The sequence below is a fragment of the Syngnathoides biaculeatus genome, chromosome 6, assembly GCF_019802595.1.
Source record: "Syngnathoides biaculeatus isolate LvHL_M chromosome 6, ASM1980259v1, whole genome shotgun sequence".
NCBI classification, from domain to species: Eukaryota; Metazoa; Chordata; class Actinopteri; order Syngnathiformes; family Syngnathidae; genus Syngnathoides; species Syngnathoides biaculeatus.
The window spans coordinates 14,247,134-14,378,888 of NC_084645.1; the positions used below are offsets into that span (position 1 = coordinate 14,247,134).

Below are 131,755 nucleotides of genomic sequence, written 5' to 3' on the forward strand. Positions count from 1 at the left end.
ATTTTTTATTTGTGGTGTATTTTTTTTTTCTTTACTGAAATGCTGTTACAATTACACCAGATGAAAGACACACATACCTTCCAAAAACTTCAACTTATGTTTTCTCAGTCTACAGAATACTCTTCCGTTAATCTTTGGAATCACCTGGGTTTTTTTTTCTTTTTTGCAAAAGTGATTTGAGCCTTTACAATCTTCTTAGTTAGGAGCTTTAGCCTTGGAACTCTGTCATACAGTACTGAACATGTCATTTTTTTTTTTTTTTTGCCCAGTCTCATCGTTAATACTGTGCATGTGCAATAAGGCCTGCAGTTCTGTCGAGGTTTTCCTGAGTTGTGACTGTGCTCTTGAGGTAAAACTTTGGGTTCATCACTGTTCTGTTTTTTTTGTGGATAATGGCTCACTGTTGTGGCACGGTGATAAGTGGTCACAAGCTCTGCCTCACAGTTCTAAGGAGAGGGGTACAAATATCGCCTCTGACTGTGTGAAGTTTGCATGTTCTTTGGGCACTTCGGTTTCCTCCCAAATCTCCAAAACATGCATGCTAGCTTAATTGATGACTCTAAATTGCCCATAGGCTTGAATGTGAGTGGGAATGGTTGTCTATGTGAGCCCTGCGATTGCCTGGCATACAGATCAGGGTGTACTCCACCTCTTGCCTGGAGATAGCTGGGATAGGGTAGAGCACTCCTGTGACCCTTGTCAGGATAAGCAGCTCAGATAATGGATGGATGAGTTCTGTGTTTCACTGGAGTTCTGCAGCTTTAGTATTGTATTCCAGTCTAATAGCTGTCAATTCTTTCATTTCTCATCTTGCATCTTGTTGAATTCCTTTGGCTCGTGGCATTTTATTGCAGCTTTTTAAGAGAGATTGGTTGATTGATGACTTCTGAGCAATTTAGAATCTCCAACTCATGAATGTTTTGGCTTGTTAGGAAACCGGAGTACCCGGAAAAATCCCACGCAGGCACGGGGTGAACATGCAAACTCCACAACAGGCGGGGCCAAGATTTAAACCCTCGTCCTCAGAATTCTGAGGCCAACGATCTAACCAGATGTGCCTACATGCCGCCTGTATTTGTAGTTACGACTCAATCTTAAATCTTAATTCCGATCCTAACCCCGATGTAAAATTTACAAGTGGAAAAAAGTATGTACTGTATTTATTTATTTAGGAGTGAAGGTTAACACAAAAAAGTTCATCCTGCTGAGAATGGAATGTTCCTCCTGAATGGAACTTCAGACTACAAATAGCTTGTCCCAAACCTGTCTCAACTCATGCTATTGGTGATTCCAGGTATTCCAAACGATAAGTGTTCATGATTAAAAATGACTCATGTGAAGTCAAAACAAAGCCGTTTCCTCAGGCAAGAGCACATTCCATCAACTTTCAAGGTATGAAGGATTTGTGTTGCTCGTGCAAAACAAAATTTTAGAAAAGATTTGTTGTTTTAAATGGGATTTGAACATTGACTGGCTACTATAAATTTGCTTCCCTAGGATATTGAAGACCATATGCAACCAAATAAATGTAAATATTTGCAGTAGTAACATTCAAATACATTATTATAAAATAAATAAAATGTCCAAAATGCACAAAAATAACCAGAGACGCATAAAGCTTGATGGATCTGCGTCCACAGCTGCACAACTTGCTTACCGACATTACGTACAGTACGTGTGCAAGGCTTCAATTATGTGGTCTCTCACAGCAAAGTTAGCTTTTTGTGCATACAAAAACATATTGAAAAGCAAAACTGAAAATCACTTTTCATGGAAGCAGTTGCAAAGGTGGAAACAGGAGGCAGTATTTGTGACAAAGTGCGTAGGTAACTGATGTGGGATTGAATTTAACCAGTTGAAGAACAGGAAAGCATAGCTATACATTTTATTAGTATTTATTTCAGTGATTCTTCCACAGACTACAAGAAAGACTTTGAGTATTCAATATCGATGATCTCCAATGGCCAGCATCCCCTTGACAAATGTTATGTTGAACATTTAGACATTTAGTCACTGATGGTGTAGTGGTACACATCTGCCCTGTGACTGACTGGCGACCAGTTCAGGGTGTAGTCTGCCTTTCGCCCGAAGCTAGCTGCGATAGGTTCCGGCTTTCCCGCAACCCTTGTGATGATATGCGGCTCGGATTATGACATGACATTTAGACATCCACCCACATTAGGATCGGCGAAATGTTCCATCAGCAACCGTAAACGTTTCATTGTACCATCCCAGAAAACATTCAGATAATGTGCACTGTCAAGTTTGCAAACAATTAAGTGACTGCGTAGAATGGCTTAAGTATACTGTATATACATAACAAGAGTTGATGAAAATGATGCAATGTGTTATGTAAGAGCAAGTGTCATGGATAGATGGCGGCGATCCAACACAGGTTCAAAGACTACTCCACATATTTACTAGCCTTAATCCACACTGTACAACGAAGACTCAAGGGTGTACATCCAACAGCATGTTTTTGACTGGTATATAGGCAGTGACTAGCTGAAGGTCCTCTTTCCCCCTTCCAAAAACTCAAGACACTGATAATCATTTTACAAAACACCATACACGTATTTTATTTAGAAGGATTACCTCACATCATATGGCTTTGATTATGTCAGATAATGTGAGCTCATTTGTCACAATACAATGACATCATGGCTGTGATGCCATCAAACATAATGCTGGAAAAATATCTTGTGTTGAAATGTATTAGCTAATGGAAAAAATAGCTCACCCACATAATGAGCAGAAGAACTTTGTGAATCTCAATGAGATTTTTCCCTGAAAGAAGACACTGCCAATCATGTTACCGGATAAGGTTGGGCTATAAAATTATTTCATGAGTCTCTGCAACCAATACTACTCTCGATTATCTATTACTGTACTGTATATTTGTCACTCAAGTACTGAGAGTCAGTATTGCTGGTTTCATTCCCAACTGCAGAGCAGTACAGAATAGTACTGTTGATCCATGTAAACTCATCATATATATTGCTACAGCACATTCTTCATGCTTTTTAAAGTCACATTCATAATACGTGTAGAGCAGTGTTTACCAAACAGTGTGCCGGGGTACACTAGTGTGCCATGAGAGCTCTTCAGGTGTGCTGTTACCCAATTTGATGTAATTGCTAAAAAAAAAAAAAAACATTTATTCCAATAAATAATGTATCTTTATTCATCTATTTATGCCAGTGAGGCACAATGTCAGACAGAACAAAAAAATCCTGTTCTATTCGATGTCAGGAAGTACATACAGTATTTAATCGATCCATTTTTGGTGACATTTACTTTTGTTGTTGTGCCGTGGGATTTTTCAATTGTAAAATATGTGCCTTGGCTCTATAAAGGTTGGAAATCACTGATGTAGAGTATGCACATATAGTATTCTTATAATATATATTAGCATAAAGCTGTTACTGTACTGCTGTAAGTTCTTATTGTTGGTGTTTATTTCATTTCATTCTCAACTTCTAGTACTGTATACAGTGCAGAAAATGTTTTGATACATGTATGCGTGTATAGGATACTGCTAAAAATTTGTGCTGCTGTTCTCATATTTTTTCCAAAAAAGTCTTGTCAGTCACAGCCTTATACTGTTTGTAGAATGTTTCTGTACACTTGCCTAACACTGCTGCTCTTTTTGGTCACTCTTTCAGGTTCGATCGTATGTATATTTCTTTTTTTTTTTTTAGGTGCTCTATAAAGTTGAGTTGAGGTATCGTGAATATGCGCATTCCTGTGTGCGGCTACGGTCCAATTTTGCAGCTTTGGACCTGTAAAATTGGAATTTAACAATACTGTACCCTAAAATGGGTCTATTCTATTTTTTAAGAATGTGAAGCAGTTCAAGGCTATCAAACTAACAGGTTCATCAGGTCGAGCCTTGCAATTATACAGTTGTAGCCTATTAAAAAAAAAAAAAAAAAGACACATTTGCGAAGAGCACAAGGGTTAAGTAATGCCCAGAAATAATTTGGGCAATGAGATTGTACACCACCACAGTGGATTTTAACTACAACAATCAACAGTACAAGTGTAGACTGCAGCATATATACAGAAATTCCACAACTTAACTTAATTTCTGATCTTATTTTTTCCACTTTTTTGGATGTATGGATGACGAGGGTTGCTCCCGACATCTGGTAAAATTTTCATGTCGATACCAGATTTGGAAATTTAGCAGTAAACAGTAAATAAATGTGATAATAATATGTTCACCCACAGTGTGTGTGCGTGTGTATGTGTGTGTGTGTGTGAGTGTGTGTGTGGTGTGTGTGTGTGTGTGTGTGTGTGAATCATTGAATTTTTTTCACCCCTCATTAATTTCACATACCGTATATTGGTAGAAGGGTGGTGAGGATGGAGCTGCCAGGCAAAGGAACGAGAGGAAGACCAAAGAAAAGGTTGATGGATGTTGTGAGGGAAGACATAAGGACAGTGGGTCTTAGAGAGGAAGATATCCGAAATGGGCTTAGATGGAAAAAGATTGCATGCTGTGGCGACCCCTAAGCCGACAAGACAAGCCGAAAGGAAAAGAAGAAAGTTAATTTCACATACCACACTATATTTTGACAGAAAAAAACAGAAGTACAGGGAGTCCTCGGACTACAACCGAGATCCGTTCCAGCGCTAGTGACTTAACCCAAATTTCAGCGTAAATCGGAAAATTTACGATGACAGCTGGGATTGGCTACAGCACTCCCGCGACCCTCTGGAGGATAAGTGGCTCAGAAAATGGGTGGGTGTGGGTACTTCATTTAAAAAACTAAAATACATTAAAATGAAAAAAATAAGAGAGGTAGATGGCAAATAATGAAGGGAGGCTGTGCTCAGCTATTGCTAAGTAAGCAAGTACAGGTAGCCGTTGCTAGCGGTAAATTCCTCCTCAGCATCCTTCCCTTTTCTGCTCTTTCAAAGTTAGGACAATATGCTGTGCCTTTTTCCTTAATGAACATTAAGATGAGATTAAGTTTACGTTGATTCTGATCCTCGATCCATAACATAAGTAATCTCTCCATCTTGGCAACGATTGAAGAACTTTGCTTTGTTTTTTTTCTTTTTGAAAAAAGCTTCTTCGCGATCCCTGTATTCGTCATAAGGGCGAATCCCTTCATGTGCGCTAAAATATCAGCTTTGTCCTTAATAATGATCGCCATGGTTGACTGACTGAAGCCCAAGTCTTTACCGATATTCGCCGGTGTCACTCCTTTCTCCAATTATGATGATGATTATGCTAATCTTGGTTTCCATGGTAATTGGTTTTCTATCGACTGAACCAGAATTGCTAAAAGAAAAAAAAAGCTTCTTCTTTTGGGGCATAATCTGTAAAAACATGTGCGAAAAAAGTATACTTAAAAGGTATACTCCAGGCACACAAACACAGATAAGCAATATGCATGAGCTATGCAGAAACACTATTGTGGTGGGGGCAAAATGGTGGAAGAAACACGGGGATCGTAAAGTCGAAACGTTTATGTTTAACCCAAGGACTCCCTGTATAGGAATTTTGGCAAATTATTAAAACGAAAAACTGAAATCACAAAGACATAAGTATTCAAACCCATTGCTGTGACACTCATATTTAACTCAGGTCCTGTCCATTTCCCGTCTGGGCACAGCTCGAAAGGGCAACGTGAGTGCCCCTTCCCATGGGTTCACCAACTGTGGGAAAGGACACAGGGGTCAGGTACAGTGGAAGCTGTGCGGTGGCCGAAGAGGGAACTTAGCGAGCCGATCCCGGGCTAAAGAAGCTGGCTCTCTTTGACAGGGAAGGACCCGAGCTGACGTGTGAGGTTGAGAAGTTCCGCCTAGATATGGTCAGACTCTCTTCCACACATGGGTTGGGCTCCGGTACAAGTCCTCTTGAGAGTGGTTGGACTCTGTTCGACCAGCAGGTGTGTGTATTACTTATTACCCCCCGGCTTGGCATCTCTTCGTTGGGATTCACCCCAGTGAATGAGAGTGTAGCTTCCCTTCCACTTCAGGTGGAAGAATGGGTCCTGACTGTTGCTTGTGCCTATGCCCCAAACAGCAGTCCAGAGTCCTTAGAAGGGGTGCTGGACAGCGGTCCCTCTGGAGACTCCCTCGTTCTGCTGGGGAACTTCAACTCACGTGGGCAATGAGAATGAGCAAGGAAGGGCATGATTAGGAGGAACAATCCCCCAGATCAGAACCCGAGTGGTGTTCTGTTACTGGACTTCTGTGCTCATCATGGCTCACCATAACGAACACCATGTTCAAGCAAAAGGGTGTCCTCATGTGCACTTGGGACCAGGACACCATAGGTCGCAGTTCGATGATCAACTTTGTGCAACTCTGTGGCTGCATGTCTTGGACAGTCTGGTAAAGAGAGGGGCAGAACTGTCAAATGATCACCGACTGGTGGTGAGTTGGCTCCGGTGGTGGAGGAAGATGCCGGTCCAACGTGGCAGGCCCAAAGATATTGTGAGGTTCTGCTGGGAATGTCTGGCACAGTCCCTTGTCAGAAAGAGTTTCAACCTCCACCTCTGAAAGAATTTCCTGAAGTTCCGGAGGAGGAGGGGACACTTAGTCCAAGTCTACCATGTTCCGCACCTCCATTGCTGAGGCAGCAGTCCACAAGCATGGCCGTAAGGTGGTCGGTGCCTGTTGTGGTGCCAATCACCGAACCCATTGATGGAGGAGGCATCCTTCACCACAGCTGCCCCTCACGTTGTCCAAACGTCTTGTGTGAACTAGCAAGACTTTCAAGGTCTTGGGAATTACCGTCTCTCAGGACCCGAAGTGGAAGACCACCAACGCCATCCTCAAAGAAGTGCACCGCTCACCACTCACCTTGTTTCCGCGGAAACTCAGCTTCGTCTTCTTGACTTGCTGAAGCTCGTTTTCCTGCTTCCTTAACTTTAGCACCACGGATTCGTTCATTTTGAATCCTCTTACTGATGCTTGATTCCCATGTTTGTCAGTGTAACTGATAGCTTGCAGTTTACACTGTGCTTCATAAGCATGTCACTTCGCTGGTGCCATTTTTGGGGTCCTTAGCCAAAGCGATGTTGTTTATCACAAAACACATACCGGCATTATATAAATTCTGGAAGGGGTGCGTTTCGCGTCCCCTCCCACACCCGCACTTCCCCCTGTAACATCTGCATGCTGTCCTTTCACACGTCCGCTTTTCCTCTACATAAGTAGCGTGTCAGCAGGAAATCCTCCCCGTCAGTTAAAAATTTCGGACATCGGGTCACATATAAGGCATTCTGCATTGTAATGCGCCCCATCAATTTTTGACAAAATTTAAGACTTTTAAGTGTGTCTTACAGTTGTGAAAATACAGTAAAATAAGGGTGTGAAGTAGGTTCTTGATTCTCAATGTTGTTTTTCAGTTCCACAAAAAATATGAAACATTCATTCTTGCATTCTATTTTTGTCTTTAAGGTTAATGCAACAACCACCCTGGAGTATAAACCCAGTCACAACAAAATTTGCCTACTTCTCTCTGGGAATGCAAGAAAAACATTAAGAGGTTTTTTGCAATCAATCACCGTTGGCCTTCTGGACACCCAATTAAGTTGCCGCCCCTGCCAGCAGAGTGTCCTCCGACAAAGGACTGACCCTAACATTAAACCAGTGAGGCAAGTTGTCTTAAAACCTGCCTCTATGGCCCCTCTTATCACCGAACTGAGATATAACATCCAGGAAAAGAGTGTTCATCCACCAAAGACAACTAAACTGAATAACAGTGGACGGGAGTGTAGAGCATATCAACAAAATATCCGCCCACAGATACACCGTGCTTCAAAACACATGAAGGAAGCTTGCCAACTACCAATCTCCATTGGCCCTAAAATAACCAAACTGGATGTTAGACCCAATCAGCAGAATGCCCACGCAACAATCTATAAGAATGCTAGAGGCACTCAGCAAGTAGTTTATCAAACCATCACCTTGGATTTTGACAAATCCAAACAGAATCGAACCATCCAACAGCAGGGTACGTGCCCACCAAGGACAATAACTCAGAAAACCAACCACCAGTGCAGCTCATATGAGAAGAATATCCATCCAACAATTCACAATGATGCAAGAAAAATTGGTCAAGAAATTCCACAAGCCATTACACTGGTACCTAAAATAACACAAGTGCAGTCCAGGCCTCATCACCATAAGAAACCCAACCTGGAATGCAGGCACAATCAACACCGTGTCCGTCCACCAATCCGCACAGATCGGAAACACACTCATCAAGAAATCTCAAAGGGCCTTCAAATAACCCAACTGGAATGTCCGAATAGGCAGACTATGCATCCAATCCACAGGCATGACAAAGACATTCAACAAGATGTTGTACAACCCATCACCTTGGCCCCCGATATAGCCCAACTGAGGGGAAGCTCCCATCAGCATGGTGTTCGCCAACCCATTAACAAGCCCACTAAAGTTTCTTGTGAAGATATTCTTGAACCTATCTCCATTGGGCTTCAGATAACTGAAGTCAAGTGCAGCGCAGATCAACAAACCGTCCATACATCACTCCAAAAGGACACTTGTGACAAGTGCTCTCACTTAACCTTGATAGACTTTTGTCCAAATCAGAAGAATAGTAATAAAGTCCAGAAGCGTGGTAGACACACTAAGTCAGTTGACACACAACCCATTTCTATGTGTCTTCAGATAACGCCTCTCTCGCTTGGTCTGTGAAGTGTCCACCCAATAAATCACAAGGATGCTAGACTCACCAAGCCACATCCAGAAAATCCAAAGGGTAAGCAGCCAAATAATCACTATTATGTCCAAAGGTGCACACTGGTTCCTAAAAACAAACTTGGACTTGTAGTTTTCTGTGAATCTTTTGGACTATACTACACTTCACTCGAGTCAGAGGTTTTTTTTTTCTGAGAGCTCTTATCAGAGCTCTGTCAGCATGCAGTTCAAACAGTATTGTCGTGTTTCTGCACGCCAGGACCAGACAGTTTTTTTTATATTTGTCTCAAGGTGGAAAGAGGTCACTTTAAGTACTGTTTCGTCTTAAAAAAAAAAAAGATGGTTGAAGTAGCTGGGATCACTTTGCCATAACTACTCGCAGACGACCACTGCAAGTTTTAGCTTGATGCTTTGTTTTTTGCATTTTACCCTTCATTTGTGATAGTTGATTAATTATTTGTGACACTAGTTACTGAATCTCTTGTGCAGCTGCGTGAGCTGTACCCGATGAGAGTTTGAGTGAAATGAAATAAAAAACAAAACAAAACGTGTGTCGAGAGAAAACAAAAGGTGGGAAGTTTAGAGAACAGCGCAAAGAGGTTTTACTCTTGTAAATTGTACAATTAGTTCAGAATTAAGATTATGAGTCTTGAAAGTATAAGTAGGTGTTTTAGGCCTGCTGGAGGCTGAAGGCAGGCACCCTTTCAACTAAATGATTTCTGGGATGAGTTTTGGTCCCTTGCTATGCTGCACAGGGAAAGCGGCAAACAATGCAGTGAAATAGTACTTACCAGTTCATTTATTCTTATTTTTGCATAGTTTCCACGCTTTAATGTTTCAGATCACCAAACAAATGTAAACAGCAGACAATGATAATCCAACTCAACAAAATGCAGTTTTTACATGGTGGTTTAATGCATTATTGTGGGGAGGGTTAGGGAGACGGAATTATGAATTATTCATTCATTTTCTCTGCCGCTTATGCTCACAAGGTTTGCGGGAGTGCTGGAGCCTATCCCAGCTGTCAACGGACAGGAGACGGGGTACACCCTGAACTGGTTGCCAGCCAATTGCAGGGCACATCACTCACAATCACACTTCGGAGCAATTTAGAGTGTCCAGTTAATGTTGTACATTTTTGGGATGTGGGAGGAAGAGAGAGAACCCAGAGAAAATCCACCGAGGCACGGAGAACATGCAAACTCCACACAGGGAGGGCCAGGATTGAACTCGGATCCTCAGAACTGTGAGGTCAACGGTTTCCAGCTCCGCCACCGTGCCGGCAAAAATTAATTAACTGTGGCTAATCCTATTGTGGTGAAAAAGATGAGTTCAGTGAAGAAATCACCTCAACAGAACCTGTCTGACAAAAAGAAGTTAGCCAAAATATCTCAATATCATGAGCACAGTGACAACTCATCCAAGAGGTCATCCACTGCACACTTCCACTGGGTCAGTTAAGGTCATTGTTCAAGAAACAACATGACCGAGATCCAAGGGGAATTGCTAAGGGGAAAAAATACACAACACTATCTTGCTTTATGTGAAACAGTAACTGACAATCACAAATTAATGATAGCTATTAACATTTCTGGGAGAGCATAGTTCATTTTCATAGACCACACCCAAGCTTGAGTTCCTCCAGGCCTCTTCAATCAGCAAATCACGGACGTTGTCTGACAAAGAGATCTGGACAAAAGTTTTCAAAAACCTGTAATGAAATGAATTAATCCTGAGTCTAGAAAGAGTAACAAAGGTACATTTAAAGCTTTAGCAGTCCAGCAAACTACGGTGAGAGCCATTACCCACAACTGGAGAAAACATGCCACAGTGGTGAAACTTTCAGCCTCCAAGCACAAATAATCTAGGAAGTCATCAAAGAACTAGGTACAACAGCTAAATAAATTGAGGCCTCTGTTGCCTCAGTTAAGGTCAGCGTTTATGACTCAAAAAGTGAATGGACAAAAATTGCATGTCTGGCAGAGTTCTAAAGTGAAAATCACTGCTGAACAAAATGGAAAAAAGTTGTCTTTTGCACAAAAAAGACCCTAAACCAAACAAATATTCAGAATAATTCCCAAGAGCTTTGAGAGATTATTAAATGGACTGAAGGGATGAAAGTTGACACTTTTGTAAGTGTATGTTTCGTTACATCTGGTAAATAATACAATTTCAGAAAAAGAATACAAGCAGTCAAACACGGTGGTGGTAGTCTTATGGGATGGGGCTACTTTGCTCCTTTTGGACTTGGACAATTTACTGGAATTAAAAATTGTGAGAGAATGTTTTGCCATCAGTTTGTGAGATAGAGCTGCAACCCACAGATAAAATCATCATTTAAAAAACATTTGATGTCAAATTATCTTGTTTGGTATTTAATTTTGCTAATCTTAAATATTGACATGAGGAATCTATGCAAAAAAAAATAATACTGGCAATATGATATGGGAGTAAATGCTTTTTCATGACACTAATACATTTCACAAGCTTTCAACCAATGCACTAACAAGCAACAAACAACCCACTGACAGTTAAACATCAATGGGGATCTTAGATTGCAGTACCTATAGTACTCACAGGGAGCAAAAAAAATAGCATTTTTAATTTGTAGCATTGACAAAACTTGATCATCTCGGGCAGCTGCTTATAATGGGCACACTATAATAGCATACCAGCTTCAGTGAGACTAGAATACCTCCTGTTTCCCTGACAAAGGCTAACATCTTCTCTGTGACCTTGGCTTGGAATACGTTCCTACTGCCATTTAGCCAAAAAGGTATTCTAGCTATCTGCTGAATTAATAGGATGAACTCACTCCAGTCTCCTTGTCTTCTCATCAAGCCTGCTGCAATGTAATGTTTAGGCATAGTGCCCTCAAGTGGCACAGAAGGCTATCACATGTGCCACCAGTTCAGACAGCAGAGAAATATTCAAACCAACCGTTTTTTAAACTTAAAAGTTTGCTATACAATCACATTTCTTATTTGAGCATTATACAACATACGTAGCAATACAAATATCAATATAAATAAAAATGCACAAATATATCCTCAGAAACTGGAAAAAAAAACCTGCTTTTTTTATCATTACTGCCCAGCATTTTTTTCAGTTACAGTTTCTCATTCCTATTAAAAGGTCATAAGAGAGGTAAAAGTAACAAGTCACCGTAAGACACAATGACAGTTAATAGTCAAGTGATTTTTCTTTGTTTTTACATCTTTGTGGGAGGGCCTCAATTATTGAATGAGTATTGTCACCTCTGAGGAAGAGGTTTCAACAAAGCATGAATAACATCTCTAGTCCAGACTTTTGCTAATTCTGGTGTCAGTCTCAATGTGTGCTCAGTCTGAAGGGACTTGAAGCTGCTGCTCTGTCCAGGAGCTTTGACACTTCACGTTTCTTGCCAGGGTGCCCAAGTCCATCTCTACACTGAAAGATGGGGATTTAATCTAATTAAATTCAAGCACAATTTAATCTGCAAACACATTTGTAATGTTGTATGTTCATTTTCATTACCATTCATGTTTCAGACAGCAGCTAGCAGACATTTCATGAAACTTTAATGTGATGACCCATCTATTCATCCATCATCTACCGCTTATCCGAGGTTGGGTTGTGGAAGCAGTAGCTTTAGCAGGGACTCCCAGACTTCCTTTTCCCCAGCCACTTCATCCAGCTCTTCCAGGGGGATCCAAGGCATTCCCAGGCCAGCTGAGAGACGCAATCTCTCCAGTGTGTCCTCTGTCGTCTCCACGGTCTCTTTCAGGTGTGACGTGCATGGAACACCTCACTAGGTAAGGGTTTAGTAGCCATCCAAATCAGATGCCCCAGCCACCTCATCTGGCTCCTCTCAATGCGTAGGAGCAGCGGCTCGAAAAATGAGTCCCTCCTGGATGACCGAGATTCTCACCCTATTTCTAAGGGAGAGCCCAGGCACAAGGAGGTCGGAGAGGGCATGCCACCTTTTTCTGACTGACGGCTTGATGAAACCAACAGAACTACCTCATCAGCACATCTGCTTCACAGTTCTGAGGACCAGGGTTAAATCTCGGCCCCACCTGTGTACAGTTTGCATGTTCTCCCTGTGCTGTGTGAGTTTTTTCCGGGTACCTGAGTTTCTTCCCACATCCCCAGAAACACGCAGGGTAGGTTAATTGAAGACTCTAAATTGGCTATAGGTGTGAATGTGGGTGCAAATGGTTGTCTTAGAAGTGCTCTGCGATTGGCTGGCGACCAGTTCAGGGTGTACCCGCCTTTCTTGTGAGGATAAGCAAAATGAAAGATGAATGAATAAATGTATCATCAATATAATATGGTGGCTGTAGAGCATTGGGCTCACAGTTCTGAGGACCGGGGTTCAAATCCCGGGCCGGCTGTGTGGAGTTTGGACATTCTCCCTGTGCCTATGTGGCTTTTCTCCGGGCACTTCGGTTTCCTCCCACATCCCAAAGACAATCATTAATTAGAAACTAAATTTCCCCTAGGTGTGATTGTGTGCAACTATTGTCTGTCTCCATGTGCCCTGCGATTGGCTGGAAACCTGTTTAGTGTGTAGCCTGCCTCCTGCCGGATGACAGCTGGAATAGGCTCCAGCACTCCCGTGAGCCTCGTGAGGATAAGCGGTTCAGAAAATAGATGGATGGATGATAATTGTAACCACATCTTATACACATGTATGCTATCTTTGGAGGGATGACATGTCCAACTTTCCTTAAGTATTTGCAATTATAAATACAAGCAAGCAATTATCTTATCTTTATCTTAAAGTTATCTTTATCTTTTTGACAATGGAATTTCAAGTTTTACCATGAATTCTTGAGCCGTCCTCCTCTAGATGATGATGGTTGAAACTTATTTGTCCTTGTGACCTGCTTCAATGGCAGGTCTGTCTGTGCAGTACTTGTACTTGTGACGTTCACAACTTTGTGCCCTTCACTGCAGGAATGAGGCTTATGTTCTGAATTCACCAGATTAATTTGAATCCTACGTGCATGGATTCCTATGGGCTTGTTCCGAACAGAGGCTGATTTTGAACTTAGAGGAGGACAAGGCGAACGTGTGATGTCACAGAAAAGGTGATCTACATCAAATGACTCAGATTTAAACTCATCTGAAAATGATGTCAGAAAAAAGGGAAAATTAGGCATTTTCAACAAGTCAACTTTCATTCCTTGATATCAGAGATCTGCCTACCCCCGATGTGACATATCCTTATTTGAAATGGGGGAAAAAATCCAATAGGTTAATTGGGAGAGATCTTACCTGTACAAACAGTCTTGAAAGATGATGATTTAGATGGCGTTGTGTCTAGGCTATCCACACAATGTTCTTCAGCACAACTGTCACTGCTTAGAACATGAAATCCTTCCACTTCCTCATCATGATCGGCCTCATTGTCGTTGCTATGCCGAACAACCAATATCTCTGAAAGTCTATCTCTTTCTATTGCTTGGAGAAACCTGGAAGAAATGAAAGAATCATGCAGATGACGTCAGTTAAAACTGATCAAATTTTAATTACCTTGACATGCACAAAGTTGGATAACACGTTATTGCGTTGATCAAAGTATAGGTACCCCTCGAGTGTAAGTGCAAATAGATGAGAACTAGTTGCCATTACTATATTTTTTCCCCACATTGGACTTGAACCACATCCTCCTATTCCAAAGGCCTGAAAGACTTGGACCTACCTCCCCCAGTGGATGAATACATTATTAATTCATTAAAACTGTATTTACAGTTGAAACCAGATGTTAACACACATTCAATTTTTTGTCTGTCAAAAGTGAAATCAGACTAAACTGCTGCTGTTTCAGGTCAGTCAGGTTCACCAGAATCATTTAATTTTGTAAATTCCTCCAATAACGAGAGATCATTTATTAGAGAATTTTATATGGTTTCCTCTGATTTAAAAAATGTACATACATTTACTTAGGATCGAGTAGTATTTCTTTTGAAGTGCATGACTTGGGTCAAACATTTTTGGGTAACCTTCCACAAGCTTCTGACGGGACTCTGCTGGAATCCTGGCCCATTCCTCCTGACAGAACTGGTTTCACTGAGGTAGGTTTATCGGTTGCCTTGATCACACTTGCATTTTTAGATCTACCCACACGTTTTTGATGGGATTCAGATCAGGGGTTTGTGTTGGACACTCCAAGACATTGACTTTGTTGTCCTCAAGCCACTTTTTCACCATTTTGGCAGTATACTTAGGGTCATAGTCCATTTGGAAGACCCATTTGCACCCAACGTTAAGCTTCCTGACTAATATTTTGAGATTTTAGAGATCTGCATTTAATGTTCTTTCTTCGTGATTCCTCTATTTTATGAAGAGCTCCAGTTCTTGCTGCACCAAAACAAACATTTCCCACAAAATGATGCGGCCACTTCCATGCTTCACAGTTGGTATGGTATTCTCAGGTCTACAAGCTTCCCCCTTTTTCTTCTATCTGTAACGCTGATCATTAGGCTGCTCCAGATTAGCATTTCATCAGATCACAGGACATGTCTCCAGAAGTTAAGAACTTAATCTTGGTGTGATTGTGAGTGCGACTGATATCTGTCTCCATGTGCCTTGTGATTGGCTGGCTACCAGTTCAGGGTGTACCCTGCCCAGTGCCCATTAATAGCTGGGATAGGCTCCAGCACTCCCATGCCCCATTGCTGCACCATCACTGTGCATTGAAGATTAAAAAATCACCTCCCAATCCTTGTCTTTCCTCACTATACATATCAATAGGTTTTGGGATTTGTAAAATGCTTACAAATGTTTTGGAAATTAATCTTTGTGTCAGCAGCTCACAACCCTGCCTAACTGAAAAGCAATGTGGTTATTATGTCAGGGAAATAAATGCTATACTTCACTTGTTTCTGCATTCACTGATCACTGCTCTGCATTCATTGACCACTCTTTGGTCCACTGCTGGTTGTTGAAGTGTTCAGAGTGGAACCAGAGTAGAAACTGAACAGCCAATGTTGGCCTTAAAATGGAACCTGGTGGAATCATTCAAAGTCAAATGAATATAGTCATAATTTTGGTATGATTAGGGAAATTCTTTGGTAGGCTGGATTGAAATGGCCAATGGGCCGCTTGTGGCTCCCGGGCCGTAGTTTCCCCACCAAGCACTGTCGGCTACCATGCTCCCTTAATTACGTACATCTGATTTTGTGTATTTGTATGGATTTTAAATGACCTATAATTTACTGTCAGGTGTTTAAATTTGTTATATTTTCCATCGAAGGAGTGAATTCCGTACCGGCTGTGTTTCTCCCTCCAAGCGCTAACTTCAGCAAGTACATCACCACTCTCTTTTGTATCAGCGTCTTGAGGGTCATACATGTGCGCTGGTGCATACATGGACAGATCACGGGGGATAGAAGTAGATATACAGGGTCCAATCTATGAGCAAAAACAAATATAGTATTGAAAAATTCAACTCAATATGGCAATACAGTGGGGTAAGGGAGAAATAAAATGTGCATATCTTACAATAACTTCATGATTACCAATCCAAGATAAATTAATCCCCTTAAAAATAATGCTCAACTAATACTGGCAAATGCAGCAACCAAAATATGGAAGTTCTAGCTCAACTGGATTGCACAGGAAAATGTACTTTCACAACAACATGAATTTCATCTCTTATGACACGCCACCTACCCTCAACTTTTCACGTCTTGCTCGGATAGCCCTGATAGGGTTTCCACAGAACAGAATCTTGCCAGCTCCTGCAGACCGTACATAAACAGACTAAATTTTTTTCAATATCTAAATCCTAGCTTTTGCATTGTTTTTGTTAAAATTGTCGAGAGCAATACTAAGATGGGACCCAGAAGCAAATCCATTCATAGAGCAAGTCAAGACTTTAGTAGTTAAACATTCGTGTGGACCAATATGTAACCATGCGTCAAGAGGCTGCCGTCTTCTTCGACTTCAGCTAACTCTGAATCCACAGAACAATCTATGGACACTGGGGAGCAAAGAAATCCAGAGGAGGTTGCCGATACAGGTCTGGATCCAGTTGTGCTTGCCAATGAGATGGCACAGAAGCTGGAGATTGAATGCCTGGCTGAGCTGGGCCGGCTAGATGCCTCTGCCTCTACAAAGACAACACTAACCGTGTTATTGAGAACACCTTGAAATAACAAGTCCCCAATAAAAACAAATACATACGGTCTTTAGTCGATGCTGGAGAGGAGTCCCGTAGGCAGTTTTGGAGAATAGCCCAGTCTTCCCACGGGGTGCTGCTTGGGCCGAACCTGCCATCTTCCACTCTTGCATTGTCAAGGTGACGGAGCTGTGGAACCAACTCCTTCACTGCATCACAATAACTATAGTCAATCTGGTGGGATGAGCAAAGGAAAGTATCAAAATATATTAATGTGACTGCTATTTCAAGGTTGAGAATTAAAGTTACAAGTTACCTACTCAAGTTTAAACTCAACATTTCTCATCTACCAATCCACACAAATTTTGTGCAGAAATAGAATAACAAGCAAGGGGAATATGAGATGAGAACGCGTAAGGCTTAGGAGAGAGGAAATGGGGTGTTGTGTGTTCTTGTGCATTGGAAAGAGTTTGGCCAACCCAAGAAACCCCTCAGTTCCTACAAAGCGCAAGTCCAATACATATTCAGCGGAACCTTTTCCTTCATTGCCCTAGTTTGCTAATTAGTTCTGTTGGTGAATAGAGAACTAAACTCCCTTACAGTGGCCCAAAAATTTTCCACACTGTTTTAAATCAGCAGAAGATGGAAACCACGTACTGCATTACATACTGGCGCAGCATATATCCAATATATATACACAGGCCAGTACGGAGTTGTGGTCAGTTGCCAGTGACCACCACATACGAATATTGAGGCTGCCCTGCCATTTATTCATTTTAAATGACAATGTGAACCCTCAACTCATCTAGACTATTGGTGAACAATCTTCCTAGCCAACACCAAGATGGTAAAGTTCTCCTGCCGCAATTCACACACAGGATACCTTTTTACACGCAACATCAGTTCTGCTACATTTGTCATAGGAATAAACCCAAAATGGTTTCCCTTAGTGTTATCACATATGAAAGTACATCACAAAATTATGAGTGCGTGCATGTGCATCCGCTTGTGTGTTGGGGAAGGGGTGCTATACTATAACTGCAAAGACAGCCTGCTTAATTTGTGTGCCATTTTAATTTCAGTTATTAGAAACACAGTCATATGCAAATGTTTTTATTAACTTTGTTAAAGTAACCCTAGTCTCAACCCTTTTTATAGCTTGGACATAAAAATATGTACAAAGTTATAAAGTCGAGACTCATTCAAAGAGGATTAGAAGGATGTGTGCGCGTGCGTGTGTGCGTGTGATTGCGTGTGATTGCGTGTGTGTGTGTGTGTGTGTGTGTGTGTGTGCATGTGGCATAGGGTGCCATCATAAAAATAAAATGCATGAATTGCAGTAGATGTAATTTATCGATGTGTTATTTGGGACTATAAGTTTAAATAGGTGAATTGGTTTGTTTTGCTTGTTGCTTGTTTGTTTTGCAAAATAGTGTGACTAACGATAAACAATACATTCATGTGGTGGTGGTACACTTAAGCAATTCTTTATACATGTATGTCAATAATATGGTTATGGTAATGCTCAAAATTAATGTTTTTTCTCCAGGGCAAGTGTTAGAAGTCTTTGTTTTCAGAGCTGACTGCTAGGCAATCAAGTCAAACAAATGATAAAATAAAAGCAAAGCCTTTTTTTAATGAATCGACCTGATTTGTCTTTCACTACCTATTGCAAACAACACTTCTTGTTCCCAGAAAAATATTTTGTCGGATCATATCTCGAGCCACTTTCAATCTTATCCCAACCTGAGGATTCACATAGATATTACGGCATATATGGTAATACCACAACCAAAGCCAAAAAGTAGCCATTGGCAAGGTGGCTAGAAAGGAAGCCAGCTGGTCCAAAATTATCAAATATAATTTTGCATTTGTTGTACCATTATTTTGGAATACTAGAAGAAGTACCGATTTGATTCTGATTCATTAGTCATTCATTTCTGTCAAAATGAAAAGCGAATCGGGGTTTGTAAGGGTGAGTCTGAGCCCTACCAAAAATCTGATTTATTATGAATTAAGCTACTGTGACATCATGCATTAAACATTACATAAAATTGTACATGTATAAATGTTTCAAAACAAATAATTGTTGAAGATTAAATTTTAATTTATTGTACTTAAACGTTAAACTCGATTAATAAAAGTTTAAGCAGGCCATATGCATGTAGCTACAAGCTTCATTGTGTTTGTTTTTATTGTATTAGTGTTGAATTCAGTTAATATTTTGTGTACCACTCAGAAGAAACTGGCATACCAGTCGTCTTCCACGTACCACGCATTAAGATTCCCTGAACCGCAGTATAAAAATACATTGACCTACTTGTGTAGTCGTGGGGTTTGGCCGCAGACACACAGGATTTCCTTCCAAGGTGAGGGTCTGTAGTTTGCCACACAACCCGAGATACTGAACCTGGACAAGGTCATCTACATTATTTCCTTTAAGATCTAACACTTGTAGATTCTCCAGCATGCCAACCTGACTCAGGTCTGTCACTTTGTTAAAGGCCAAGTACAATTCCTTAAATGGAGAAGATAAAACAACAAAAAACACTTGAATTTTGAATTGAAATGAAACATTTAATATCTGACATTTTAGTATCTGACATTAATCTGTCTGATTTGTGAACTGTACCCTGAGAGAAGAGAGAGTCGAAATGCCATCCAAATCTTGTAGGCTGCAGGAAGACATCCAAAGAACCTGTAGGTGGGATAAGCTGATTCCAAGGTCTCTATGAAAAACAAAACAGCACTAATCAAGTTATTTTACGTTACTGTTGCAGTTACTGTACTGAAACAGTACTGAAATCTAATGCCAGTTTTGTACTTAGTTTCTCTTTGAATTTTTTAACAGTTGTTGTGACAAGTTTCACAAGGTTCTATGCATAAACCTTACTTTCTGCTACCATTCAACATATCACTCGTAAACAGCTGTGAAACGCCATGCTTTCTGAATGACAATCACTTACCAAAACAGTCGTACTTTAAAATGTATCTCCTGGAGGCTTTCTTTTTAAAGCTATCTTAAACATTTTTAAAAGCAAAGTTCATGTTTAGTTCCTAAAGTAAGGGGAGAGCAAAAAACTTGGAAATAAAAAATGATACAATATCAATTTATTTATAATAAGATTTATTATAGAATGGTTGACTAGATTACCTGAGGAAAATCTGAGAGAAATAGTGTTAGCAATACATCGACCGCTAAATCAATAAACTAACCAGCTCTTCCGTCACTGGTTCTCTTCTTGTTCACCTGATGTTCCCCCTGAGGGGGCTGCCGTTGTTAGTGGCTAGTAAACTATGCAAAACTTGCACACACACGTCCTCAATATTTTTTGGGTAGCCTTCTTCTCATCTGCCATCCACCAATGTGCTATTCAGGTGCGTCGTGAGGTTCAGAGACTTGTGGTGACCTAGCTTCCACCAAAGAAAATTGTCTAAGGGGTTGGGGGGACTGATTTTTTTCCCCCCAAAATGTAATTTTTGAATGGGGGAAAGGATATTGGGGAGAACAACATTTGTTTAAAATGGCCTGACTCATACCTGAAATCTATTTCAACTTCAAAAAATTTGCTTAAAAAATTAACACATATACACACAGACACATACCATGGTGTCTCACCCAACCACTCGGCGCGCTAGGGAGAGTGGTGACTACATGTGGGGTGTAGAATAGGAAATGAAGATGAAAAAAAGCAAAGAAAGTAGCCCTGACAGTTTTAACAGCCATGTGCTAACTGAAAAATCAAGTGAAAAGGAATTATACTACAAGCTTTTTTTATATACATATATATCGAGCCTGCCATGCGTAAATCCAGTGCATGATTTCCTAATATCGATACAATCGATTGATTACATTTTAATTCAATATATTTATGTCCAGAGCTTACTTGCCGGGTCAGGTCGATCCAGTTGGATTGTAGGAATATAACTCGGTACACCAATATGATGAAGGAATTGCTACACCATTAGCAGATCGGTAAGTAGGTAGTAACTCATCCTAATTGTTTTTTCTGCAATTGGTAACAATTTAAAGTAGGATTTACAGAATCAGGATTTTTGGGGCTAATCACCGATCAGTCTTCTTCTTCTTTCGGCTTGTCCCGTGAGGGGTCGCCACAGCGAGTCATCTTTTTCCATCTAAGCCTATCTTGTGCATCCTCCTCTCTAACTCTAACACCCACTGTTCTCACATCCTCCCTTGCAACATCCATTAACCTTTTCTTTGGTCTTCCACTCACTCTTTTGCCTTGCAGCTCCATCCTCAGCACCCTTCTACCAACATACTTACTCTCTCGCCTCTGAATATGTCCAAACCATCGAAGTCTGCTCTCTCTCACCTTGTCTCCAAAACATCCAACTTTGGCTCACCCTCTAATGAGCTCATTTCTAATCCTATCCAACCTGTCCACACCAAGCGAGAACCTCAGCGTCTTGATTTCTGCTACTGCCAGTTCTGCTTCCTGTTGTTTCTTCAGAGCCATAATCTCTAATCCGTACATCATGGCCAGCCTCACTACTGTTTTATAAACTTTGCCCTTCATCCTGACAAATACTCTTCTGTCACATAGAACACCAGACACCTTCCGCCAACTGTTCCACCCCGCTTGAACCCGTTTCTTCACTTCCTTACCACACTCTCCGTTGCTCTGTATTGTTGACCCCAAGTATTTCTCCCTGGAGCTTCACTCTTCCTCCTCCGCCCCTCTCATTCACGCACATGTATTCTGTTTTACTTCAGTTAATCTTCATTCCCCTCCTTTCCAGTGCATGCCTCCATCTTTCTAAATGTTCCTCCGCCTGCACCTGCTTTCAGATCACAATATTATCTGCGAACATCATGGTCCAAGGGGAGCCCAGTTTAACCTTGTCTGTCAGTCTATCCATTACTACCGCAAACAGGAAGGGGATCAGCGCGGAACCCTGATGTAGTCCCACCTCCACCTTATATTCTTCTGACACACCAACGGTACATCTCACCACTGTTCTGCTGCCCTCATACATGTCCTGTACTATTCTAACATATTTCTCCCCCACACCAGACTTGCGCATGCAGTACCACAGTTCCTCTCTTGGTACTCTGTCATAGGCTTTCTCTAGGACTACAAAGACACAATGTAGCTCCTTCTGACCTCTGTAGTTTTTCCATGAGCATCTTCAAGGCAAATAGTGCAGCGATCAGTGAGTTTAAAAAAAAAAACTGATCACCTATCCGATCACAAGATGGGGCAATGTGTCTATTTTTAAATGACCTGTGCATTTACGCTATATAAGTAAGTAAGTTTCTTTCAGCTTGTCCCTTTTGGGGTCGCCACAGCGTGTCATCTCAGATGTACGCACTTATATGTTTGGCACAATTTTTACGCCGGATGCCCTTCCTGATGCCAGTGAGGCATAGTGACAGACAGAACAAGAGTTGGCTGAAAGTATATACACAAATTGATCTGTCCAGGTTTTGTGACATTGTTGTTTGATATGCCATGAGATTTTTAATTGTAAATATGCACCTTGGCTCCATAAAGGTTGGAAATCAGATAATATATTCAGATTATTCAGGTGAAATCAACATTACAACAAAAGATATAATGTGTGCTAACTTATTGTAATTAAATTACTTGATTGTAATTAAATAACTTACACCTTGGTCTGGTCACCAACCAATCACAGGGATGTAATATACTAAACACAATTTTTTAAATGTTATGTTACGAATGGCGTACATTTTAAGCAGAGGTTTTTTGTTCTACAATTCTAAGTTGAATAACTTTGACAGAACTAGAAATCGTCACCGGAAAATACCAACTTTAGGCTCAGCGGTACACATAAACACATACATATACATATAAAGGACCTTTTTTTGGCTGTGTGTGTGTGTGTCAGTTTTGCCCCTTTCCAGACAGTTCTAAATCTTATCAGTGTGATTTGTGTTATGAGTGTATTGGTTCTGATTTTAGGGTCTGAAACAGGTTAGGGACGACAATCTGAAATAATAAATTGGATGAGTATTTATGGCCAAAGGTCTTCCTGTTTATGGGGGAATACCGAGTTCTCCTGAGTCATGACATGGTGAATTGTGACGAAAACAGAATATAGCAAATCAAGAAGAACTCTTACCCAACAAAAGTAAAAGACCACAAATAAAAACAAGCATGTATTACTCAAGGTCGTTTTATTTTGTACCAAGGTGGATTCTATGGACAGCAAGTTATATGTTCCAACACAACTCGTTTTTTAAAGACAACGTCCTTTTCCAAGGGTCCCAGCTCCAGCAACTGGGGAACATTTAGGAGAAATTGACGCATATAAGGATCAGTTTCCTCTTTTCTGTTTTGTGACCTCACGTGTGATCACACAAGATATCAAGATTGATAATGGAACAGAATATTTGTGTGTGGTATTCTGTGTTGATATTATCAGAGCACACCACCACACAATATGACCAAAACTGTTAGATGCCAGATTTTTCTATCTTCATGTGGCGTCTGTTAAAGATGAATAAGCTTTTATGACAGGAAATGGTTTCATGTGTGTACAAGGCCTTAGGAACACGTTTTTCATTTTCTATGCGCTTTATCACACTTTTATTGTCATGATTATTCCTTTTTTATTACTTGACTGCAGTAAATGTATTGAGGACAAGCAGCAGAGAAAATTAAGCTTGTTAAACTCTCAAACCTGAAATCAACAGATACATGTGAACGCCAAACCAGGATGAAAACATGAAGATTTATTTAATGTCATGTTATTGTGTCATTTTTTTACTCACCGTACAGACGTGAGTACACTGTTGTTCATTCTGAGAAGCACCAGCCTTGGCAAGTAAGAACCTACAGGATGACATCAACTATTTTAATGACAAATAGGATGACCATTTTAATTAGTCTCACTATGTCACCAGTTTAAACTAAGCCAAACTAAGCCAGGTGCACCAGTTTTTGCTCCTCACTAAATTAACACTTTTTTAAAATTGTCAATAATGTCCTTCGTGTCATGGTGGACGTGAAAATAGTGTTACTTTTACAGGTATTTATTTTACATAAATAATAGCTATCCACACAAGAAAGTGTAATGTACATTAAAAAAATACAACATGCACAGATAGATACATACGGAACTGCTTTTGTGTAATAGTAGTCAGACGTTTCCTGAAAGAACAATGAAGTATCTGAAGATTACAGATGTCTGATATGCAGCTCACCAAAGTTACCCAGGCTGTTTTCTTGAGTATCCACGCACATTTCCAGTGAGGACACCCGTGACAGATCTTTTGTTCCACACAGTAATTCCTGTGAAAGACAAGCTTGAATCAGCACAGTTGCCCAAGATGTACTGTTCATTAGACAAGATTTCAGCAGCCGCCAGCATAAACACAAATAAAGGGAACTGCAGTGTACACACATAAAATATAGTGGGGCAAATTCATACTTTTGATCTAGAAACAGTATAGTGACTGTGGACCATATAAATACATACAATTCTATAGCAACCTAATTAATATCAATGAACGTTCACCAATACAAATTAGATTGTTATTGAAAGTAATCATTTTTTGCTTTTGTTAATATTTAAAATTTTATTGCAGGTAAGGTTCACTTTGGGCAAGAAGCAGGCTACGCCCAAGAACAAGTGATTTCGTGTGCCGTTAGAGATCATCATGGGAAATTACCCATCCATCCATCCATCCATTTTCCTTATCCCCACTCGGGTTGTGAGTGTGCTGGCTATCTTTGGGCGAGAGGCTGAGTACACGTTGAGCTGGTCGGCAGCCAATCACAGACCACTCAAACACATACATATTCATACGGGCAATTTCATGTCTTCAATTCACCTACCGCACGTGTTTTTGTCATGTGAAACAGGAGTAAACTCGCGCAGTCATGAGAAGAACATGCAAACTCCACACAGAGGAAGCTGGATTTGAACCAGGTCCCTAGAACTGAGAGATAGATGTGCGAAGCAGTCGGTCACTGTGCCGCCCGGGAAATGCCAGATTTTTGGTAAATTTTCTGAAAATGATCATTCATTATTTACAAATATATCTTGCGCCGCTGGTAAAGCATTGGCCTCACAGTTCTGAGGTTCTGGGTTCAATCCCGGACCCGCCTGTGTGAAATTTGGATGTTCTCCCCATGCCTGCGTGGGTTTCCTCCAGGCACTCCGGGTTCCTCCCACATCCCAAAAACATGCAACATTAATTGGACAGTCTAAATTGCCCCTAGGTATGATTGTGAGTGCGGCTGTTTGTCTCTATGTGCCCTGCGATTGGGTGGCAACCAGTTCAGGTTGTACCTCAACCTACTGTCCATTGACAGCTGGGATAGGCTCCAGCACTCCCTCCGACCCTCGTGAGGATAAGCGGCGAAGAAAATGGATGGATGGATATCTTTGTATACATAACTATGCCAACAAAATATAATAAAAAGCAGAACAATAAAATGTTCCTTGCTTCACACCTATGGGTAGTCTTCACCTGACATACGTTTTGGGAATGTAGGAAGAACCTGAACAAAATTTGACTAAGAACGCCAGAGCCAAACCCAGAACATCTTCAGTGCGAAGCACATGTGCTCACAACTACTCTAGTGAGTTCACTGAATTAATTTTCTTTATTTAGGTGCTTGTAACCCATTATATAACATGTGTTGGCTCAACCCGAATCTGTAAAAATGAACCGAAATTACATGATCAATGAACAATGTATGTCTTTCTGTAACATTACCAGCCTCTCCTGGAGCGAATAGAGCTCGACTGTTTTGCCAGCCTCCTCACGAACTTTCGGGGCAGGAGCTGGGTTGAGGGGGCCTGAGTCATCCATCACAGTCACCCGGACCCGGCCAGAACCAGGCCGAACTTGGCGGCGACACGCGAGATCCATTCTTAATGCTAATGACAGCTACGATGAAAATATAGCGTTGCAAAAAAGAGGCTTGCCTGACTCCGACATTTCCCTGCGTTTTGTGAAAAAGATAATTCATCCATGTTTGTCACCACTCGGTGCGGTTAAATGTTTACCTGACAACTGCTCTCAACTTCCTGGATACGGCATGAGCACTGTGACTTTGACGGTCACTTTATGGGAAATGTAGTTTAAGGCACCTAATAAACAGTGAAAAGGTATTCTGGAAAAGTGTGGCTACGCAAATGGATCTTAAATAGCGCAAGAGCGGCATGTAATTAAGATACGTCTATTAATTACATGCCGATTTTTCTGCACAAACGCTTATCCCTGACTTCAGTTAAGTATGCATCTAAAAACCATGCGGAATTTTACCTTTAAAGGAAAGACAAATCTCTAAAGTTGAATTGATCATTTGCTCAAAACAATGTAAGTCAGTATGCTGTTCCTGTGAGTTGCGCGCGCTCCCGCGAAAGGCGCGCTCCGGTCTCGAGTTCGACAGGCGGGGACGGCTCGTGCACATCGGGGCGGTTCTGAGTGGGTCCGCGCTGGGCGTGGGCTTCACGCACACCCCGCTGCCCATCCTTTCGCCTGCTCCCACACTGGAGCCACATTGTTCGACGCGGTTCCATTTCGCTCGAATCAATGACTGCTCCCGTGTCGATCGGTGCTTTCTAGCAGAGGAAAAGTGAGCTTTTCGTTGTAGATCACAACCATTCGGTGATTTGAAGACGACCGGAAACGGTGCAAACACTGGATTTCTTCAATTGAAGAAGGAACTTGAGTTGGAACACCTTTTTTCCCCCCCTTAACATCTCTCATCTGGCAGACGAAACATTGCTAAGTAGACAGCACCGCTTGTTGTAAGTATGCAGTAAACAAATTGCAGTGCCCGAAATATGTTAATTACGAATAATGTGCGCGTTTTGTACTGTGTTCTTTTTACTGCCCACTGTTAGGACGTTTTAGCTAGCAGTGGTGAGGGTTAAATTGACAACCAGCCATCTTTTCCCAGTTACACGCGTTGATTTTGTCCGCGTACGTGTGTGTGTTCCTAATAAATATTGCATGCTAAATTCGCACAATTATCATTCAGAACAACGACGACCCCCTGAGTACATCGTTCAGCTTAGGAGGAGAGTTCTGGATGTCTCAGTTGCCACCAAAACATAATATTAAGTCGTACAAATTCAGCCAGTTTTATTGATTGCATTGTTAAACAAATAAAAGAAACCGGACTGTTGTTGTCGCCGGAGGGAGACACCCTGTCACACTGGGGAAAACTGCAAATGTATCACTGCGGAAGTTGGATTCCTCTACCAGTCTTGAAGACTGTTATGATGCTGCCTCCCTAAAACATTGGCAAAGGAGGGGCTGACTGGCAGGCTGTACAATAATTGCCCAATTGTGTCTGAACTGTACAATATACATTGACTCATCGACCACTACACTAGGCACACCTGCACATTTCAACAGGATTCCACATCACAGCTTTATGATAAACGTCTGCCTTTATGAAGATCACAATGCCGAGTTGTGATTGACACTGTCACGTCGGTATTCATGGAACAACATGATGATGATTGTGGGTGTAGTTTTCAGTGATGGAGAACTTAGGTGCATCATACTGAACGTGGTTACGAGTTGTGTTGCTTGTGTGGAGATGACTGATTGTGTTCTATCTATCTATCTATCTATCTATCTATCTATCTATCTATCTATCTATCTATCTATCTATCTATCTATCTATCTATCTATCTATCTATCTATCTATCTATCTATCTATCTATCTATCTATCTATCTATCTACTGAGCCACTTATCCTCACAAGGGTTATCAATCAATCAATCAATCAAAAGGAATGTTCACCTCAGCCATTACAAGAGTCGATGACAGAATGCTGATTAAGCCTTTGAGCTTCTGACACATCTAATTCACTGACTATCCTATACATTCCCCACACTCGATCACTTGGTGGTGCTCTAAAATGAGGTAGCGGAAATGACTATAATACCAGTAAACGGGCAGGCCCATACGTGGACAGCACATAGGTCAACTGAGCCTGTGTCCGAAATCACCATCTTGGCCATTTTCCTGTGGTGTCCGAATGGTTAGTGATCGAATTCAGTCCCTTAAATGTTACACTCACAACTTCCAACAATGGATTGGAAAAAGTATTGAACAACTGATAGTTACTCACATTGTCCTGATATACAGTATCATAATGCATTGACTCTTTGGAGAAAAAATGGGCGGGACTGAATGAGTTGCATGAAGGGAGTGAATTTTCGGTATAACAATAACTTTTCATTAGAGCGTGGAATGTTGGCATTTTTATCATAATTTACAGTAAAACCATCTTTTTTTTAATAATTTGAAATTTAAGGATTGTGCGATAGGTCCTTAATGGAGCATCGTGTAGTGTCCAAAAGCTGTTATGAATGAGCTCACTATTGAGTCCTCTACAGTACATTGAATCAGAATCAGCTTTATTGGCCAAATATGTAAAAACGCAAGGAATTTTTCTCCAGTAGTCGGGTGCCCTGGTACGATGTTCAGAACAAAGAACAGCAAAGTAACAAGAACAAAAACAACAGACATTTCTGTTTATCTGAACTATTCCTTATAAGAGTCACAGATGTGCCAGATGTAAAGTCTTCTTCATTTAGAACAAGTAGGAGATAAGAGTGTGTCAACGTCCCACATTGTGTTAAGATTGTATAGAGTGCCTTTACCCATTCGCGGTTTCCGTTATAGACCAGTGCAATGACAGTTGATCAAAGGGTGCTGTTTGAAGTGACAAATCATGCGATGGTCTACAAAACATATTACTAATGCTAATACTGATTGGACCGGCAGGATGAGAGTGTGTGTCACAATAATAGCACAAGGCAGAAAATAGTAGGTTCGCTGATCCAAGAATTTAACGACTTAATTGCCAGAGGGAAAAAAATGTTTGAATACCTTTTTAGTTTTGACTTGGATTGATCTGTAGCGCTTTTCCAACGGAAGGAGCTGGAAGAGCTGGTGGCCAGGATGTGGAGGGTCCAAAATGATCCTGCCAACTCTGGACCTAGTTCGTGTTACGTGCAAGTCTTCAATAGTGGGTAGATTGGTGCCGACAATCCTTTCAGTGGTTTTGATTGTCAATTGCAGTCGGAGTTTGTCTTTTTTTGTGGTGGCCCCAAACCAGACTGTGATGGAGGTACACAGTACAGATTGGACGACCACTGTGTAGGACTTTCTAAGCTGCTCCTGTGACAGGCCATGCTTCCTCTGAAGCTGCAAGAAGTACATCCTTTGCTGGGCTTTTTAAAGGACTGAGTGGATGTTCGTCTCCCACTTCAGGTCCTTTGAGACTTTGATTCCCAAGAACTTGAAGATCTTGACAGTTGACACAAGACAGTGGGACAGGGTCAGGGCCAGCTATGTTGAATGATGCTTCCTGAAGTCCACAATCATATCTGCAGTCTTGAGTGTGTTCAACGCCAGGTTGTATTGACCACACCAAAGAGCCAGTCTCGCCACTTCCTGTCGATATGCAGACTCGTCACTGTCTTTGATGAGGCCGATAACCGTGGTGTCATCTGCGAACTTCAGGAGTTTTGACAGTCAGATAGCTTCAGATGCAGTCGTATGTCCAGAGCGAGAATAGCAGAGGGGAGAGGACACAACCTTGGGGTGCCTCGGTGCTGATAGTGTGCGTGGATGAGGTAATGTCCCCCAGCCTCACCTGCTGTGTCCTGTCCATCAGGAAGTTGTAGATCCTCTGGGAGATGGCAGGCGAGACACTGAGCTGGAGAAGTTTGGAGGAGAGGAGTTCAGGGATGAGTATTAAAGTGTTAAACGCAGAGCTGAAGTCCACGAACAGGATCCTCGCATAGGAACCCTCACTGCCGAGTGTGCAGTAGTGCAACACTACATAGGGAGTAGTTGGTGAGTGAACAATTTGGACACAGCCTGAGCCTCAGAGAAACGAGAAAGTATGTGTGGTTGGAAGAAGCAGGAGGGGGCCAGACAAGCCTTTTGCTCATGTCATACCGAAGCAAAGAAGGATTTTTTTGTAATGCTAAATTCCTGTGTTAGGGGGTGCGAAAAATTGATGATACTGTAGCTTTGAATTGTTTGTGGCAAAAATATAGCATTACTTGTGATACAGTTGAGTCAGTCCCAACTGTTTAGTAGGGTTCATGTTGCGATTTTTAAAATCATAAAATGACCACAAAAAAGTATTGTCCTTATAGTGTGTAGTGTATTTTGAGATGAGCAACACAGCACAACACACTCCTCTGCCAATGGACAGGTGCTGCTTTCACACCATTTTCCCTACAAATTAGAACATCTGAGCTGTGACTGTAGAATTAACTCAAGCGATGCATTGTCAAACCTGTCTGTGTTCACATAGCCATTAAAGCTTCGTGCATTTAGATAATTACAGTAGATGCATGGCAACATCAGCTCAACAAACAATTTCTTTAAAGATCAAGGCATCATTGTATTTACCTGCCTTAACTGTAGCTTGTATGTAGCTAATTGTTGAGGTTGTCCTTTATGGCATGCAACAAGCAATCCCTTGAGTACTCGGAACAGCGTAAGCAAAGGAATTTGGTGACTGTTCAGTTGACGTCTTTTTAAATTTTGTATTTTTTTTTTTACAATATAGTGTACACAACCACACGTCTGTGATTTTCATCTGTCATAACATCCACTTTAAACTATTTTTAGACAAAACTATTTCTGTCAGAAACCACAAATGGACTGTTTTCAGATGAAACATTTTAGTGGCCCAAAATTTCTGTGAATCACTATATAGTTTTATTTTTTTGTTTGTTTGTTTACGGCGTCTAAGGCGATTCTAATTGAAATAAAAGGCAGGAAAAGCAGGGTGTCCAGAATCAGGACCACGAAAAGCTGGAAAGATACCAAGGGCTGTAGGACTTGAGAACTTGAGAAAATGAGGATGGCGATGACAATACTGGTGCCAGTACTGATCAGGACACTAAGGGCAGTAATCCCGAAGCTGGGTGGGAAGCTCCAGTAGATACCAGCAGTCTTAAAACTTTGCAAAACAAATATGAGCATTCCTCTTGATCGAGCTCCAAGTGAACAACGTCCGCCCCAGGCACTGTTAACCTGTGGGGCGTCGGTACAAATTCAGCTACTGTGGGTTAAAGACAAAGAGGAGGAAAGTGGATTCTTCAGCCAAAGAAGAAGAAGAATGCACAAAGTCTACAACTGAGTGTGGGGACTTTCAGTGTTGGGACTATTACCGTAAAAGCTCAGGAGTTGGTTGACGTGATGATTAGGAGGAAGCTTGATAGTGACTGAAAGTGTGCGAAAGTTGAAAGCAATAAGGGTTAAAGTTTAGGGGTAGGGTTAAATGACAGTAATTTACCATGGAGTAGATGAGAAGAGAAATGGAGTAGGGGTTGATTTAAAACAAGAGCTGGCTCAGAATGTCTTGGAGGTGAAAAGAGTATCATATCGAGTGATAAGGCTGAAACTTGAAGTTGAAGGTGTTATGTTTAATATGATTTGCAGCTGTGCCCCACAAGTAAGATGTGACCTACAGTTGAAAGAGAAATTCTGGAAGGCACTAGATGAAGTAGTTGTGAGCCTCCCAGACAGAGAGAGTGTTGTGATTGGTGCAGATTGTATTGGGCTTGTTGGTGAAGAAAACGGGGACGATGAAGAAGTGATGGGTAAGTGCTGTATCCAGGACAAGAACTTTGAGCTGACAGATGGTGTGGACTTTGTAAAAAGGATGGAAATGGCAGTAGTGAACAATTTTTTTCCATAAGAGGCAGGAACATAGGTTAGGCTACAAGAGCAGGGGTAGAAGTACCCAAGTGAATTACATTTTGTGCAGACGATGTAATCTGAACGAGGTTGCTGACTGTAGGGTAGTGGTAGGGGGGAGTCTGGCTCAACAGGATAGGATGTTGGTGTGTAGGATGTCTCTGGTGGTGAGGAGAAAGATTTGGAAGACATGAGCAAAGCAGTGAACCAATGTGGTGGAAGCTGAAAAAGGAAGAGTTGTTGTACGGCCTTTCGGGAAGTGGTGTGACAGGCTCTTGGTGGACAGGAGTCTCCAGAAGACTCAACCACTACAGCCAACGTGATCAGAGAAACTAGTTGGGAGTACATGGTGTATCCTCTGATCGGAAAATGGGGAAGGAAACTTGGTTGTGGAACATCAAAGTCCAGGAAATCACACAAGGAAAGATGTTAGCAAAGAAGAAGTGAAACACTGACGGTACTGAAGAGAGGAGAAATGAATACATGATATCAGAGAAGGCGAAGGTAGAGGTGGTCAAGGCCACACAATAGGCATAAAATCGACATGTACGTATGCCATTTTTGACAGTAAAGAGGGAGAAAAAGATCTATACAGGTTGACCAGACACAGGGATAGAGACAGGAACAATGTGCAACAGGTTGTTATTCTGAATGGAGATGGAAATATTGACTCGTACCTGAAATGAGTTGAATAGATGGAAGGATTGAGGAGTTGTTGAATGAGGAAAATGAGAGAGAAGGAAGAATAGAAGAGACAAGTGACATGGACCAGGAATTAGCAACAATTAGTTTGAGAAAATAAGAAAGGCACTAAAAAGGATTAAATTGTAAAGTCAATTACTCCTTATAACATTCCAGTCGAGTTATGGAAGCATCTAGGAGAGTTGACTGTAGAGGTTTTGACCAACTTGTTCAATAGAATTCTAAAGTATGAGAAGATGCCTGAGGAATGGAGGAAACTAAATATTTGGGACCAACCCTAAGCTGCTCCATTGTGTCTTTGTAGATCTACAGAAAACATATTACAGAGTATTTAGAGAGGAACTGTGGTAGTGCATGCTGAAGTCTGGAGTGGCAGAGAAGTTTCTATGAATGGTACAGAACATGTTTGAGGGCAGCTGCAGAGGATGAAGGTGGAGTTGGGACTGTATCAGGCATCAGTCCTGACCCTTTCCTGTTTGCAGTTGTGATGGAAAGAGTGACAAATTAGGTTAGACTGGAATCCCCTTGGACCGTGTTGTAGGCATATGACATTGTTGTTTGCGGTGAAAGCAGGAAGCAGGTGGAGGAACAGTTAAAAAGTTGGAAAAATGCACTGGACAGGAGAGGAATGAAGATTAGCTGAAGTAAGATGGAGTGTCGTACTAGGGCAGCACCATCTATCAGAGACAAATTCCTTGTGTGTTGTTACACACTTGGCCAATAAACCTAATTCTGATTCTAATGTACATGAACGATGGAGGGGGAAGGGTGAGGCTACAGGCACAAGAAAGCGAGGTTGGAGGACTTTACATACTTGGGGTCAACAATCCAGAGCAGTGGTGAATGTAGTAAGGAAGTCAAGAAACCAATCCAAACAGGTTTAAACGGATGGAGCAAGTTGTCAGGTGAGGGAAGACTCTCTGCTCGGATGAAGGGCAACGTTTATAAGAGTGTTGAGGCCAGCCATGATATACAGAGGAGAGACAGTGGCACTAAAGAGACAAAATGATGCAAAGCTGGACGTGGTGGAAATGAAGATGTTAAGGTTCTCTCTAGGAGTGAGTAGGTTGTATATGATTCAAAGCTAGTGATGTAATGCTAACCCTGATATTCATTCACAACAAACTCTCTAAGTATGATGGGTGGGCACGTAAGTTCCAGAGGCAAGCCCTCTGCCAGGAAGAAAGTTTCTCAGCTTCAAGACCCCCGACATGTTGGCCCTTGTCCAGACAAGAGCATGCTGGTTGCAGTTTTTGGTTGCGTTATCACAACATCCTGTTTCGGCTAGGTTGTTTTAGGAATACATGATTATGGCCAAAATGATAATTACAGTTATTTTGATAAATATTGTAATCACGATTATTAATCACTATTATCCCCTTAAGATCAGGAAAACATCTGCACTTTATTACACCCCTTTTGAACAAACAATAGGTCAACAGTTTTCATTGCAAAATAAAACAAAAAGAATAAATTAAAGATTCAAAACTTAAATGATCTAAGAAATTCTAATTTTCCAAGTGTTGCCTGTATTACAATGATATGCTATTAAATGGCAGCACGAAGACTCAGTTGATGAATTGTTGGCCTCACAGTTCTGGCGTCCCGGGTTCAATCCCGGACGCGCCTGTGTGGAGTTTACATGTTCTCCGTGTGCCTGCATGGGTTTCCTCCAGGCAGTCCGGTTTTCTCCCACATTCCAAAAACATGCAACATTAATTGGACACTCTAAATTGCCCCTAGGTATGATTGTGAGTGCGGCTGTTTGTCTCAATGTGCCCTGCGATTGGCTGGCAACCAGTTCAGGATGTACCCTGGCCCCTGCCCGTTGACAGCTGGGATGATGCACTGTCTACATAAGACTTATTCTTAATCTCATTTGTTCTGATTCGAAACAACGAAACGGATGTTGATCTCGTTTTGAGACTCCTCACAATGATGATCCTCATCTCCAATTTTTGATCCACTTTCTTCTCTTGGCATGATTATCTTACATCAGTCCAGAGTGACTGATGCTCCCGCTGCAGGGTGAGCTCGGGACTACTCGCTTATTATTTAGACAGCTTAATAAACCTTTTACCATGCATTTCTACCCCAGTGGTTGGCTATTGGTTGAGAAAGTGCTCCTAATGGAACAGAGCCCACATTTTATATGTATCATTCCCAATCAGGTTAATTTAATCTCAGCAGCCAAAATCATAATCAACATTTTTTTTTGTGCAGCCCATTCAGCAACCAGTTGTAAATAGTGGCAAAATGGGGGAGGTTGGAAAAAGTTAATCTCCAAAAAGGGGGGCACGCCCAAAAAAGTTTGAAAACCCCTGAGCTAAGTGGGAAAAGCAGAGCTGTCAAATGTCATAGAGTGGAGGAGGTGGTGGTGGTGGTGGTTGGAGATGAGGAGGAGTTAGGCATTTGACATTCATTCAAAATCAAGTCACGGAAGCACTAGATCGCTTTGTTTGTTGTCAACCCCAGTGTCAGAGCGATGCTAATTGCTAAGCTATCTTTACATACGGTCCTGAAACTTCGAAACAAATTTGCCGGTGATGATAAATAGTGATAAAGTACATTCATGTATGTAGTCAGCGCTTGTTTGGGTGACTCACATGATGTCATATGAAATCACAGGGGGCTGTCATGGAGTCTTGTATTGGACTGCGATACATCCCCAGAGAGGGTCTCCATACCATTAACGCTCCATCAAATACCTATTATCCTTGTAGTAGGCTTGTGGCTCTGCCAGTATGGATTCTTTAACCAATTAAGAACTTAAATGGAGAGCAGGATGCATACTGAGAGATGACTGTTCTTGCGCTATCCATTTCACGCAGGTTACGTCTTTACCACTGCTCGAATACTATGTTTGTGAAAATTTTGTAAAAATATGAGCAGTTTGTTTAAAAGTTGGATTTTTTTTCCTTGTTTAAATCTCTTAGTGCCATGTCCCTTCTGTTTTAGAGCAATGCCTGACTTTCAATGTAGAGTAGCATGCTTTCCTTGAATTCACCCACTACTCATCAGTTCCCTTCACGAGCACCCTCCTTAAACTGTCATGTAAGATTATCCTCTTGGCTCAGGGAGGGAGTTTAAGGTTTCAAAACCAACTGTTAATTTCCCAAGCTTGAGGTTATAAATAACTCCAAACATAGACGTACTGTTAGTGATCCTTGCTCATGGCACAGCCAGATTTTGGAAGCTGCACATGTAAAAATAAAAACTGTGCATTTTTATATATCAGCAGTATGGATAAAACCTGACTGCATATGCTTGTGAGAAGACATACCGTACAAATATGACCAACTGCTACTTGTTTTTCATAATTTGTCTCATCTTGCAATCTGATGTTGACGTCAAAATGTTATCTTTCATACTGACATTACAGTTAAATTAATTGATCTACGAAAGCAGGAGAGAACAGGTGGGTTTATATCAAGCCTTGTATTCCAATTGTTATCAATTTGAAAGTCCACATCGATCGAAAATACTCATGAACACCTCAGTCAGAATAAACAGGCCCTATCCGAATGGAATTTCACTCGGCTTCACAGGGTTGGAATATTTCTTTTGCTAAATGGATCAGAAGTCAAATTTTGTCATATAAACCGGAATAGTGCTGGGCTGCACTCTGTACACATGCTGTCTTGACTTAAATGTGCAGTGACTACATTGTTTACACATGTACTGTAAATATGCCAGCTTCCTACCAACACTCGTATGCATCGGCGAGTAAGTAAGTTTCTTTCAGCTTGTCATGTTAGGGGTCGCCTCAGCATGACATCTCAGATGAATGCTCATATGTGTTTGGCACAGTTTTTATACCAGATGCCCTTCCTGACGCAACCCCTCCCTGGGAGTGGAGGCCCCAGTGGGATACGAACTCATGACCCCTGGTTTACCAAACCAATGCTCTAACCACTGAGCTATGGGGCCTCTTGACGATCTTTTTAACTACCGACTTGTAAATTGTTTTTATCAAGCTGTTTTAATAGTGTAAAGTATCGTATTTTCCGGACTATACGTCGCTCCAGAGTACAAGTTGCACCAATCATACAATCCATAAAAAATTGAAAAAAAAACCAAATATAAGTCGCATTTTGGGGGGAAATTTAAAAATCCAACACCAAGAACAAATATGTCATTTAAAATTTAAATGATGAACAATTTAAAATGAAAATAGAATAGAGGCAAGAACAGGCTGAATGGTATGCTTACGTTACATGACAGAACTGAGAACGTGCTTGTTATCTTAACATAACATTAAGAGTTATTCTGATAACCTCAGCATAAATAACATAATAAGAAGTTCACCAAAACCATCCGTGTCACTGCAAATACTAAAATCCAGTGAAATCTTCATCCTCAGTGTCACTTCTAAACAAGTCCGCCAACTCCAGAGGTAGACGACGCACCACTTCTTCTACATCGTTTACATCAGACTCATCATCGGTTGCAGTTACAACTAGCCTATTCCAGCCCTTATGAATTCCAAACAGGATGGTTTTGGTTGTCACGGAAGATCATACTTTGTCAAGCCATCCAATGTCTTCCCGGAAAGTTGCATGGTGCATTCATCCGGAAGCTGTGCTATCCATCCGTCATCCGCTGCTCCCACAGCAGGGGTCGGGAACCTCTGGCTCGCGAGCCATACCTGGCTCTTTTGATGGTTGCATAATGGCTCGTGGAGCCCTCATACGGGACATACTGTACATGTGATTTCTGTCATGTGGGCAACGCAAATGACTCAGGGAAGGTTTGTCCTAGTGGGGTTGCCGTAGTTTGGGGCAACGGGCAACGCAAATAATGCAGAGACAGTTTGTCCTAGTGAGATTGCCTTCGTCCACAGGCTTCGGGTTGAACGGTGATGATGTCGAAACAACTACGTAATTATGGAAACGCTTTTGACAAAGGTCACTCAAGGAAAAAATATGAAGATTACCGAAGTTTTCAACAAGAATGGACAGCCTTTGTGGAGAGGGAGGGTTCTGCTGTGTGTCTACATTCACATATGAGGAGTATGCCAAAGCATTCGTCAATGATGTTGCCAGTAAACAGTTGGCCAACTTTGCATAAAAACCAGATGATCAAACGAATAAAAGACATGCCTTTGTCGGCAAGAACCATTCACCATCGCACCATCATGATGGCAAATCAAATTGAATTATGTTCACGATAAACGGACGGAAGTCTCAACGCCTGCATGAAGCTTAATGTAATGACGTATAAAGCACCCCAAGTCGCATTCATGGTAAAAAGTACTTTTGTCATCATTGGTTAGAAACATCATAGCAATATTATTTAAAATAATCTTCACAATATGATTTTCTCTTCAATGGCATTTTTGTTCAGTCCTTCTCAGTTATAAGTTACAGCTAATGTGGAAATGCTGACTTTTCGGAAGTAGTAGGTACAGATACGCGGACCTCTGCATGTCATTTTTAAAGTGGGACTGTCATCCCTGTAAACATTCTAAAATTGATATTGTAATGAAAAATACATATAACAGTATTCACTTCAATGTCTAATTGGAAAAAAAAAAGTGAGCGGAGAGCACGTCATCCATGCACAATGTTGCGCAATTGAGTGTCCCTGAACATCCAAGTGGTCGCCATATTAGTCGCGTCCTCTGTCCTTGACGTCATCGTCACTTCCGCAGTTGAAAACGGGCAGTGCCTGCTACTATCAGGGTTCACATGCGGCCCTAAAAGTCCCTAAAAACCACTAAATTTTCGAAGGTGCATTTAGGGGCTCCTAAAAGTCCTTAAAATCCGCAAAAAAACAGTCAAGCCCCTAAAAAGGCCTTAAATTTAAAAAAAAATCAAAGGGAGGACCTCTCCCGCCAAAATTCTCCCTAAAAAATAAATTAATCTTTTATTTAAAAAAAAAAATAGCGATCCGTCTGGCGTCCAAATCAGCCGGAAATTTTCAACGGAAGTCACCGTGTTGACAACCAGTCGCCATTTTCTCGATATTCCATTGTTTGTTTCCGCGAGTAGGCATTTCACTTCGTCTTCGTTACGACGTAGCGCAGTTCTTTCATCGATCCAACTTATAACACGGGAAAGTGCATTTTTCAAGAAGCTTGGGTTGAAAGTAAGGAGTTTGGGAGCTGGGTTCGTCGAGATCCAAAAGATCGGCACATGTTTTACTGCCATCTGTGCAAGCAGAGTTACCATCTTGAAAAGATGGGCGTCAAAGCGCTGGAGTTGCACTGGAAAAACACGCAGATTTGGCGAAGACTCTCTCATCTTCCGTTGGTATGAATGTATTTCTAAAATATCAAGATAGTGAAGCATCATCTTCAGGCAGTGGTACTAGAAGTGCATGCGCATTAGTGATCGCAAAAAAACGCTTACTTTCATAACCGTTTTTAACCGAACAGCTGTAGCAAAAAACCGGTACCATAGTGGTGTTTACATAATTCACCCGCGGGACCTCGAGTTGGGGTGCGGGGTTCCGCACGGACTGTTTTTGTTGTTGGTCTTCCGGAGTGATGAGTTCACAGAGTTCCCCCCGTTTTGCGAGTAGTGTTTTGATGTGTGTCAATAAAACAAGTTTACTCCCATACTTTGGAGCGTTTCCTCGATGCCATGTTTGATGTTTCTTTGATTTAACTGAATGTTCTTTTGAGTCCAACTTTACTCTAACAGCGAAACTTGAAAAAAGTGGAAATGATGTTGAAAAAATAGCGCAATGTGGAGTACCGGAACCGGAAAAAAAGATTGGAAATTTTAAGCGATCTCGAAAGTCCGATTACGGTTTCGGTCTTTAAAAAAAAAGAAAAAAAAAAAAAACGAAAACTGGTTATTTGTAGCCGGTTGTGATCCCTAATGCGCACCTACAGTTGTCCAGCCAGAAGTCAGGCTTTATGAACGTAGTTCAATACACGAAGACTGACTCGTTAAAGGCAGAGATCGTGTGGACTTTAAAAGTGATCTGCAGCCATTACAGTTACAAATCTTGTGAAAATAATTTGAAAGTGTTTGCAGTCATGTTCCCACACAGTGACATTGCTAAAAACTACCACTGTGGGGAAAGGAAGACTTCATACCTGGCTACATTTGGCATCGCTGCCCACTTTACATCTCTACGGCCTCAAAGCCAAAAAAGCCAGAATAGAGACTGACATATCTACGCTTATTGAGAAGGCTGACCGGCTGTGTGAGGAGGCAGAAGAAAAGAGGAATCTGAGGTTTATCACCGAGGCCAATGCATTCAGTGGCAGAGCAAAGGACAAGAGAGCCACTTTGGCATCTCTGCAGCAACAAATAGAGGAGGCACTGGGTAGGCTCAAGGAGCTCGAGTCTTCTTCTTCTTCTTTTCCTTTCGGCTTGTCCCGTTAGGGGTCGCCACAGCGTGTCATCTTTTGCCATCTTAGCCTATCTCCTGCATCTTCCTCTCTAACCCCAACTGCCCTCATGTCTTCCCTCACCACATCCATAAACCTTCTCTTTGGTCTTCCTCTCGCTCTTTTGCCTGGGAGCGCCATCCTCAGCATCCTTCTACCAATATACTCACTCTCTCGCCTCTGAACATGTCCAAATCATCGAAGTCTGCTCTCTCGAATCTTGTCTCCAAAACATCCAGCTTTGGCTGTCCCTCGAATGAGCTCATTTCTAATCCTATCCAACCTGGTCACTCCGAGCGAGAACCTCAACATCTTCATTTCTGCCACCTCCAGTTCAGCTTCCTGTTGTTTCTTCAGTGCCACCGTCTCTAATCCGTACATCATGGCCGGCCTCACCACTGTTTTGTAAACTTTGCCCTTCATCCTAGCAGACACCCTTCTGTCACATAACACACCAGACACCTTTCGCCAGCTGTTCCAACCTGCTTGGACCCGTTTCTTCACTTCCTGACCACACTCTCCATTGCTCTGTATTGTTGACCCCAAGTATTTGAAGTCGTCCACCCTCGCTATCTCTTCTCCCTGTAGCCTCACTCTTCCCCCTCCACTTTTCTCATTCACGCACATATATTCTGTTTTACTTCGGCTAATCTTCATTCCTCTCCTTTCCAGTGCATGTCTCCATCTTTCCAATTGTTCCTCTGCATGCTCCCTGCTTTCACTGCATATGACAATATCATCTGCGAACATCATGGTCCAAGGGGATTCCAGTCTAACCTCATCTGTCAGCCTATCCATTACCACTGCAAACAGGAAGGGGCTCAGAGCTGATCCCTGATGCAGTCCCACCTCCACCTTAAATTCCTCTGTCACACCTAAGGCACACCTCACCATTGTTCTGCTGCCATCATGCATGTCCTGTACTATTTTAACATACTTCTCTGCCACACCAGACCTACGCATGCAGTACCACAGTTCCTCTCTTGGTACTCTGTCATAGGCTTTCTCTAGATCCACAAAGACACAATGTAGCTCCTTCTGACCTTCTCTGTACTTTTCCACGAGCATCCTCAAGGCAAATAATGCATCTGTGGTACTCTTTCTAGGCATGAAACCATACTGTTGCTCGCAGATACTTACTTCTGTCCTGAGTCTAGCCTCCACTACTCTTTCCCATAACTTCATTGTGTGGCTCATCAACTTTATTCCTCTATAGTTCCCACAGCTCTGAACATCCCCTTTGTTCTTAAAAATGGGAACTAGAACACTTTTCCTCCATTCTTCAGGCATCTTTTCGCCCGCTAGTATTCTGTTGAATAAGTTGGTCAAAAACTCCACAGCCATCTCTCCAAATTGCTTCCATACCTCTACCGGTATGTCATCAGGACCAACTGCCTTTCCATTTTTCATCCTTTGTAGTGCCTTTCTGACTTCCCCCTTAGTAATCATTTCCACTTCCTGGTCCTTCACTCTTGCCTCTTCAACTCTTCCTTCTCTCTCATTTTCTTCATTCATCAACTTCTCAAAGTATTCTTTCCATCTATTTAGTACACTACCGGCACCAGTCAACACATTTCCATCTCTATCCTTAATCACCCTGACCTGCTGCACATCCTTCCCATCTCTATCCCTCTGTCTGGCCAACCTGTAGAGATCCTTTTCTCCTTCTTTCGTGTCCAACCTGGTGTACATGTCTTCATATGCCTCTTGTTTAGCCTTTGCCACCTCTACCTTTGCCCTACGTCGCATCTCGATGTACTCCTTTTGCCTCTCCTCAGTCCTCTCAGTATCCCACTTCTTCTTCGCTAATCTCTTTCCTTGTATGACTCCCTGTATTTTGGGGTTCCACCACCAAGTCTCCTTCTCCCCTTTCCTACCAGATGACACACCAAGTACTCTCCTGCCTGTCTCTCTGATCACCTTGGCTGTCGTCGTCCAGTCTTCCGGGAGCTTCGGTTGTCCATCGAGAGCCTGTCTCACCTCTTTCCGGAAGGCCGCACAACATTCTTCCTTTCTCAGCTTCCACCACATGGTTCTCTGCTCTACCTTTGTCTTCTTAATCTTCCTACCCACCACCAGAATCATCCTACATACTACCATCCTATGCTGTCGAGCTACACTCTCCCCTACCACTACTTTACAGTCAGTAACCTCCTTCAGATTACATCGTCTGCACAAAATATAATCTACCTGCGTGGTTCTACCTCCGCTCTTGTAGGTCACTATATGTTCCTCCCTCTTCTGGAAATAAGTGTTCACTACAGCCATCTCCATCCTTTTTGCAAAGTCCACCACCATCTGCCCTTCAAAGTTCCTTTCATGGATGCCGTACTTACCCATCACTTCTTCATCGCCCCTGTTTCCTTTACCAATATGTCCATTACAATCTGCACCAATCACAACTCTCTCGCTGTCTGGGATGCTCAGAACTACTTCATCTAGTTCCTTCCAGAATTTCTCTTTCAACTCTAGGTCACATCCTACCTGTGGTGCATAGCCGCTAACCACATTATACATAACACCCTCAATTTCAAATTTTAGTCTCATCACTCGATCTGATACTCTTTTAACCTCCAAGACATTCTTAGCCAGCTCTTCCTTTAAAATAACCCCTACTCCATTTCTCTTCCCATCTACTCCGTGGTAGAATAATTTAAACCCTGCTCCCAAACTTCTAGCCTTACTACCTTTCCACCTGCTCTCTTGGATGCACAGAATATCAACCTTTCTCCTAATCATCATGTCAACCAACTCCTGTGCTTTTCCTGTCATAGTCCCAACATTCAAAGTCCCTACACTCAGTTGTAGGCTCTGTGCATTCCTCTTTTTCTTCTGACGCTGGATCCGGTTTCCCCCTCTTCTTTGTCTTCGACCCACAGTAGCTGAATTTCCACCGACGCCCTGCAGGTTAGCAGTGCCGGGGGCGGGCGTTGTTAACCCGGGCCACGACCGATCCGGTATGGGATTCTTTAGATGAACGCTCATATTTGTTTGGCACAGTTTTTACGCCGGATGCCCTTCCTGACGCAACCCTCTGCATTTATCCGGGCTTGGGACCGGCCTACAGATTGCACTGGTTTGTGCCCCCATAGGGCTGCATTTCAAGGAGCTCGAGTAGGGGTGCTAAAACAGACATCAGTAGAAGACATTTGTGTATATAGTTGCAATTGTAGTTAGAATCTGTTTTTCTGTATACTGTTATGTGAAGACGTTGACAATGGTCATATCAATGAGAACTACCACAAGGGGCGACAGGTGATCACTGTCACAGGTACTGAGGTACTGGAACATTTGATGAACCAAGAACGGTTGATGGCACCATTGGGTAAGTCTTTTTTCCTTACTCTTGATTTCCCACGATAGCCCTAAATTTTTCGTGTCAGCCCCTAAGAATGCGCCTAAAAAGCCCTTAAATTTTTTGGGTCAGACTGAGTATGAACCCTGTACTATAGAAGCTGAACAACGGAGATATTCGGATTTTTCCGACACCCCTTCTGACACCGAAGCTCTTTTGGAAAAGGACAACACCACACAACCGAGTAAAGTTACTGGGGCAATATTACACTATTTCGAGCCCTCATGGCAATATTATAATGTTGATTGTTTCGAGCCATATTCAGATGATATGGGATCACGGGCAAACCGCATCCCCGTCCGATCCACTTCCGCGTCGGAGATGAGCCATCGCGGCTGGTGTGGCTTATGACAGAGATGAGCAGTGCTGCTTTAGGGGGGTGCTCACAGATGCCGCAGTACTGAGCAACACAGTCGACACATTTCATTCGCGGATCTTTAGTTACGTTATGGGAGAGACCGATTACGTGGTCCGCCCCAAACTATTATTTTTTTTAGTAGCTGTATACACACCTACCTGTTATTTGGAACCCACGAAGCTCTCGTCCTCTGCACCCGTGCAATCCATTTTTCACAACGAACAGGGTCTCTTTCAAACTTATGACTCTCTCCCGAGTGTTCAAGCAATGTCCAGCAATGTAATGAGCTGGCATTTTGGCTAACACGAAGGAACAACGACCTATCTTCCCGGAGGTAAATCTAATGGCAACAAACGAGTCCACGAGGGGGCGCCGTTGTCCTTTACGTCACTTCCTGCTTCTTCTCGAAAACAAATCCCTGAGAGGATTTTCATGGCGGGAGTTACAAAAAGCTGTATACGTCAAAATCATGTTTTGTGGGTGGAAAAAACACATGTGACCATATTGGTTGTGCGTTTTTCATTAATAATATCCCAAAAATCATCCATTTCATGACAGGCCCACTTTAAAATCAACAATTAATTTTATACCATAGACTGGCTTATCATCACTGTTTTGATTATTAAGAAGAAAGGACCATCGTAATGATCATCCCAAAACTTTTAATTAGTAAACTCCTGTCAAACGTTACCCAGTGTTTAGACTCAAACAGCTCTGTTCTGTTTTTTGATTCAAAATTCAAAAATAATCATGTTATTTACATCCATCCATACATTTTCTAGACCACATATCCTCAAAAGCGTCACAGGTGGGTTAGAGACAATCCCAGTCATCTTTAGGCGGGAAGCGAAGTACACCCAGAACTGGTCGCCAGCCAATCGCAGGGCACATAAAAACACACAAATTGCACTAATATTAACACCTCCGGGCAATTTAGAGTCATCATTTAAACTACCACGCATGTTTTTACGGAGTACCTGGAGAAATCCTACACAGGGTGGGGAAAATTAGCAAATTCCTCACAGGTGGGACCAGGATTTGAACCCCACTCCTCACAACTGTGAGGCTGATGTGCTAACCAGTCGTCCTGATATTTACAAAATTGTTTTAATGAAAAATTCCTTAGCCCGTTCTTATGTTACGCTTACTTTTTAAGACACTAGAGGTATATTGGGACCTGAAGCAACCAGAGCATAACCATTGTTTAGATAGAAGTATTAAGTTAAGGAAAAACTGTGCATTTTCTACTCGTGGGATGACGTGTTAGAACAACGATGTGCTGATTATCATCTCATGTGGAGGTGTCACCCATTGATACACCAGCCTAGGAACCAGGTCTACGTAAGACCATACTGACGAGTGTCTCAAAAAAACGCAACAGCATCTCTCAAAATTATTAAGTTTTCCATTCATCTTCATGTATTATTTATCAGCTGCAAACATGGCCTAGTTTGAGAGGAGATAGCAAGGCTGTTTGGTTTCCTGCCCCCAATCCTCCATCAGGCATCGCTCTGTTGAATTTGCAATTTCAACTGTCAGTTACATCCACTTGGTAGGTGTTCACTTTCGATTCAGTGTGGTGGGTATGCATAAACATTTGTGTCAATTCAGATTATGGTGGTATCACTGTTCACATGGAACCCCTCTACAGTTAGGTAATTTCTACTTAATCCCGAGAAATATTTTTCTTTTACAATCTTTGCTACCTTAGTATCTGATTGTTAATGCAAATAGTTAAAGTAGTATTTTTAGTAGTGACAAATTAAGCATTTTTAGCATTTATCGGGACATAAATTATGGCCTTTTTTTATGCTCTCAAAATAAACTGTACCGAATGTCCTCTTAATCTACTCCCTATCTGTTGTGTATGCATTTTAACATATCTGAATTTACAGTATGTTTACCTGAATATAAAGGTGTTCCATCGTCTATACACTACTATTGCCTTGACACAACTCTTTGACTCTTATCAGCAGACACCTCATCAATAAACATTGATAACCCAGTTCTATTGGCAGCCAGACATTTCTATGCCTTTCTGTGCCTCCATCACTTTTATCATATGATCTACAATGCCTGCTATGTTCCTTTCTCACCCTGGTGCACGTTTGGTCTCATCTTATTTGCACAAAATTGTCGACTTTCAAAATGACACGTCTTCCTTTGATAATACTAGATTATATAGTGGGTGGCACGGTGAACAACTGGTTAGAGCATCTGCCTCACAGTTGTGAGGACTGGGGTTAAAATCCCATTCCCAGGGTTCATGTGAAGTTTACATGTTCTCCCCATGCTTATGTGGTTTTTCTCCTGGAACTGGTTGCAAACCACTCACAGGGCATATAGAGACAAACAACAATTTACACTCACAATCACACCAATGAGCAATTTAGAGTCTGTTGTCTGTTTTTGAGATGTGGGAGGAAACCGAAGTACTTGGAGAAAACCCACAGAGTTACGGGTAGAACATGAAAACTCCATACACGCGGGATTTGCGCTCTGTTCATCAGAACTGCGAGGCAGACGCTCTAACCAGATGTTCCAATGTGCTGTGGAGATTATATAGTTTATTTAGCCATCTTTGCAGTCTTTGCACTTACTTCTGTTGACGTGTCGTGAAAATAGAAGTACATTAACAATTACTTAAAGACAAGCATCCAAATACTTATACTGTTTATGCCTATAAATAAATGTTTTGCCAAAGCATGAAGCTTCTAAACTCATCTTCCTGTTATCCCCATTAGATCAGTGCAGGCCTCCGCTGACATTATTTGTTTTCTGAGCCACCTGTTCCTCTAGCAACAGTTTGATGATGTGAGGCTCTATTGCTGCAGTTTAATGGCTGCCCTGAGTTCTGACTTTCTGTCAATCATTAATTAACATCAGTGAGCATGGCATAGCTGATCTTAACCTGCTTGACATGAGGGTTATTCAAGATAAACCACAATGTTAGCTATGCTGAAGCCCACGCGCCCTCCTATATTCTTGAAACTCAAGGTGATAGTCACTACAAATTTGCAAAATTAAGATTTTATGTATTCACATGCACAGGTACATGCATACATAAAATCATTAAATCATTAATCAATAGTTAAGTCAACAAGTAGTTCAACACAATCCCTTTCGCTCACAGGCCACAATCTCATCCACATAACACAGCTGCCTCCATGTAGTTGATGTACTGTAGTAATTCCCATGCAATCAATCAAAGTTGGTGCTCTGTGGATGGTACTAAAAGAGCATGTGAAATGAACTGTGGCTCTCATTCTGGCACTGATTCCACCCTCATGCAATTCATGCTTGGCTGTGTTTTTCATTTCAAAAGTCCTTCAAAACTTTCAGACGCAATTGTTGATGGGAATTCCGTTATACCTACAAGTTTTGAGAGACTAGAAAAACAACACTAAACAGCCATCTTCCCCATCCCGAGTGTATTTCTTTGTCCCAGTAAAACCTCTGAGCGTTTCTCTGTTATTCTCACCGTGGAACAGAGAAATTACATGGAGTAAAACGGCTTGCTGTAAAATTGACATAAATGAAGGAGGTGTTTCTGGAAACGTTATTTTCTTTCATATTTTGTGTGTGTGCTGAACTTCCAATGTTTGTGTTTTGCTGAGGCGGTTGATAGGCAATGATTCATTAATGAGTCATGTACTGTGATGTGCTTAATTTTATTGGCCAATGTTTACGTGTTCTTGTACCATCCCTCCATTTCTATCACCATCCATCCATTTTCTGTGGCGTTTGTCCTCATTTGGGTTCTGAGTGAGCTGTGGCCAATTTCAGATGACTTGATATATAGCATTAGTTCAGGGCGTACCCTGCCTCCTGCCCAAAGATAGCTGGGATAGGCTCCTGCACTCCCGCGAACCTCGTGAGGATAAGTGGCTTGGATAATGGATGGATTGGGGATATATATATATATACACACACAAGAAAATATTCTTCAGATACAATGTTATAGTCAGTACATTGTCAAAATGCTTTTATCAAAAAGGGATCTGTGATGGAGTTAAATAAAAGGACGATATGCCCTAAAAAGTTGCAAAGATTCAGTGATTTTCCTCTCGTAAATCCTAGTGAGACATTATTCCCATGACTGTAGTGCCTTGTCAATCATCATGATCCTTATGTACAGTATGTCAAACTGTGACTGTAACCACGGGGTTGCTCGGGGCCCCCGTCAGACTGAGCGTGCAGTTGGCCATTCCTTACTGGCCCTAACTTGTATATGATGTAATCTTGCTAAACCTCCATGGGAGCTTCTCCTCTTTGTAGCACTGAATCATGTACCATCATGCCTGTTTTCAGGTCATTTTCAGGTGATTGAATTAGTATGTTTGTGGTAAATTCCAACAGACTGAGAAACTTGTTGCCACTGTGTGTAACAGCTATACCTCCATGATTCCTCCGTCTACATTCTTATTTCATCACTAGAGCAAACAATTTTTACAAAGGATTTTGAATAAATTTTGTCTACGATTGGTTAGTGAGGAAAGGTCAGCCAAATGGCAGAGCATATTTTTGATAAATCACACTTTTGTCTTCAAGTTATTGGTGTACACAATAGAAATACAGTGGAACCTCCAAAGTCATCACACAATTCATTCATTGACACTGGTATGCCTCCAATCTTCGATCCACCCCTACATCCCCGCAAAAGCCAAATAACCAATTAAAATAAAATTTGTTCCTTAGATTCTAAAAACTTTGATTGTACATTTTGTGTGTTTCCTCACTTTTGAACACAGCCCAATTTCATTCTTGGAAGGTTACACATTATATCCCAAAATATTGAATTTGTTTCATTATCACCATCTTCCTTCATTTTTATCAATCAAACAGGTATGTACATTTTGTCATTTGAATAAGATGATCTTAAAAATTGTACACATATATTTCCTGAAGTACAGTATATCGCTTTTGGCACATCATATGTTTTGTGATATCTAAACATTTAAAAAGAGAGGAGAAAAAGATTGTTCTCATTGACTATATTAAAATGTTCTGTATATTTTTTATGTTCTCTTCCCGGTGTATATTTTTGCTTTTAAACAAGTGATGGATATTTTTCCTTCAACGCCACCATATATGTCATAATTTCCCTAAAATGTAAATTAGAAACTGTATAAACAAGTCTCCCGTGTATGTACTATATAAATAAAGAACAAAAATAGTATAGATATAATCCTAAATTTAGGAATAGCAGTCTCACAGGATTGTGAATTCCTAAAGATCTCCTTTTGTCACATTCCTTTTTCTGTCCTCTCACACTGAGCAGGAGAGAGTCTCTGAGTGCCTTCAGCACATTTTATTCCTCTGTGAGGATCCTACCCTACTCTCTCTCTTTCTCTCTCCCCCCCTCTCTCTGTCACTCATATCTTCATTGACTTCTAATGGTAATATCTGCCATCTCTGTCACCAATCATAGGTAATGATTTAAAAATGTTTAAACGTTTTAAATGTCCCCTGTTGCTAATGTGCATTGTTTTTCACTACTAAATGGAAGCCTGTCTCTGTTTGCTTTTTCTTCTCTACAGCTGCAGCAGCAGCGTGAGTGTGTGTGTGTGTGTGTGTGTGTGTGTGTGTGGTGTGTGTGTGTGTGTGTGTGTGTGTGTGTGCGTGTGTGTGCGTCTGTGTGTCTGTGTGTCTGTGTCTGTGAGCCACAGCGACAAAGATGACCGAGTATAAACTGGTGGTGGTGGGAGCTGGAGGCGTGGGCAAGAGTGCACTCACCATCCAACTCATCCAGAACCACTTTGTGGATGAATATGACCCCACTATAGAGGTACAATTGTTTATGTTTTTGTCACTACATATATTACATATTCCCACTGGAATATTGAGCAAGATGTTAGCGTGACATCCAAACTAATAATATACAATTACCGTGTTAGTCATACTAGTGGTGTACGTTCCTTCTGATTTCAAGCATTTACTTGTCTGATGAATTCATCTAGATGACAGAAAAAAAAAGTTACATTTATCCATCCATTCATCCATCCATCCATCCATCCATCATCTGAGCCGCTTCTCATCAGAAGGATTGTCGGAGTGCTGGAGCAAAATGTTTTTTTCAAATTCAAGACATGGGTATATGCCTTACTGATGCACAAAAGGAACAATCAGGGATGATTGGTTGTAATTGCTTTGCCATTTTACTGCATGACAGACTGACTCAGTTGTTAGCGTTAAACTACTTGTCTAACTTTACAACTTAATTTTGCGACATTAATTTTTTCATCAGCTGGTTTCATGAGCATTTATAAAGGGTTCTATCCCCACATCGAATACATCCTCCTTAGCCTAGCAAAGTTGCTTAAATTTGGCAGTGGGCCACGGCTTGTTGTGATTGAACGTGCAAAATGATTTTTTAGGTACATGCACCTATTCATTGAAACTGATAGCTTGCAACAGTGTCTGTATAGTCATTCAGGCAGCCCGTTGAATTTTCAAAGACACTCCAGTCTGTGCAGTCTAAACAGCTTTGAAGTTCTATCTTCATTGGTCCACTTGTTGAGTTTTCATCGTAGACCTTCGTGCACTTAAATTCTTGCCTGCATGTTGCTTTTAGGTGAATTAAGTAGTGATTAGATGAGCCAAGAGCTGCAGGAAGTATGCATTGCTTAGTGTAGGATAGCAGCGGTCTAAAATATTTTCCCTGGTAGGACAGTCGATGTCTTGCATGTAATTAGGGAATTCATGGTTGAGTTTACCTATGCTTAAGTCCCCAAGGATAATGAGGCGTGACTCTGGGCTTTTTTTCTACTTCGTTTAGCGAGCGTTTGCTGTGTGGTGTGTGTGTTAGTTTGAGGAGAAACGTAAATACCGGCGATAATGAAAGATGCAAACTCACGCAGGGGGTAGAATGACTTACAGTTCAAATAGAGCGACGTCCAAATCTGGGCTGCAATGTGTGCTGAGCTACGTGATGTCTGTACACAATTTTCCGTTGAAATAGTAACATATCCCACCGCCTTTTGTTTTCTTCAATAACTCTGTGATATAGTCTGCCAGGTAAAGATGGAAACCAGGAAGCAAAAAAGCAAGAAAAAGGAATACAAAGTGACATCTTCAATGCTGACATCTTGTGTTTCGTGTCTGATCTTTAATGCAATTTCAGAGATCATGACTTAAAAGCTCAAGGAAAAGGCATTGCTGTGTTTTAACAAAATGGAATTTTGTATTTATGTTTTGCAGGACTCGTACAGGAAACAGGTTGTGATTGATGGAGAAACCTGCTTGCTGGACATCCTGGATACTGCAGGTCAGGAGGAATACAGCGCAATGAGAGACCAGTACATGAGGACAGGGGAGGGGTTCCTCTGCGTGTTCGCTATCAACAACACTAAGTCGTTTGAGGACATTCATCAATACAGGTGTGAGACGTTTGCCAGGCAAATTCTGAATTTCGTTTTGTTTTTTTTATTATTTTATTTGTCGTTTCATGTGTGTGCACATTTCTATGTGGCCTGTGCTAGAGAGTATGAAGAGAGCAGCATGTATTTCCACTGTGTCTCTGGAAATATGTGTGTCTGTGTGTGTCCTCCAGTGGTTGGGTGATGTCAGGCTGTAGCATTTAACACAGCTAAAGACAGTTTAGCCCCCAACTGGAGGATTACAGTGCCATGCCATTGACATCGATCCTGACTCAATTAGGGGAGCTGGAGATGGCACTCCCATGGACACCAAAGGACAAAAAGAGAGGAAGGAGCAGAGCAGTTGCTTCTATCCTGGATCTGCAACATATCCACTTAATATATCCTTGATAGCGCTCCCGTCATTCAAAGGACTCAAAATACATTACAACATTTTAAAAAGTAAATGGCTACAATATCCTTGTTGCGCCACAACACTGTTCGGAATCGCAACTCTTGCTGAATGTTGTATATGAAATACTTTGTGAAACATCTGCCTCATTTGACTTATGACAGGGCCAGAAGCTGAGGCACATAAACACTGTTAGTGCTGTTGATGACAATTGGTCTTGCTTGAAGTAGTGTGGATGTGTCCTGCTGCACCAGAACTGAGGAGGAAGGAGCAAATAGATTGATCGGACCCCTCCTTTCTGTCAGTTTCTTTAGCTGCTGGCTGCTGTAACAATGAGGTAATGCTTTTTGCTGCCTCCCTGTCGTTCATCTGCATCCCTCGTTCACCTCCTCCCTGGCACGCTTCTTCCTTTAGCAGTTCAGCAGGCCCCTGCACCACCAGAATCTGAATCTTCCTCAGGGTCCTAGTGCTCACTGGCTGTGTGTTCTTGGTGCAGTTTATAGAGCTAGACATTGAACCTGAGGAAAATATTTACAATACCCAGGACCTGTTGTGTTGTTGGTTGTCACAACAGATGAGGCAGATATCCATAGAGATCATTCTATAGTATACCAACTGAAAAGAACAGAAAAGATCGATGGATTTCAGCAATTAAACGTGATGGATGGTGCCCAACCAAATACACACACACACCTCTGTAGCGATCACTTCATTTCAAGTAGGGATTATTCTTAATCTCAAATTACCAAGAAGTATTCATAATGCCAAATTGACTCATTTGAGAACAATGCGTATTTAGAAAAAGAAAATAAACCGTCTGTCGCAGAGAGGTTTCCATATGGCAGCGATACGCTTTCGTTTACAGAGGAGCCGTCTCTTTCTCCTCTTTTTCATCATAGTTAATGAATGTGAGTTTGTGTAAAACAAGGGGTCATTTATTTAAATATTGGTATTTGTATTTAATACCACCTGAAAAGACCAAAAAAGATCAATGGATTTTGGCAATTACACGTGATGGATGGAGCCCAACCAAATACCCACGTCTGTGTATCGATCATTTCATTTCAGGTAGGAATTATTCTTCTCAATCTTAAATTACCAAGAAGTATTTACAGTGAAGCAAATAAGTATTTGAACACCCTGGTATATTGCAAGTTCTCCCTCTTAGAAATCATGGAGGGGTCTGAAATTTTCATCATAGGTATATGTCCACTGTGAGAGAGACGATCTAAAAATGGCTATTTGGCTAGACGCAAATCTGAATTCAATTTAGTTTGACTTCTAGTAGTTTACTTAGTTTAATTTGTATTTGAATTTGCAATTTTTGGGGGTAAAGGTATGCACCTAAATAATGAACGATCATATTCTCTACATTTTTAAAACAGAATAGTATTTATTTATAGATGTACGAGATATATTTCATTCATAATACAATTTATAAAACTTGCACGTTAAAATTGGTGATCATCCTTTGATCATGCTTGCAGCCCCAGACCCCTGGCTATTTTTCAGTCTTTTTTCATTCAGTCAGATCACATGCCTGTGAAACAAACATTTAATCACATATTAGACAAAGTATTTGGGTAAAAGATGAAAGCCAAGCTGGGCACATTTTCAGCGCATACAGCGCACATACACAGATCATCCAACGGGTGGGAGGAGGTCTAAAGATTTCAGTTTTGTAACCTGATTTCATAAACATTATGGAACTTTTTGGAATTTTTGTATTAATTCAAATTTAATGGGATTTTTCCCAACACTATTCTCTGTGGTGTGTCATATTTATTTTCACTTACCTTTTCGCCTTTAAGACCTAATGTTTAATTGTGTGTGTGTGTGTGTGTGTGTGTGTGTGTGGTGTGTGTGTGCGTGCGTGCGTGCGTGTGTGTGTGCGTGTGTGTGTGTGTGTGTGTGCGTGTGAGACAGAGAGCAGATTAAACGTGTGAAGGACTCAGACGATGTTCCGATGGTGCTTGTGGGCAATAAGTGTGACCTCCCAGCACGCACGGTGGACACGAGGCAAGCCCAGGAACTTGCCCGTTCCTATGGCATCCCTTACATTGAAACCTCTGCAAAGACACGACAGGTACATAATGTGAAGCTTGAACCCAAATAATACACATGCAATAAAAAAAAACTGTTTATTATAATTAGACAATTGTTTAACTCTCAATATCACAGTCTTGGTAGGTATAAATGTTAAAGCCCTCTCAACCAGTCACGCCAGCAAATAAATAGAATCCGTCAATTTGTATTTCATTTGTATCGTCATACATTGTTGTGCATTCAACATGGTGAGATTGTTTTCCAGGAATGATTGTCTTAACTTGTATCCAGTTACCTTGACCAGACAGCAGAAACATATTTGAAAGGATTCAATAGTTTGGAGGAACTAACGGTAAGATTCTTTTATGCATGTATTTCTGGGCATATAGGGAGTAGAGGATGCGTTCTACACACTCGTCAGGGAAATTAGGCAACACAAGCTGAGGAAGCTGAACCCACCGGATGAGAGTGGCCAAGACTGTATGAGCTGTCGCTGTGTGGTATCGTGATGAAGGTGAGACGACTTTGACATCGGGCTAGGCGATATTAAAATAGAAATCTCAGTTCTGTTTGCTTGTTTTTTTTCCACAAAGATACAATTGCAGATTTTAATAAGTATTCCCTATCTGATATAAAAACAAAATGAGAATGACATGATTGAAAACGTTTCGCTACTCATGTCAAAACACATATTTCAAAAAGAATTTCTAAATTAACATTTCAAATGTCAAATCATCAATTTTAGGTCATAAAATGAGCTGTCAAACTGTATGATTTGCCTGCTAGACTTTATTGCCAAAAGTATTGCCTCACCCATCCAAGTAATCATAATCAGGTGTTCCAATTACTTCCATGGCTGCAGATGTATCAAAGTACCGAGGCATGCAGACTGTTTCTTCAAACATGAAAGAAGGGGTTGATCTCAGGAGCTCAATGAATTCGAGTGTGGAACTGTCATAGGATGACACCTGTGCATTAAGTCCAGTCGTGAAATTCCGATGCTCCTAAATATTCCAAAGTCAGCTGCATTAATAATACTTGGAAACATTTGGAAATGAGAGTGATTCAGCCACAAAGCATTAGGCCACATAAACTGAAGGAGTGGCGTCAGCGGATAGTGTAAATAAATCGGGAACTTTCTGCAGAGTGAGTCACAACAGACCTCCAAACTATTTTTTTAAACTTTTCCGTTTCAGGTCTTCCTAGCCTTGCAGAATGGTGGATCTTTTGTGCTGGAACAGTATTTCAGTGCCACAGAGGAGGATGAAATACTCCCTCTGCTTGTTGTATATTTGTAAATTATTCTGATATTGACTGAAAATACTGAGAAGGATTTTAGGGGACAGAGTGAATATGTTGAATTAAGGGTGCGAACCACAGCAGAATAAAAGTGAGACTTCGTCTTTGAACAGTAGTAATATTATAAAGTTCCAGGACACCTGGCTGAGTGCTCTACCCAGCCCACACTGCCCTCCCTCCACAGATATGTGTATGATGCATAAAAACTTGAGGACCAGCAGGGCGACTAGACTAGAAACCCCTTCCTCTTCCTACATGACACCAGTACACAAAGGAAGGTCCATACAGACATAGATGACAGAGTTTTGTTTCGATTAACTTGACTGGGCTGCACAGAGTCCTGCCTGCAACCTGACATAGAACACCATTGGGAGGAATTACAGCGGAGATTCAGGCAGGCCCTCTCGTCCAACATTATTAGTGTGTGACCTCACAAATCTGCCGCAAGAATGGTCAAAATTTCCCATAAACACACACTTTTCTAAACATTGTGGACAGCCTTTTCAGAAGAGTTGAAGCTGTTGTAGCTGCAAAGGGTGGCCCATCATCATATTGGAGCCTATAGGAAATCTTAAATTCATATTTGAGTCAAGGCAGGTGAGGGAATACGTTTGGCAATAATTACCCATTCGCGGGTCACAGTTCGTGGCCCCGCATATTCGTGGATTTTTCTCTTTTTTTTTTTTTTTTTTTTTTATGTACCGTATTTTCATGATTGCAGCGGTCTTAAATTGTCTTCTAAATAGATGAGGCGCCACAGACATGGTGCCTTACATTAGGGTGCACCTTATATGCACACTGAGTTACAACCTATACAAGTGTTGTTGTGTGACTTGTCCAATAATGTACACTTAAACACACGGATTACACTGTTAGAATGTATGCTAGCACGTGTTTAACGTGTACGTAAACTACAATATGATGGCACTCACGAGGCAGTAAGGAACAGTTGCATTTTACATGTGTAAGTAGAAGAAGCTTACATTACCCCACTGACTGCCTGTGTTTGCAGGTCATGACTGAAGATGTTGGTCACACTCCCAGTGTCACATCGAAACTAAAATGATCACACCAAAGCAAACAGAAGAGCATAAATGGCAAATAATAAAACAATGACTCGAGAAATAATTGACACAAAACGTGCACTTTAAACACTACTGACATCCTCCCACAATGCTTTGCTTTGTGCCAAATTGACACAGGAGCTGCAGTTGTATCTTTATGGACCTTTCTTTGCTTTGTGCAGCAAAGAGTTTCTTTGGCTGAACAACCCATTCGCCATTCTCACCTGATCAAGCACCATCGGATTATCACCTCTTTAGACCTATAAAAGGAGTTATTAGAGTTCAGGACTTCTCTGAGCAAAGTTAAATAACCTGTACAAAATTTAAAGTGCAACCGACAGATATTTACAAGGCTTGCATACATGCCCTCGTTCATCAATGATAGTCTGTGTTAAGAAAAAAGGTTATAATTCAGAAGTAGCAATGTGATCCCCACTTCTTGGGCTTTTTTTTGGTTATATATTGCCTTTCCATTGCAATAAATAAAGAGAGAGAAATCGGGCTCATTACTGTACTTCTTGACTGCACCTCATGTTCATTCATTCATATTTGCCCATCAAACCATGGAAAGGCACACACCTCAGGCCAACAGGTTGATAAATCACTGTTTTTGCAACACATAAATGGCCACCATGTCTTTGGCAATGTTCAGTGCAAGTGACTCCCATAACTTCCGTTGGCCTCCTTTCTTCTCCTACAAACAGTAGGTTAGTGTTTCTTCATACAATGCTATTCATACTTTTTTGTCCTGCCACATTTCTTCCACAGCTTCCCTTGGCAGCTTGGAAAGAGAGGCTACAGCACACAAAGTCACAGCATGGACTTGAAAATAGGAAGAAAAAAACTGAATGATAAAATAAAAGATTACCATTTTGGACTTGCGTAAAGAATCTGAACTAGAGCCCTTTTTATGGAAAGGAGGATTTTGACTGACTGTTGCTTGTGTGGCTGCCTGAAGTGTGGCCTGTCATTTTTTGTCTTCTCCATCTCAACCTGCAAGCAACACCACTAATCACTAGAAGCAATCCTAGCATTTTCTTGCTGGGTAACTAACTTTTTTTTTTTGGTCTTGACACTGATCTACAGCGGACACCTTCAGTCCAACCTTCTTTCACCTCACTCTGAAATGCTCATTCCGCTTGTGCCCATGTTTTGCGCTGAACTTGGGTAGGCATTGAATATTTGTTTGTTCTATAACCACTTGTATAACCCACTTAAAAAAAAAAAATACTACCTCCCTTTTAAAGGTGGAGGCTGACCTGGGAATTTTTGGACTGTGTTGTTGTTTAATAGTTAGCCTCACTGGAAAAGATGTGCGTTTTGATTTTGAACTGGAACATATTTTGTGGGTGGGTGATCAGAAAATCACAAACACTACTAATAAAGAGCTCATTCTTATCATAACTTGCCTATACTTTAAATTGTGACTGATTCAAGTTCATTTCTCTCAGAGAGAAAGGGACATTTTGGTTCTGAATGCAGCGGCCTTACATTTTTTCCCCAAGGATTGTCTTTGAGGAGTAAGAGTGATGATAATAATAGTACGATAGTTTAATAACAGTATTGTTTACTGTACAGCACACGGTTGCAGGTGCAGTAGGATTCAGATCTAATTTATGTTACACAGTGAACAAGGAAGGGTACAGTGCTTTTGCACAGTTGCTCCCAGAAGAGGCATTTGCATATACAGTACGTGATAGGAGCAACATGCAATGCTTGCACAGTTACACGAACAGGATTTACAGTAGGTAGCGTTTATTTTGAAAACAACTTTCTGTATGTTCTACAATCTTTTCAGTCTCATAAGTTTTTTGTTTTTTTTTTTTTGTCTCACCCTCATCCTGTAACACAGACACACAACACGCCTCAGAATGCTTCAAATTCGCACAAACCTCACTATGATCAAGAACCATGTATATACTGTACATGTATTGTATGTGAGCATTTAGTATGTGTAATGAATGCTGGATCAGGGGTTGCATTGCTGTGTTTCTCATTGCTAACTTGTGCGTGCTCGCTACTGCTGCATTCATTTGCCAACTTATTCAAAGACTGCCCTTACCCCTTAATACCTTGTAGCTCCTTATACAGGTAGATGCACACAAGAAGTTAGGTCTCTTGTTAACTTAGTGTGCAATTACAGAAAACACATCGGGTTTAGACATGCACTGTACAGAAAATGAAACGCAAACTGCAACATATTCAAATTTGTCTAAAAGACGTGCTTCTGTAGTGTACAGCCAATAAAAACCAAATTACATCACTCTTGCTCGGCTAGTTAGTTAGTGACTATATTTCTTTATGAATCCTACTCACATCCCATGTACATAAACAGATGGGAGGATTTTCGATTTAGTGCAACAGTGTGGTCATTTTTTCCCACCACACAGTACAAGTCGTAAACACCATGAGCAACCATACGAGAGTGCAAATGCAAAGTAATTCTAAACTATTCATTATTTCCTCAAATAAAGGGTATGAACTGTGAATGTCTTGAAAGTACTCAACTAAATCTATTTAAATTCATTTGATTCCAACTGGCTGAGTGATATTCTGATGAAAGGTTTGTGACTTCCTATGCTTGTTGTTTCCATGTCAAACTTTATATATCGAAACCATAATTATGCCACAACTCCACAAATCTATGCATAAATTCTCATCATCTTAGAATGTCTTGTATTGATGCCGCATGGATACTTAGCCAGTAAACTCCAGGTATACATGTCACAAAAAGACATCCTCTATTTAAAATCAAGGGCTTCTTTTTCCCTTGAACACTATAAAATGAAAGTGTGGTTGGAAGTTGTAAAAATGTTGGCTGTTTAGCTATTTAATATGTATGTACTCTTGGAAAAAATGTCAAATCTGTTACGGGGCAGGAATAAAAATGTTAAGGAAAATGTGTTTTGGTCTCCACTGTATTGTTTTCCTTTCACCTGTGCAATTTGCTGCTGCCGACAGGTGAGATCATGAACAGCGACTCATCAAAACGATAAATTACTGTGACTTTTAGCATTCACTGTGTTGTGGTTGTTAATACAAATTTAATGCACTAAGGTACACCTCTCAAAGAAAACACTAATGAACATTCAAATTGAAAAAAAAAACCGAGTGTAACTGAAAACGTAACTATCTCACTAAATCATATCAATGTAATCCCAAGACATCAACACACTGACTGTATTCCGAATTACTGTATACTATACTGTACTCAAAATCAAAAGTCGGGAAATGATATGAGAGGCTGTATAAATTAATAATTTATTTGAGTTTACTCATTTTAATTTGCGTAGGACTATTCTTTTTTGGCTTGTCATGTCAGGGGTGACCACAGCGTGGCATCTTTTTCCACGTGACCCTAACGCCTACATCCTCCTCTCTATAACACCAACAGCCTTCAGTCTTAACTGGAGGTTAACGGTGCTGGAGGCGGACATTGTCAACCTGGCCCACGACTGATACAGTATGGAATTCTTTAGATTAACGCTCATATTTGTTTGGCAGTGTTTTAAGATGGATGCCCTTCCTGACAACCCTCTGTGTTTATTCAGGCTTGGGACCAGTCAACAGATTGCACGGGCTTTTGCCCCCTGTAGGACTACATGTACAGTGAAAAAAAATAAGTATTTGAACACCCTGCTATATTGCAAGTTCTCCCACTTAGAAATCAGGGAGGGTTCTGACATTTTCATCATCGGTGCATGTCCACTGTTTGAGAGATAATCTAAAAAGAAAAATCCAGAAATTACCATGTATGATTTTTTTTTTTTTATGGTTTATTTGTGTGATACAGCTGCATATAAGTATTTGAACACCTGAGAAACCAATGTTAATATTTGATACAGTAGCCTTTGTTTACAATTACAGAGGTCAAATGTTTCCTGTAGTTGTTCACCAGGTTTGCATACACTGCAGGAGGGATTTTGGCCCACTCCTCCACAAAGATCTTCTCTAGATCAGACAGGTTTCTGGGCTGTCACTGAGAGTTTCAGCTCCCTCCAAAGATTTTCGATTGGGTTTAGGTCTGGAGACTGGCTAGGCCACACTGGACCCTTGATATGCTTCTTACGGAGCCACTCCTTGGTTTTCCTGGCTGTATGCTTCAGGTCATTGTCATGTTGAAAGACCCAGCCACGACCCATCTTCAATGCTCTGACTGAAGGAAAGAGGTTGTTCTCCAAAATCTCACAATACATGGCCGCGGTCATCCTCTCCTTAATACAATGTAGCTGTCCTGTCCCATGTGCAGAAAAACACCCACATGCTTCACAGTAGGGATGGGGTTCTTGGGATGGAACTCATCATTCATCTTCCTCCAAACACGGTTAGTGGAATTATGACCAAAAAGTTCCAATTTGGTCTCACCTGACCACAAAACTTTCTCCCATGGTTCCTCTGTATCATCTAAATGGTCAATGGCAAACTTAAGACAGGCTTTGACATGTGCTGGTTTAAGCAGGGGAACCTTCTGTGCCATACATCATTTCAAACCATGACGTCTTAGTGTATTACCAACAGTCACCTTAGAAACGGTGGTCCCAGCTCTTTTCCGGTCATTGACCAAGTCCTGTCGTGGAGTCCTGGGCTGATTCCATTACCTTTTGAAGGATCATTGAGACCCCACGAGGTGATATCTTGCATGGGGCTCCACTCCGATTGAGATTGACAGTCATGTTTAGCTTTTTCCATTTTCTAATGATTGCTCCAACAGTGGAGCTTTTTTTCACCAAGCTGCTTGGCAATTTAGTAGCCTTTTCCAGCCGTGTGGAGTTGTGCATTTTTGTCTCTGGTGTCTTTGGAAAGCTCTTTGGTCTTGGCCATGTTACAAGTTTGAGTCTTACTGTTTGTATGGGGTGCACAGGTGTCTTTATGCAGCTAATGACCTCACACAGGTGCATCTGATTCAGGAAAATACATGGAGTGGAAGGGGACTTTTAAAGTTAGACTAACAGGTCTTTGAGGGTCAGAATTCTTGCTGGTAGACAGGTGTTCAAATACTTATTTGCAGTTGTATCACACAAATAAATCATTAAAACAATCTTACATTGTGATTTCTGGATTTTTCTTTTTAGATTGTCTCTCTCACAGTGGACATGCACCTGTGATGAAAATTTCAGACCCCTCAATGATTTCTAAGTTGAAGAAATTCCAATTTAGCAGGGTGTTCAAATACTTATTTTCTTCACTGTATACCTAATATTGTTAGTGAGCTGGTGAAAACAATTCATTTTAGTCAACACTTAAATTTGATTTATGTCAACCGCCAGCCATGTATTACAGGTATTTATTTTTTAAAATACCCATATAAATGAAACTGTGTCACAGACTGAAGATCTTTTTTGAGCCATGTAGCATACCGGTAATTGTTATGGTTTGTAAGTCACGTGTTTGTGTTTTATTGACGCTGCGGTCTTATTGCATTCATAAAGTGTGTGCAGAGGTCATAAAGTTGTGTGCTTGTCTATAAATACAAAGAAAGAATATGACAAAGGTTAGTGGATGTTGGTCATCTTGAAAGACTAGGCAATACTAGTTTTTGGTTTTAGATACAATCATGACATCCCGCAAAAGTGCCATAACGAAAATGCTGCCAAAGGTAAGAGAATATAATATACTGTATGATAAATACTACAATCCTTAAATTGTCACTAGATGATCAATTCAGAAATATTAATAATCAGTACAGAAAACATTGTTGCTTGTAACGGTAATATTTGTGTGTCTGTGTGTTGGTACATATGCATTTCTGCTACACAGACATATCTTCGTAAGCATGTGGCGCAAGACATAGACATTGCATTGATCCACTTCAAAGACCTTTTTCCAAAGGTGGATAAATACAGTAAGAAACTAAAAAAAAAAAAAAAGAACATTTTATTTGTTGCATTGATTCTGTTTTTAACAAGTAAGAAAAACTCCCATGTTGTTTTGTACAGTTTACAATGATGGCACCACCAAGGTGTTGATGAGTCTAACGGGAACTATACCCATCCTTTTTGAAGGTAATAATTAAACATTTTTCATTGTGGGCAATAGTCATTTATGTCCACACAATAGAACAGTTCACCGTTGTTGAAATATTCTGTTTCTGACACTGCTAGATATGAGTTACAACATCCCCATATCTGTGTGGCTTGAGGAGAGCTACCCTCAGTCGGCCCCCATCTGCTACGTCAGGCCCTCGCGGGACATGATGATCTTGCGGGGAAACTATGTCTCTAGCAATGGTGACGTCCTGCTGCCATACTTGCAGGAGTGGGAGCAGGTGAGTAGCACAAGTGAGAGGTTTACAGCAATTCATCAGGTACACTGACCCGTCCATGGCTCTGTCAGGGGAAGTGTGACCTGGTGAGCCTCCTGCAAGTGATGGTTGCCATGTTTGGAGACGCCCCTCCCATCTGTATGCAGCCTTATCCTCAACCTGCTCAAGCATCCTGTAAGTAAATGTCACCGTACAGTATATCATAAGCTAGCAAAAGAACATGAGCAAAAATGCATAACATGCTAAAACCATACCTTCAATTTGCTGTATTACCCCTTATATTGCATGAAGGGGTGGCATGCAGACTGAGCAGTCAGCAGGTCAGCCTCACAGTCAATCTATGTTTGAATCTCAAACTTTTCCCTATACTTGGGTTGGGTGGGTTTTCTCCATGTACTATGGCTGCCTCCTGTATTGCAATGTATATACTTGGAGGTGTGTGAGTGTTAATGGTTGTTTTTCAATAGTTATCCTTCAGTTATTTTCCAACTAGTAAAAAGCTGGGAATGTTACATAGACTCTACAAAACCTATAGTAGTTGACTGGATTTGAAATACTGTTTATCTTTTATGACACCAGTCCTGGAACATTTCTGACACACCTTGTACTCTAACCCAGTGATTCCCAAACAGTGTGTCGGGGTACATTAGTATGCCGTGAGTGCTCTTCAGGTGTGCCGTGAGAAGTTATCCAATTTCATGTATTAGCTAAAAAAAACATTTATTTCCAAGAAATAATGTCTCTTTATTTATTGATTTATGCCAGTGAGGCACAATGACAGACAGAACAAAAAAGTCCTCTTCTATTACATGGCAGGAAGTACATACATTAATTAATCGATCCATTGTTGGTGACATTTACTTTTGTTGGTGTGCCGTGGGATTTTTCAATTGTAAAATATGTGCCTTGACTCTATAAAGGTTGGAAATCACTGCTCTAACCTGCCGCAGCATTCCAACATTTACCCAGGCTAATGGGCTAAAACTCAAGTGCTGTAGCTAAAAAAAAAAAATCCTTTACTCAGGTAATTATGCTCAATCTTGAACTACACTCGGGTAATGTTACTTCAAGAATATGTTCATCGTTGTGGTTTCAGTTTGCGGTGGTTTGGAACTGTACTCAATCATAATCAGGCTGTGTCAAATATTGAGCACATACTGTGTAGTTAAACAACCATTCATACTCCCCTTCACACCGATGGACAGTTTGGAGCCTCCAATTATTGTATTAAAAGCATTTTTGGGGGGATGTGGAAGAAAGTTGGATAACCCAAAGGAAACTCTCATGCACGACCTCAGTTGAGAATCGAAATCAAATTTGAACGCTTCTCAGATGGGCTAAACACTATCTCAACGTGCTGCCCAGTTATTGTTTAAAGATACCAAAATGACTCGTGAAGTCTTTTTCCAGACAATAAATTAACCAATAAAATAAAGAAATTACAGAAAAATAAACAATAAATTAACCAACAAATTTTTTTCATGTATACTGTAGTAATGTTGTCCTGTGTTTGTAAAAAAATCAAAGAAAAACACCAAATTCAGTTGTGTCCTGGATATACGGTAAGTATTAACTAGGTCATGTCTAATCAAATATGAGATTATGGATGGCGGTCATAAACTTTGGACTAACCTGTCCTCATTACTTGTTTTAGGTTCGCTGCAGTTCCACAAGCAATCGCATGTGCTTTCCAGGCCAGATGGCAATTTGTATTTGTCGTTATCAACAGAAGATGACCAACTTGTCCCTCAAGGAAATGAAACCAGCTGTTAATAGTTTTCAGTATTGATTTGTAGCTTGTGCACAGTATCCTGTGGTCATGATCGCTTGTTGTATTGGAATTTGATTTAGCCAAATAACATTTTATCATTTCTATTGCAAGTGTTAGTAATATGTATATTGAGGTGTAACACTATTCACGATGTTGTAATATCGCGCAATTAAAACTGCCTTGATTTTGGTATATTGCAAGTGCACTTCACTTCCTCATTGCAGTGTAAACACAGCTGATTGGGTGGGTAACATGTGACCATTTGTGTTTATCACAAAAAAATACACCGACTGCCTGACCGGCCGTGTGACCGAGAGTACAGCACTACTGTGCCAGTCAGAGCGCTGCTTCAAAAAAAAAATAGGTATTCTCTGTACAAATACAACAACCACAAACAATGCAAAAATAAATCCTCTATATACTGCCCTCAAAAATGAAGTCCCTACATGTCAAATTGTAAGATTACACAGGCTGCTCACAAAAAGAAATCATCTTACAATATCAATAAATAGAAGAAAAGAAACTATATAGGATCCCCAGGAATATTAACTTTTACTTGGTTGTTTTTAAAACTGACTATTCTGTTTCTGACTCGATTTGGAAGTTTTGGATTCAAGAAAATAAATCAATGTTGGTAAAAACACAAAAAAATTTTAAATTAACTGAAAAGACTTTCTCAATGAACAGTTTTGTATGATTATTACTGCATCAATAACGTTTGGGACGTACTGTATACAGATCTAGCCATTGGATGGATGGCGATAGAAGTGCGTGGTAATATTGTTTGTATTATTTGTAGAAAAGACTATGGGAAAACTGACAAACTTTTAAAGCCTATCGAGAAGGACTCGGGCAGCAAGAAAAAAATGTTTTGGTTTGTAATGAAATGGATATTTTAAACTTTTTTAACAAATAAAAACCTGAAAAGTGGGGCATGCAATATTATTTGGCCCCCTTGCATTGATACTTGAAAACGCCACATTTTGCTGCAGTTACAGCTACAAGTCGCTTGGGGTATGTCTCTATCAGTTTTCCATATCGACAGACAAATTCTTGCCCATTCTTCCTTGCAAAACAGCTCGAGTTTAGTGAGGTTGGATGGAGCCCGTTTGTGAACAGCAGTCTTCAGCTTTGCCCACAGATTCTTGATTGGATTCAGGTCTGGACATTAACTTGGCCATTCTAACACCTGGATACGTTTATTTGTGAACCATTCCATTGTAGATTCAGCTTTATGTTTTAGATCATTGTCCTGTTTGAAGATAAATCTCCATCCCAGTCTCAGTTTTTTTTTTTTTTTTTTTTTTTTTTGCAGACTCCAACAGCTTTTCTTCCAGAATGGTTCTGTATTTGGCTCCATTCATCTTCCCATCGATTTTAACCATCTTCCCTCTCCCTGCTGAAGGAAAGCAGGCCCAAACCATGAGGCTGCCACCACTGTGTTTGACAGTGGGGATGGTCTGTTCAGGGTGATGAGCTGTGTTGCTTTTACGCCAAACATATTGTTTTGCATTGTGGCCAAATATTCGATTTTGGTTTCATGTACCTTCTTCCACATGTTTGGTGTGTCTCCCAACTGGCTTGTGGCAAACTTTAAACAACACTTTTTATGGATATTTTTGAGAAATGACTTTCTTCTTGCCACTCCATAAAGGCCATATTTGTGCAGTGTACGACTGATTGTTGACCTATGGACAGACTCTTCCACCTCAGCTGTAGAGCTCTGCAGTTCATCCAGAGTGATCATGGGCATCTTGGCTGCATCTCTGATCAGTCTTCTATTTATCATCATCAGTCAACATTGGATCATTCAGAGATCCTCACTGAACGTCTGGAGTGAGTTTGCTGCACTGAAAGTAAAGGGGTGGAATAATATTGCACGCCCCACTTTTCAGTTTTATATTTGTTTAAAAAGTATAAAATATCCAATAAATTTCATTCCACTTCACAATTGTTTCCCACTTGTTGTTGATTCTTGACAAAGAAAAGTTTTATTTTATATCTTTGTCTGAATGCTGAATTGTGGCGAAAGGTTGAAAAGCTCAAGGGGGCTGAATACTTTCACAAGGCACTGTATAGACATACACACACATGCATGTGTAATCTGTTTATTTTAATTATTGTAATGTATGATTAAATTACATTTCCACACAAAAATGTCTCCAAACTGTATTTTGATTTTGAATCAGAATCAGGCACAGACATTTTTTTCTACTCTTGTTTTATTTCCATTTCTCTTAAAATGTGTTGTGTAGCTGTGTTTCAAATAAAAACAGAACATTTGTGCAACCCAGAAAATGTATGGAATTAAGTGGATTCACTGTTGTCACAATTTAAAACCATAGTTTTTCTATTTTTTTGTTGTTGTTGTTGCAGTATTGCAAGCAATTGGGTATATTTTGTGAGCAATTTTATGAGCAAATAGTAAAACTCTAGCATTCAATTATTTGAAATGAAAAATGCTTCACTAACGTCTCAGTATTATCTTAAAATATAGTTAAATATCTAATTATGAAAATGTATTATTCCTGTTTAGCGGATTTTTGTTGTTGTGTAAATCATTTTCTGTGGGTAATAAAGTTGTACTGAAGAGTGACGTCAGTTTACCTGGATAATGTCAGATGAAATATGTGTTATCGCGATTCCCACTCAATTTCTGAGCAGGACATGCCCGACCGCTACACGATTGGAGGCCTCGCAGGAAGCGCAGCCCATGCAGCTATTATGAAATGACCATCTCAAACATGTATCATATTTGCATAAACTAGAACAAAATATGTTCTTTGTTATGATTAGGTTTATGTCTAGGGGTTTGGCTTAATGTGGTTTAGGATGGGTTCGAGTTAATGGGAAAAATTGACGCCGCCACATCTTTTCCCGTCTGAGAAGCAGTAGGGGTCTTCTTAAGAGTGAAGCGTGGCCATTATCCAGTAAGCGAGTTTTCTTTTCCTAAGACGATCAGGGGTAAACCGCGCCCCCAAGCCATTTGATTGGTCCCTGCAACGCCCTCTTCTTCTCTTGGCTGCTTCTGCCTATTTGGCACCGAGTGCACGACACGCGACACCATCGGTCACTGAGGGAAATGCACCCCCGACGGACGCTTAACACCTGCTGACACTGTGAAACAAGGGGAAGAGGTACAAGTTGGAGGTCATTAGGACACACAGTCATTAGTCACAGCAGCATCATGCCGCGATGTTTACACTGCAAGCAGCCAGAAAGTGGGAACACCAATTCAATTGTCAACCTTTGGAGGTATGGACTACACTTAATCTTAACTTAACTTACTCTAATAATATTCGCGTTCAAATAGATCCGTTTACAATGTGATGGCTAATTAACTGCATGCACTTTGCGCGGGTAATCAATATGATTTTCTTTCAGCCCTCGAAGGAGGCGCACTCGAGGTAAAAGCGAGGGACTTTGCAGGGACCAATCAAATGGCTTGGGGGCGCAGTTTTCCCCTGATCATACTCGGAAAAGAAAACTCACATCCAGTAATACGGGAGCAGGGCGTGTTCTGCCTAGAAAGTATGTGGGAATCTCACTAATGCCTGCCTCGGATATTGTTTTGTTGTTCTCTCCTAGCAGTCAGTTTACGATTAGTCGTTAATGTACTGATTCGATTTGAGACAACAATACGAACATTAATGATATTCAACCAGAGGCTTTATTCCAAATAACCCAACGTTTTTCCCTTTCATTTCGGCCCGACGCTTTGCTAATATCAGCCTAGCATTTGTAGCATTCTTGCTAGCGATCTTGAGTTTGTGTTAGCATTCTGACAGCCAGTTTCATTTACTCCGTTTTATCTTGAAAGATACCCAGACCTGGAAATAATGGCTGTTGTCAACGAAGGGGCCCTGAAAAAAATGTTGAAGGTAACGATGTCAATAAGACGCAAAGGCTCTTGCTGAGTGTATCGTAATTTAGCTAACATCCCCGAAACGTAACAGAAAGGTTTTGTAATTTCCTGGTATTGTAAATGCCACATTTAACCAGAATATGCATTTTCCGATGTATTAAGATTATTTAACATGACTACCGCATTGAAAGAATTTTCGAAGATCCTGTTAGGCATGTTCTAGTTACGAGACTGTGTACGGAACAAGTTAACAATTACATAATTGTATGTTAAATACAATAAAATATGTAACGTGTTTTTTTTTTTTTTTTTCATTTTAGTAGAATCATTCAGATAACTTTCTTTCGGCTTGTCTCGTTAGGGGTCGCCACAGCGTGTCATCTCAGATGAACGCTCGTGGCACATTTTTTACCCCAGATGCCCTTCCTGACGACGCTCCCCCTCTTGGGGAGTGGAGGCCTCAGTGAGAAACGAACTCACGACCCCTGGTTTACCAAACCAATTCTCTAACCATTGAGCAATGGGGCCTCCCGGAATCTTTCAGATAGCAGTTATTGAAAGGTTCCTTTATACTGTATGTATTCACTACATTTCAAGTGTCATTTACATACAAACCATGTTTAGCTTTTGTTATGCAAGATTAAACACTGCAAGGTGTATAGATGATACCAAAATAACTAACGTGTCTACACCTTCTTCCTTGCTTGAGGCATTTCTATTGTTGCGAAATATGAGTATACTTTCATTCTCATCATTGCTTTTCTGTGTTGTCATATTCCAGCAATACAAATACAGGGACCTGACTGTTCGTGAAATCACTAACGTCATCTCTCAGTACAAAGACTTGAAGCCCGTCATGGATGGCTATGGTAATCAAATTTGCTTATCAATTCTTACTTTGAGTGGAACCCCTGGGGTTGAACACAATCTGTTCGCTGGCACTCTCCGATGTCATAGCTTGTATAAATTTCCGAGCAATGAAAGGAAAGAGAAGGAAATCATAGAAAATAAATCATACATCCAAATGTCAAACCATCACCGTCATGCACTGGGGCCAAAAAGCATTTAGTCCGCCACCCATTGTGCATGTTCTCCCACTTAAAACATGAGAGGCTGGTAATTTTCATCATTGGTATACCTCACTTTTGAAAGTCAAATTGAGGGGCAAAAAAAAAAAATCACATTGATTTCTAACACATTTATTTGAAAATTATGGTGGAAATAAGTATTTGGTCACCAAAAAAGGTACAAGACTTCATACTCTTACAGACATGTAACTTCTTCTTTAAGAGGCTCCTCTGTCCTTGACTCATTACCTGTATTAATGGCACTCGTTCTCCCTATTAAAGACACTAGTCCACATCCTCAAACAGTCATACGCCAAATTCCACTATGGCCAAGACCAAAGAGCTGTCAAAGGACCCCAGAAACAATGTTGTTGACCTGGACCAGGCTGAGAAAAGATAATCTGTAGTAGGTAAGCAGCTTGGTGTGTAGAAATCAACTGTGGGAGGAACTATGCAAGCAACTATTAGAAAATGGAAGACGTACAAAACCACTGATAATCTCCCTCATTCTGGAGCTCCTCTCAAGATCTCACCCGTGGGGTGAATATGATCACAAGAACAGTGAGCATAAATCCCAGAACGACACGGCATGACCAAGTGAATGCAAGAGAACTACAGACTGAGACTAAAAAAACAATCGCTACTATTAGTTACACACTAATCTGCCAGGTACTCAAATCCTGCAGTGCGAGATATGTCCCCCTGCTCAAGTCACTACATGTTTATGCCCATCTGAAATTTGCTTGAGAGCATTTGGATGATCCAGAAGAGGATTGGAAGAACGTCATATGGTCAGATGAAACAAAATTAGAACTTTTGGTTAAAAACTCAACTTCCTGTGTATGATGGAGAAAGAATGCAGAGTTGCATCTAAAGAACACCAGAAGTGTGGGGGTGGAAACATGCTTTAGGACTGTTTTTCTGAAAAAGGACAAGGACAACTGATCTGTGTTAAGGAAAGAAAGAGCGGGGCCTTTTATTGTGCGATTTTGAGTGAAAACCTCCTTGCATCAGCGAGTCAATTGAGGATGAAACGTGGATTGGTCTTTCAGTGTGGCAATGATCCCAAACACACCACCCGGGCAAGGAGAGAGTAGCTTCGTAAGAAGCATTTCAAGGTCCTAGAGTGGCCCAACCAGTCTCCAGATCTCAACCCCATAAAAAATGTTCGGAGGGAGTTGAAAGTCTGTGTTGCCCTGTTGCAGCTCCAAAACATCACTGCTCTAGAGTGAATCTGCATGGAGGAGTGGATGAAAATACCAGCAACGCTGTGTTAAAACCTGAAGACTTACAGAAAACATTTGATTGTTGTCATTGCCAACTTAAGGGTATATAACAATCAGATTTCATGGCCTCTTGCGGTCGGTATGTACTGATGGTACAAAGTATTGAGGTGTATTTTTGTTATTGGCCAAATACTTATTTTCCACGATAACTTGCTCAGATTTTATCATTTTTTACTTTTTATTTTTTTCATTTTCTCTCTCATAGTTGAGGTATACCCTGTCACGAAAAGACAAGCCTCTCATCTTTTTAAAGGGGAGTTTTTGCACAACTGATGGGTGACTAAATACTTTTTTTGCCCCACTGTATATTTCAAGATTACGGGTCAGACTTTCTTGTTTTACGTTGTAGCATATTTACAGGTTGTTATGACAATAATGCAGTATTTTGGTCAATTTTCACTATGCATCGGTTTTGGAATTGCCATACAAGTGTTAAATTAAATTGAACCTTGTGTAAGTCCAAAGTTTAAATTGTAAAAACTGAGTGATGTTCACCTGGAGAGGATTGCGCTTCATTCTTAGGTGACTTGTCTGATTATTTTCTTTCGTCATTGACTCATTCCATTTCAGTGTTCAACGATGGCTCTACAAGGGACCTGATGAGTTTAACAGGAACAGTCCCTGTAAGCTATAGAGGTAAATATTCTTTTTCGTTTTGAACATCAGTGTTGAAAATGTGATTGATTATTTACACTACCTTATTTTATGAATGACAGCGCGCACCGGTTAATAGGCTATGACCAATCTTTGTTTTTGTTTTTTTGTACATACATGAGCCAGTACATTGTGAATTTAATAGATATGTACACACACACAGAAATACTTCGTAACATAAATGTTTATACACATACCTTGTTTGACTGAAACACAGCAGCAAAACATCTCAAACACAAAAGGAAAGTCATTGTTTTTATGTGTCCACCTCCCGATTACTAAATCCGTTGAAGTCCTCGTCTTCAGCATCGGAATTGAAGAGCCTCATAATGTCTCCGTCACATAGCATTTGGGTATCTCTTTCGCGCTCGTCATTTTCATCGCGAGCCACAGTTACTGCTGAAGTTGTTGTTCTCTAGTCGCTGTCCAGTCTTTCGAAATCAGTTTAATGATAGTGAATACTTTCTCACTTTGCCACACATTTAAAATCCACTGACATACCTCAGAGAAAGACGATCTTCACATGTGACCAGATTTTGTGAAAGATTTGTCGCCACTGCTCATCCAAGCCTCCCACTCACCTCGCAGTGCCTCTTTAAAAGCACGATTCAGTAGCTGCATAAACTTTGTTGTACCTGCTGGAATGGAGTTTGATGTCTTGTTGGCTGTCTTCACAGAATCTGTTACAGAGGTTCTTGTACAGTTCAAAACAAGCAACACTGTTTTGGGGGCGAAAAAAAAATCCTCCTGGGGGGGGCGACTGTAACATTCCATCAGCCATTCATGTTATGTTATAAATAAGAAAAGTGGTTTATGTTTATCATTTGGTAGAGATTGTATAGGTATTCCTGCACTTGGTAATTTGTGTGTTTCTTCCTAGGCAACGTCTACAACATCCCAGTGTGTCTTTGGTTGCTCGACACGTATCCCTTTAACCCCCCAATTTGTTTTGTTAAACCTACGAGCACCATGATGATTAAAACTGGTAAACATATCGATGCCAACGGAAAAATATACCTACCCTATCTACATGAGTGGAAGCATGTAAGTCTATAAACAATAGAGACTACACTACACTTTTGTTTGGTCAATACGACTGGAATTTTTAACAAAGAGTAGGTACAGAAAGAATTCGGATGCGCTTAAATTTGTCAATCTTTGTTATATTGCAGCCATTTGGTAAAATTAAGTTCATTTTCCCCTCATTAGCACCCCATATTGACAGAAAATATATTGCTGACATTTTGGGAGATTTAAAAAAAGAAAATTAAATGTCACAGCCATAAGTATTCGACTTAGTATTCCACTTCTGTCAGGTTGGATCGTTATTCTTGGTGGACAGCTATTTTCCCGTCACACAAGATGGTTTAAGTCAGGGCTCTGGCTGGGCTATTCAACAACAGTCAGGGAGTTGTTCTGAAGCCACGCCTTTGTTGTTTCAGCAGTTTGCTTACGGTCATTGTATTGTTGGAAGGTAAACCTTCAACCCAGTCTGAGGTCCTGAGCACTCTGGAGAAGGTTTTTGTCCTGTACATTTCTCTACTTGTTTGCATTCATCTTTCCTTCGATTGCAAGCAGTCCTCTTACTGCAGCTGGAAACCACCCCACTGCATGATTCTGCACACCACCATGCTTAACTGTTGGGAATGTTTTGGACAAGCGATGAGCAGTCCTTGGTGTTCTCCACACATACCGCTTAGAATTAAGGCCAAAGAGCTCTTCTATCTTGGTCTCATCAGACCAGAGAATCTTATTTCTCACCGTCTTGGAGTCCTTCAGGTGTTTTTTTTCAAGCAAACTCCATGCGGCCTTTTATGTGTCTGAGGAGAGACTTCCATCAGGCCACTGTACCATCAAGCCCCGACTGGTGGAGGACTGCAATGATGCTTGACTTTCTAGAACTTCTTAGCATTTAATAACTGCATGTTTGGAGCTCGGTCACAGTGATCTTTGGGTTCCTCTTCACTTCTCTCACCAAGGCTCTTCTTACATCGATTGCTCAGTTTGGCTTACGGCCATTTCTGGAAGGGTTCTAATCATCCCAAACAGATAACCTTTAAAGTGTATGGAGGCCGGTGAGCTCTTAGGAACTTTAAGTATAGCAGACATTTATTTTGTAACCTTGGCCCGATCTGTGGCTTGCCACATTTTTGTCCCTGTGCGCTTCAGTCATTTCCTTTGACATCATGATTCTCATTTGCTCTGACATGCATTGTGAGCTGAAGGTCTTGTATAAATAGTTGTGTGGCTTTCTTAATCAAGTCCAATAAGTATACAACACAAGGTTCAAATGAAGGTGTAGAACCATCTCAATGATGATCAGAAGAAATGGACAGCAACCGAGTTAAATGTATCACAGCAATAGGTCTGAATACTTATGGCTGTGTGTTAAGTTTCTATAGTCTTTGACTGTAGTTTGATGAACACCAAAGAATTTAGATAGAGTAATTGGTTCTGTAAATGCACATATTAACGGTACATGTGGAATAGAAACATCTTTTTAATGATCGTTTAGATAAGCAGCAAACAGGAAAGTATCGATGTCATTTGAATTAGTCCAACTAAGGAAATACATTTTTGAAGTTTTAATTTGAATTATAAATATCATTGCTGCTATTCTCAAAGCTTAATTTTTTAATCATTTTATAGACAATCACATCTTAAATTTGTCAAGTCTTGCAATAAATTCATTCTACCTGCAGAGCCCGTGTTTATTTACTTATTACTAATAAGTTGTTTGTTTTTGAATTCTACAAAATGGGAAATTGGTTATCTTGAAGGACCTTTCACCCTTTTCTTTGTTTTCCAGCCTCAGTCAGACCTCTATGGTCTCATTCAGGTGATGATTGTGGTTTTCGGAGAGGAGCCGCCAGTGTTTTCTCGGCCTACCACACAAGCATCTTACCAAGCTTTCCAAGCTGCGGGACCTCCTACTAGTATGTGGTGTTTTTTTTTTTTTTTTTTCTTCCCCTGAATCACCCAGTTTAACACCAGGTGGAGCTCATTCCCCATAGCAGAACACCATGGAGAAGTAGATGATGTGATTGTGTGTACTCTTCCTCTTTCATCAGCTTCTTACGTACCTGCCATGCCTGCAGTTTCACCTTACGGGCCAAGTCCTAATACGGGGTAAGTTGTTTTACAATCATGTGATGACACTAGTTTTGTTTGACAAATATGCTCGGCCACCAATGCTGTTTTATTACTTCACACCTTCAGTCTTGTTTGTTGCATTCAAAAGTACAATATGTCTGAATATAGTAATATTAGTTTTATTTCCTTTGCAGAGGCTATCCAGGTTACCAGTACACAGGGGGCAACTCTTACCCAGCTACTTCTGGTCCAACACACTACCCCACCCAGAGTCCTGTGTCCACAGTGGGTATGTGTTAGGTCCAACATCTACCATCTTGACATGCAATGTTTGTCAAATACAACAAACTAACCTTAGTCTCAATTTTTTTGCTGCGACAATACTCTTGCTGAGGTTGATGGTATGGAGCGTATTCTGCTAGTGACTACTAAAATGCAACTTTTTAATGTTACAGCCACAGTCCAAAGACGTAGTGACTATTTGTAAATTTCAGAATAATAAGAGAACACACAATTTTTTTTTTTTTTTTTTTTTACACACAAGTATTTTTTTTCCACCCTTAATAATAACTAAAATAATCCTTGTAAATGTATGTTGTGAAATGTTCTTAGACAGTTGGAGTATTTGCCCACTCAGTTATGAAGTAACGACCCTCGCCCCATTCTTGTAGTGAACAACTGAGCCTAATCAGAGAGGTTCTTTTTATATCCAATCATTCATATTTCCAATTTATCTGTGGAAAGTTTCAAACAGTTGATATATATTTTAGCATTGCTGATTGCCTATCCTGAGGGTGGAGGTGTGTGTTGGCATTGGATCCCTGCGGGGAAGTTGCTGGGAGGCCCCTGGTGAGGCCAGCGAACTGCACTGGGTCCCTCGGCATGGGTTGTGTCTTGTCCACTGTCTTGCTCTTGGTTGGAACCCTGGGTCTAATCCTGCCCTTGATTGATTGAGTGGGGTCCTTACCCTCTGCGGTGCAGTCACAACAATTATAACACTTGAGTCAGTCTTTTTGATGTAAAACTTTTCATTCACTTGCGCACACACCCTGGGACTCTTTCACTGGGTGTGGGACCACTCACTCATTGCACCAAATAACTCATGAATACTCAAATTGCTTGTGTATCCGCCCATCATTGTTCTTGTTCTACAGACTTCTATAAATTAAATAATCCCACCACACTTCAGTGATACAGCTGGGTTCACCCTTGTTGTCCTCCACGCTGCTTCTCTTGTCCTATCTTCTTCAGTCTGTCCCTCACAGGGTGCAGAGCTACACCCCCATGCAATATCCATATTTTTTTCTGTTGTAGATATGTAAAATTTACCGTAATTTCTCAAAAATAGTGCAAATTTTTCCAAAAATATTTTCAAAAAGTTAATAGACCACATTATATTTAGGTATGGATAAAAAAAAAAAAACAATCACATTGCATAGTTGTATACAGGTACATAGAGTGGTTAAAAAAGGTATACATATACATTTTGATATGCTATTCAATGTCTTATGTTACACATTTATATTACGGTAATGTGCGCCACCAACCTGAACTCTGACCTCCTCGGAGGGGAGGGGGCGTTGTATTTTACGATCGTTAGCGTAGCATGTTTGTTGCTACTGCACCAAAGACCAGAAACAACTGCCCGTGAGTTTGTTTTAACTTAAACCAAGACAAAAAATGTCGACTACAACAGCTAGTTGTGCAGCTGCTTTTAAAAGAAATGTGTCATGACTCGTGCCGATGACGCCGCCAACCCGGAAGTAGCGCGGCAGTCCGAAACAATGATAGCTTCCCTCGATGGCTTCAGGTGGGTAGAAAAACAACGTGAGCTCAAACTACATAATACTAGCGTCATGGGCACATAAAAAAAAAAAAAAAATGGGAGAGAGCACACAATTGAAATGCTCGTTTTTTTTTTTTTTTTGTTTTTTTTTTTTAAATGTGCCCATTACCCTCGTTTCTACGTGGTTTGAGCTCACATTGTTTTTATAGCCACCTGGTGGGTTAGAGTGGGTTAGAGAGGCTGCGCTGCGGAACCAAAACGCTTGGGATTCAAAATATGTTTCCCCACAAACGCCATGGATGGCACAGAGATGTCATGCTGTGGGAGCAAAATAGGATCACTGTTCATGAGTTCAGGAGGTACCAGAACTGGACCAACTCACCAAAGGTAGCTACGATGGATATTTTTCAGATTGGAGATGAGCCAGATGTTGCTTTTGAAGTCTTGGTCAAGGATGTGTAATATAGCACTATGCACAAATATTTAGTGCAATAAAAAAATGTTTAGGTTTGGACATTGGCGAGAGTGTGAATATATTGGTAGAAAGGTGCTGAGGTTGGAGCTGTCAGGCAAAAGTGTGAGAGGAAGACCAAAGAGAAGGTTGATGGATGTTGTGAGGTAAGACATGAGGACAGCTGGTGTTAAAGAAGATGTAGGAGAAAAACATGACACGCTGTGGCGACTCCTAACGGGAAAAGCCAAAAGGAAAAATATTAAATATTAATTCAAGACTGCAATATGTGTGATCAATAGTATTAATAAAATGTTATGCCAATATTGTGCATTTTTGTTGGTTGAGGGATTCTGTTCTGACAATTACGGGTACCAGGACAAGCGTGTCCTGTGGCCTGTCCCGAGATTATATTATGGGTCCATCAGCACATGTACAATGATTTATTATTAATGATTGTTGTACAGACAGTTTTTTGAAAAACAATAAAAGTACAAATCTAACAAAATATAAATAGAGAATTCCCAATATTTTGAGCATATGGTTAGCAGTAATTTGGTGGTGCGCAATTGGTAGAAGGCCTTTCCTGATTTATTTTTTTAAGGTCAACGTTGGGGGTGTGCATTACACTTCAGGACGCATTATACTCAAGAAATTACAATACTTTTCTCATCCTGTTTACAATTAGTGCCTTGTCTTCGTCCCAACCCCCCTCCCTCCCCAGAAACTGTTCTGTTCGACTGATTCTCAATAAAGTTCAATTATAAGGAAACCACGGAGGAATCTCAAAAACTCCACTATGACACAGTAAAAGTGTTCTGTCATAAAAGGGATCCAGGTCCTCCATTCTGCTTGACCTAACAGCTGAACAAAACGCGCGCGCGCACACACACACACACACAAAAGGGTTCATCATAACGTCTACAAATTCAAATAAAAACTCGGACATGCAAAGCAAAAGCGCTATTCCACCACACAGCTCTGCTGGACCCAAGCTCATCTGAGAGGGACTGACTCAAAGTTGGAAATGTTTGCTGTGGTCTGACAAGTCCAGCTTTCCAATTGTTTTTAAAAATCAGACGAAAAACATCGAGATTATTAGTACAAAATAGAAGACAGGATATGTGATGCTGGATTGGTGACATGCACATCTGAAGGCACAAGTAATGCTGAAAGTTACATACAGGTTTTGAAGCAACACCTGCTGCTATCCAAGCAATGTCTTCTTCAAGGACGTCCCTGTTAATTTCAGCAAGCAAACTTAAAGCCACATTTTGCACATGTTACAACAAACTGGCTTCATAGTAAAAGATTGCAAATACTAGACTGGCCTGCGAGCCGTTCAGACCTTTCTGCCATTTGAAAATGTCCGTTTATGAAATGAGAAATATAATAACTAAGACTACGAACTTTTGAGCAACTGAAGTAGTACACGAAGCAATAATGGTAAAAAATTCTACCTTCAAAGCTTTGACGATTAGTGTCTTCAGTTTCCAAATAGTTGTTGAGGATTGTTAAAAGGAAATTTGATGTAATACAACAATTAACATGCCCGTCTCCCAGCTTTTCTAGAACATTGAAGGCAAATCCAAAATGAGTATTTTCAAAAAAACTTATCAGTTTCAGCTTCAAATAGCCTCTTTGTGATGTATTCAGTTTAATATAGATTGCAAAAGATTTGCAACTCACCTTTTTATTTGTTTTTTTTTTTTTACAACGTCCCAACCTCATATGAATTGGAGTTTGTACTAGTATCTGAGGTGAGTATCAGTAGTGTGCTAAGTAGATGGAAAGAATACTTTAAGAAGTTAATAAATGAAGAAAATGGGAGAGAAGGTAGAGCAGAAGAGACAAGTGTGAATGACCAGGTAGTGGCAATGATGAGTAAGGGAGAAGTTAGAAAGGTACTGAACAGAATGAAAAATGGAAAGACAGTTGGTCCTGATGACATACCAGTTGCGGTATGGAAGCAGTTTGGAGAGGTGGTTGTCGAGCTTTTGACCAACTTATTCAATAGAATACTAGCGGGAGAGAAGATGCCAGACGAATGGAGGAAAAGTGTGCTAGTCCCCATTTTTAAGAACTAAGGCGATGTTCAGAGCTGTGGAAACTATAGAGGAATAAAGATGATGGGCAACACAAAGTTATGGGAAAGAGTAGTAGAGGCTAGACTTAGGACAGAAGTAAGTATCTGCGAGCAACAGGATGGTTTCATGCCGAGAAAGAGTACCACAAATGCATTATTTGCCTTGAGGATGCTAGTGGAAAAGTACAGAAAATGTCAGAAGGAGCTACATTGTGTCTTTGTAGACCAAGAGAAAGCCCATGACAGAGCACCAACAGAGCAAATGTGGTACTGGATGCGCAAGTAGAGTACCAAGAGAGGAACTGTGGTACTGCATGCGCAAATCTGGTGTGGCGGAAAAATATGTTAGAATGGTACAGGACATTTATGAGGGCAGCAGAACAACGGTGAGATGTGCCGTAGGTGTGTCAGACGAATTTAAAGCCCAAGTTTCATCCCTATAAACAATCTAAAATAGATATTGAAATGAAAAATACATATAATATTCACTTCAATGTCTATACAAAAAAAAATATGAGCGGAGAGCGCGTCATCCATGCGCAAAGTTGCAGAAGTCTCATTCGATATCCAAGTGGTCGTCATATTGGCAGCATCTACTGCCTGTAACGTCACCCCAAACATTCACTATTGAAACCACGCTGTGGCCCCTACTATGGGACATGCCCCTTCAGACACGGAAGCTCTTTTCGAAGAAGAGAACATCTCACCATCGAGTGAAGTGTCCGGGGCAATGTTAGTTTATTTTTTCGAGCCATATTTAGATGATATGCAAATCGCTTCTAACTAACAAAAGACTTCCATTCAGTATGTATGAGCCAGCCCGGCCGAAGGCATGCTAGTCCGCCCACCTACTATGAAACATGGAAGCTTGGCCGAAACCGTGATCGGCGCACATGGGACACGTTTAGCACCTCTGATTTAGGACGCGGATCTTTTGTTACGTTCTGATGGGATTATGTCCTCGCCCCAACTGTTTTTTTTTTTTTTTTTTAGTAGCTCTATACACACCTACCTGTCATTTGGAACCCACGAAGCTCTCGTTCTTTGCACCCGTTTAATCAATTTTTCACGACAAACCGGGTTTCTTGGAAACTTATGAAGAGTAAATCCATCCTCCCAAGTGTTCAAGCAATATCCAGCAATGTAACGAGCCGGCATTTTGGCTAACATGAAGGAACAAAGAGCTATCTTCCAGCAGGTCAAACTAATATAATGAAACGAGTCCGCTTGAGTGCAGTACTGCCCTTAACATCACTTTCTGCTTCTTGTCAAAAACAAATCCCTCGAGAGGCTTTTCATGGCGGGAGTTAGAAAAAGCCATATACATCAAAACTGTCAAAACCATGTTTTGTGGTGGAAAAAATGTATGGGTCCATTTCATTAATAACATACTAAAAATCATCCGTTTCATGACAGTGGCGCTTTTAGGGTGGCGGGGGGACTGCATCAGGCATCTGCGCTGAGCCCCTTCCAGTTTGCGGTAGTAATGGAAAGGCTGACAGATGAGGTTACACTGGAATCCCTTTGGACCATGATGTTTGTAGACGATATTGTGATCTGCAGTGTCTGGTGTTCTATGTGACAGAAGAGTCTCTGCTAGGATGAAAGGCAAAGTTTACAAAACAGTGGTGAGGCCGGACATGATGTATGGATTAGAGACAGTAGCACTGAAGAAACAACAGGGTGGATAGGATTAGAAATTAGCTCATTAGAGGGACAGCCATAGTTGGATGTTTTGGAGGTTAGAGAGAGCAAACTTGGATGATATGGACATGTTCAGAGGCGAGAGAGTGAGTATGTTGCTAGAAGGGTGCTGAGGATTGAGCTGCCAGGCAAAAGAGCGAGAGGAAGACAAAAGAAAAGGTTGATGGATGTTGTGAGGGAGGACATGAGGACAGTGGGTGTTAGAGAGGAAGATGCACGAGATAGGCTTAGGTGGAAAAAGATGACACGGTGTGGCGACCCCTAACGTGACAAGCCGAAAGGAAAAGAAGACTACTAGTATCTGAGATGAATAATGCCCAGAACCTCCACAAAAAACCCAAGTTAAACTTAGCTGTTAACTGACATACGAAGAGGCTCCTCCCCCAGCCGAGATTTATCACTTTATTACATTCCCTGGAAACAATTGAATACTTCCTATGAGCTTTTAGCCTTATCTTGGGATATCTAAGAGCCATATAGAAAGAGAACACAAAACCAGACTAGGTGAATTTTTCCGTGAATAGCTGAAGAAATGGTTCACAGGAAAGAAAACATAAATGAATAGAAACTGAGTTATTTCACTGCAAAATAACGATGACAAAAAAGCTCAATCACACTGTTGCAGTACAGCCTCCAAATAATTGTATTCAAGCCAATCCAGTGAAATGGAGCTTCTATCTTTCTCTGCAGCTAACTGCAAATTCAGCCATATGACCTTTTTACTGAAACCCTTTCACCCTGAGTTGACTTTGGTGGCATGCTGAACTGACAACAAAAGGTCATCTGATGTAACTAGAGTTGGGAGCATTAAAGGCCAACAGGATGTACAGTATGGGCCTAGACACAAAGTTCTCTCTAGTTATGTGCTATATTTGGTGCTGTAACAGTAACTCTCCACAAAGACAGACCTATGATCAGCTGTTTCGTCGCAGAAGTGAAACAGCAATGAACCGTCTGCCATTTTTTGGTGGTCTCCTATATTTAGTAGTGGAGATGGGGGCGGGGGGAAATGATTCAATACTGAACTGTACATGCTGTAGGTTTGACAGAAGACACGTACAGTGCCTTGTACGCCTTAAACCTTTTCACGTTTTGTGACCTTAGTTATAAACTTGAACATCTTTTGTCAAGATTTTATGTGATAGACTAACACAAAGCACATAATTGTGAAGTGGAATGAAAATGATGTTCATATGATGACATTTTTTGAATGGTGGCGTTAATGGGGGGGGGACAAAACTGCTCCTGTGGTGGAGCTTGTTAGATTGAATACAGCGTTCCCTCGCTATATCGCACACGGATTGTAGATTCAGTGTGTTGCCCATTGTTTTTCATATTCATCGCGCATAATTTGTCAAGATAATTTGCAAGATTTTATTGAATGCTCTCATTACAGGGAATAAAATGTACAAAGTGTACGGTCCAATGTTTAGAAGACAATGGTAGAGGTCAATAGAAGTGTAGAAAACATGAGTAAGAGTCTGGGGTGGGTCATTAAGCTTTAAAATATGTATTAATAATTAGAATGTGTGGCTGTTCCTTTACGGATATCACCAGCAATAAAAGAGGAATTAGCTAATGACGTGTCCTTACCTGAACAAGTGTGGACACGGGGTGAACTTTGTGCATGTTCTTGGTGATGCTCGCCACCAGGTCAGCCACAGATATCCTTATGGCCCTTGAAGTGTAACCCTTCAGCCGGATCACCTCATATGCGCTATAGAACACAAGCAACTATCATGCACATTTTGAAACAGCACTATTTGTCTAATTAAACTTTGCATTTTAGTAATACTGATAACGATGAGGTATTATTAGCTCTAATCTCAAATCAGGAAACCTATAGTTCAGCTGTAAGAACACAGTAACAGCGTACGCCGTTATTTTAGACACCGATTGCCACGTCAACACAGGCTGACCTTCAAGGCTAAATAGTTGAGTGTTTCTGGTGGTACACACAGTGATGGGGGCAGACAGCAAAAATAAAAGCACACCTATAATTGGGAAATAGCGAAAAGTAACTTCGGGGGGTTGGGGGTTGTTTGGAACAGCAGGACACAAAGTAAAAGGCAGTCGCTCTGGGTAATGCACAGTGTTTTTTGATATTTAGTTTGGGGTCGAAGTGTGGCATCAAGGGGCGCGATACCCCGCTCACAGAGTGAGCTCCTTCTGGACGGCCCACAGCGTGTCAGCGCTCTTTATGAGCTGCTGCTGCTCCTCTGGCTTCAGGGTCACGTTGAAGACATCTGACAGGCCCCTGTTGCCCAGGACGCAGGGGACGCTCAGGAAAACCTCCTCTTTCACACCGTATATACCCTGCCGTACAACGTGTGCAAAATTAAGATATGTCCACAATCTCGTAGGAACGGACAGGAGAGCCATATCCACATTTTTGGAATGCTGGAGTTAATGGGGGGAACAAAACGGCTCCTGTGGTAGTTAACGGGGGGAACAAAACGGCTCCTGTGGTGGAGGTTGTTAGATTAAATACAACGTTCCCTCGATAAATCACTTGTGGATTGTGAATTCAGCATGTTGCACATTTTGTTTTTCATATTCACATAATTTGTGGGATTTTATTGAATGCTCTCATTACAGGGAATAAAATGTACAAAGTGTACAGTCTAATTTTTAGAAGAGTATGGTAGAGGTCAATAGGAGTGTAGAGAACATGAGTAAGAGTCTGTGGAGGGTCATAAAGCTTTAAAAAAATGTATGAATAATTAAAATGTGTGGTTGTTCCTTTACGGATTTCACCAGCAATAAAAGAGGAATTAGCTAATGACGTGTCCTTACCTGAATGAGTGTGGACACGGGGTGAACTTTGTGCATGTTCTTGGTGATGCTCGCCACCAGGTCAGCCAGAGACATCCCGATGCCCCATGAAGTGTAAGCCTTCAGCCGGATCACCTCATATGCGCTATAGAACACAAGCAACTATCATGCACATTTTGAAACGCCACCATTTTTCTAATCAAACTTTGCACATTAGCAATACTGATAACGATGAGGTATTTTTAGCTCTAATCTCAAATCAGGAAAGCTATAGTTTAGCTGTAAGAACGCTATGCAAGTCAAAAATTCACATTCACTCTTTGACATTGCGTTATAAATGTGTCGTGAGCCAGCCTATTGCTGCAATCTGAATGTTGACTTGTGATTAGCTGAAGAGTGATTCTCTGAGGTCTTAAAGTCTAACGGAAGCTGAAAGAGCTGAACTGTACATGCCGTAGGTTTGACAAAAGATATGTACAGTGCCTTGAAAAAGTCTTTTACTGTACACCTTAAACCTTTTCACGTTTTGTGACCTTACAGTCATAAACCTGAATGTCTTTTGTCAAGATTTTATGTGATACACTAACACTAAGCACATAATTGTGAAGTGGAATGAAAATGATGGTTTTCAACATGTAATTGATCTTATTTCAAACATATGAAGAAGCATAAAAATGAAAATAAAATCAACAAATAGAGCAAATCAAGAATGAATAAACAATGCAAAACTAGAAGCTAGATTCAAGTACAAAAAAATTAAGAGCAGACAAACTTACATATTTGAAAGAGGGTAATAGGACGTATAAACTCACCCCCCCTTACCTTATTTTTTTATATATACATAATAGCTAGAGATTCAATACACCATATAGTTCACAGATGGATATAGATACAGTGGTCATTGTGTCTATTTTACGGCGGGTGTTCTAGAGTCTGTATACTTTGTGAAGATGTCTCTTATCTTTTTTTATTTTTTTATTTTGGCCGTTCTGTACTTCTACACAAATTCCAAGTTTTAACTCCACATTTTAATGCAACACTTTTTAACTAACACACAGGCCATTCATTCTTTTATCCAGACCACTAAGCATTTACATTATCAAGTCTTTATTTGTTATATAAGTACCCAATATATACTTGCATACATTTTCTTCCTAATTTGCTTTAGTCAAGGTGGCACGGTGGATGACTGGCTAGTACATCTGTCTGCCAGATCTGAGTACGAGGGTTCAAATCTGACCTTGCCTATGTGGCACTTCCAGGTTCTCCCTCTGCCGTTGCGGGTTTTCTCCTGGTACTCCAACATCCCACAACTCAAAACATGCTTGCTTGGTTAGTTGAAGACTTTAATTTCCTTTCAGGTGGGAATTTGAGTGTGAAGTGTTGTTTTTCTCTGTGCCCTACATTGGCTGGCAACCAGTTCACGTTATACCCCGCCTCTCACCTGAAGTCAGCTGGTATAGGCTTCAGCACGCCCGCAACCCGAGTGAGGATAATCCATAAGTAAAATGAATGAATTAATGGTTAAGTCAATTCTATTCATTCATTTTTTTTTTTTATCATTTTTGTTGGACAAACATACATGGACTCCTCTAAAATATTGAATGTTTGGAGTCACGTCTCATTTGCCTCTGTGTGTTTGTTTATGACTCATTCATTCTGAAAAGAAATAAAAATGCTAAATACTGTTAAAAATTTGAAATGTGTTGTGAGGTGTATACTGATAGGGTGCACCGTGTTGTCTTTTATGGCAAATGTTTGCCGACAAAGGTACACAAGATCAATGTAGGATAATGTATGGATTAACAGTGACTGATTCCAAATGAATGTCACCTTGTCTAGGCTCCAATAGAGATGGCACCATAGGCGAGGACACGATCCGTGCGTCGCTGATCTCTGCTGTTAGTGACAAGCTCCGCTGGAGGATGAAGGAGGAAATGGACAGGGCTCAGGCTGAGTTGGATGCCCTCAAGCGCACAGAAGAAGACCTCAAAAAGGGCCATCAGAAACTTGAAGACATGATCTCAAGATTGGGCCAGGAAGTGGTAATGTTTTTTTTTTTTTTTTTTTTTTTTAATATAAAAACAGTGTTCCCCTCTGATGTCGTGGTTCATTGTTCACACTCCCGCTATATTATGGTATACTGACTTTTCTGGGTCTGGAATATATCTGCCGTGATGAACGGGGGTTCACTGTACTGTTGTTGTATCCTATCTTCGCCAACGGTTTGGACTTGATTGCCATGTATTGTTTGGGCAGGCCGACGTGGACAGGAACATCGAGTTGCTAAAGCGCAAGGACGAGGAGCTGAGCGAGGCCCTGGAAAAGATGGAGAACCAGTCGGAGAACAATGACATTGATGATATCATTGTGCCGACGGCTCCCCTATACAAACAGATCCTGAATCTCTACGCTGAGGAAAATGCCATTGAGGACACCATCTTCTACCTGGGAGAGGCCCTCCGCAGGGGGGTCATAGATCTGGAGGTTTTTCTCAAGGTGGCCATTTCAACTCTATGACTTGCACTCCACAAAGTTATGCATGTCTTATCAATGTGGTTTAATTTCCTCTTTTGTTGCAGCACGTACGGCTTCTGTCCAGAAAGCAGTTTCAGCTCCGTGCCCTCATGCAGAAAGCCCGCAAGACCGCTGGCCTAAGTGACCTCTACTGAGCGTCACTAACACAAGACAAACATCTATCTCTTCAAGCCCTCTAATTCTCTTTCTTTTCTGTGTTGTATCCCATCTTTAACGGGCAGTGCAGCTGTTTAGCCACTCCTACATTTGTCCCTATAACCTGCATCAAACCAAATGCTTTAGAGATTTTACAAAAAGGACGCACTCACCACCATAATGTTTGATGTGGTTATCTATTAGCCAGGCCACCTCGTTTAAGTAAGCACAAAATGTCATGGGCTCGTTGATGAGAGTCACCCTATATCACGAAAAGGTTAGCCTCTGCTATAAATACCCAATGAAGTTAACCTTGAGATTTGATTTAGAGCTGCATGCAGCCTGAGCCACATTTCTTTTTTTTTATTATGGCTGTTATAATCCATGAAACTATTGTTTTTCCAGTCATGTTTAGACTCTCCTCACTTTCATTGGACATGTCAGCTGCTCAGGTTAGCCCTCCAGTTTGGTTGTTGGGCTGCATTAGCAAATCATGTACAGTAGCTCTTCTACCTTGTGCAGTCACTCTTGATGACATTTTTACAAAGCTATCTTCATTTTTGCTGTCCAATCTGATTTCTGATAAAGTTCATTCGCTGTATAAACCTTTCTTGTTTAAGTTTGTTAAAGGGTACATAAGAGCCGATTATACTAATCAAATGTTAAGTTATGACAACACCTCACATAACTTAGCCTTCTACTAAATGCACTTTGAAATGTATCATATATCTGCTGTTATTTTTTTTTTCCAATTAAACCATGGATCATCTTTTGTATCTGTAGATTTATGTAAATCTGTTCAAATAAAAAAAAAATTTGATGGCTTAACTCATATTTGTATTTGCGGTAAATGTCAGAGCAGTTTTGCCCGAATATGTGCCACAAAGTTCAAAAGGTTTATATAAATAATACCTGTCACTATGTGTACTAGAAATTGAGAAGTTTCTAACAAAGAAACAGGAAACTGGATAATTTCATACAGAACACCAGATGATCTCTCATGACACCCATTGGGTCACAACACCCTGGTTGGGAATCGCTGTTTGAGAGTGCTTTACCACCTTAGGGTCACAGGGCATGTGTAGACAAGCTTTCATGATGTAATCACACCAATGGACAATTTAGTCTTCTGTGAAACATGCATGTGTGTACAAAGTAGGAAGACCCGAGGTGAGATTCAAACACCAATCCTCAAAAAAGTGAGCCAAAGCAAAAGTTTTTGCTCTTGTTTTGATTGTTTTGCACCAAGCCGATAATAAACATACTCAATTTATATTTTTGCATATTCAGCACTGTCAATTTGAAATAATGTACACTATTGGTATGAAGGGATGGATTTTTCTTTTTATCTGATTCATCGAGTAATCCCAAAAATTTGGGGGGGATAAATTACTGTAGTTAGTTGGCTCATTACCAAATATGTATTACCAGCCCATGCTTTTACACACATCGAATTGATGAATAATTTTTGAAAACAACCTAATAAAAACTTAATCATAAAAAAAGTTCAAGTGGTACTGTTAACAAAATAGGCTTTTAATTTTCCAAATTTATTTCCAGTAAATGTTAAGACGCTTTGTAATTTTGGTATTTTAGCGGGAAGTCTGCATGATTTGCCTTCATGGGCCACATTACGTGATGTACCAGGCCAGATGTGGTCCCCGGGCCTTGAGTTTTGACATTTTTGCACCACATTATTTCACCAAAACAAATATGCTTGTTTTGGAGTATGGAAAATCCATTGTGATGCCCTCACCAAAAAAAAAGATGAAAAGCAGAGCAATTATAAGAATGCAAAGGCATACAAAAAAGATTTGATAACATTGCAATGCAAAACAAAACTAAAACTCTGCTCATGTACTTTAACAGCTCTGTCACGACTAGAACACCTTATGATCTCCATGATCAAAAAGTACATTAAAGTGTTCTCTGAACCCTGCAACATATTAACCCCAGTCCTTTTATATGATTGAGTGTGACCTATGAAACTCCCTAGTGCAAAAGCAAGATTAAGTTCATACAATGCGGGTGATACTTCCAATAAAAAACATAATTGTAATGAACAGGCAGAGAAATGATTTTTTTCCTGTATCCCAGCTTTATTTGAAGTTACAGCACAGAAAAAATATTACCAGGCTACAGTCAGTTGTTCAGCTTTATGATAAATAAGGGTGGACACAATAAATATGTATCATCTACAATAAGAGAAAATGACACCATTACCATTTTGCTCATGTCCTTTTATAGTTTATATGGAGGAAAATCAATACAATTCCCAAATAGGGAATCAGGGTGTGCAAACGATATTCAAGTTTGTTTTTATGGATTATTTCCCTTCAATAGCATTCCTAATCATACAAGGAGTGTCGTGAATTACCATTGACTCTTGATTTATCAGTGCACTTGTGGTCATATGTTTGGAGAAGGCCTTAGATTAAAATGACAAAATCAGGTTGACAGGAAGTGCGCCCCCAGAGAATGGAATGTCTCCATCAGACTTAAAAAAAAAAAAACAAAAAAAAAAAAAAAAACGACCAAGTGGACAGAAAAACAGACACACAGTGGACGGAATAGACAAAGCATACAAGGAGTGTATTGAAGAAGCCACAACAGTGCACAGTAACAGCGTACGTAGTTATTTTAGACACAGATTGCCAAGTCAACACAGGCTGACCTTCAAGGCTAAATAGTTGAGTGTTTCTGGTGATACACACAGTGATGGGGGCAGACAGCAAAAATAAAAGCACATCTATTATTGGTAAATAGCCAAAAGTAACTTCATGGGTCTTAATGGAGGTTGGTTGGAACAGCAGGACACAAAGTAAAAGGCAGTCGCTCTGGGTAATGCACAGTGTTTTGTGATGTTTAGTTTGGGGTCGAAGTGTGGCATCAAGGGGCGCGATACCCCGCTCACAGAGTGAGCTCCTTCTGGACGGCCCACAGCGTCTCAGCGCTCTTTATGAGCTGCTGCTGCTCCTCTGGCTTCAGGGTCATGTTGATGACATCTGACAGGCCCCTGTTGCCCAGGACGCAGGGGACGCTCAGGAAAACCTCCTCTTTCACACCGTACATACCCTGCCGTACAACGTGTGCAAAGTTAAGAAAGGTGCACAATCTTGTACGAACAGACACGAGAGCCATATCCACATTTTTCGAATGCTGTAGTTAATGGGGGGAACAAAACAGCTCCTGTGGTAGTTAATTGGGGGAACAAAACAGCTTTTGTGGTGGAGCTTGTTAGATTAAATACAGCGTAGGGAACGCTGTATCTATATCGCACACAGAGTGTGGATTCAGCGTGTTGCACATTTTGTTTTTCATATTCATCGCACAGAATTTGCAGGATTTTATTGAATGGTCTCATTACAGGGAATAAAATGTACGGTCTAATGTTTAGAAGAGCATGGTAGAGGTCAATAGGAGTGTAGAGAACATGAGTAAGAGTCTGTGGAGGGTCATTAAGCTTTAAAATATGTATAAATAATTAAAATGTGTGGTTGTTCCTTTACGGATTTCACCAGCAATAAAAGAGGAATTAGCTAATGACGTGTCCTTACCTGAATGAGTGTGGACACGGGGTGAACTTTGTGCATGTTCTTGGTGATGCTCGCCACCAGGTCAGCCACAGACATCCCGATGGCCCATGAAGTGTAACCCTTCAGCCGGATCACCTCATATGCGCTATAGAACACAAGCAACGATCATGCACATTTTGAAACGCCACCATTTTCCCCAATCAAACTTTGCATTTTAGCAATACTGATTACGACGAGGTATTATTAGCTCTAATCTCAAATCAGGGAACCTATAGTTCAGCTGTAAGAACACTATGCAAGTCAAAAATTCACATTTACGCTTGGACATTGCGTTATAAATGTGTCGTAAGCCAACCTATTGCTGCATTCTGAACGTTGCCTTGTGATTAGCTGAAGAGCCGGAAGCTGAAAGACCTTTTTGTATTGCCTTTGTTTTTTATTGTTTAAAACTTGATCACAGTTTTATTTCGGTTAAATTATGGTACTGTAAGTTCGGTTGTCTTATGTTTATGTACTTAGCTTCAGCTCTGATAATTTTTAAATGGATCAATACATAAAACTGAGTTGAGTTGGGTTGTGACGTGTGGCTGTGATATTCGAAGTCAATGATGAGGAAAATATAGCGTGCATCCCGCCCCCACATACTCCCTGCTCCATTCTTTAATAAAGGCCCACTGAGATTTCTACAAAGGTCCTGTAATATTTAAAATGTATATGAATCACCCCCCCATTTACCTATTTAATTGATGAATTTACTGTTATCAATAAATGGGTAAAATTGAAAATATATTTTTAAATTCATGTACAAGTATTTATTGAATAATTATCATGATGGAATTAATCTTAAATACAACAAAAATGAAAATTATCATCATTATGATATTTTACAAGTATTATCATTATTTTATCTCACCTGTCCGTTTTGAAAAAGAAAATGTGGCCCTTGGATGCAAAGGTTTGCCCAACTATGGAACGAGGGGCTAGTGTACTGTTGTGCAGTATATCCACCTGCCCGTTGGCTTTGTGCCATTTTCAAATTCTTCACTCGGGTTGGTCAGCTGCACTGAATTCTGAATTGACTTGGTTCAAATTGAACTTTATCAACTGTTGCACGGGGAAACAGGGCATACAAGTATACATGACTGGTTGCTTTGCACCATGCGCTCCAGTTGTACTCACCCATCAACCACCATCTTGTGCACCCCCTTCCAGTCTTCGCCATCTCCTTCACTACCCATCTTAGGGTTGAGGTCCTTAAGACTGACGCCGGCCACATTCACGCCGCTCCACACGGGCACTAAAAGAAGCCGGACACAGAAGCTCAGATAAAGCTGAATTCAATTACAGGCCAATAGTGCCATGCTAAATTTAAGATGGACCTGAGCACCAGCTCCTGTTTTATTTATAGGCAAGCGCCGCATACCACTGGAGTCTCCGTGCTCTCCGATGATCCAGCCGTGGCAGCTCGAAGGGTGGAGGTTCAGTTTCTCTCCCATGAGGTGGCGGAAGCGGGCAGTGTCCAGGTTGGTGCCGGAGCCGATGACGCGGTGACGCGGGAAGCCGCTCAGCTTCCAAGCAACGTAGGTCAAGATGTCCACTGAAAGGAAAGATGGACAATATGATACGCCATTATTTACTAACACACACAAAAAGTGAAAAAAAAATGCTGGAGGTGTATTTACTACAGGACAGATAGAAGCCAGCAGTCCTTCCTTACCTGGGTTAGAGACAACCATGAGGATGCAGTTGGGGCTGTACTTGACGATGTTGGGGATAATGAACTTGAAGATGTTGACGTTGCGCTGCACCAGATTCAGACGGCTCTCTCCTTCCTGCTGACGCGCGCCAGCGGTCAACACCACAACCCTGGAGCCCGCTGTCACACTGTAGTCTGCACAATTCAGACACACGTTAGATACACAGTTGTTGACGTCGTCCTTATCGTCACATAGGTTTGGTGTCCTCGTCTCACCTTTGTCTGCCACAATCTTGTGCGTCTTCAGGAAGAAGGAGCCATGTTGGAGGTCCAGTGCTTCGCCCTTCAGTTTGTCCTCCATCACATCCACCAGAGCCAGCTCGTCACACAGATCCTGAGACACAAATACGGTACGTTTGCATTCAAGGTCCAGATTTTACAAGTAGTAAGAACATAAATAGAGTCAACAGATGCATAATCTTTCATTTGGTTTGCCACGCCACTTTTCTTAAGCACCTTGGCTCAATCAAGGCTTCAATGCTGTAGTGTGTATTGTGTCCATTATCTGAATTAGAAAGGCCCACTTAAAATTCCGAAAGAGAGATTGGAAAGCCAAAGTGGGAACATCATTTCTTTTCATGCTCCTCAGCTTTTGATTTTTTTTATAGAGGCCTCATTTTACACTGCCTCCATTATTTTGCCACTGGCACATAGTCGGCTACGGAGAGTGAGCGCCATAAACTATACGCATCACTTGGATGGCTAGACACCAGACAATTTGGTAAGGTTTAGATGACGACGCCTTCAATTGCATACACAGCGACAAGGGAAACACAAATGCACGCATCTTATTTTATACCAGGGTTCGGGAACATTTTAGGCCGAGAGAGCCGTAAATGCCAAAATGTAATTTCAAAAAAAGAGCCATGCAATATTTTAAAAACTAAATACAGGTCTATTTGAGCAATTTCAAAGTAAAATAAGTCTGAGTTCTTTGAAATAACATTGGTATAATGTTGCTAGCCAATGATGACAAAAGCACTTCTTACCATTAATGTGACTTCTGGTCTTGCTGGCGGCTTTATAGTGTTTCGTACGGCGTTAGATGAAGCTTCATGCAGGCGTTGAGACTTCCATTTGTTCATCGTGAACGCAATTCAATATGATTTGCCATCATGATGGTCCGAAAACCTAATGTTAAAGTCAGTTCTTGCCAACAATAGCACGTTTACCTTGTCTTCATGCGAAGACATCAGGCACGAATGTTTTGGCATACTCCTCCATCTGTGAATGGCTGCTCAGTCTTGCCGAAAACTGTACAACTCCCTATCTTTTTTTCTTGAGCGATCGTTTGCACAATTAGTTGTCGCTACCTGCTCTGCGTTGGACCCCTTTGCGACTGTGCACATAGTCTGCTGCAGTTAACTACGGCAAGTCCACAAGGACAAACTACCTCTGCGTCATTTGCGTTGCCCGCACGACAGAAATCATATGTACGCTATGTCGTTATGAGGGCTCTGCGAGCCATATGCAACCATCAAAAGAGCCATGTATGGCTCGCGAGCCATAGGTTCCCGACCCCTGTTTTATACCATGAAGTGTTCATCGTTGCGGTTGGACTGTTTCTAATATTATGATCATCCATAACTAGATAACATATTCCAGTTCAACACCACAACACTCCCAATCAGACGCTTACTCCACACATCCCCCTTTGTCTCTTACCTTGAGCAGGAGACTCATGGCGGTGGCCATGCCCACCATGCCCACCCCCACCACTGTCACCTTGTTCCTGCTGCTCCCAGGCTCCTCCTTCAGCACTTGGCTGATCAGTTTGTCTTTGGTCTCCATCTTCGGAAAGAAAAGTGAGAACGGATCAGGGACGGGACAGCGGAAGGGAGTAAATTGATTATGCTTAACTAGAAAGATGGAAAAGTACAAAATGGACCCTATTATGTACTTCGGTAGAAGTTGTTCATTATTGTATTTACAAGATGCCAGTGGCTTAGAATTGCAACATAGTGCTCAGTATTATTTCTACACCACTTAAAGACTATGAAGCAGAATAATAAACAATGATATGGATAGCCTTTTAAGTGAGTACACTTGTCACTTGCTCCTTCCATTGATTTGGTGGCTGACCGTTCTCATTGGTTCCCATTCTCCCTTCCCCAAATCACCATGGAAACCACTGGCCTGACCAAACGCTGCTTTCTTCACAACGTCCCAAGAGAGAAATCATGTGTACGTGCAGTACGGCCTATCCCCCGGCTGACGTCTCACACACACACACACACTACTATTTATGGTTTTTGGAGCGTTCACAATTTGCAGGCCTTCACATGTCAATTTGATGTGGAGATAGTAGTAGTATGAAAGGTTCCCACACAATAGCAGGATATACCGTGATGGGGGGATGCCAGACCTGTCACTGAAAGGTGAGCTGGATTTAAACAAAAGGATCTTTTGTCCACTTTCAGCACAGGAATACAATGTGTGTACATATACACTTCCACTGAGGGGGTTATTCTTTTGTAACTGAACTATGCTGTCCCATCATTCCTACTTCTAAAGCAATTGTGTCTAAATGGGTATTACATGAAATAGTAAATTTACAAGAGAAAGATGTGTACAAAACAAGGAAACCGTGACACAAACCAAAGCTGAGTGTTATCGCATACACTCTATAGGCCGTTTGGCATGTTTCCCTCCCTATCACTAGTCAACAGGCGGTCAGAGAGACAGAGGGTCAAGAAGCACAAATAAACAAAAAGCAGTGGAATGTCACAAACATGAGGGACAAACTTTCCACTCTGCATTCAGTGAGTGCAACAGGAAAAGCTGCAGTGCCTCCCATTCATATGTATAACGAATTGTGTACTTCAACAGAGAACATTTAAATAGGGGTCACACACACACACACACACACACACACACACACACCACACACAACACACACACACACACACACACCACACACACACACACACACACACACACACACACACACACACACACACACACACACCACACACACACACACACACACAACCACACACACACACACACACACACACACACACACACACCACACACACACACACACACACCACACACACACACACACACACCACACACACACACACTAACGATTGAGTCTTCTTTAAAACTGCCATGCATCTCCCAATAATAGTTTTTTCTTCACGTGTGTGTCATGTTAATGCAACCATATGAGGAATACGCATTTAAATGGCCCATATTAGCGTTCGAATTCAAGATATGCGGTCTCTATATTCTTCCTAAGGTGTTGGTCAAACGTGAATGTCGAGATGGAGACCACAGGCAGGGGAGAGAAGGTCGCACGAGGGGCTCCGCCACTGCATTGTGTAATACTGCGACACGCAAAGACTTTGCAAGGTACTGGAGACAACAAGTGGGAAACGAACCCGGTGTTTATCCACGGTTAAAGCGTGAAATCGAAAACCTGATTGGCTGAATTCACTTGATGAGGTGAGGAGAGTAAATATGCTACTATGTAGTTAGTGTTGACACATAATGAAGTAATATTGAGGAAAAAAAATAGCAATGATGCGTTTTGATTTAAAAAAAATACATAAAAAAGAAACATCAAATGAGATGTTTTGCCTTTTGACAACTGACATCTTTAAAAACGCCCCTTCCTGGGCAAGTCAACGTTATACAGCATATTCCGAGAAATGAATCAACAAATGATCTCCACTCCGATAAAACAATTTTAAAATATTAACAGAAGCGTTTTTAATTTAGCCTACCGTTTGAGCTTGGTTGAAAAATCTGGAATGGTTCTCGTTGCGTTGGTTGCAGGCGCAGTTCTCCCGCAGAAGAAGACGTGTCGCTGGGCGGTCTCGGCGCCCTATTTAAACTCTCCCGACCTACGCACTGGCTCCGCCCAACAAGCATCACGCAGAGGGCGTGGCCAGAGGACCTCAGTGTGTGCTGGCTGTCACGTCTGAGGCACAATGCGGAAGAACGCAGCTCGCCACAGAAAACCGCCATGTTTTGGTTCTTCCCTCTTTTTATTGATTTATTATAATTCTTAATTTACTTAATTCATTTGCTGTTATGCATATAAAATCAACCGTTATGATAAAAAAAGCATTTATAATGCTCAGTGTTGCTTGAGACCGCCCGAAATTCTGTTCATGAATATGTCATGTTAAAGTGTCTTACAGAACCTTGTTCGGTTATACAATTGTTTACCAAATGTTTTTTTTTTTATACACAATTTCCAACGCAATATACAAGATGAATTAAAACTGAGGGAAAGTAAATGATTTAAGGGCACTACTGCCCTACTTAACTTCTGGTTTATTACCCAGAAAGAAAAAAAAAAAACTACTACAGCCATTCCTGCAAGTGGATGATGTAAGTAGGGAACATTGATTAATGGAATCGAATTAAATTACCGATACTTTTCGAAGGCAGAATTCTTGCTGAAACTCTTGTATGTATTCGAGTACTGTCCAGTATACGTGCACTTTTGCAGTTGATTTCCATTCGCTCTACCAGCGGGGCTATTACGCCCCCAACTGTCAGCTTTTAGCAAGACCCCCCCACAAAGCTACCTGATATAACGCACGTTTTACAACCAGTTGCTTCATCATCTTGATACGTTTCCTTATTCTACTGATGACTAACGTAATAGTGCACATAGTTTACGACAATATCACTTTTGATTTCTTTCATTCATTTGCTCCCTATGACGTGTTTGGGTCTACTATTGAGTAATGATTTAAGTAAGCTCATACTTCTGAAACTAGTTCTATAAGCCTTTTTACTTCATTGCCATCAATCATGTTTCTTAACTTTTCAAATGTGACCAGCATTGAAACAATGATGTCAAACTTGTGTCATTAAAGAAAAACATGAACATTTATTCGACACCTTAAAGGTCAAGTGTCATCCCTATAAACATTCTAAAATTGATATTGAAATGAAAAATATATATAATTTTATTCACTTCAATGTCTACACAAAAAAAATAAATATGACCGGAGACTGCGTCATCCAAGCGCAAAGTTGTGGAAGTCTCCACATCCATTGATATCCATGTGGTCGTCATATTGGCTGCGTTTACCGTCCGTGACGTCACTCCAAACATTCGCCATTGAAAACACGCTGCGGCCCCTACTGTGGGAGACGAACACGCCTCTTCTGTCACAGAAGCTCTTTTCGAAGAAGAGAACATCTCACAATCGAGTGAAGTATCCGGGGCAATATTACCCTATTGTTTTGAGCCATATTTAGATGATATGCGGATCACTTTTAACTAACAACAGAATCAACGCTGCGGCCCGGGTACCATGAGCCGATCACGGCTTTGGCCGGGGTGGCACCGAGGTGGCTCATCGCGGCGCCGAGCTAGGGTGGCTCAACCCGGCACTGAGCCAGGCTGTTTTACGGCGTTGTCGGCGGCAATAATTGTCAGTTGTTCATCGCTGATGCCGGCAGCTATGAACAACGCCACGGACGGCGGCGGCTATGAACAATGCTGCCCGTAATGGTGCACTCAGCCGCGTGACCAGCGGACACGGCTTTGGCCGGTGTGGATCATTTTCGACGCTGAGGTGGCTTATCACAGCCCGAGCCGGGTCGCTTTACGCCGTTGTCATCCCACGCGGCTGAGTGCGCCATTGCCGGCAGCGTTGTTCATAGCCGCTGCCGTCCTCGAGCCCGACACGGCATCCTTCATTGAAGCCGTGACTGACGGACACGGCGCCCCAGCCGAGGTGGCTTATCACGGGAGCGTTGTTCATAGCTGCTGCTGTCTGCGAGCCGCCGCGGCAGCCTTCACTGGGGAGCCAACGCGGAAGCCGTCCGGTGCGCACGACAACACATTTAGCATGCCTCTCATACGTACGTGGATCTTTTGTTATGTTATGAGAGGCCGATTACGTGGGCCGCCCCAAACTATTATTTTTTTTATTAGCTGTATACATGCCTACCTGTCATTTGGAACCCACAAAGCTCTCTGGAGGGCACTCCTGCACTGTACGTCACTTCCTGCTTCTTCTCGAAAAGAAATCCCTTGAGAGGATTTTCACGTCGGGAGTTACAAAAAGCCATATGTCAAAATCATGTTTTGTGGTGAAAAAACGGATGATTCCATACCGGCTGCTGTTTTTTTTTAATTAATAACATACTAAAAATTGTCCATTTCATGACACTTGACCTTTAAGGTCCATGTAGTAGTACACTCTTGGTGTACACTTAAAGGAATAGTCCGCTGAACAATGAAAAGCCTTAATCCGATAGGTCATGTCATATGTACTGTACCTTAAAAATTGGAAGTTAATTTGATATCATTTAATGGTGTTTTTATCGGCAATTACGAATTTTGATGGGCGCCGCCATTTTGGCGAGCCACATGACCTACTTGCGCTGATGTGATGTCTCCTGTGCGTAACCAAAGAGATCATGGCCGATTTTTAGTGTAGTCACATGCAGTCCCACCACCATCAGATACATGAAAATGCCCTACTGTATTGAGAAATTTTGCCATAATTCGGATAGAAATAATCTGATGAAGGCTTGATGGCATATTCTGTCCAGTAAGAACAAGAAAATTTAAGGACCCAGTGGCTAGCGAAGTGAGGTCGCCCTGTGCCGTACGACATATGTACAGGTGTATTTGCACATTTATTTAAGACCAACACTTTGAGTACAATAAGTTTATGAATTCTTTTCAATAACATTGTTATGATGTTGCTAACCAATGATAACAAAAGTATGTCTTGCCATTAGTGCGACTTCTTGTGATTTCATACGTATATGTGTCCGTAATTCAATTTGATTTTCCGTCATGATGGTACGATGGTGAACAGGTCTTTGTCTTTATGCAAAGTTGGCAAAACTTTGATTGGCAATGTCGAGTATGAATGCTTTGGCCTACTCCCCATCTGTGAATTTAAACACACAGCAGAACCCTCCCTTTCCACAAGGTCTGTCTATTCTTGTTGAAAACTTCGGCACAACTCTTATTTTTTTCTTTGAGCGACCTTTGTCAAAAGTTTCCATAATTATTGTTCCACACAATCGGCATTAGACTGTTCTGCGCCTGTGGTTAGTTAGCGAGTCAGACTCCGCGTCATTCCCGTCCGAAAACCCATCCAAATATTCACCAGTATTTAGGTTGAAATCTGTATGGACGTATTCCTCCGTCTTCCCGATCAACCAATGCTGCTATTTATTCAGCAGATGAGGATAAATCCGGGAAATCAGCGCTGTCCGTGATTGTGTTTGCGCAGCAGAAGCGCACATGAGACGTCACTTACAGTTTTTTAAGTCATGTGACTTGCCAAAATGGTGGTGCCTGGGAAAATTCGTAATTGCTGATAAAAACACCATTAAAGGAGAAGTCCGGTCATTGAATTAACAATGTATCAGATAGGTCATGTCATATATACTGTACCTTGAAAATTCAGATGTTAATCTATCATTTCAGGTTGTTTTGACAATATTTATATCGGTAATTTTGAATGTTCCCAGTCACCGATATTTTGGCGAGTCACATGATCTACGTGCATGGATGTGACGTATTACGTGTGCAAACAAAGGCTCGCTCACGTTGTGACACAATTATGGTCAGCGCTGATTTCTCGGATTTATCGTCATCTGATGAAGAAATAGCAGTATCGGTTGATCGGAAAGACGGAGGAATACTTCCATACAAATTTGAACCTGTGGGTGTAAATAATGTACAATTTTCAGATGGTTCTTCGGACAGGAATGATGCAGAGTCTGACTATTTGGAGGCCGACACGTGGGACACACCATTCATCCATCCTATTGATTTTGGAGTGCATTTAGGCCAGCCAGCGAATCAATGGTACACATGCGAGCGATGCGTAGCCATTGAGATTCCTCTGATGAATCTTTGTTGTCAGGAACTTGAGGAACTGGAATTAAAGATATTTGCAGAGGACCTGGATTGCATTTCCCTCCATAGCGAGTTTCATGGGATTGTCCTCTGGAAGCCTGCACTGAGGACAGCCCTCGTGACAAATGAAGGATGTGAAAAAGGCAACTGGTAGAACCCATCAGTGAAAGGTAGGCCTTATATTGTGGGAAAGGTTGTTTATACTTTCTTTCGGCTTGTCCCGTTAGGGGTGGCCACAGCGTGTCATCTCAGAGGAATGCTTATATTTGTTTGGCACTCTTTTTATACCGGATGCCTTTCCTGACGCAGCCCCTCTCGGGGAGGTGGGAAAGGTTGTATATATATATAAATCCGAGAAATCAGCGCTGGCCATAATTGTTTCACAACATAAGCGAGCTTTTGTTTAATATATAATAAAATATCGGTGACCGGGAACATTCAAAATTACCGATATAAATATTGTCAAAACAACCTGAAATGATAGATTAAAATCTGAAATTTCAAGGTACAGTACATATGACATGACCTATCGGATTAAGCGTTTTTATTGATCAGCGGACTATTCCTTCAAAAGACAATTCAGTGAAACTGTAGAATGGCTGTCTTACTATCCATCCATCCATTTTATGCGCTGCTTATCCTCACAAGGGTCACAGAAGTCTTGGAGTTTATCCCAGCTAACATTGAGCAGGAGGTGTGCTACAACCTGTGCCAGCCAATCGCAGAGCAGATATGAGCAAACAACCATTCACACTCAATCACACCCATGGGAAATATAGTCTTGAATGAATGCATGTTTTTGCGATTTGGGAGGAAGCCGGAGTACCCGGAGAAAACCAACACATGCACGGGGAGATCATGCAAACTCCAATCTGGCTGAGACAGGATTTGAACCCCGGTCTTCAGAACTGTGAGGCTTACGCCGTACCAGTCGTTTCACTGTGCCACTGGCTGTCTTGCAACATTTTTACCCCCACTCCTATTGTCACCTTTCTCCTACAAGCACATAATTAAACCTGACTTGTGAACGCCTGTGTTGCTATAGTAACATTAATAGGCGCAACTAGTAGGCATGTTTGACATAATAGTAATCTTCTGCACCCTACTTGTAGCGCCAAAATGCACAACCCAAAAGCAAAAGACAAAGATGTTGGCTGAAGCTGTTAATAGTGTGTCATTAGCCATAGTTAAACAAGTACTGTGCCGACATGAGCTGAAAGGCCACTGTGCCAGGAAGAAACCATTATTTTAAACAAAAAGGCATACTAGAGAGAAGTAAAATTGAAACAATTTGGCTAGAATGAGTATTACTATTTTTGAAGGAAAAGGAGGGAAGCTTGCAAGCCTGAGAAAACCATCCCATCTGTATATCAGAATGGGAGCACCATTTTGTGGGGTTATTTTGCTACAGAAGTGGCTGGTCCACTTGGATGGCGTCATTAAGAAAGAACACCATGTGGACATACTGAAGCAACATTTCAAAACATTAGCCAGGAAGTTCAAGCTTGGGCGCAAATAAGTCTACAACAAAAATCACAAAGCTCTGATGTATTCTCATCAATTCAGCACTTTTTCTGAGCTGCTTGTGTTTTCAACAGTTATCTTCAAACATCCATCCATCCAACCATTTTTTTTTAGACACGTATCCTCCCAAGGGTCACTGGGAGTGATGAAGCAGGAATGCCTATGCCAGCTGTCATCGGACAGGAGGTAGGGTGCACCCTGAACTGGTTGCCAGCCAATCGCAGGGCATATCAAGACAAACAGCCACACTCACAATCCCACCTAGGGGGAATTTAGAGTGTCCAATTAATGTTCCATGTTTTGGGGATGTGGGAGGAAACCGGAGTGGCTGGAGAAAACCCATGCAGGCGCAGGGAGAACATGCAAGGTCCACACAAGCAAGTCAACGATTGAACCTGGGACCTCAGAACAGTGAGGCCAATGCTTTTCAACTGACCCACCGTGCTGCCATCTTCAAACATATTTCATGTATTTAGAAACAAATCATATCTACTAAGAGAAGTGATGCACAGTGAGTGTGCCATGGCACATCAGTGAGCCATGAGCACTCTTTAGGTGTGCTGTGGAATAGTATAACATTTAACCTAGATGCTTGAAAATGAGCAGCATGGTGGAGTAGCTGTAAAGCGTTGGCCTCACAGTTCTGAGGTGCAGAGTTCGACCCCGGCCTATCTGTGTTGAGTCTGCATGTTCTCCTTGTGCCTGGGTGGGTTTCTACTACTCTGATTTCACCTAACGCAGGTATTTTTTGGAATCTAACCCACTGTTAAATGAGAGAACACTGTATATCAGGGGTGTCAAACTCATTTTTCTCGTGGGCCACATTGTAGTTATGGTTTCTGTCAGAGTACCATTATGAATGAAATCATTCAAAACTTGAATTGACGCATAATATTTATAATTTATCAACTAGTTTTGTAATCAGAAATCAAGAGTAAATCAGTTTTTCAATGATTGTTGTTTCCTAACACAAAAATGCTTGCAATATCTCAACGTCATCATTTAGGATATGACAATTTGAAATTTTGGTACAGATTTGAACAATAATCATGGAAGTTGATACAGATGATTTGCCTTCACGCTCACATAAAATCATGTGGCTGTCCGAATCTGGCCTTTGACACCAGTGCTGAATATCATTTGTTATATCAAAAAAGGTGTTTTTAAAAATATATTACCACAATTGTCAATTAAAAAAGTACAATACTGGACAAGCGTTTTTGTTGGTCCTACCTCACATACACATGTCCACAAGCCTGACAATTCTCATCAATATATTTATGCCTCGTGTGTGTGAGAAGAATCTAATAGATCAGTTCAAGCATTTCACCAGTCGGTGGCGCTATCATACAGCAAACAAAGAATATGGCTCTTGTATTGTAAAGTCTGATGAACCCAAGCTTTCAAGTTTTAGTTATAGAGCTATTTTCATACAATGTGTGTCTCAACGTCCATTACATAGTTAAAAACATTCCCCTCCAACCACTCATACACACAGAAACACATGCACACACTTTAAAAAAAAAAAAAAAAAGATGCAACAATGTAACAAATGCTGCTGTAACCTACTGCTGGACTCAGGCCAACCAAGTGGGAAAGACCATCTCACTAAAAGCAGATATCAGCCATAGGATGCTGGCGTGGGGCCCAGCGTATAATGGTGCGAAGGGGGCCACACATGGATAAGGCAGGACCGTGCCCACGGTCAATCACAGCTCCCCTGTGATGAGGCCTTCCTCTGAGGAAACAAAGAAAGGGAATAAAAGAATCATAATTTTACATCAGGAACCAGCCATCCATTTTCTCAGCCGCTTATCCACAAAGGTCACAGAAGTGCTGGAGCCTATCCCAGCTATCTTCGGGCGGGCGGCGGGGTACACCCTGAACTGGTCGCCAGCCACCCACAGGGCACACGGAGACAAAACAAATCACACAGGGGCAATTAAGAATCTCCAATTAACAAAGGTTTTTGGTGTGTGGGAAGAAAATGGAGTGCCCGGAGAAAACCGACGCAGGCACAAGGAGAACATGCAAACTCCGCACAGGCGGGGATGGAATCCGAATCCCGGTACTCAGAACTGAGAACACTAAACAGTTCTGCCACCATGTCGCCTCATGAGAAATATATGGGTATATACTGTAGGTATATCTACAAAAAAAAAAAAAAAAAAAAGTTCAATAAAGACCAAGGATTTTTAAAAAGCTAAAAACTGCACAAAAATAAGGATAAAAATGTACCAAAAATGTATTAAAATTTCAAAGACATTGAGAACAAAATAAAATGTTCAAGTAAAGGTAAATTAACAGTTATAAGCGAGGTTGAAGATGTGGGTCTTGAACCTGTTCTTCAAAACATGAATGACCTGTGTCCCTGACGTGCTTCGGCAGGCTCTTCCTCAGACAGGGACTCTAAAACTAGAACGATGCCTCCCGTGAGTGTGTCCTGACATTTAGAATAACTAAAAGCCCAGTGATGGAGGACCTCAAGGCCAGCCAGGTTTCCTCCATTCATTTTCTGTACCAATTACCCTCACTAGTGTCACAGGAGTGCTGGAGCCTATCCCAGCCATCGTCAGGCGAGAAGCGGGGTCTACCCTGAACCGTTTCCTCACCAATCGCAGAGCAAAAAAAAAAAAAAACCATTTTCACATTCACACTTATGAGAAGTTTAGACTCTTCAATTAACCTAATATCTGTTTTTGGGATGTTGGAGGAAACAGAAGGACCCAAAGAAAACGCATGCAGGTACAGGGAGGAAATGCAACTCCACGTAGGCAGGTGTGAGTTTTGAACCCTGATCTTCAGAACTGTGAGGCAGATGTGCTAAATAGTCAGTTAACCACGAGGGTAATAGGTTAAAGCACCTCTGAGAGATAAGAAGGCCCAAGACCATTAAGACACTTAAAACCAGCAAAGGAAACTTAAAAATTGATCCTTAAATACATGGAAAGTGTAATGAACCAGCAGCACGGCGGCAGACCCAAATACAGGACTTCCAGGCAACAACATAACGATCAGAGTGGCTTTATTCCAGAAACAGGTCAATACCAAGTGTAGCAGTCCGACAAGGCAGAGCCACAAAAACAGTAGACTCAAGTCAGGATCCAAAAACATGAAACAAGGTCCGATGACTATGGAGACAAACTCAGAAACGTGGTCAAACTAAAAGGGCACAGCCTTGCTATGACACGGAGAGTGCTACAATAGACTTACACACAGTAGTGCAAAATCCAACATGCAGTAAATGGAATAGAATGAACTGGCAAATGCTAGCGACAAAACTCCAACTTAAATGTCTGGTCTAATTACAGCCAAATGAACGTCAGCTGTGTGACAGCTGTCAGAGGTGGTGCCGCCCAGAGCAGTGGTCCAACCAGGCCTCTCACGGCAGTTGCCAGACCATGACCGTGACCGAAAGACAATCCAGAAATTTTAAAATTGGTTCTCCCGCCTTCTCTCCTCACAAATCACCCACTTTACTATTTAAACACTATTACCAACACTTGCAGCTGAACCTGTCACCAATTATAACATTTTTCTCTCCGTAGGTACGAGCATGTGTGTGTGTGGTCTTCATACAACAAGCAGTGTTTGGCTAATGTAAAAAGATTTTTAAAAACTTTATGAAGCTACTTAATTTAAAGTATCTCTATACCTACCTACATTATAATTAAATGCCATAAGTATTTGCTCAGTATTTGCTTGACTCTGAGATAAATTCAAGTGACATCTCGTTCTTAATAGAAAATCAGAATCTTTTTTATTTTACAAAATATGTCAAAAACACCCAAGGAATTTGTCTCTGGGAGTCAGAGGCGCTCTAGTATGACAGCAGACAGTCAATGACAGAGAATACATTTGAGACATAAAGACACTGTGGGAACAGTCACTGAGCAATAAAAGGTTGCGAGTAATCTAGGAATGATAAAGATTATAATTCTGATTAATAAATAAAAATTTACATCCATCATCTGAGCTGCTCATCCTCAGAAGGGTTGTGGGAGTCTCCTCTGTCTGTCTTTGGGCAGGAGACGGGGTACACCCTGGACTGGTTGCCAGCCAATTGCAGGGCACATATAATCAAACAACCCTTTGCACTCAGTCACATGTAAGGGTAATTTAGAGTCTTCAATTACTGCATGATTTTTGGGATGTGGGAGGAAACCGGAGTGCCTGGAGAAAACCTATGCAGGCACGGGAGAACATTCAAAGTCCACACAGGCAGGGCTGGCCGGGATTTAAGATTTTAACCCTGGTCCTCAGAACTATGAGGCAGCTGCTCTAACCAGTCAGTCACCATTGGAAGTCGAAGCTGTTTGAATATCGGCTTTTATTGTCCTTTGCAGTTGGAGGGTTAGGGGCTTTTTTTTTTTTTTTTTTTTAGCAGGCCCAAACCAGAACGTGATGGAGGGACACAAGACTGATTTGATGACCGCTGCGTAGAATTGTCTCAACAGCTCCAATGGCAGGCCATGCTTCCTCAGTAGCTGCAGGAAGTACATCCTCTGCTGGACATTTTTGAGGATGTAGTTGATGTTAATCTTCCACTTCAGGACCTGAGAGACTGTAACTCCCAGGAATTTAAAAGTCTTGACGGTTGACACAAGGCTGTTGGACAGCTGTGGTGAAGGGTTAGTTTATACACTGATGTTGGCTGAGAAGGCCTGGCTTCCAGTCTCTGCTCTAATCCCTCCAAAAGTGATCTATTGGGTTGAGGTCACAATTGTGTAGGCAGGTCAACTTTATCTCCATCAAACACTCTCATCCATGTCTTTATGAACCTTGATTTGTGTACTGCTGCACAGTAATGTTAGAACAGGAAGGGGCCATCTCCAAACTGTTTCCAAAACATTGGAAATGTCCCAAATTTTACCCCTGAGTTCCACTGAAAGGAACTCTGATTGCTTCAGCATTCCAAGAGATTTTTGACAAACAGTCTGGGTAATACCCTTTTTTGTTCCAAAATGTCTGTGCACCACTGCACAAAGCAATGTGCAAGAAGACAGATGAGAACAGTTGGTATGGCTCAACTTGACTGCGCTGCAAAGAGTTCTGCCTTCAACCCGAGAGAACACCTTTGGGTCGATTTTGAGAGGTGAGTGAGCCAGGCCTTGTCCCCCATCATCGGTGTGTGACCTCGCAAATACGCCCCAGAAAAAATGGGCAAACTTTTCCAAGAAGTCACTCCTAAACATTGTCAAAAGTCTTCCCACAACAATTGAAGCTGAACAGGTAGACTAACATTGTATTAAACCACATGGATTTGTTATTATGATTTCTTTTTTTAAATTTATTTGATTTTAAAGGCAACATTTATGTTTTGTTTGCGTTAAAAATAATACAATGCCTGAGAATTACATGACATAATTCAGGATATGAAATGAAATGATTTTGATTCAATAATCGATTGCATGAATTTCTACTTTTGGAGAATCATCAACACATATGAAGGAGGGGGTACTCATGGTATGAGGAAAATATTTCATGGTGCAAAAGGGTGGGAACCACTGCCCTACACGACTAACATGCTATTTATCTACAAAGAAAATATCTTTTAAACAATTTTATTTGAGAGTGTTGTTTAATCTGAGTAGATCTCTTAAAAAGAGTAAAAGAAAAAAAAACCTACACAACAGTTGCAACCAGGAGGATGTAGCTACCCTATTGTTTTTGATGGTTAATCTTATTTGGTTAGAAGCATAACATTTGAATTATGGTTAAACATGCATGCTTTTTTATGTTAAAATATAGATATAGGACAGTAAAGTACGCTGTACAGGGCCTAGAATAAACGATCTGACTGATTTGAGGGATTGGACTGACTCGACCTGACCTCTTTATCAGTCACATGGTAACGGATAACTTCATCCAAAATCATTTGTCTGTCTGATTTAGGTGTCAAGCATCAACAATTAGAGTTCATACACAATGAACAAGCTGTTCAACAAAACAACATCCTTAATTTTAATCCCTTCTTAGCATTCTTGAAAGGTTCCTGGACGCCCAAAGTCTTATATTTTCTTCTTCCTCCATCGGGAATATGGGCCAATTCTATCCCGCCGGCCTCCCAGGGACAACAAACACTAGTTTGTAATGATAGCTTCCCCGTTCGCTCCACAGGGTCAGCACGTTGCTATTGCACAGAGCATTGGGACAACGGCGTGTCTGCTCGCGGGCGATAGTCTACACCCCCTCACAGCAATCTAATCACCTCAGTACACCTGCCTACTCTATTTAGAAATGGGGCCAATGAACACAGAGCCATCAATCATATGATGCTCAACTCACGATGCATACTGCGCCGTTTCTTGATGAATTTGTCTCACTTCACTTGCACTCCTTATCTAAGCTTCGTTGCCATCTCCTTCACCTTCCTCACTCCCTCTGACTTCCTTTCTGGGCTTGCAATTGATAGCACCCCCGCTCTGAGCTTCTTTTTAATAGCCACCCACTGCCAGATTAAGCCGAACAATAATACAGTAATCAACAGCAATTACACACTGATAAGACCATTGAGAGCATTGCTGTGTAGAGCAACAAAAGTGACAGTTTTTTGCAAATTGGATGTTTTAAAGTCGGATGAAAGGGTGTGTGACTGTACATATATTTGCATGTGTTATACTAGTAGGGCAAATTCACTGTACCTTGTTTTGCCTGCAGTCCTAATCCCTTCCTTATTATCACTAACACAAAGCCCAAACTCCCTACAGGTCATAATTACGTGCTAAATGAAGCCCCAATCATACAGATTGTATCAACATCTGTGAAGTTATTCTTAAAAAATATCAGAGCAACTGAATGAGAAAACTTGTTCAGTCCTGTGGTCAAGTCATTCTTACCTTGATGTATTATACTATGAAGTGGAAGACAGCGACAGATGGTGGACTTCATAATTGTGTGTACACGATCATCAGATAATCAGAATCCCTTCTACAATAAAAAGGCAGGGCATACCCTGAACTAGTTGCAGATAAACATAGACAACTATTCACACCTGAGAACGTTTTATGGTTTTCAGTTAACCTGACATGCATGACTTTGAAATGTGGGAGGAAAACCAGAGTACCTGGTTGAAACCGACATAAGCACAGGGAAAACATACAAAATCCACAAAGAAAGGTCAAAGTTTTCTATGAACCCATGACTTGTAAACTTTGAGGTGACTGTCTTAATCAGGTGTCCATTGTGCCACCTTAGCACAGCTGATTGGCTGCAGCCATTGCTGGAAAATACATCAAATTCTGGAGTGCAAAATGTGCTTTTCATCATAAGCCCTATGCCATATGGGGGCACAAACCAGTGCAATCTGTAGGCCGGTCCCAAGCCCGGATAAATGCAGAGGGTTGCGTCAGGAAGGGCATCCGGCGTAAAAACTGTGCCAAACAAATATGAGCGTTCATCTAAAGAATCCCATACCGGATCGGTCGTGGCCCGGGTTAACAACGCCCGCCCCCGGCACTGCTAACCTGCAGGGCGTCGGTGGAAATTCAGCTACTGTGGGTCGAAGACAAAGAAGAGGAGGAAACCGGATCCAGCGTCAGAAGAAAAAGAGGAATGCACAGAGCCTACAACTGAGTGTAGGGACTTTGAATGTTGGGACTATAACAGGAAAAGCACAGGAGTTGGTTGACATGATGATTAGGAGAAAGGTTGATATTCTGTGCATCCAAGAGAGCAGGTGGAAAGGTAGTAAGGCTAGAAGTTTGGGAGCAGGGTTTAAATTATTCTACCACGGAGTAGATGGGAAGAGAAATGGAGTAGGGGTTATTTTAAAGGAAGAGCTGGCTAAGAATGTCTTGGAGGTAAAAAGAGTATCAGATCGAGTGATGAGACTAAAATTTGAAATTGAGGGTGTTATGTATAATGTGGTTAGCGGCTATGCACCACAGGTAGGATGTGACCTAGAGTTGAAAGAGAAATTCTGGAAGGAACTAGATGAAGTAGTTCTGAGCATCCCAGACAGGGAGAGAGTTGTGATTGGTGCAGATTGTAATGGACATATTGGTAAAGGAAACAGGGGCGATGAAGAAGTGATGGGTAAGTACGGCATCCATGAAAGGAACTTTGAAGGGCAGATGGTGGTGGACTTTGCAAAAAGGATGGAGATGGCTGTAGTGAACACTTATTTCCAGAAGAGGGAGGAACATATAGTGACCTACAAGAGCGGAGGTAGAACCACGCAGGTAGATTATTTTTTGTGCAGACGATGTAATCTGAAGGAGGTTACTGACTGTAAAGTAGTGGTAGGGGAGAGTGTAGCTCGACAGCATAGGATGGTAGTATGTAGGATGATTCTGGTGGTGGGTAGGAAGATTAAGAAGACATAGGTAGAGCAGAGAACCATGTGGTGGAAGCTGAGAAAGGAAGAATGTTGTGCGGCCTTCCGGAAAGAGGTGAGACAGGCTCTCGATGGACAACCGAAGCTCCCGGAAGACTGGACGACGACAGCCAAGGTGATCAGAGAGACAGGCAGGAGAGTACTTGGTGTGTCATCTGGTAGGAAAGGGGAGAAGGAGACTTGGTGGTGGAACCCCATAATACAGGGAGTCATACAAGGAAAGAGATTAGCGAAGAAGAAGTGGGATACTGAGAGGACTGAGGAGAGGCGAAAGGAGTACATCGAGATGCGACGTAGGGCAAAGGTAGAGGTGGCAAAGGCTAAACAAGAGGCATATGAAGACATGTACACCAGGTTGGACACGAAAGAAGGAGAAAAGGATCTCTACAGGTTGGCCAGACAGAGGGATAGAGATGGGAAGGATGTGCAGCAGGTAAGGGTGATTAAGGATAGAGATGGAAATGTGTTGACTGGTGCCGGTAGTGTGCTAAATAGATGGAAAGAATACTTTGAGAAGTTGATGAATGAAGAAAATGAGAGAGAAGGAAGAGTTGAAGAGGCAAGAGTGAAGGACCAGGAAGTGGAAATGATTACTAAGGGGGAAGTCAGAAAGGCACTACAAAGGATGAAAAATGGAAAGGCAGTTGGTCCTGATGACATACCGGTAGAGGTATGGAAGCAATTTGGAGAGATGGCTGTGGAGTTTTTGACCAACTTATTCAACAGAATACTAGCGGGCGAAAAGATGCCTGAAGAATGGAGGAAAAGTGTTCTAGTTCCCATTTTTAAGAACAAAGGGGATGTTCAGAGCTGTGGGAACTATAGAGGAATAAAGTTGATGAGCCACACAATGAAGTTATGGGAAAGAGTAGTGGAGGCTAGACTCAAGACAGAAGTAAGTATCTGCGAGCAACAGTATGGTTTCATGCCTAGAAAGAGTACCACAGATGCATTATTTGCCTTGAGGATGCTCGTGGAAAAGTACAGAGAAGGTCAGAAGGAGCTACATTGTGTCTTTGTGGATCTAGAGAAAGCCTATGACAGAGTACCAAGAGAGGAACTGTGGTACTGCATGCGTAAGTCTGGTGTGGCAGAGAAGTATGTTAAAATAGTACAGGACATGTATGATGGCAGCAGAACAATGGTGAGGTGTGCCTTAGGTGTGACAGAGGAATTTAAGGTGGAGGTGGGACTGCATCAGGGATCAGCTCTGAGCCCCTTCCTGTTTGCAGTGGTAATGGATAGGCTGACAGATGAGGTTAGACTGGAATCCCCGTGGACCATGATGTTCGCAGATGATATTGTGATATGCAGTGAAAGCAGGGAGCATGCAGAGGAACAATTGGAAAGATGGAGACATGCACTGGAAAGGAGAGGAATGAAGATTAGCCGAAGTAAAACAGAATATATGTGCGTGAATGAGAAAAGTAGAGGGGGAAGAGTGAGGCTACAGGGAGAAGAGATAGCGAGGGTGGACGACTTCAAATACTTGGGGTCAACAATACAGAGCAATGGAGAGTGTGGTCAGGAAGTGAAGAAACGGGTCCAAGCAGGTTGGAACAGCTGGCGAAAGGTGTCTGGTGTGTTATGTGACAGAAGAGTGTCTGCTAGGATGAAGGGCAAAGTTTACAAAACAGTGGTGAGGCCGGCCATGATGTACGGATGAGAGACGGTGGCACTGAAGAAACAACAGGAATCTGAACTGGAGGTGGCAGAAATGAAGATGTTGAGGTTCTCGCTCGGAGTGAGCAGGTTGGATAGGATTAGAAATTAGCTCATTAGAGGGACAGGCAAAGTTGGATGTTTTGGAGACAAGATTCGAGAGAGCAGACTTCGATGGTTTGGACATGTTGAGAGGCGAGAGAGTGAGTATATTGGTAGAAGGATGCTGAGGATGGAGCTCCCAGGCAAAAGAGTGAGAGGAAGACCAAAGAGAAGGTTTATGGATGTGGTGAGGGAAGACATGAGGGCAGTTGGGGTTAGAGAGGAAGATGCAGGAGATAGGCTAAGATGGCAAAAGATGACACGCTGTGGCGACCCCTAACGGGACAAGCCGAAAGGAAAAGAAGAAGAAGAAGAAGAATCATAACATTCCATAAACATACTGAAATGCAAGATTTTTAATTTTATAATGACAACAGTACCCATTAGGATGTTTTTTCAAATCCAAGCTATACACTTTGTACTTTTTTTTTTGTAGTTAGGAGCTTGGTTACAACAAGCCTCTCTGTATAATTCAACATGTTTGATGTCAATTTCAGCAGATTTTTTTTTCAATTTTAGAAGGGTTCTAAACAGTAGATATAAATGCGCACTCAATGTTCTGTACTTGTAGCAAAGTGTTTTGAACTTCTTTCTCGAGCATGGTGGTCCAGTGGCCTACCTTTCAAGTTATGAGTTTTGAGGTTCAAACCTGGGCTCTCGCCTTCCAGTGTTGAGTTTGCATGTTCCTCCTGTGGTTTGAGTGTCCACCTTTAACCGATTTCAGCACATTATTTCCTGCTAAATGCTGTAAAATTTTCACGTCTTTCTGTCATGGTCACATGTTGTTCAATCATTTCAGTAAGCGTGTTGGCTTTTTTAGTGAGTGACTTAACAGCTGCCTGGCATTGTGACAGAGCAGCAACAGTACATAATGCTGAAAACGAGCGTAACCATTGATATGAGCCCCCAGCCTGCAGGCATTCACACTCAACAGCCAAGTGGGATTTCAGGAGCATCTGTGTGGTTTTATTTGCCAAGTCCCCTACTTGACCCCGCACAGCCTCCACCATATCCTCTTTACCCTAACATATGAATGCTAATTAAAACTACCTGTTTACACTAGCCTGTGTAACATACACAATAGGATCTGGGACCCGGGAGTATAATCTAATTGAACCACCGGGCCTACCAAACTCTTATATACGGGTTTGAAAAAAATAAATAAATGAGTATCTGTACATGTACACACACACACATACGCACGTGCACACGTGCACAGACACACACAAACATACATGCAAGCACACGCACGCACATACACACACAAGTTTCAATAAACAAGGTTCCAACTTACAAAGAAACACTAGGTGTTACGATTTTAGGTTCGAGCCAGTCTGATCAAATTTGATTTGACCGAATGAAGCAGAAGAGTTGCGACGCAGTGTTCGACACTCGGTTCAAACGTGCTGAAAATCATATGATCACTGCCAATGTGGCCTCAAACTTCACAGCAGTGTTGAACTGGGTGGGCTTGTCTCAGCTCATTCAAAACCCCTTCAAATGGATCAATCTCTCCAGGACATTTTGCTTAATATACATTGATACAGTAGATCTCTGGCATATTCAACAAACATGCCAAGGATCCACCAAAATATTTAATTTATAATCGTTTTTTTATGGTGATGCATGCACATAGAATAGATACAGTACATACCAGCGGTGAGTGGTGCTGCACCCTTGCTGCCTAAAAAGAGCACTGGCCGATAAACTTGGATCCTGTATTGCACTCAGCTCTCAATCTGTGAGGATGGTGGTGGCGTACCCTCAACTCCACGTGGTTCAATTCAAAGTTTTTGTAAATGGTTTGTTGGTTTTATCGTTGACATGCAGCAAAAACACATCTTTGATGTGAATCCCGGCCCCGCCTGTGTGGAGTTTACGTGTTCTCCCCGTGCCTGCATTGGTTTTCACCAGGCACTCTGGTTTCCTCCCAGATCCCCAAAACATGCATTCATTGGAGACTCTAAATTGCTGGTAGGTGTACTTGTGAGTGCAATTACTTGTTTGTCTCCATGTCCCCTGGGATTGGCTGGCAACCGGTTGAGGGTGTACTTCGCCTCCTGCCCAATGATAGCTGGGATAGGCTCCAGCACTCCCATGACCCTCTCGAAGATAAGCGTCTCAGAAAACAATGGATAGACATCTTTGATGTTGAGACAATTTCTTGCCAGACACAACATAGAAGTCAAATAAAATAATGAAGTCAATGTATTTTTTTCCAGCTTGAAAAAACATCTTAAAACGGATCACTTTTAAGGTACTTATGATATATAAAATCAGATACTATTGCCGTTTCCTATGAGGTACCCAAAATGGTGTGGTGTGTGGTAGTGTGGTACAACGCAACTCTGCATTTTTGATTGAAAAAAAAAAAAAAAGAACAGAGTCGCTGATGGTCTAGTGGTACACACGTCTGACTTTTGTGCTGGCAGCGTGGCTTCGATTTCCGCTCAGTGATGGCGTCAATATGTGCCCTGCGACTGACTGGCAACCAGTTGAGGGTGTACCCCGCCTCCTGCCCGACGACAGCTGGGATAGGCTCTAGAATTTCCGCGACCCTTGTGAGGATAAGTCAACTTTCTAGTGAATAAAAAAGTGGCAGATGGCCTCACATTCTTTTATAAATTGCGGGAGAAGTGGTGAGTCCTGGAACCTTTACACTTGTGACTGATATGAAAGGCAAGTTGTACAACTATGATGTGTGTGTGCAGAGGAATGTTTGTAGGTGGATGTGTGCAAGAAGGGGTTAGGTTAATTGAAGTTATTAGAGTGAAAATGATCCCCTCTGGGAGAATAACTGGTGTGCAGGCAGGGGGTGACCAGAAGAGAAGGATGAGGTAGTTTGGAAAACGTACAGGGGAGGGGAACTGCCCCTTTCCCTCAGTTGCTGAGAGGCACTGACACGCGAGGATGGCGAGGCGAATGATTCGTCTAAAGGTCAGACGTGTCCGTGACGTCACCCATCAGCACTCTTTTGTATGTTTCTTTACTTGTTTTTTCTTTTTCAGAATTCCATTTGAGGGCGGTCCTCTTACTCTTCTCAGACTGTCCCTCACTATGTCTATCCAGCTCTTGGCTGTTCATCCCCTCATGCGGCCTTTTCCCCTCTTCTCCTAATCTTATTTTCATTTCACAGATGACAGGTTGGCTTACTGTTTAGTTGCCGGGGCGGGCAAGCCTGACAAACTCTTTTAGCTGCAATCAGTTTGTATTGCTCTCCTGAGGAACACACACAACACTTGGCCAGCCTGACATTTCCAGAGAGGGAGAAGAAAACATAGCAAAGGGCATACAAACATGGCGGAAAAATTACTCCCACACTGTATGCAACTAGAAGTACCGTTACAAAAATTATTGTAGTACAGCTTCAACTCCTTAAAGTAAATCAAGTAAAAAAATAGTTCAATGCTATAGCTCCAAAACACAGTGTTCAGTATTAAACCAGTCTTTGCACGTGTTTTCAGCGATCATCTTCAAACGTCTACAATGTCTCCAGAAAGAAAGCATAGATTTTTCTTTACAGGGTCTTTAAAATTAGGACATGTAAGGAAAATATTGCCCATTTGATTCTGTTGCATTGTCATCATGCTCTCTACTATAAGTTCCTGCACGTTGGCATTTTTTTTTCATTATTTTTAAGTCTTCAAGCTTCCAGTAATTCAATCAAGACCTCAAACCATGGTTCAAATAATCTCTTTATTTTCTCCTTTTTCTATATTGTGTCATCATCCATCGAGGCTGAGAAAAGTTACCGGTTCCCTATTTTCACATCGGAAAGAGTCAAAAGTATAAGTAGTCCACACATGAAGGGAGTCAAGGTCAAAAGTCATCAGAAAATTAAATGCTTGCAGCAAGTAGAGTACAAATATAGTGCCCCGAATAAACGACTTTCGAACTGTAATATCAGTAAAGTATTTGTCCTTCGCTACTTCCCTTCCTACTTCCGCTTATGGGTACATGGAGTATGTTTGTGTTGATTTAGGCAGGGAGCCAAAGCTGCTGAAAACTGCAGACAGTCATTGCGACCTGTGCCTGGTGAGGGCTCAACTGCTGGCTTCAGTCAACTTAGATGGTGTGAGTGTCTGAATGTGAGTGCGTGACAGAGTGAGAGAAAGAGAGAGAGCTCAGCAGGGATGGAGACATAAATGCTAAGGCCGGCAGGTAATGCATCTGCCGCTGTCACTTGCTCCCGACAGCCCGAGCCGCCCCTGCTTCGCGCACGTCTGTCGCCTCCTTCCCATTCTCCATCCATCTCTGCATCGGCATCTCACCTCCCGGCTCCTCCTCCGCCTCCATCCGTCCACCTCCTCCGAGACAATGACAAAAACCCTGCTGAAATGATTGGTGGATGACTTTACAGTGGTTCCTCGTGGACCGTTACAATGCAGTGCTGTTGGCGACATTGGAACAGTCTGCGGATGAAACTTCATCTTCCTAAATATCACCGGGCTAATTGCAGAATACGGAACATTACCTGGAGCAGCGAGAACACGAGTGTTCACAAGGGTATGTTTTCACCTAAATGAAAACCTGTCAGGCAGCACACTGGAATGTTGCTCGATATTAAATTTGGGTTTCCAATTATGGTGGCTCTGGTGTTGAGTTTGTACAACATTTTTACCTTGTGGTTTTTAATTTTTTCTTTTTTTTAACGGGAACTCGGGGCTCCTCCCACATTCCAAATACGTTCAAGATTGGTTAAGTCAAGAATCTTTATTGCCCATCTGTGTGAATGGTTATTGTGTCCATGTGCTCTGCTATTGGTTGGTGACCAATCCAGGGTTTAACCTGTCTCATGAGGACAAGCAGTATAGAAAATGGATGGACTGAAGGAACCATTTTAATGGCAACAATACACAGGGACATATTTTGATATTTAAGACAGAGAAGTGATTATGTTGTCAGATTCCATTGATGCATTTTATATAGGACTTGTGTATTTGTGAGGTTCATAGGTGAGCTTGAGTAAAACACACCCTGAACTGATTGTTAACAACATGTAGGCCACATCTAGATGAACATGTTATTCACACTCACATGCACACCTATTTACAATTCAAGGTTTTGAATTAACTGACAGTATGTTTTTGGTATGTGCAAGGAGGCTGGCCTTACCTGCAGAAATCCCACGCTGCACACAGAGTACATACAAATATCACACACCAAGGTAAGAGCTGAGATTTAAGCCCCAAAGATCTGTAAAGTGATGCTGAGCACGAGAACACCGTGCTTCCTCATGTAAACATGCAAATCAGTGGCCTTTTGGCAAAATTTGCCATATTGAAGTCAAAATACCCCATTTACGTGAATACTATAGCTCCGATTAAGGAGGGGCTCATAAAAAATTACTCAAATTCCAATTTTTAAATTTAATTTTCTACATCAATGTGTAATTAAGTGTAAATACAGTGAAGAAAATATATACTTGAACACCCTGCTATATTGCAAGTTCTCCCACTTCAAAATCATGGAGGGGTCTGAAATTCTCATCGTAGGTGCATGTCCACTGTGAGAGAGATAATGTAAAAAGAAAAATCCAGGAATCACAATACAGTATATGATTTTTTAAATAATTTATTTGTTGCAATACAGCTGCAAATAAGTATTTGAACACCTGAGAAAAACAAAGTTAATATTTGGTACAGTAGCCTTTGTTTGCAATTACAGAGGTCAAACGTTTCCTGTAGTTGTTCACCAGGTTTGCACACACTGCTGGATGGATTTTGGCCTACTCCTCCACACAGATCTTTTCTAGATCAGACAGGTTTTTGGGTTGTTGCTGAGAAACACGGAGTTTCAGTTCCCTTCAAAGATTTTCTATTGGGTTTAGGTCTGGAGACTGGCTAGGCCACGCCAGAAACTTGGTAGGGTTCTTACAGAGCCATTATCTCTCTCACAGTGGGCACCCACCTACGATAAAAATTTCAGATCCCTCCATGATTTCTAAGTGGGAGAACTTCCAATATAGCAGGGTGTTCAAATACTTATTTTCTTCACTGTAAATGTTTTTTCTGTATACCTTTTTCTCACAGTTTTCATAGTGCTGTTATTGTGTAATATCCTTTGTGTGTGTTCATCTAACTTCCAGCTGGAATGTGCTTAATTTTCCCTTGTCCTCAGAGCGGTGGCATAGTGTGGACTGATCCAATTGTGGCGGATTCGAAAATTTCCCAATGCTTCTACATTGCAGACTTTGGAAAGCAGTCAATGTTGAACGTATTGTCACTCATGAGTCATGACTTACCCAACTGACCATATTTATGCCAGCGAAAAGGCAACTCTTGTCAGCTCGAAGTCGTCACAATAACATCTCATCACATTTGATGGAGATTCACCAACAATTTGCTTTGTTTTTTAGTCGTCAAAAATAAATTGAATGTGAATTTAATAATCATCAGGGCCGCACGGTGGAGCAACCAGTTAGAACGTTCGGCTCATAGTTCTGAGGGCAGGGGTTTAAATCCCGGGTGTCAGAACTGTGTAGAGTTTGCATGTTCTCCCCATCCCTACGTGGGTTTTCTCCGGGCACTCCCACATCCCGAAAACATACAACATTAATTGGACACTCTAAATTGTCCCTAGGTGTGATTGTGAGTGCGGCTGTTGTCTATCCCTGTGTGGCCTGTGAATGGCTGGCAACCAGATCAGGGTGTACCCTGCCTCCTGCCTGATGACAGCTAGGAAAGACGATGAGGATAAGCGGCGCAGAAAATGAATGGCTGGATAAATAATCATCATAAAAACACTATAAAAGATGTTTAAGCAGTTTTAAGTAAAAAGATGTTTAAACAGTTTTAAGTCACATTTTAGCTCCACTCACACAGCAATGTAAAAATAAACCTGAATAGATTCAACAACGCATCGCCCAGATGAATTTGATCCTGACCTGCAGGCGGTTAACGCCATAATTAAACATGAGACATTAATGTGGTCCATCTGAATTTTCTCACTTCTCACATGCTTGTCTCATAGAGCAGATGAGACTTGAGCCCCTGACAAGGTAATTATGGGGCACTAATGACATAACCTATCTGAAGTGTATGGCATGCCTGTTCTCTAATATTACATAGATTTATTTTGATCCAAGCCTGCTATTCGAGATGAAAATACACAATTTCACTTCAGTATTTTCTTGGATTTATGAGTTATTAGTGTTCCGTTTTCCACAAAAACAAAACAATCCCCATCGATGGTGAAAAACAAACTTACTGTAGTGTGTAAAGGTCACGTAAAACAACACAATTCATCATGTTCCTGATGTCGTCTGTAATCTATGTGGTATGTAAGCTTTTATGGACTACAACATGTACGTGATAGACGGTATGCTCAGTAGACACAAACAGCTCAACAGTGTATGGAAAAAGCTGCCCTTAAAAAGAAAGTAATACTTTAATATCGTGACTGGAGTTACCCACTCACGGACAGCTCTTAGTTGGATCAATCACAGTCAGTTGAACTTTATTAATACAGCCCTTTTCATACATAAAATACATTAAAACCAACCTCCTACTACTTATCTACGAGAGTGCACACACACGCACGCACACACGGACGCGCACACACACGGACACGCACGCACGCACACTCACACGCACACACACTGAATAAAAGTATTGATGACCTAAAGACCTGAGGCAAAATAAAAAGCTGCCAGTTGGGGAAACACCAACTCGAGGACTCGTCCGCCCCAGGACGATGTCAAAGGTTGCAGCCACAGTTCACCAGCACAGAGCCCTCAGTGCAGCAATGCAGCAAGTGCCGTACATGGCGAGTTCAGCCACTGCCACGGCCCAATACAATACAATAAAATCATAGGGATGAAATACAATGACTGTTATTGAAAGACTGGAGATATATCATAAAAGCTACTATAAGCATATAGAATAAATATGTAAAAGCTAAATTAAAAACGTCTGTCTTTCCTGCTCTAAAAAACAAGAACATTCTCTGCCCATCTGAGGTTCCCAAATGAAATGATGCCTCGCTGTGAGCGGACGTCCTGACTTTCGGAATTACAGAAAGGCGAAAGTTGGAGGATAGGAAGGCCCAAGACCATTAAAACATTACAAAAGAAAACTGAAATATTACTTTAAAATCAATCCGTAAACACGAGAGGCCAATACAATCATATTAAGATCAGCTGTGCACCGTGCCGCCGAAATAATAACGATTTTGTTGAATTAATATATGTGTGACCATGTGAGTGAAAAGATGATTCTTATCTTTCGAAAAACAGAGGTTTTAGTGGAATTTATTAGATCTCAATGTTAGATCATATGTTGATGAAGTGACTACAGTATTTAGTTCGTATGTCACATTACATATTCTTAGAATGAGTCCAGCATAGAAGACAAACAGCGTTCAGAACCGGGCCCTAAAGAGTAAACTCAGTGACATTGCCGGCAGCATTATTTCCAACTGGCTTGCATTAGAATTGTTGTGAGTTATTTTCAAAGGTAGCCAGCTGGTGTGTGACTGAGTCTGAGTTAAAGGTCATCCCTGTTGTCAGTTGCACCTGCACACAAACTGTTGTGATAAAACGGTGTGCGTCAGGAAATTACAAATTCATCAGATATAGCGGACCCCCGCTCTTGATGGGGGGTGAAAGGACCAGGCCAAAATGCAAATAAATTGAGACCTATTATAGATATAATTTTCAAACCCCCAGAAATTCTTGAATAAAGAGAGTAGCAATAAACCAAAAAGAAGCATTTTTGAAGTCCCCCACTCCAAAAGAACAAACAAGACAAAAAATTGAATAAAAATTGACAAAAAAAAACAAAATCTTCAAAGAGCTCAAGCCGCAGATGCCAAATCACAAATATGCGGGGCTCCACCGTATGCAGCTTCATGCTCGGATTTCATTTTTGTTTAAATTTATTATACTTAAAGGTGTTCCTCAAGTGGAAATTCAAGTCTCATTCCAATTTATAGTTTGTGTTGCACCCCATACAGAGAACCAGATCACACACATCCAGAAATGCAAGAACAGATTCAGGGTGAAAGAGATGCGCAGAGTGCTGCACCTGAGCTAGGGTGGCAGGGACGATGCCTTTGCTCTAGGGCACAATGTACAGTATTAAGAAAGGGTGTTTCTCCTGGAACGTGAGGTTGGATGGCAAGCGCTTAGGAGGCGATGTGGTTCACCCTTCCCATCAGGGTCATCACCTGAGGGGAACTCACGAGAGTCAGTATGAGTTGAGTGGCAACAGAAGGCGGGGACGTTGGTGGTCCGATCCCCAGATACGGAAGCCGGCGTTTCTCTCTCTGGTTGGTAAAGAGCCTGAGCTAGTGCGTGAGGCCACTGGAGAGACCGTGGAGAGTTTGGGATCCCCCTGGAAATGTTGGACAAAGTCCCCTGGGAGAGTGAGGGATGACCTTCCTTGCTTCAGCTGCTGCCCCTGTGGACTGACCCAGGACAAGCAGAAAAAAATGAATGGGTGGTTTGAATAAAGGGATGAATGGATGAAGGTTGGATGGGTCGTAGTCACCGTGGTGTCGTGCTTCGTTCACCCACGTTCTATTGTCCACTGTGGTTGTGTTCATAATTGATAATTTAAAAATAATAATAAATAATTTTCTGTCTCTATGCTGTATGCACCATGTTTTTGATTGGCCAACCAGTCCAGAGTGTCGTCCGCCTTTTGCCCAAAATCAGCTCCCCCGAGCCGAAAGAGGAAACGAGGAATAGAAAATCTATCGATGTCTTTTTCTCCTCACAGCAGGCAAGCTAATAATGACATGAGAGGAAAAGCAGGGGTTATACGTGCATAATTAGTGACCAACAATGTTAATTACAGCTACAGTAAATGTAGTTTTCTTAATCTAATGCACCACACAAGTATTTTAGTTGTGTGATTAGTGAAGCATGCAATTAGCTTAGCTGTTCTAATTGCTCAAAGACTTAAATCAGCCCATCGCAATGATTACCAACCCTGCACGCATTGTTTAACATGATATTTATATAAGAGTGTTATACAAATGATCTTATCCATCCAGCAGCATAAAAATGGTAGCTGCAAAATACAGAACCTTCCAACGTATTTAAATTAATAAAAATATATTTTATGGGGGTTGTAGAAGCAGAGTTTTGCTCTGCGGCAAATGGATCCAATTTGCTGTCTTATGACTCACGAGAGGATAGAGATGTCTCTTTTACATATTTGGCTGTGAACTACTGTATGGGTGCGCAACTTGAGGGCTGTGTAAAACATGCAAAGTGGGTCAGATGAGAGCGCGGAGAGATTTCATCATGGCAGTGGTGCTGCAAGAGCCACTGTTAGTCGACAGAATGCTCGCCTCACAACAGTTGTGTAAAATCACGCAATTAACATCTCCACATTTTATTATTAGAAGAGTTTAGTATAATGGGGGTATGTTTAGGACTCACGGAGACCAGCAGGCGGCAGTGTTGTGCTTGCGTGTCTTTGCTAGTCATTTGGGTGTGTTTTTTTTCTGAATGTTTTTCAGGACATTTCCGTACTGGAGTGACTTATCACCAATAATTGGTGAAGGGAGTCCAACTCATTTGTATGCAGATGCTAGTAGATCGCGTGGGAAGAAGACAATTATACTCCAAAGCCTTCTTCTTCATTCTCAGACATCCAGAAGTGTCCTCTAGTGCAGGCATAATAATGATGCTTCAGCCTAAGAAAACGACAGCATTTTTGCAAACATCGGTTACCCACTATCTCAACATGTTTAAGAATTACTCTGTATAGTTTTACACGTGTATAATGGACGGGGGAACCATTGTTGACTAGAGTTTCTGTCTTTCATGTGGGTCTTGAAAAGATGAAGGGGATTGTGAGCGCCTCATGCATGTCATCTACTGTTCCTTTGGGAGTGCCCCTCGTACCCCCCCCCCCCCCGTTGCAAGCACATGCAACCCTTTTGTGTCTTCTGCACAGCAGGTGTCTTGAGAAGTCAAGAAACAGGGTCATCCGAAATCACATCAAATCAAGATGTTTTTTTTCCCTCTCATCCTCTTTTCAACAGTTTTCCTCTCTTTTTATCCTGTGAACTACTGTATGACAGGCAGAGGTCAAACTTAACCTACATTCATTTTTCATTACCCCCTAGCCTCTCCATTTTTGTAAATGTTCGCAGGTGAACACTGATAGCCTCCACTGTATGCGGATGACACGCATATTAATCAAGCACACCATGCTGGCCAAACTGCTAACAGCTGACAGCTTGCAGCTTTGAGCTAACTGGTCCATTTTGTACAAACCTGAAGGGCTGAGAGTTCGCGAGCATCTGTTCTTTCTGGATAGACTTAGAGTAATATAATACAAGATATTTTAATTCATCTATGTGTGTGTATATGCATCATTGTGGAGGTGCATGATTGGATAAGGTGATAAACAAAGTATAGAGCTCGTGCACCTACAGTATGTTATAAAATCACATGATATTGCCAGTCAAACAAAGCATTGTTCCAAGTTAATTCCGTTGAGACGAAAGCAAAATATGTCTTATAGCACGACACCCAGAGTTTTGCCCGATACCATTAAACATTTAGAAGGTGATAATAAACAAAGGTATGTGGAAAAATGAGAGACACTTTGCATCGAGGACTCATATTTAATGCCGAAGTCGATGTTTTCGTTGATAAGAGTGGACTGTTAATTCGCTTCCGCTTGTCCTGGATAACTGGATCTACACACAAGTCGGCGAGATTTACACAGATAAGTTTGAACGCGTATAAAAGTCTGGACGCATAGAAATACTTCGTTGCTGAATCTGTTCTCAATTAGGAATAAATCCCACATCGTGATCGACCCAGTCACATTTTTTCAATACAAATACCAATATTTAAATAAATGACCCCTGGTTTTACACAAACTCGCATTTGTTAACGATGATTGGAAAAAAAGAGGACAGGGAGTTGTTGTCTCCATACTTGGAAGCATATTACGGCCACACGTTAATCTTCGTAAACACCTCTGCCACAGACGGTTTATTTTCTTTTTTTAAATATGCATTGTTCTCAAACGAGTCAAGTTGGCATTATAAATACTTCTTGATAATTCGAAATTGAGACGAATAATTCCTACCTGAAATGAAATGATCGCTACACAGATATGTGTATTTCGTTGGGCTCCATCCATCCCGTTTAATTGCCAAAATCCATTGATCTTTTCTTGTCTCTTCAGCTGGTATTCCATAGAATGATATCCTTGAATGTCTCATCAATTGTGACAACCAACAGCACAACAGGTCGAGGGCAATTTGAGAAATCCGCTCCAGTTCAACGGCTCCTGCACTGCAGAGCAGGTAGGTTTGACCGGCAATATGGCGCCGTGCAAACTGTGACTTAACGTGCACGAACTCTATATGGCGTTTACGTGTGGTCAGATGATGACATCATTCATTACATAGTAATGCAGTCCAGAGTGTAATGTCATGATGACTACTTGCCATCCATCTCGTGTATATAGTTAAATGAAATCATCATTGTAGTAATGAAATCATGCACATTACCAACATTTGTCCACTGCATTCAACCCCAAAAAATAGTCACCATAGAAAGCTAGTTTTATGTACAGCATACAGTATGGTCCGCTGTTGGGTAGCCTGAGCCTTTATTTTGCTGGAGTAACATTCTGAGCTGTAGACCCTGCTCAGTCTTGTGTTTCCACTATGGAACGATAAACCACATGGCCCTATTAGGTTTAGTGTTAAGTTGTCTGTTTTGGTGTGCCCTGCGATTGGCTGGCTACCAGTTCAGGGTGTACCCTGCCTCTTCCTCGATGATAGCTGGGTTAGGCTCCAGCACTCCCGCGATCCTTGTGAGGATAAGAGGCTCAGAAAATGGATGGATGGATGCCATGAACGGTGACTGAAAACCAGTCACATGGTCCAGAAGCACGGGTCCTACAAAGAAAGTCTCTGCACCGGAGCAGTATACATCCTAACAGAGGTAGTGAAATCCCAGATTCCTTTAAAATTTCAACTGGACACTTTTTTTTTGTGAGCGGATACCTTTTGAACCTTAATAAGTGTTCGTTTGACTGAATTGAAATAACATTGAATGCAACTGAAAGTTTGCATGTTCTCCCCGTGCCTGCGTGGGTTTTCTCCGGACACTCCGGTTTCCTCCCACATCCCAAAAACATGCAACATTAATTGGACACTCTAAATTGCCCCTCGATGGGATTGTGAGTGGGGCTGTTTGTCTCCATGTGCCTTTCAAATGGCTGGCAACCACCTTAGGGTGGACCCCTGCCTCCTGCCTGATGACAGCTGGGACAGGCTCCAGCACTCTCTGCAACCCTTGTGAGGATAAGTGGTTAAGAGAATGGCTGGATAGAATACAACTGACTTTTCAAGACCAACTTATACCTTTATATCTCATTTTTATATTACAATAGATTTGACTGAAAATTGCTTACCTTACCTAACTGTAATGAACCATCCCGGTTGATGTTTTGGCATGGGTTTCTAGAGCTCAGGCATCTCTACCTCGCTTATCTTATTGCAGCTCATTACAGATAAAAAAAAAAGAAAGAACAGGAAAATAAATTGTACTGCAAGCACAATCCATGAACTAATGAAAGGACTCATTATAGCACTTTGGCCGTTGAGGAGAATACAATTAGCATTAAAACCTGGCCTGCAATTATGAACAGTTTGTCATTAGACTGTTGGTAAATAGGCTTCATCTGAGAGTAATCTCAGAAACATCCATAAGGAATTACAAAAGGTTTGTCCTGCTTATTGAATCATCTTGAAACTATAAATAAGACATCTTATACAAGCTTTCACTGAACTTCACGCACATGCAAGCACTGCTTCTTATTGATTGCTTTGGAGGGGTGGAATAGAGGGGTGATGGTGGGGGAGGATTGATGGGGAAGCGGGGAGGTACAGATGAGGTGATTAAAAACTCAGGCTACAGATGTTCTTGGAGCACTTCAAAGTCCTTCTCCTGCCAGCACTGTTGCCACTCACCAGGCGTGATGCATTATTAAGAAGCTGCCAACCTGCCTGCACCTGGCACCGATATCACATGCCCGGTCCACCTGGTATCAAGCAGTCACCTGTATGGCACGTCGGGTCACACCTCCATAAACAGCCCGGCTCATGGTGCGATGAAGGCCAGCAGAGGAAATGACACACACTGCCGTCATGGACCTCAAAGGCGTTCGACAGGGGCACGCGGTTGTGAACTTTTTTAAAGAAGAAAGTGTTCTCGTCAAGCATTGTGATGACATTTCCCTCCTCATCTCGCAAAATATTAAAGGAGATGTGCAGTTTTTCACAAAAATAACTACATCTGGGCATCGTTTGTATTTGAATGAGATTCGAATTCCCGATTTCACGTTTCGATTCTGGTTTCAAACAATTCTCGATACCGAGACTTTTAGGGAGGCAGGTTAAAAAAAGTTGACCTGCTTTAAACAAGGATTGTCTAAACTACGGCCATCAATCTTTTAGAGGCTAAAGTGAACCACTGGCACGGTGTGTGTCATTTGCCTGCATTGTACTTAGTTTTTACACTGGTTGGCAAAGTAGGAGAAGAGAAGAACTGTGTTCATATCACTCACTTCCTTGTTTTCAGCCCAACATTCTGTACTTCATTCAGTAAGATGTGATGCCAAGTTCGACTTAGTACCTATTGCGCCAGCTTGGGTTTTGAATGTAGAGCTGATACATTGTAGTAAGACACAAAACCACTGCTAACCTCAAAAGTCCTTTGCTTTTTGTTTTTTTTCTCTTTATTATCAACCTCTTTTTTATATTCAAATATACAGTATAGAAAACACATATTGACGCATCTCTCTATACTAAACTCTATAAGTGTTTTACTTTTGATTACTTTTAAGAGGAGTTTCTCACATGACTATTTACCAGTATTAATGCCAATTTATATATTGCTAATTGTCTTTTAACAAACAAAACAGAACAACTTAGAAACTCAGTCCAGGTTAGTTAACTCAAAAACAGTTCTTGTTGAGGAAAATGACCAGATCAGGCAGTGTGTGTGAGCTTTGTGGACAGACGCAGTTTTCCACAGTCACAGTGTAGTATATAAAAAAAATGCACATGTTAATTACTGTATGTATGTACATTCAAACTAGGAACCGAAGTTTGTGCTTCCGGTTCCAATCCATTCTTGATACTTGATGTTTATTCCTAGCCAATATGCGTGGAAGCAGCATTTCATCACCAAGCGGCCAAATTACACCTCACTAAGTGAGGCATGTGGCACATGCAGTGGAGACATTGCCAAAAGAAATACCTGTCACCCGAAGCAGATTAAAACTCATTCACTGCCATTGACGGCTCATGAATTCAAATATCTAAATTAATAACATGAAGTACTGGCAGTGAATGTTAATTCATGTTTTGGCTTTGACACAATATTGGTATCATGTAGTCCATCTGGAAAATCACATCTCTTTTTTCAGTCTTGCTGTCAAGTAATGGACAGAGAAACTTTAGTGTAGGTATTATATACAGCGCTCCGGACATGACGTGGAAAAAAAATTGGCCAAATTGAAATCGTCTTACTCCAAGACACATTCTCAGAAATAGAAAGACTTTCATGGTTCTTGAATTTCATACTTCTAGAAACCATAAAATTTGTGTAGAAGAAATGAAAAAATTGTTTCCATGTCTCCTTTTAAAAAAAAGGAAGGCCATGTAAATTTACGTATTTATTTAATTTGATAAATATTTAAAAAATGAAGTAATGAATAAATAAGAGAGGATTACAAAATTGATAAAAAAAATACATTTGATCAACCCATTTTAGGGAAATCAGTTAAATTGATGCAAAATACATTTATTGAAAATGTAAACTAGTGTTCTTAACTGTTATCACCCCGAGACTTACATTTTCCTCTTGCTGCGAAGTCACAACCCAATTTTATAGAGGTTAAAAGCAATAAACCATTTTTATTGTCTAAAAACAGCCTCTGAAAATGCATGTTCAGTACGTTATATTTTTAGTCACCTTTTCAAATGAGTTTGACATACCACCAAAGCACATTGGTAGTTGTGACGCTCTCCAGCCAAACACTGACCTGCATTCTAATACTTTAGAGCAGGGGTCGGGAACCTGTGGCTCGCGAGCCATATGTGTCTCTTTTGATAGTTGCATATGGCTCGCAGAGCCCTCATAACGACATGGTGTACATGTTCATTTCTGTCTTGTACTTGATGTTGCCAATTAACATGTTCAAGACTTCGCATAAAGAAACAATAATCAAACGAATAAAAGACACGCCCTTGTCTGCAAGAACTGTTCACCATCATACCATCATGATGGCAAATCAAATTGAATTACATTCACAGTTAATGGATGGAAGTCTTAACCCCTGCATGAAGATTAATCTAATGTTGTATGAAACAGACTATCAAGCCGTCAGCAAAACCGTGAAGCACCAGAAGTCGCATTCATGTTAAGAAGTACGTTTGTCATCATTGGTTAGCAACAGCGTATCAATGTTATTTAAAATAATTCAGAGACTTATTGTACTCTAAAAGTGTTGGTCTTACATAAATGCGCAAATACTCTTGTATTTAGTTTTTAAAATACTGTATGACTCTTTGGAATCTACATTTTAAAATATTTGGCATTTACGGCTCTCTCAATGGAAAAGGATCCAAACCCCTGCTTTACAGAGTAAACTAGTGATGATAGCACAAGTGGTGAAAATTTGATGTTGCTTATCTAATATGTCATATTACTGTAATGGAAAGAATCGGAATAGTAATACACGTAATTTTTTTTACTTGCTGTCTTCAACCCACCTAAAATGGGTCTGCAACCCACTTTTGGGTTCCGACCCACTAGTTGAGAATATCTGATGTAAATGCTCTGATCAGATTAAACACGGATTACAGATGAAGCCATTGTACTTTGCCCAGCTGTGAATTAGAGTGGTTTTTCAGTCTGAGTCTCTGCACGTCTGACTCATTCATTCATCCATTTTCCGTATGGTTTTCCTCACTAGGTTCTCGGCTGTGCTGAAGCCTATCCCAGCTATCTTTGGGTGAGAGGCGCGATACACACTGAACTGGCCGTCAGCAAATTGCAGAGCTCATACAAGGTAAACAAACAACCATTCACAGGCAATTAAGAGTCTTCTTACCAGGTTACATGGTACTTTAATTGGCAGTTATTCACTATGTGTAATTCATGCATCAGATCGAAATTCCGGTACTGAAGGCCCTACCTTAACCTACGATGCATGTTTTTGGGGATCTGGGAAGAAACTCGAGTACCTGTAAAGAAAACATGCAGGCATAGCAAGAACATGCAAACTCCATACAGCCAATGCCAGATTTGAACCAGGGTCCTGTGCACCTGATGTGCTAACCAGTCAGTCTACTGCAATCCAATAAAAGATAAAATACGACTTTTACGACATCAATGACTTGGAATCCTATGGGAAAAAACGAGTTTACAGTTAACAGACATTTGACTCTGAAGGTGTCTTTTCTCACGAGTGGACTTACACTGACCAAGGCGCACCACCGAGCACTTCAACATCTCTGACTCCTCCGTTGACCATCCACAAATAGGACGTGGGACGGATATTCAAACAACAAAAGTGCCTCTAAGTGTGCACAGACCAACTTGCAGTTTTCTTCACAAAGATCTTCAGGTCTCTAGTGACTAGTAGTGACTAGTAACTGTGTGAAGCACCAACCTGCTTCAAATGCTCCACCATCATCTTGGTCCCCAAGAAACCTGCATTCTGGTGTCTAATTGACTACATGCCTGTTACCTTGACATCTCTGGCCGTGAAGTCCCTTGAATTCCTCTTGCTGGACCACCTCAAGAGCATCACAGGTCCCCAACTGGACCCAGTGCAGTTTTCCAACCAGGCTAAAAGGTCTGTGGATGATGCAGTCAACATGGATCTGCACTCCATCCTTGAACACCTTGACGGGGTAGGAACCTAGGCGAAGATCGTGTTTGTGAACTCCAGATCTGTGTTGAACACCATCATCCCAGATCTCCTCTCATCCAAGCTTCCTCAGCTCAGCATTTTGCCTACCATCTGCCAGTCGATCTACAACTTCCTGATGGGCAGAACACAGGAGGTGATGCTGGGGGACACCAATTCATCATCACGCATCATCAGCACCGGCCACCCTAAGGTTATGTCACCTCCCTGCTGCTCCTCTTACACTACACGGAATGACTCCATTGCAAAACACCCAGTTGTCAAGCTCCTGAAGTTTGCAGATGATACCACAGTCATCAGGCCCATCAAAGACAGCGACAAGTCTGTGTATTGACAGGAAGTGTGCAGCCTTGAGCTTTGGTGTGGGCAACACAACCTGGAGCTGAACTATTGTTCCATGTGAATTTCGAACAAATACACTTGCTTAAACCAGAAAATTTAAGAAAGCAGTTGTATTGCGTTTAAGACAATTTAATCACACACAATACAATATTGTACAATGCAATACAATACAATAACAAACTAACACAAAATAGTGGTACAAACACAACTTAGTTACGTGTCACATCAGCTAATGAATTACACGACCTACAGTCACTACAGTCCGAACGAATGTCCCTATAGCTGAATCTTATTCATTCCCGTAGCCGAATGACATTTCCAGATTCCAGAAATGTCCAAAAGGTGTGAGGCAGAAGACAGGGTGGCAGAAAGTGACTTGTTACTTGTCCAAAGCAGCGGGAGCTTGTAAGAAGCTCTGTCAAGAAGCCATCCTGTCCTTTTATAGGCACTTTTCGAAAGTTCCACAAAGATATGCGTCCAACGACGTAATAGAGTGCAATTCTTTCAGAACGTTACACAAAGATCTGCCTCCAACGACATAATAGAGTCCAAATCTTTCAGAATGTTGAACAAAATGTCCGCGTCAGATGACGTAATAAAGAAAGTACGTAAGAAAGAAATAATAGAAAATAAAGAGAATAAAGAATAAATAACTAAATGTAGACACTCATAACAGCACTAAAAACTGTAGAGATGATTGTGGACTTCAAGAGTGTCATGGTCCTGCCGGTCCAGCCCTGGTTGTGCGGGTTCCCGCACGGCCGCGCTGATTGGGAGGCCCACACCTGCGCCTCATGCTGGCTGATTGGCCCCGCTGTATATAGGACCATGGGGACGACTGGTGCGGCACCAGATCGTTGCGGTTCATGCCCCGTTCCAGCACTCCCGTATCTCTGATCGTTTTCCTGTGTGTACCGACCTCCGCCTGTTCTCCGAGCGACCCCGTAAGCCTGACTCCTTTGATATTCCTACCTGCTTTGTTCGATCTCCCATGTACCGACTCCCGCCTGCCTGCGGACCTGCTCTCCACGCCCGACGTCCTGACTACCGCTGCTGCACCTGACTGCCTGCCCTATCCCCGACCTTGGAAGAATAAACGTTTTTCCCGAATTACCTCTGCGTCTCCCGACTCCTGCATTTGGGTCCTCCCTCCTTCATGATGGGTCGTGACAAAGAGGGATCCTTCACCACAGCTGCCACTCACGTTGTCCAACTGGCTTGTGTCAACCGTCGAGACCTTCAAGTTTCTGGGAATTACAGTCTCAAAGGACCTGAAATGGGAGACAAATATCAATTCCAGTCTCAAAAAGGCCATTAATAGATGTACTTTTTGCAACTTCTAAGGAAGCATGGCCTGCCACAAGAGACAGTTCTCTCTTGGAATGCTGAAGCATTCAGAGTTCCTTTCAGTGGAGCTCTGGAGCTAATATTATGGACATTTCCAACTTTTGGGGAACACCTTGGAGAGGGCACCTTCCTGTTCCAACATTACTGTGCACCAGTACACAAATCAAGGTTCATAAAGACATAGATGAGAGTGTTTGATGTAGATGAACATGACTGGCCTGCACCTGACATTAATCCTATTGGACAGTTTTGGAGGAATTAGAGTGGAGAGTGGGACCCAAGTCTTCTTGGCCAACATCAGTGTAAAAACTAACCCTTCACCACAGCTTTCCAACAGCCTTGTGTCAACGGTCAAGACTTTTAAATTCCTGAGAGTTACAGTCTCTCAGGTCCTGAAGTGGAAGATTAACATCGACTCCATCCTCAAAAATGCCCAGCAGAGGATGTACTTCCTGCAGCTTCTTAGAAAGTATGGCCTGCCATGGGAGCTGTTGAGACAGTTCTACACAGACCTGAGTGCCCGGAGAAAACCCACACAGGCATGAGGAGAACATGCAAACTCCACACAGGCGGGGCCGAGATCGAACCCGGGTCCTCAGAACTGTGAGGCCAACGCTTTACCACCTGATCCACTGTGCCGCCCACTACTGAACAATGCAAACCAAAATGTAGCAGGCATTCCAACAGCTTCTTCCCTCTTGCATTTAAATTTTTCAACAGCTAACTTGCAATTGCACAGCAACATGCTGCCGATATTCTACCTCGAGTTTTTGTCACATCCTCCTGGGCCAATTAGTATTAGTATTGTATCCGATAGACAACGCATGACTCGTCACTTTCAATTGCATACACTTCTTGAAGTGTTGACACCCTTTGCAGAATGTTCATTGGACTGGACTCTTTTGGGCATTCTAACGGCTCAAAATGCTAGCAGACTGCATCCCTTGCAAAACTTTTCACAACTGTGAGTTTAAAAAATTCAATAAAATAATATTCCCTGCCAATTGACTGTTTGTCTGCTGTCTTACTCAACATGTGTATTGTACTAGGACAGCTCCAACTACCGGAGACAAATTCCTTGTGTGTTGTTTACATACTTGGCCAGTAAAGCTGAATCTGATTTGATTTAGCAAACTTACATCACCTGACGACAACCTTTGGAAGGCACGGAGGCCAACAGCTGCTATATGTCTGACAAGCATTGCTGAATTGGTGAATTTCCCAGCTTCAATAAACGTCTCAGGGACGTTGATTTTTGCCTTGGCTTGGCTGGCCGATCCTGAACTTATCTTAAAGCGCAGCGGCTTCACACATTGTTCACGGTTGTATGAATCACAGCACCAGTGCGCAGGTGGTCACCAGCATTTTTCACGTAAGTTATCATTTCAGTTAAATTGGCAGAAAATGACAGCCTTGTGACAGGTAATGAAATTGTGTGTGACTGTAGGGCATACAGGCTGCCTGGTGTAGACGATAAAATAGGTAACTTGACCAGCTGAGCTTCACAGACTATATAACATAAATCTGTCTAGCTAATTTATCAGTCAGTTTGTGATAATTATTTCCAAAAATGACTTGCCTTTCATTTTAATCATCTTTTCCACACTTTGTTCTGTTTTAACTTAATGGTTCGTTCAGTTTCACAGGTGATGTCACTCAAAGCAACTCTGTGTGTTGTGTCAACACCAAACAATAGTCCCGCTGGCAGCCATGCATTTGACACGTGGTATAAATGATGAAAAATACACTTTGATATTCATGCTCACTCAAATCCCGTCCTCGCCCATGTATGGAGTTTGCATGTTTTCCCCATGCTTGCGTGGGTTTCCTCCGCCTACCTTGATTTCCTCCCGCATCCTCAAAACAAGCATGGTAGGCTAATTAAAGACTAAATTGTCCATAGGTTGGAATGTGAGTGCCAATGATTGTTTCTGTGTGCCCTGTGATTGGTGGAAGTGTATTTGCCGCCTCCTGCTTGCAGTTTGCTGGGATTGGCTCCAGTGCGCCTGCAACCCTAGTGAGGATATAATACAATACAGAATACAGATAATACAGAAAATGGATAGGACAGAAGGCTCCAGCATACCCACCATCCTCGTGAAGATAAGTGGCGAAGAAAGTGGATGGATAGTCTCCCACACTCCCCAAGGAGAAATCAAACATTTTTTTCTGCATCTGATATTGTCGAGTACTCCATTCTTAATCATTTGGATGTTGCATGGTGGAATTGTTTGATTAAATGCCAAGATCTCTGACGTATTGCCAATGAGAAAATTGTCACCCTGTAACATTGTAGCGATGAACCGTTTGACTGTGTGCAGTACTTGGATTGCTGCTTTTATGCTCTGCATTGACAAAACTCCCAATAGAAAAAAGTGTGCACTTAGAATTTGAAATGTCAACGCAAATCACGTGAGCTTAGAGAGATCTGGCTAGAGAACATGAAAACGCATGAATGAGT

General features: G+C 41.4%; 6 protein-coding genes across 19 annotated transcripts; 4 read left to right on the top strand and 2 right to left on the bottom strand.

Annotated features, from left to right (window-relative positions):
* The first annotated feature begins 309 nt into the window (after positions 1-309).
* On the top strand, positions 310-8,904 carry LOC133502374 (uncharacterized). The gene is made up of 2 exons (XM_061823095.1): positions 310-349; positions 7,423-8,904. Exon 2 carries the CDS (start codon positions 7,645-7,647, stop codon positions 8,683-8,685), a length of 1,041 nt encoding a protein of 346 aa, XP_061679079.1. The 5' UTR covers positions 310-349; positions 7,423-7,644; the 3' UTR covers positions 8,686-8,904.
* Positions 8,905-11,364: 2,460 nt separating this feature from the next.
* Positions 11,365-26,204, bottom strand: lrrc56 (leucine rich repeat containing 56). Of its 8 annotated transcripts, none has more exons than XM_061821902.1 (14): positions 26,067-26,204; positions 25,808-25,891; positions 25,515-25,688; positions 23,994-24,081; positions 23,562-23,622; positions 19,431-19,527; positions 19,119-19,316; positions 16,864-17,032; positions 16,592-16,789; positions 16,351-16,418; positions 15,947-16,089; positions 13,951-14,147; positions 13,495-13,798; positions 11,365-12,117 (listed from the first exon to the last, which is right to left on the bottom strand). In XM_061821902.1, exons 3-14 carry the CDS (start codon positions 25,668-25,670, stop codon positions 12,030-12,032), a joined length of 1,767 nt encoding a protein of 588 aa, XP_061677886.1. In that variant the 5' UTR covers positions 25,671-25,688; positions 25,808-25,891; positions 26,067-26,204; the 3' UTR covers positions 11,365-12,029. The 8 variants fall into 8 exon arrangements, with proteins under 8 accessions (XP_061677886.1, XP_061677888.1, XP_061677884.1 ...); XM_061821904.1 differs by having other exon boundaries at positions 25,515-25,743; XM_061821900.1 differs by having other exon boundaries at positions 25,515-25,891.
* Positions 26,192-58,333, top strand: LOC133501841 (GTPase HRas). 3 transcript variants are annotated; one of them, XM_061821914.1, is made up of 6 exons: positions 26,192-26,554; positions 48,791-49,038; positions 50,451-50,629; positions 52,947-53,106; positions 53,456-53,580; positions 55,378-56,173. In XM_061821914.1, exons 2-5 carry the CDS (start codon positions 48,928-48,930, stop codon positions 53,573-53,575), a joined length of 570 nt encoding a protein of 189 aa, XP_061677898.1. In that variant the 5' UTR covers positions 26,192-26,554; positions 48,791-48,927; the 3' UTR covers positions 53,576-53,580; positions 55,378-56,173. The 3 variants fall into 3 exon arrangements, with proteins under 3 accessions (XP_061677898.1, XP_061677899.1, XP_061677897.1); XM_061821915.1 differs by lacking the exon at positions 55,378-56,173 and adding an exon at positions 54,263-55,369; XM_061821913.1 differs by lacking the exon at positions 55,378-56,173 and adding an exon at positions 56,198-58,333 and having other exon boundaries at positions 26,198-26,554.
* A 2,582-nt stretch (positions 58,334-60,915) lies between these two features.
* On the top strand, positions 60,916-65,733 carry zgc:123278 (uncharacterized protein LOC641569 homolog). 2 transcript variants are annotated; one of them, XM_061821909.1, is made up of 6 exons: positions 60,916-61,025; positions 61,187-61,271; positions 61,366-61,431; positions 61,531-61,694; positions 61,763-61,865; positions 64,778-65,733. In XM_061821909.1, the coding sequence occupies exons 1-6, from the start codon at positions 60,984-60,986 to the stop codon at positions 64,933-64,935; spliced, it is 618 nt and encodes a 205-aa protein (XP_061677893.1). In that variant the 5' UTR covers positions 60,916-60,983; the 3' UTR covers positions 64,936-65,733. The 2 variants fall into 2 exon arrangements, with proteins under 2 accessions (XP_061677893.1, XP_061677894.1); XM_061821910.1 differs by lacking the exon at positions 64,778-65,733 and adding an exon at positions 63,346-63,937.
* A 798-nt stretch (positions 65,734-66,531) lies between these two features.
* Positions 66,532-84,993, top strand: tsg101a (tumor susceptibility 101a). 4 transcript variants are annotated; one of them, XM_061821992.1, is made up of 12 exons: positions 66,532-66,717; positions 66,847-66,869; positions 67,283-67,343; positions 68,109-68,196; positions 70,251-70,316; positions 71,215-71,378; positions 73,144-73,270; positions 73,406-73,463; positions 73,622-73,716; positions 84,072-84,274; positions 84,489-84,728; positions 84,812-84,993. In XM_061821992.1, the coding sequence occupies exons 1-12, from the start codon at positions 66,658-66,660 to the stop codon at positions 84,899-84,901; spliced, it is 1,275 nt and encodes a 424-aa protein (XP_061677976.1). In that variant the 5' UTR covers positions 66,532-66,657; the 3' UTR covers positions 84,902-84,993. The 4 variants fall into 4 exon arrangements, with proteins under 4 accessions (XP_061677976.1, XP_061677977.1, XP_061677978.1 ...); XM_061821993.1 differs by lacking the exon at positions 66,847-66,869 and having other exon boundaries at positions 66,533-66,717; XM_061821995.1 differs by lacking the exon at positions 66,532-66,717 and having other exon boundaries at positions 66,865-66,993.
* Positions 84,994-87,473: 2,480 nt separating this feature from the next.
* Positions 87,474-94,074, bottom strand: ldha (lactate dehydrogenase A4). The gene is made up of 8 exons (XM_061821996.1): positions 93,926-94,074; positions 91,860-91,985; positions 90,411-90,528; positions 90,156-90,329; positions 89,862-90,035; positions 89,618-89,735; positions 88,460-88,583; positions 87,474-87,977 (listed from the first exon to the last, which is right to left on the bottom strand). Exons 2-8 carry the CDS (start codon positions 91,983-91,985, stop codon positions 87,813-87,815), a joined length of 999 nt encoding a protein of 332 aa, XP_061677980.1. The 5' UTR covers positions 93,926-94,074; the 3' UTR covers positions 87,474-87,812.
* Between the last annotated feature and the right edge of the window lie 37,681 nt (positions 94,075-131,755).

Bases quoted from the DNA above. Each gene is read 5' to 3' on its own strand.
- LOC133502374 (XM_061823095.1), top strand. From the start codon at position 7,645: ATGGCCCCTCTTATCACCGAACTGAGATATAACATCCAGGAAAAGAGT.
- lrrc56 (XM_061821902.1), bottom strand. From the start codon at position 25,670: ATGGATCTCGCGTGTCGCCGCCAAGTTCGGCCTGGTTCTGGCCGGGTC. The intron at 16,419-16,591 runs GTTACATATTGG...TACGGTCTGCAG, and splicing joins CGGCAGCCTCTTGACGCATG to GAGCTGGCAAGATTCTGTTC. The intron at 14,148-15,946 runs GTACGGAATTCA...CATTTCTTCCAG, and splicing joins TGGAGGGAGAAACACAGCCG to GTTTCTCCAAGCAATAGAAA.
- LOC133501841 (XM_061821914.1), top strand. From the start codon at position 48,928: ATGACCGAGTATAAACTGGTGGTGGTGGGAGCTGGAGGCGTGGGCAAG. The intron at 49,039-50,450 runs GTACAATTGTTT...TATGTTTTGCAG, and splicing joins AATATGACCCCACTATAGAG to GACTCGTACAGGAAACAGGT. The intron at 50,630-52,946 runs GTGTGAGACGTT...CGTGTGAGACAG, and splicing joins GAGGACATTCATCAATACAG to AGAGCAGATTAAACGTGTGA.
- zgc:123278 (XM_061821909.1), top strand. From the start codon at position 60,984: ATGACATCCCGCAAAAGTGCCATAACGAAAATGCTGCCAAAG. The intron at 61,695-61,762 runs GTGAGTAGCACA...TGGCTCTGTCAG, and splicing joins ACTTGCAGGAGTGGGAGCAG to GGGAAGTGTGACCTGGTGAG. The intron at 61,866-64,777 runs GTAAGTAAATGT...TTTTTTTTGCAG, and splicing joins TCAACCTGCTCAAGCATCCT to ACTCCAACAGCTTTTCTTCC.
- tsg101a (XM_061821992.1), top strand. From the start codon at position 66,658: ATGTTTACACTGCAAGCAGCCAGAAAGTGGGAACACCAATTCAATTGT. The intron at 66,870-67,282 runs GTAAAAGCGAGG...TTATCTTGAAAG, and splicing joins TCGAAGGAGGCGCACTCGAG to ATACCCAGACCTGGAAATAA. The intron at 73,717-84,071 runs GTATGTGTTAGG...CACCTTGTCTAG, and splicing joins GAGTCCTGTGTCCACAGTGG to GCTCCAATAGAGATGGCACC.
- ldha (XM_061821996.1), bottom strand. From the start codon at position 91,985: ATGGAGACCAAAGACAAACTGATCAGCCAAGTGCTGAAGGAGGAGCCT. The intron at 90,529-91,859 runs GTAAGAGACAAA...TTTGTGTCTCAG, and splicing joins CCATGAGTCTCCTGCTCAAG to GATCTGTGTGACGAGCTGGC. The intron at 90,330-90,410 runs GTGAGACGAGGA...TGAATTGTGCAG, and splicing joins CAAGATTGTGGCAGACAAAG to ACTACAGTGTGACAGCGGGC.